Raw genomic sequence first — 140,297 nt, forward strand, 5'->3', positions numbered from 1 at the left:
GAATTTATCTTGACACACAAACAGTGGTTGACATTCATTTAAGCACTATAGCTCCATTTATGTTTCTCTTTTATGCTACTTTATACTTCCACTGCATTGTACTTAACATTCCTCCATGTTTAGATAACATAGTCACTTTACAGATTAAAGGAACAGTTTGAGATTTTGGGAAATACGCAAAGCCTATTCACTTTCTGACAGAGAGAACATTGATACCACTCTCATAAATATATAGGCAAATTAGAGAAGCCCTTTTTCTCCAAACTTTTAACTTGACTATTAATATTGTTAATAATACTTATACGTTTTTTAAAATTTTGAATGCAGGACTTTTACTTGTAATGGAGTATTTTGTATATTGCTGACGTGGTTTACTTTAGTATCTAGAACAGTAGCCTACTGCCTAAGGAACAACTGCACAGACGCACACACACGCCTTCTTCCCTTTTGTCTTTGGTGCGTATTGAGCGTGCGTCAGGATTCAGCGTTTGGTTCCTTCTCGGCCAGTTCATTTTTTGAGTTTCAGCAGCCAAAACATTTCCGGTTTTTGCGCTCACGGGTTTTTAAAAAGTTTTCTCAGACGAAAAGTCTGAAGAATACCCTCTGGAATAATCTGCGTCTAAGTGGTGCGATGATGGATTCGCGGATTTTACCCGCTGCTCTCCTGCTTCTCTTCGGTTTGGCGACAGTTTTCGCTCAGACTTCCGCACCTGGCCAAGGTAGGACTGGGAATCAGTGACTGTGGCGTCAATGGCTGCTAAAAATCACATCCCCATTTTATTTAATTTCTTTACAAATCCACACCTTATTTAGTGAAGCTTTTCTTTGGCCCTGAACTACAATATTCTTTCTCTTTGTGGGACTGTATTGTTTTAGCTCACCTGTCTCACACTTTCTGTTGAATAATAGGAACAAAACAGGACATAAAGCAGCCAAAATGATTTGAGCTGCGTTGGTCCTGAATTAAAAGCCATTGTTTTTATCCTCTGGTTTAAGCGTATTTATGAGAAAATCATTGAGAAAATCTTGGGTAAAGGTTATTTCAGCTACACATGAAGGCAAGATAAACAGTGATGTCCTTGAGCCTTTGTTAGTTTCGTATCTCTGTGTATTGTTCAAACCTCTCAGCAGGAACAACGTCTCTTCTAGGTCACAACCCCCCTCAGGTTTTCTGTTTCACAATAAGAAACCTGCAGCAACAAAAAACACACACTGCATAAGAAAGAGACATTGTTTACACTTTAATTTGCCAGACACAATTAGACAAACCAAGCTGTTGTACTGTGCAGTCTGCTGATAATACCGTGACTGGTCTGAAGCCTGTGTTCACTGCGCTGTGTCTCCATGGTAAATGCCTCAGGAGGATTAGCAGTAGTTACCCCAGTGAGCACAGGCCAGATAGGCCACATTTAATCTGCTTCTCATGGTGTTTTTCAGCTTATATTAGAGACTTTCTCTTGTGAAGCAACATGTTTGGACCTCTGACAGACACCATGTTGACTGAGTTCACTCCCTTATTTACACTTGATGATTTTGGGTGTTAAAACTAAATTGACTTTCCCCCCCTACAGCTTGTGAGTCGAAGAATGGGACAAACTGTGAGGAATGTCTGCGAAATGTGACGGTAAATCCTGGGGGGTTGATTTCCCTTTGTGTGTGTGTATGCATGATGGAAAAAGAAGTGTTCTAGGTGTAGGAACCATAGCCAGTGGCTCCTCCACCTCCCCACCTGTTAGACTGGTTTGAGGAGTAACTGATCTGTCATTCATTCCAACCCTCCTCCTCCATTTTCTACTTTGTGTGTGTGTGTGTGTGTGTATATCCTATAATTGCCTTAAATACCTTACCATAAATTGTTTGTTCAAATAGTATAGAGATGATTATGTGTTTTTGGTATTTTTACAGTGCCTGTGGTGCATCACAGGCAAGTTGTGTGTAACGTATCCAGTTAAGACCATCCTTCCACCCCATGCACTCTGTCCACTGAATGAAGCACGCTGGGGGCTCTGCTGGAGTAAGAGAGTACACACACACACACACACACACACACACACACACACACACACACAGATCCACAAAGAGATTCACATATATATCACAATTTTATCAACATATACAGATATGCATTCATCACAAAATCTTGTGGAAGAGAGGTCGGAAGTTAAAGCTCATACAAAGACCTCTCTTAAAAACTCACGGCAAGAGAAACAGAATTACATCAAATAAATAAAGACATCATTACACAAATAACTAATTCTTTTATAATTAGTTTTGAGGTACCGTTATGATATATTATCTAAATGTTTCCATTTTGTGCATGCGCCAAATATAATCAATTTAAAATGATATAAATATAAATATAAGAGAAAAGCAGCAAATCACATTTGAGAAGCTGTTTATAAATGAATTACATTATTAATCAATTCCAAAACAATAGCTGTTGATTCATTTTCTGTCAATCAATAAACAAATCTTTTCAGATCTTCTAAGAATAACATTACAATCAAACAACATAACAAGTGGTTAAAAGTGCTCCGGTCAATTATAGTCACCTTGTAATGTACATACAAAGATTAGTGTGATTAGAGTGACTATGCCAGGGAGAAAAGCAAAAAAAAAAAAGGGTCAGAAAATAGTTTGTCATTGTGTTTCTCTGTCTCGGTCTGCAGTGAACTTCCAGACGTTGATAATCACCTTGGCAGTAATGGGTGGAATTCTCATCATCGCCTTCCTGGTCTGCCTGTTCTGCTGCTGCAAGTGTGAGAACTTCGGGTAAGTGCTTGCATGAATGCAACTCCATTAATAGAGTACTTCTATGAGGAACATATAAGTACTAGTGTAAGACGTTTGGTAAAGTAAAAAGCTCAGACATTACTTATGTCTTGTTGCTAAAGGACAACTGTAACCTGTCAGAGTGTCTGCAATTGTTCTACTGTCATTAGACACGAGGCATGAATAAAATAATAGTATACACACTTACAATAACAAAAAAAACAACTGTTATTTTTAGTAAAATTAGTTAATGTATTTCAATGAGAATGATTCCGTGAGAAGTAAAAACGTATCTACAGTAAATATTTGAATTATTTAGATGTGTATCAGGTTTTGTGGTTAAACTGCTTCCTGGTTGTTGCATGTTGAACTCTGATCCCATCTCTCTCACTCAAAACCTTTCAATTATGTTTCTATAAATATATCTGTCTAACCTTCTGAGATATGCAGCTCTATCTCACCTAATTACCTTATTAACAAAGGTAGCACACAGCTACTTTAGTCTGTAGAATGGAGAAGATAGTAGATCCACATGTTTGATGATGAGATGGTTTTGTCTGGGGTTTGTCAGTTATCCAATTTATGTTGAAAGTTACAGATAGTTATGTTCAGGAATTATGTATAAGGTTAAAAGTGGTTAACTTTAGGTACACACTTATTGTCCCAGATGGTTTAAGTATGGTTTGCTGTGTTTAAGGCCGGAGTAAGAATTTACTGTCGGATGACTACCTTTGTCACTGTGTCCTGTCGTAATGATATGTGATCATGATCGGTGCGTACTGTATAGAGACATTTCCGTCTAGTCACGTGAAGATAATATGGCCACATACTGTACATTTCTGTCAGCTTTGGTGTAGTTTCCTTAAGGTTTCTGCGTTTGAAACAAAAAAACTGTGCACTTTCTTGTGACCTGTACAACAATAACACTAACTTTGGTCTTGTGGTTGTGTGTCAGATCCAAAAGGTTGGAGGCCAAGATGGAGAAACGGGCCAATAAGACAAGAACCAAGCAGGAGGAAAGGTGAGAAAAATAATGTTTTGTGAACGCAACACAAGTCTCCAGCCTGACCTGGTTTCTTCTTTTGTGAGTGCATCTTTATCAACAATTAGTTCATCTGTGAAGAAAGATGTTCCAAGAGACATCGTCCATCCCCACTTCAGATGCACAAGCTGGACTTAACTTTGCAGTTCAAATTGTTGATAACGATGTGAAACATGAAAGCAATTCAGTCTGATATCAGGCTGCATCTTAACTGAAACTTGCCAGCGGTTCATCGATGCACTATAAATGCAATCCGACCCCTCTCCTCACTGCCACCACCTTTTCTAAGCTCTCCCATCGTGGAAGACTTACAGGTTTATCCCATAGGCTGTATTTAAGAAGGTGTATCCATGACACAGAGCTTGCTCCCTCCCTTGCCCGACTGTTTATTTTCTGATATCAGTTATCAGTTGATGATCAGTTCAGCCAACCTCTATAATTCAGCAGTGATTTATAACATTTGTTTGTACTTGACCTTACAGTATGAATACCCAATATACAGTAGATGTATTCACAAAGAGATGTATACACAAAAGATACTTTAATATAATAGCTGAATAACTACAAGTCCATATTTGGCTTTTCTGGGTCTATGCACATGTTAACATTTCCCCTGTGTTACTGCTCTCAGGTAGTCTCTTAATAGTCTCAATGAGTAGGATAGACTCATGTTATGCAATCTACGGAACACCTGACGCACTAACTGCCCATGTTGCATTGTTTTTCATGATCCCAATCATTTTCCTTCATAGCAAACTACAAAACCACACGTCAAACTGTTACCAGTCAAAACTGGTTTGTGACCACGTGACTTTTAGGAGTGTGATAAATATTATCAGTCACTGTGTTGCTCAGAAAAGAATGCTTTGTTCTTACAGGAGGACAGAAATGAAAGAGAGACATGACGATATCAGGAAGAAATATGGTGAGCGCTCTCTCTTGCTAATGCACTTTTTCATACACATGTGCACATACTAACATAGTGCAGATATATTTTTTCTGTTCCTAAATGCTAAATATGGGCTTCTGGACTTTTGATGGAATAATTCATTAAAAACTGCAAAATGAGATTAATGAGCTATGTCTTTTTGGTTTACACTTGACAGAGGTTATTAAACAAATAGTCAGACGTTTTAGAAAATGCGCTTGTATGATTTCTTACCAAAGCTTAGATGAGAAGAATTACAAGTTTATAGTAAATATGAAGCTACCAGCAGCCAGTAAGCATAGCTTAGCATAGTTTAGGAAACAGCTATCCTGGATCCGTCAAAAAAGTAACAAAGTCCACCTTTAAATATCACATTTTAAGACGTTATATTATGTTTGTTTAATCCTCACAAAAAACAAAGTGTGAAAAAGACATATTGCGGTGAAGTTACTCCCTGGGGTCACACACTTGACGTCACCAACGGTGCCATTAGGCTAGCTGTTTCCCCTTGTTTCCAGTCTTTGTGCTAAGCTAAGCTAACCAGCTTCTGTTGGTAGCGTCACATTAACTGACGGACATGAGAATGGCACACATCCTCTTCTCTAACTCTTAGTAAGAAAACAATATTCCCCATAATCTCAGACTACTTTCTTAAATGAATGTATGACTCCACTGATTGTGTTGTGTTTCTCCAGGTCTAAGTGGGCAAAATCCATACTCCAAATTTGCATGAGAGGATTTACACCACGACCGTTGGGTTTTTCCCTGAACTCTGACCTCTCACGCAACAGACATCAACAACATGTCTTGTAGACATGAGAATTTATTTAAACTATGACTCATACAATTTTAGAAAAGTGACAGTTTTGTATATATATCTATCTAGATATAGATATAGATATAGATATAGATATAGATATATAGACAGGCTCGTCTGGCTTCCTCCAGCCAATGAACAGGAATGTTGTGTGATGACCTAAGAGGCTGTAACCAAAAGCTAGAGTATGGCCGCAGTGTTCTTCAATACTATAATAGTCTATCCTGTGGCTAATACTATTTATTAGGGTTAACTTTTAAGTTTAACTGTACAGAATGGAAAATAATCCACTTTAGTTGTAGGACCAACTTTCTTTTTTTTCTGAAGAAAATCTGTTTCATCTGCAAATCTGTTTTGTTCCGATGAGTTGCTGCTGATTTAGAGATATACTTAGAAAATTATAGCCTATTTTTGTACTTTGTGATTTTTTCTCTTGTTCCAAATTGACTCATCCCTTCTTTTTGTGGTACTGCTGTATGTTTCACTGAAATTAATACATCTTCAACCCTTCTTCCGTAATTTATAAAGTAATCATTCAATTCTTGATTATTGAATGTGCTGATCCTACATTTGGATGAGTTTGCTTGATTCTACATTTGCTGGTGTGTCCTGTAAAGGCACACAAGCCAAATAAAAGACTTTGGAATAATTATTTAATTAGTGCTTGACTTTTATTGCTTGTGTTTTGCCTGTATTGTGCTTTTATTAAAATCACAACTGCTTCCTTAAATTTTGTATTTTTGGTTATTAAAAAGTAAAAGTTCATTGATTAAAACTCCAAGGTTTTTACACCTGCTGTATGAGGTAAAGAACATTTGTATTTTGTCACATTTTATACCAACAGCATTTGGGATATTTTATGTCAAAATGTATCCTGATCTTATCTGATATATAACAAAATAAATCACCAGGCAATAATGGGTTAGTGAATTTCCTCAAAGATTTGACAATGCTGAATTGTATTTTTCTGAAGAAGCAATTTATATTACCAAAGGAAATGAACAAATAACTATCACTGAAGGAAACTGCTGACACATCAGTGATTACAAATTACTATATTGTTTTTTTTTTAATGAAATGCCTTGATCTGATTATAGACATTAGACACTAGTGGGGGTTTATGAGGAGTCAACAAATTTGTTTGATTACAATTTAGCTGTAATGGTTCTTTTAAAATACCATATGGCACAAAAGCTTCAGTGTAATGATCGAGGTATTCAGAATCAGAATCAGCTTTATTGGCCATGTATGCGTACGCACCACACAGTGATAGAGGAGCAGAGAACAGACTGGATGATAGAGGAGTAAAACAGGATCAGCAGCTCCTGAGGCCGGTTATACTTCCTGAGCTGGCTCAGGAAGTACAACCTGCTGGGCCTTTTTTGAGATGGTGTCGATGTTGGGGGCCCACTTCAGGTCCTTGGAGATTGTGGATCCCAGAAACCTGAAGGTCTCCACAGCAGACACAGTGCTGTTGAGTATGGTGAGGGGGGGGGGGGGGGGAGCTTGTTCAGCTCCAGGTTGTTCTGACCACACCAGAGGACCAGCTGTTCAACCTCCTGTCTGTACGCAGACTCATCACCGTCCCTGATGAGGCCGATAACCGTTGTGTCGTCTGCAAACTTCATGAGTCTAACAGTTGGGTCCTCTGAGGTGCAGTGGGGAGAGCACACATCCCACAAGGGCACCAGTGCTGATAGTCCGGGTGCTGGATGTGATTTTTCCCAGCCTCACCTGAGGAAGTTTGTGATCCACTGAAAGGTGGAGGCTGGCACAGTGAGCTGGGAGAGTTTAGGTTCAAGTACCTCCGGGATGATGGTGTTGAACGCTGAGCTAAAGTCCAGAAACAGAACCCTTGCGTATGTCCCTGGGGAATCGAGGTGTTGCAGCATGTAGTGCAGTCCCATGTTGACTGCATCATCCACGGACCTGTTTGCCTGGTAGGCAAACTGCAAGGGGTCCAGCAGGGGCCCTGTGATGTTCTTCAGGTCAACACCAGTCTTTCAAAGGCTTTCATGACCACAGACGTCAGGGCGACGGGCCTGTAGTCATTTAATCCTGTGATGGAGGATTTCTTGGGGACTGGGATGATCGTGAAGCGTTTGAAGCAGGAGAGGACTTCACACAGCTTCAGTGATCGGTTGAAGATCTGCATGAAGATGGGGACCAGCTGGTCAGCACAGACTTTCGGGCAGGAGGGGAACACACCGTCTGGGCCATGGTGCCTTCCTAATCTTCTGTCTGTGAAAGAGCCGACTCACATGCTCTTCACAGATCCTCAGTGCCGGTGGGGGTCGTTTGGGAGAGGTGAGGAGGAGGCAAGGGGTGTAGGTGGTTGTTTGATGTCAGAGCAGTTGGGGGGTATCAAACCTCATGTTTGGATTTTATTTCATGACTTAATTCAACGTTATTTATAAGTGTTTTTAAGTTTTAAGTTTGTAAGTGTTTTACACCTAATTTACCACAAACGCATGCCGAAGTACGAGTGTTCAGAAGTGTTGATACAATACTAACCATCATAGGTTATTCTGTCCGCGTGCTCGAGTATTTTGCATTGGTGCGCGCCCCCGTTTCCGCGCTCCCGCGGTTTGGTCGTCACGTGGTCTCCCCCAGATCCAATCGTGTGTGTGTAACTTCGGTCCAAAGCGCGTACCCGTCAGCGGAGGAAAGGAGAGGACAGAAGGCGGCAGAAAGACAAATACTGCCCAATTAACCGATTATCCTGAAAACACACACACACGAAATACAGCCAAGATGTCAGAGGAAAAGCCAAAGGTAAGATAAAGGTTTAGAGTGCTGTAGATTTGAAGAGATGGCTGAGTCGAGCTCCTGCCAAACCGTTTCTCAGATGTGCAATCTAAAATGGCCTGGTTTGCACGTTTCTCTGAATCGGCGCAGTGTTTGTTTCGCAAATGAATGAGTGTACCCGCACAGCCGTTTACATTTACCTGCCCTCACACAGCACTCTGTTAGATAGCACGAGGAGATTATCTGTCCAACTGACTAGAGTATCGAAGACTGTGAGCATAAATGACAATCACACCATGATTGTCATTTGCGGATTTTTTTTTTTTCTTTGTCAAAACGGCACCACGTTATGTCCGCAACGCTACAAATGCCGCAACTGCAACGGCGACAAAAGAGCGCCAATAGGAGGAGACGAACGCATATAAAACAATCAAAGTAGCCGTGCTTTTGTGGCCGTTTGTAACGTGGCTGCGCTTGTTTTTTTGCCTCCGCACAACAAAACAAAAGCGTTAGCATCGTTAGCCGGCAGCTAAACTCAGCAGTGGTCTTAAAGGGCTGGAGCTAATCATGCTAACGTTAGCATCTGTGACTAAAGCAATGTACCCTGCATGCATTACTCTGTTTAATGAGTTGGTTTTGGTTCAAATATCTACAAACAAGTGCATTCCTTCACCACACTGTCTTTTTAAAGTTACAGGCTTGCAGCCTGAAGTCTGGTAACAGCTAAGTTACTACTTGACTGTCTAATAGTGCTCTTTTTTTAATGTGTTGTATCTGTGACTGTTGTATAAGCTCCTGACTGTTTGTGGTATCATTGTGTTCAACGCGCTTGTCTCTTGCAGGAGGGAGTAAAGACCGAGAACGATCACATCAACCTCAAGGTTGCAGGGCAAGATGGGTCGGTGGTCCAGTTTAAAATCAAAAGACACACACCGCTCAGCAAGCTAATGAAGGCATACTGTGACCGACAGGTGAGCCGAAAAGCCTAAATGACTGCTTTCCTCTCCGACAACATGCAATTATTTTGGATTTGCTGTTGCACCTCAGACAGCGTCACCCTGACTTGCACACTGTACCTTGCGATGACTGTCCTAAAAAAAATCCTTTCATTCACCCCTCGTGTCTGTTGTCGCTTCTGCAGGGCCTCGCAATACGGCAGATCAGGTTCAGGTTTGATGGCCAGCCTATCAATGAGACGGATACACCTGCACAGGTAAGATCGTATTCACCATTATATTCCCTTATATCTAGCCAGAAACACGCTTTCTACGTGACGGTGAAATGTTAAAGGTGCCTATATAGACACTTTCTTTTAACATTCAGCATCATTGTCTTAAATGAGAGCTTTATACTTCCGTCTCTGCATTATTTTACCCGTTCAGTTGTTGTTTACATCCACTAACTGCAATTTCTCTCCCTCTGCTTCTCTCAGCTGGAGATGGAAGATGAAGACACCATAGATGTTTTCCAGCAGCAGACAGGCGGGCACTGCTAAGCCCTCCCCCACCTCATTGACGGCCACCCTCAGACCACGCCCTCAGCCACTTTCACTGTCCCTCCCCATCGCTCCTCTCAGCCTATGATTATTATTATTATTATCATCATTGTAATAATAATAATAATGATTATTTCTTCCGTTTCAAGATGTCTGTCATGGTTTTTCGTCAGGTGTGTGGGGGGAGGGGGCTCCTCAGCTGTTTATGTACTGTCTCAGCCAGGACTGAACTTTTGTGCGTGTCAACAGCCAATCGGGACAACATTTCCTTCTGGCAACGCAGGCTGTGATTGGACCAACAGCACGTCACAGCTGTTCCTGGTTTGTCAGCGCTTCTCATTCGCTCTCCAGTGAAAGCTTAGTATCCAGTAGTTTGTCGAGGTTTTCATCCATCGTGGTCAAATGCGAGGCTCTGCCAGTTTTTTTTTGTCTGGGGGTCACAGTCAGTGGGCGTGAAAATGGTTTGAAGTGGAAGCACTATCTGAACTTAATACATACAGGCCACCTTCCATTTCACTTTGCTCTAATGTGTTTTTTGTCTGACCGGTGGCTCCTGCTCTTCTGTCAAAAAGGTATTTTAATTCTCTCTACATTTTAGGTGCTTTTGCTAAAGAGTTCTGCAAGGCTTTTGTATTTTTTTTGATTTTTCTTTTAACAATTAACAATCAGAGAGCTTGTTGGTTTTTTCATGTACAGAAGTATCAGAGTGAGCGTTAGATAAAAGTTGGGTTGCTTGGACCAATACTCCAAAGACCGAACTTCTGTTTCATATTTGATGTACTTGGATCACTCTAAAAGCAAACTGCAAGGTCAAAACCGTCACATTTTAAAGGAGTTTGTATTCATTGATGTTATTTGCTTCCTTTTTGACTTCTACTAATTGAGAAAGGTTGTGGGTATCCGTGGTACAGACTTGTATTCGCTCATCCAGACTATTCCTATTTCGGGGAGGGGAATTTAATTTATCCGTTGAGATGGTAAGGGTCTGGCTGTGTAAGATAGTCTCTTGATGTACAATACATTTGTTTTCTGATGAAGCGGGCCAGTGGCCAGTCCTGTATGGTATTCTTACAAGTGGCTCTGCTTGTGGGTTTTACATTTTGGGGAGTTAAAGTAGTGGGTGGGCTGTGGGCGGGACTGTTTTTGGGGTCAGTTGTCTCATCTCTGTATTGTCCTTGCGAATGTAAGCTGATGGGACAACTGATCCTACATGTGTTTTGAAGAGAAGCTGATTCCAGTTGAGCTGAGATGTCCAACAAAAGTCCGTATGTTTATGTTGACACGTTTTGAAGACACTTTTCACTGCTACGTCAACTGCCAAGCCGTTTCCTTGTGTGCGCAAGGCAGACGTTTGGGGCCGTTTGTTCAAAAGCCTGACTGCAGTGCTGGTAAACAGGGAGATCCCAAATGGTGACAAGTGTCTTCAATATGTTACAGTTCAGACTAGGATGCATGCAGTTTGTTGCATATCGTGGAGGGCAGGGAGGCCAACCAATGGAGTTGGGAGAATAGTGTCCTGTACCCACAGGGGCCCCGTTCTTTGTACGTAGATAAGACTTGGCTTCATTTGATTGACGGCCAGACATGAGCTTGGATTTTTCACTTCAGTCAGGATGTCCTGCTGCTAAAGTAAGTAGTCCTTGCGCTCAAATCCTGCAACGGTGCAACTTCATTCAGAGTGAGTTGGATCATGACGACTCTTTTTAGTTTATTTTCAGATGAGGCGACATCTTCGGAGACACTGACTGATTAGAAGTGTCATCCCTGAACGAGGTTTGAATGAAGCAGTCTTACATACTTAAGTACAACAAAATACAACCAATGCCATTTTACAGGATACATCAAACTTTTTTTTTTTTTTTTTTGGTGAACTGTGAGCTTTTCCCAAATCAATATTCGACATGAATGTTACAAAAATAATTTACTGTACTCCCACCTGCTGAAATATTCCGCTCTGGCCCCAATAAATATCAAATTACATTTAAGGACTACCCATATCTCATCATTGTCATTAACATCAAGCATGAGACAAAATGGTTTCATAGATGTGCTAAACCTGTGAGTGATCACTCTGAAAGACATTTCTCTGCACAAGCCAGTCACAAGTAACGATCCTGGTTTTAGCTTTCCAGTCTCGCAAAATAAGAGCACAGTTATCAAGACAGCCTTCCACATGCATTTTAACAACAGCTTGACCGAGATCTTTTGAGCTGGCTAACATACGAGCTAAGCCATGTAATGTACGAAGAACGGGGCCCACGTCTTGTCATGTTTGTTTCTCTACTGATTTGTACATTATTTGTGGTCTTTTACTACTGTATACAATAAATATAGTTTGGTACTCAGATTTGCTGTCGCGAGCATCATTGATTTGAATTTGTGTATCTAAAATTTGGTCAAGAATTTAAATGTTTATTATAATGCTTTACAACTATCCGCATTAAAAAAAGGTTAATTGATGGCTCTTAATTGCTCGTGGTTGTCTGTCCCTATGTGTCAGTCCTGCGATGTCCAGGGTGAACCCTGCCTTTGCCCAATGTCAGCTGGGATTGGCTCCATCAAGCTTACAATAACTGCCACTTGATGTGCTTACAGTACATGATTCATTTGTTACTAAGAAGCCTTTGCTCATTTTGTCTTCATCCGAACCTGCCATAACGGGAAATGGCTGTCATTGAATTCTATATAGTTGTTGTGTGATATATAGTTTTATATTTTAAACATGTGCATTTAGGTTTTTGAAGAGGTTGCGTGTTCAAAATGCAATTAAATGCTTATAATGTCCACAATAAGTTAAAAGGCGGAAATGTATTTTGTATGTGGTTGAAGACATGTTGATTCACCGTTCAGAATTTCAATGTTGATTTCTAACTTTTTACAGACTTTGGAAAGCCCCATTTATATAGGTTTTAATTCCCACTGAGGCCCTGTCTGCTAAACATGTACTGTATGCCCAAGTACTGAAGAAAATGGACAGCTAGGTGGTGCCAGTTAACTATGATAGTCTCATGCGTATGTCTGACTTGGGTTATCCTCCACATAACACACTTGTGCACAAATACAAAAGTGATGAAAGAATTCTGCATAGAATTGAAGAATGACACTGGATCAAAACCAAAGTTAGAACTACTTATTTCCAAAGGGGCCCTGAAACGCAAATGTATTTTAGACGTCACCTTGAGAGACAAAGGGTCACTACATTGAAAGAAGCAGGCTTAAAAAAAGATGTTATATTAAGTCTGATAATTATTTAAAATCACTTCCAGGAAATCCTGAATTAGAATCTTAAATCTCATCTGACACGCTGACTGAATGGTTACATTCAGCACAACTGGAACAGTGATAAGACTGATAGCAGCAGTTGGTGAGTCAAACCAGGAATAAGGAAGAACATGTGCACGAGTGGACATCTACATTCACTTTATCTGCATCTCAACAGGTCCTTCTGAAACTCTATGCCTGGAAGGAAGAAAGATTAATGAATGGATAGAGAACGAAGAGTCAGGCCGAGTTTCTATCTTGCCTCCTGATCTGTGTGCAGTCTCTGCTTTTAATGTGGACGAGAGGAAGAGAGAGGCTAAGAGTATTTGCCTTGTAAATGTGCCAGTCGGAGGATCAGAGGATTCGGAGAGATCTGACACCACACAAGATGCCGGCGTCTATCAAAACACAGTCTGATTATTTCACGAGTGCCCGGTAACCAACAAACCAGAGTCACATACTTAGAAGTGGTATTAAATTGTTGGGTGCCCATGGATAACCAAAACTTTGTATTCAAAAGCCATCTCCTGCTATTTAGCCATTCTGCCAAATCGACCCTGTTACTACTTCGCCGTTGCAGTGTTTCCTAATGTCACTGCCCTGGGTCTTCATTACTCTTTCAACTAGTGATATTTGCAGAACATCCTTTTTTGATACTTTAATATCACAGCTGGGTTCATGCACATACCACGGTTTCTCAGGTAATAAACTACGGGATAACAGCTAATATGATAATAGCTCCGCTCATATCCATCTATCCATTAGTGGACCAAAGGTCACATATGTTCTGTTGTTGTTTTTAGGATGGCTTTTAATTACATTTTGTCTGCTAAGGCCTCTCATGTCGTGAATGTCTGGAGGAATCTGTCTATTGAGAGATTTTTTTCCTATATTATTACATTAAAATAGTCCGCTTGTGTGTCACTCAGTCGGTGTGTATGTGAGCACACACACACACGCGCACACACACACCGACTACAAGTGGAGCAGCTTACCCCTCTGGCAGGTCTGTGTCATCAGAGGCGGTTGAGGGAGGATGAGTGACAGGCTGGTTGGTGATTTGCATGGCTCTGGTGTTTAAAAGGAGCTGCAGGTGCAGGATTCTCCACACAGATGAATGGATTCCTCCTCGGAGCATAGAGGAATCACAGCTCTAGGTCTTCTCTTCTTCTGTTTGTGAATCTTAGGTAGCCAGTATAGCCTTTGATAACTTTAAACAGAGTTTGTTGACTGGACATTTTTCTTTGGATCTAAAAAAAAATACTCACTTGGATCAATATGAAGAAAACACGGCTGTCTGGTTTGTATCGTCACTTAAGATAGAGACAAAAGGAGCAAGACACAGAAATATGGAGACATTTGCACCAGCTGGCAACTGAACCAAACAGGCTTTTTGTGATGACATCGCTCATATTCGTGCACCTCCTGCTCCTGGGGTTAAGGGCCATTGACACCACCGCAGACACATGGAGACGCTGCACAGGTATCGTACCCTTTTATTTTATTTTGCCCCTTTCAACCTGAGCGTTCGTCTCTATTGCTTCAGCTCACTTAAACAGATCTGATGTTCAGTTCACAATTATTCAGTGTATGGTTTACGGTTTCATCTAAAAACCTGGGAAACCCCTCCAGCTAAAATTCTTTTGGATAATTCCAACTGTCTGTGTCTGCTTACAGTTCAGTGGGAGTGTTTGTGTGTGCAGTATTGAGTGCAATATTAACTTAAATTGATATCCACAAACAAGTACAGACATTGGATGTGGTTAGGATTCCAGAACACATCAAGAGTATCAGGAGAAACAGGGTGCATGTTGATTAGATGTCTCATCAATTTCAGAGCAATTCTCTTTTGTTATTCCCGCTGTTCAAAGAGCCTCTTTCTTTATACAACCCCTCCTAAAATCGCCTTTAGCCAGCCAGGGTTCTTTCTCACACATCAGGGAGTCCAGCATGCCATGTCATTAATTGATTTATTAGTTTATAGCAGGTATTCTCAAACTTTTTAAGGTGTGTCCCCTTAAAAGCAAAGCTATGACTGCTTTTTGTTTTCAACCTATGAGCAGTAAAAGTACTAATACCACACTGTAACAGTACTGTTACTTTAGTAAAAGTTTCTACACGGCTGCTACTACTAAATGATTATTATGCCACGGTGTCGGCAACAGCCGCAGCCAGGTTGTCCGTTCGTATGTCCGGTCCATTCTCGTGAACGCAATATCTCAGCAACACCTGGAGGGAATTTCTTCAAATTTGGCACAAGCATCTACGTGGAGAATTTAGAGGTCAATGTTTTTGTGACCACACGTACATCCCATTCTTGTGAATGCAATATCTCAGGAATGCCTTGAGGAATTTCTTCAAATTCGGCACAAACGTCCACTTGGCTTCGTGGTTGAACTGATTTGGTGGTCAAAGGTCACTGTGACTTCACAAAACACAGTTTTTGCCAAAACACATATGCTAATTAAGACAATTTCACACAAATGTCTAACAGGATGAAGTAATTAAGTGATAACATTTTGGACAGACATAGATGTCTAAACTGCAACATCACTGGTCGGCAGAGGCATACAACCGCAAAGCAACAAATCTATTTTTTTGTCATGAATTAATCTGCAGATTATTTTCCTTAAATAATTGGTTGTTTGGATTGTAAAAATTCAGTAGATGGTGAGAAATGTTTGTCCAGCAGAGCCCGAAGTGAAACCTTCACAATTATTGTCATTTAAAAGATTTTGCATGGAACAGATTGATGATATATTTCACTGACTAACTATTTCAGCTTTACTTGTATATTCTATTGGCATCATATTATATAATCTTTACGTTCTGTATGCAAACATCTTGATTTGTAAAGTAACTAAGCTATCAAATAAATATAGTTGATAAAAAGTACAATATTTCTCTCTGAAATGTATTAGAGTAAAAGTATGAAGTACAGCATGAAAAGAAAATACTGAAATAAAGAACAAGTACTTTGTACATCAATACAGTACTTGAGTAAATACACAAACATTCCACCAATTCCTATGAGAAAATTTCCCATTAACTTTAAATACTTTTTAGAAACTTCTTTAGAAACTTTTTGCAGAAACATCTGAAAAATTTACATAATTTGGGTAGCAGATAATCTTGGTACTTTTTTGCTATCCCTTTAATCTCAGGGCTCCTTTAGAGAGAAACAACTGGTTAATAGTATAGGATATTCTGCATTTAAAGGCTTAAGCAGTAAAGCAATCTTCCCGACCTCTTTATTTGCTTATTGTCTCCAGATTTGCTCCCTCTGGATCTTCTGTCTTTTGTCCTCGAGAGGGACTCCTCCAAACTCATAGCAGGGGTGCACATGAAGCAGGCTGGAGGGGTGAGGGGTGTGCATTTCTCAAGCCCTCATACCTCGATGAGCTTTCCCTCCTCCCAGCTGCTGGTGGACTGCGACCTGTTCCCCAAAGAATTCTCCATTGTTGTGACACTAAAAGTCACTAGCATTGCCCCCAAGGTGAGCTTCCAAGTTTGTCGGTTAATTCCAGTGGTGGAAGAAGTACTCAGACTCTTTACTGCAGTGAAAGTACCATACCGGAGTGAGAAAATACTTACAAATTAAAGTCCTGCATTCAAAATTGTATTTAAAGGAAAAGTAAAGTAGGCTACGGAAGGAATCTCAACTAAATGTACTTAAAACGTCTATTAAAATTGCTCATTATAGAGCAAAGTATATTTCTGGGATTCTTTTTATTTATTTATTTATTTACTATCTAACAATGCACTTTAGTTTTAAAAATTTGTTGAAAGTTTTTTAAATTCTGAGTAGTAATGTAGAAGCAGTAGCGGTGTAAAAAGTACAAAATCTCCCTCTAAAATGTAGTAGAGGAGTAACATGTTGAAATATGTTGGTAAATTATAAGTAAGAGTTGCCACTAACAATATTGTTTTATTATTGATTAATCTGTGGACTATTTTCTTGATTAATCGATTTATTGTTGCAGCTCTGCAGTACTTGAGTAAATATACTTTGTTACTTTCCACCCCTGCTGAATACAGTGTGTCTGAATGTTTTTTCGCTTTTTACCTTCCAGAGAAATGAATACATCTTTTCCTTGATGGAGCCAAAGCAAGTGGAGAAAAGAGGAGTGGGGGAGGAGGAAGAGGGGAACGATAAAGGGTACATTTTGGAAAAGAATAAAGAGAGGACTGTCGGTGAAGAAGAACGACATGGAGAGAGGGAGAAGAAGAGGCGAGTCGAGAGTAATGAAGAACGTCGACGGGTCATCCTGGGACTGAGGTTCTCCAAAAAACGTCTGCACTTTCTTTTTAGAGGTCACGGAGGAGTCGTAGAGCGCTGGGTGTTTCGAGGCGCCGGACTGGATGACAACCAGTGGCACACTCTGGTTTTAGGTGTTGGTAGTCATCATGTCAGGCTCACAGTGGACTGCAGCACACCCCTGGAAATGTAAGTTCACGTTTTTATTCTTGTTCGTCTCTGTCTTCTGCATGTTCACTGTCTGTCTCCTACCATCCTCTCTTCCTGTGGCCTCTGAATTCCCTTGAGGGATAGTAGATCCTTCACCACAATACAATGGCCCCGTTCCAATCTGCTCACACCCTGCAGCCGTATCACAGTGGCATGACAGTATGTGATGGATGTTTTTTTAGTGGAAACTGCCTCTGGCGCACAGAAGCTGAGACATATCAGCTCCCGTACGGTGCCTATAAAATACGATTCCTGTCTCAGTCCTACAAACAGAAGAATGGAAGAGACTACTTTAATTACAGTGTCTTTAAGTTATATTCAAAGAGGAAAAACAACATACTCCAGCTATTAGAAATAATTATGTCTTTTTATGGCAAACAGTGTTCCCTCCAGGCCTTTCCCCGCAGATCTCAACATTCAAGGGTCGAAATTCCACATTGGCAGTCGGGGTAGATGGAAAGGCTTGTATTCAGTAAGACTTATATTTCTTTCACGATAGACAAGCTGCTAAACCATACGGTTAATATGTTTTCACCTCTTTTGATTCTTATCTGCTGCCCCATGCACAGGGTTTGTTGCGCCAGCTGGTTTTGGTGCCAGGTTCGGATGCCACCCATCAGATTTGCCCCTCTTCGAACCCCCAACTAGCAGTTCTGTCAGTACCACCACTTCTCTTAGACCTGCCTGTCATGGGGAGGGAGGTTCATGACCATGTGACTTCCTATGGTAACTTGCAGACGTATTCTACAATACTTTTCACACTGTACGGTGAAAGCCATGCCATATATGTTTTCCTGCTTCCTTGCAACTGATTGTCTGCTTGTCTTTGTGTTTTGATCATGAACTCACAGAAACAGAGGAGCGAGTGTCAGTGGGGTTGGAGCGGTCATGCTCAGGGCTGGTACAAGGCCAGATGTGGTTCAATCCGCTCAGGAAAGGCCTCTACCTCTGCGACGGTACGGTGTGGATCACCGTGCTGGAGGGTGAGAATCCAACATCCAAACAACTGCTCACGAGCAAGTTTTTATTCAGTTTAAAATTGAAGAAATTCTCATCTCCTTATCGACTCAGATCATAAACGACTTGACTACGTGTTGGAACACCAGGTCCTCACCACCAGCTCAGAGACACATGATGTAGAGGTATCCTTCAGCTTTGTAAAATATGAATATTTACATATACTCACTGTACTTACACGCAAATATTTTTGTCTTTTATATCTATACAAAATTAGGTTTATTTTCGTCATTTTTTCGTCAATCTTTAGGTGTTCCAGGTAGCTGGCATGGGTCTGATGGCTGCAATGGCTCATAGGTCAACCTCTGGCTCAGCTGTGTATCTGTGGAGCCACACAGGTTTCCAGCTCTACCAGAATATCAGCACATATGGAGCTTTGGCTTGGAGACACTTCCGCATGGGCAAGAAGGTATGACAGAAAGGAAGACATGGGTTAACATGGATCAAGCTGATATTCACGGTGTTTTGTTACTTTGATCTAGATATTTCTGGTGGTCTCTAACTCTGGCGGAGGAACAGACAAGCGGAAAGAATCAGAGACTGACATTTCTGTGATTTACAAGTGGAGCGAAAGAAGAAAACAGTTTGTGCGGTTCCAGACTCTGCAGACCCACTGTGCACGGGACTGGGAGGCCTTTAACATCAATCAACAAACATATCTCGCTGTGGCCAACCACAGACAAGGTAAAAACTAAATATCCATGAAATGACTACTTGTTTACTTCCAGAAATCTTGGCATGACACTCACAAAATATCAAACTACCCTGTTTATCCTCTCTCTTTCTTGTTTGTCTTTCAGGGGATAATAATCACACTATAGACAGTGTGATATACAAATGGAACAGGTTGACAAAGTCTTTTGAGGTTCACCAGATGCTGCCGACCTCAGGGGCCTACGACTGGGAGTTCTTTACAGTGGGACCGTACCATTTCCTGGTGGTGGCTAATGCCTTTGATGGAGTGACCACCTCTGTAGACTCAGTCATTTATGTTTGGGTCAGAGGAAGCTTCCAGGTGTTCCAGACAATTAAGGTATGTGGTGAACATAAAACGACAAAAGAAATACAGAATTTGCCTTAAAAATGCCTGAAAAGACCTTAAAAAAACATCAGTTTGGTACCTTACCACAATACAGGGTAAATTCGGAAGCTGTTTGAGTGTGGGGGTAGAGTAGACTTAATAGCACTTTAGTGTAGCATTTTGCTGCATGACTTCCATATACCATTCATCTTCTCCCCAGCTGCGCTTTGATTTTCCTCTGATGAGATCTGTATCTTTGAGATAAGTATGAAAAACCGTCTTGTCTGAACGCACAGAAGGGAAGGGACCACAAACAGGGAGAGATAAAAGGGTAATGAAAGAGAGATGGGGAGCAAAGAACGGGTGTGTCCATGTGGCCACGGGGCCAGAAATAGAGGTGTGCGGTTTGCCATGATTTGCTTGAGCGATAGCAGTGCTTTGGCATGTCGCTGATAGTGAATCATACAGCCACAATTGAGGAGAGAGTGTTGACACATTGATAGTTGCACAAGAAATCATGAGGAGATGATTTAGGGGAACTCCACAGCTGGATATGAGGTACCTTGGGGCAGGTGGAACTTAATCATGTATTAGCAGATATGAGTGAAATTATATCATTTTGGCATTTGTTTTAAATTTATTACTTTCTCAGCTGTTTTTCTTTCAGCTTCTCTGTCTCTATGTTCTAGACGTTCTGCGCCACAGACTGGGAAATGTTTCAAATAGGAAGTAGAGTCTTCTTAGTTGTTGCCAATGGACACAGACTCCATCGCAATGGACCAAGTCAATATGCCATCAACTCCACCATCTACGAGCTGGACATGAATGGGCAGCTGTTTGTCCGCTTCCAGGATATCGTCACCTACAGGTACAGATATGCAAACACTTTGACGTGCCAGGTGTATGTACATACAGACGGATTATGAGAACATTTTCTGTGTAATAACCTGATATTGCTGCCATTTCAACCTCTCGTCATCACCACATACATTCCCATCTCTCCAGTGCAGTGGACTGGGAGTTCTTCAGCCTCGGGGAGGAATATTTTTTGATTGTCGCAAACTCCTTCAACGGAGAATCCTACTCTCTCAACAGCGTTCTTTACAGGTACTCAACTTGTCAGCAACACCCCTACTAGTGTGAAATAATGCATCCATTCTGATTGCCCTCTAATTTAGTGCTGTTGTAGATCTATTTTCCTCCTATGAGCCAGACTATTGAAAGCCTAGCACTTTTGACATGTGACGATGCTCAACGAACAAATTAATTCTGTGTCTAGAGCCTTTGTTAAGCAGATGAAAATACAGCTTTCATCTGATTCCTCTTCTCTGTTTGTTTTTAGGTGGCAGGGATATGAAGGATTTGTTCCGGTTCATTGGCTCCCAACGATTGGGTGCAGTGACTGGGAGTTTTTTAGCTCTAAAGGAGAATCGTATCTGATCTACTCCAGTGCCAAAGAACCTCTCTCCAAAGTGTTTAAGCTGAAAACACACTAGGCAAAAAAAAAAACGAGAGTGTGCATGTAGCTTTGTTCACTCTGTTTATGTCTGTGTCTGTGTGTTCCTGTGTAAGAAAATGTTTGCAATGATATTTAAAAGGTGAGTGTGTTTGTGCCTTCACAATACTGTGCCTGTTCTCAATTTACATACAGCTAGGGCCGTAACCAATAAGGTCACGACTGTGATTCTGAGAAAAAATCTTTAAATATGAATGTTTTAGGCAAGAACTATTAAAATAAATTGGCGTATGTTGAAAGGATTTAGTATTTCTTCACAAGAATTATATCCTAGGTTATCTTAAAGTTTTGAAAGTGTTGAAAGGTGTTTAGGGAGACATGTAGGAAGACAATTAAGACATTACAGAAAACATAATTTAACAGTTAAATGAATTAATAAAATGAGAATGGTGTTATGTAATTAGAAAATTTCAGGAAAAATGTGTTTAATCACCAGCCCTGCATACATTTAGCCCACACTATCAATAGTCAGCACTAGGTTAATAATTGATTTACCTAATGTTTACACAAATATCACGAGTTCAAGACCTTTATGGGAATATATCTTTCTATTTGTGTGCTTTGAGTAAAGTAAATAGAGAGTGAGCTTCTGTTAGATTTCTAATTTTCTGTAAAAACATTTAATATTGATGATTATTACCATTAACTGGAATGTGCGTTCTCAAAAGATTGAGTGATTGTTACTCATTGTATGAATTATATTTAAGATAATTATATTGAAATTACAATAAACCAGATTTAATATGTTTGTATGCAAGACAAGAGTTGTTCAATGGCTGAACTTCAGCTATGTTCATTTGGAGCATTTAGGGTGGCAAACTAGTAAGTCATTTAGTGGTTAATCAAAATCCTGGTGAGGTGTTTGATTGGTATGCATGGCCGCAACTGGCCATTTACAATGGATGCAACTGCCATCCTTTGTAAACACTATCAATCGTAAATATTTATTGTTCCATGGTTTGCTACAGAATACTACAAGCCCCATAACTTCAAGACTTGACTTGTCCGAAATGTAGTTTTTATTGCTATGCAAATGAGATAAAGCTATTACCATACTTTTGTTATGGCTGTTTCATAAAGGGGCAGTACATTACAGGAATTTAAATAAGCATTACTAATGATGTTTATACTCATAGACCAAGTAATGAAACTATCAACCGTTATTATTTTGAGTATACGCGTTACCCAAGTGTGATACTACAAGTACCACAATGCACCGCTCCCTTTTCTGCAGAAAAAAAACCAACATGGCTGCCTACAGTTCACCGACGGTATTTCTATTTACGCCTTGTTTGTTATCTGTTTTAAGACGGACAGAGGAAGGAATAGCCAGTGTCAGAAGTCGTTAGAGTTTTGGTAAGAAGACGCCATTTCTCCGTCGTGGTGACACTGACCGTTAACATTACCGACAGCCTGGGTTTGTGTCATTTTCGGTGTGCCGTCAAGCTGCTCCTCAGGACTGCGATTGATTTGCGATTGTTATTGCGTTAAGCTAGCTAACGTTGAGCTTGCTCGCCGACATAACTGGAAGTCCAACGCATACATGCTACATCCGATAATAGTCGCTATGTTTAGCCCCGTGAAGTCTTCTTATTTCAGAGTCAGCCCGGCCATTGTCAACAGAGAACTCGGCAAGACCAAGATGAGATAGCAAGAGGACAAACCAGAGTGATAACACATGATTTACTACGCGGCATAGCTCGAGCAAAACTCAAGAGAAAACCGAGTAAATCACTCAAACAGCATGTTTGGGAATCTTTTCGAGGAAGAGGAGGAGGAAGGCTTCTCTTCGACTTCCTCCAGGGGGAGAGTTGCGAAGGGGGGAGACGAGCCACCTCCGCCCCGAGGAAGAAGCAATCTGTGCGGCATAAAGAACCAAGGGGGGACCTGCTACCTCAACTCTCTGCTCCAGACGCTGCTGTTCACCCCAGAGTTCAGAGGTGAGGCCAGATCTCTGACACATTTATTTTAGGAGAGCTGGTGCAGTACACAACCAGAGGACAGTTATTGATTGTTTGCTGTGTGTGTCTCTACAGAGGAGCTGTTCAGTTTGGGAGCAGCGGAATTAGGATGTCTGGAAGACAAAGAAGAACCAGGGGCCAAAGTAAGTAGCTTGTAGCTGTAACCAAAGATGTAATGTCTGTGTGTATTTGTGAAGTGTAAACACATGTTTTGCTTTCTTTTCTCCCCAGGTCAGAGTGATCCCGCTGGAGTTACAGAAACTGTTTGCCAGTCTGCTGTTGGTGGACCAGCAGAGCGCCTCCACCGCCAACCTCACCAACAGTTTCGGCTGGAACAGCAGCGAGGTCTGTGTCCGTTATCGTTGACGGTGGAGAGGAGAAGAAGAGGCTCGGGTTACACTTCTTATTTCACTGATTGATTTACCTTCCAGCCTGAAAGGCAGACCCACGATATTTAGCGCATGCACTACAAAACCACCTTTTCCAGGTCAAGACTGTCCACACAGTCATTGATTTAAACGGGATCTGGAGCTGATAGAAGGCTGTAAACAGCTAGAAGAAAGAGGGAACCATTTTACTGCTTCAGTGACGTTTGTTCATCTGTACAAGTCTTGTATATTTCCGTGTTTCTCTTAAACAGTGAAATAGATTGATTTCTTCAATAATAGTACAAAAGCGATCTATCAGGGTTCCCACGCGTCCTGGAAAACCTGGACAATAGACACATTTTCCAACAAGAGAAAGGGTCAAATGTCCTGGAAAATGATTACAACATTCTTGTATTTTTCTGGAAAACGATCTCTAGAAAAACCTGTCATTTTGAAAAGTGCAATATATCATGTACTGTAATAATGTTAGTTCATATAATGTAACTGGGACTTTTGTCCCTAACTTAAACCTTCTTGTGTTTGTTTTTCTCAGGGAACAAATCAGCATGATGTGCAGGAGCTGAACAGGATTCTGTTCAGTGCGTTGGAGCACTCTCTTGTGGGCACCACTGGGAGTACATTTATCCACCAGCTGTATCACGGGACCATTGTCAACAGTATTGTCTGCAAGGAGTGTGGGAACGTCAGCCAGAGACAGGTGTGTCCACATGTACAGGGTTTCTCTGCCTCTTTGACGTGGCTCCATTTAGGAAGACTGATGTTATTGGAGTTGTTTTGGTGGAATATATCTCACGACTAAATGCTAAGACAAAAATAACTTAATTCACCTGTTCTGTTTTTTGGGCCTTCTTTAGGAGGACTTCCTGGACCTGACGGTGTGTGTTTGTGGTGTGTCTAGCCTGGAAGAGGCTTTGTGGAACATGTTTGTGGAGGAAGAGATGTTTGAGGGCAATAACCTGTACCGCTGTGCACAGTGCGACAGGCTGGTCACTGCTGCCAAGGTTAGTGCCAGCTTTCAGACTGTGTCAACACAATAACAATGGTTAAAATACAGCGAACCTGAATAGCTGTTAAACCTGTTCTTTCTATTCTGATTAATCCTTACATCAAACAATTGAGTAGAAAGGATTATTACAACTAAACATGTTAAAAGCTTCTTTGTATTGACATTTTGTTTCCTTGTTCACATAAAAAATATTGCATTTTTGTGCTGTTTCTCACCTTCCTTTGCTTTTATTCAGTCTGCCAAGCTGAAGAAGCTTCCTCCATTCATGACCATGTCCCTGCTGAGATTCAGCTTTGACTTTGCCAAATGTGAGCGATACAAGGAGACGGGACGCTACAGTTTCCCCTTAACCATCAACCTACTGCCATTTTGTGAAGAGGTACCTGACGGAGCTTACTCTCAACATCATCCAGGAAGGTTTTGATACACCAAGTTGTCTTGATAAGTTAACTACTATGTCTTCCTCTCCTGCAGACTGATGCAGAGGACTCTGATTACTGCTACGAGCTGTTCTCTGTGATCATCCATAAGGGAGGCTGCTATGGGGGCCATTACCATGTTTATATCAGGGACATTGACCAGCTTGGCCAATGGGAGCCACCGGTGAGCAAAGGATAAGAAATAAATAAATTAGTCATTAGTTTTACTGCTAATACTCAGAGTGGCAGCTTTTTCAGATGTGCATTACTGTCAGCAACGTTGAAAAGTGATCACAACCTGCAAGCTTTTGAACGTGTGCATTAGGAAAGGCATCATCTCTGTGTTTGCTTGTCAGGAGGAGGAATGCAAACCCAAGACTCAGAAGAAAGTCACGGAGGAAGTGAAGCCAACGTGTGAGCCAAAACTACAAGAAGACGACCCTTTGTCTGTCATCACTGCTATTATTGCCCAGGTGAAGCGACCGCTTCCTTCGTCTGAGTTCTGTGTTGTTCATAGTTTGTTCTTTGTTGCCTCAGTAGGACAGCCAGTTCATTAATTAGGTGCTGTTCATATGTTGTCCACTAGGAGCCATCAAAGAGTGTCCTGGCAGACCAGTTGGGACAGAAACTCATGGATAAGATTGGTTCTTCCTGGAGCAAAAAGTTTAGAAAACACTATGGCCCCATAGGAAAGGTACTTTGTTTTTATGATATTCCTATGTGTTCTTTAACGATTGCTGGTGTTCTTTGGGGCTCATACCAATATTTGTCTTATACCAGAAAATTGTTTGTTTCCAGTGCAATTTCTTGACTTTTGTTTTCCTCGTCTGGTGTAGTTCCTGCAGTCCCACAATGATGCTTTCATGTTGGTGTCTAATGGTACTCGAGTGGCACTGAAGGCGATTGCAAACCCGTCAAGCCCTGTGAACGAGCCCCCCGGCCCAGCAAAGCCGACGACTAACTCTGATCCTTCAACACCGTCAGACCCCAGAGCTGCTGAACAGCAGCCAGAACTAGACCAGCAGTCAGAGCCGGAACAAAAGGTATTAAAGCGAACAGTCACATTTTTCAAGAATTCAAGTTCTAAAATGACATTGTGGAAAAAATACACCAACTTAATTCAGTTTTACATCTCGGTTCCTGGTGGACCCTTCTTGTGATTACTTTGATGAGTGTTTCTCACAGTGTTTCTTCTGTCAGCAGGGCAGCCACTGGTTTGATCTTAACGACTCCACGGTGACTTCCATCAGGGAGTCTGACATAGAGAAGCAGTTCCAGGGCAAAGAGAGCGCATACATGCTGTTCTACAGAAAAACACAGCTGCACAGGCCCACTGAAGGTAATGGACACCATTTCTATTGGAAGATAAGATCAAAGAAAGAGGAGAAAAAGTTGTGATTGTTTTCAATGAAACAACAAATGTGTTCATCTATAATTTAATTAATAGTTTTGACATCAAGTACACAGTATATGAAGTAAGTAGATGACTAATATGTATCAATGTGTTTCTACATCTGCAGCTCTGAACAATCCCCAATATAAGATTCCTCTTAACCTCATCCAGATGGCTCAGGAAGAGAACATCAAAATGCAGAAAATGCGGTACACATATTACACGATTATTACATAGGCAGGTTCTGACGGTTCTTGACTTACGAGTGAGACATTTCAGCGGAAGCTAAAAATACGTAATCTGTGAAGATCAAAACCCAGAAATTGAAGAAGGTTATATTAGAATAGTTTTCTCACGCAAATTATTATTCTCCATTGTTTCTCTTACAGCGAGGAGTTTGAAGCCACGAGTAACACCGTGGTGCTGCGTCTCCATCTGGCACCCTCGTACAGGCTAGAATATGGAGCCCTGCAACCAATCAGCAAAGAGCAGAACGGGAGCACCACTCTGACTTTTGACCGCAGAAAGACTGTGGGAGATCTTCGATTGAATATTTATCAGGTAACTCCATTTCCCAAAAGACTAGCTGTTGCGTTTTTTTAAAACGTCAAAGAATGATTGAATAAGCTCATGTCTTGTGCATCTGTTTATATAGAAGCAGGAACTCTGGGAGGGGGATATGGCTCTGACTGTGGCCAGGAGTCTTCCTGCAGGTCTACACCTCTACAATACTTTAACAGGTGAGACACTGACATGCAAAAAACCTCAAGAAGGTAGAAGAAGTTTCGAACGTTTGTAACAAACATTCCGGGTGTGGTTGTCTTTGCAGACGACAATGTCTCCCTGTATAGTGCAGGCATTTGTACGAACTCTGACCTGTTTGTGTGGAACGGTAGAGAGGTGAGTACAACACATTCTCTGCGATCACAATATGTGTTTAGTAAGCATGCTCACTTGACAAGATCCCGAGTGTCCGACTTGTGCACTGGTTTTTATCCCTTCAGGTGTGTGGTGCGACTGTCCTAACTGGAGCCGAGTGGGAGCCGGTGCTGCTGAATGTAGTCCGTCCCAATTTCGGGGAAGATGAGGATCCGGTGGAGGGGGATGGGTTGGAGTCTGTGGAGGAAAGAGGAGGTTTTGAAAATGGGGGGCCAGGGCTTAAAAGGGAGGCCAGAGGGTTTGCAGGTGCTTCGACTCTCGGGGAGGTGAGGGAGGCACTAGGGGAGCCGGAGGAGAGTCTGCTGTGCCAGGAGCATAAGGGAGGAAAGAGGGAAGAGCAAGGGACAGGAGAGGGAGGAGAGGGAGGAGGGGCAAGTGGATGGAGGGTGTTCCCCCCCGGTGACATGCAACGGACGCTCAAGGAGCTGTCGCTGAAAGACGGAGATGCGCTGTTGGTGCTGGAGCCACAGTCCTTCGACAGCAGGTACAATCCTCTGCCTTGTGTGTGTGTGTGTGTTGTTCTTTCTGTGTGTTTTTACTACCGTCCTCTTAACTTTGCTCAGCATGTTCGCTCTAAACGGAGACGTCGTCACTGTGACCACACCGTCGGACTGCCGCTGGCTCCAGGTGGAGTTTGGACCACATGGAGGGGAAGGAGGAGGAGGAGGAGGAGGAGAGGGGGAGAAAGAAGAGGAGAGGAGGAAGATCAAAGTTCCAGCTACAGGGAATATGGTCATTAAGTTTTTATTTTTATGTTGCCTATCTGGTTAGACTGTTTATCGCTCCATTTAAGCACCACATTGTTCTTTCTTCCAATAATGTCGTAGTCTAATGCATCTCTCTCTTACAGCTGCTGTGTGAGGTGAAACAGAGGGCCATAGAGGAGCTGCAGCTACAGGAGCAACTCACAGGCAAGATGCTCAGTGTTGCATAACTATATATATATGTAGACGCCTACAATCTAACTTAGTATTTGTTTCTATAAAGCAGCAAAACATTTGCATACCTCAAGTACAATTTATTTGAACCAATCTATTTGATGTGCATTAAATATGCTTGACAAGAACAGCTTGCATTAGACGTCCTTTTTTTTTAGAGCTAATTGCATTTTTGGATAAAGAAGTAAACGGGAAATATTATAAATACCCCTTACAACATGTAAATTCACAGGCCGTTAAACTGGAACACTCAAATTTTGATTCATATATGTATCCCCAATACTGAACCAAAGGATTTGGATTTTTACAGGGCTAATATAGATATTGATAAATTATAACTATATAATGTGCTTATTAATGACTGTGAAAAGTTTCTTCAAGTAACATTTTTATCTAAGCTACTGTTCAGGTAATCACCAGATTTGTATTTGAGTTTGGATTCTTACATTTGTATCCAAGTATACATTAATACTTAAATGAGCTGTTGTGTTTTGTCTCACTGACCAGGTGCACAGTACTGTCTGAGGCATGTGGACTGCACAGGGAAACTCCTTCCTCCAGGTACCGTGTCGTTTGTTCCCTGAGGGTAGCAATGATTTTAATGGTGCAGATATCTTAGAGCTGGGAATCCCCCTCATTTTCACAAAATATTAAGACAGGCATTCCTTTACACTGCCCCTCATAAAATGTTTAAAAGGTACTCCCCCTGCTTGTAATTTTTCTTCTCATCATCTGTGTTTGAAGTTTGGAACACATTTACTAAGTGCTCTTGTGTTTGTCTCACCCTGGTCTACCTGACAGTGTGTGAAGAGCTGAGTGTTCGGGATGCAGGGGTGCGACTCATGACCACACTGACTCTCTGTCCGGGAAATGCCCCCAAGGCATCACAGGTGTGTCTTTTTTTTATTTGAAACCTTTAATAAATCCTTTGTAACTGCAGCTGCACAGGTGAATGTTACAGAACCTTTAAATACCAGTAAACCTATCCTCCAGTGTACAGCCAAATGAGACGAAGAGTTACGAGCGTTTCAAAGTGCTTGATTGATGTTTGTAACTTAAGATTTTCTCTTTGCTTTGCAGCTTTTCTTGCACTTCTCTGTGGGCTCAGCGCCCTCTGCTGGCATGGAGATGGACATCATGGTGGAGAAAACATGTACCGTCAAAGAGGTGCGGAAACGTAATGTGTGAAACGTTATGTGCTTACGTTACATGTATGTGTACTTTAAAAAAAACATGATCTTTTGCTATTTGCAGTGTCTAAAGGCAATGCTGGAGGCTGTTGGACTTGATGGTAAAACTACATCAATGCATTCTGTTATTTGTACTGTATGTAGAGTTAGTGTTTGTGAATTGCTCTTCACCAAGATTATCTCTGCCTTTGTAAAACTGTAATCAAACAGACATTTTGCAATTGTACTTTGGAGGACGATCTGGTCGTTGACGTCGTTGAAATGTGTGTTTGCAGGCACCTGTTGGCACTTAAGGAGGCTCGATTGGTGTGAGGAGGTTGGAGAGCCGATTATGGATGAGGTGAGTGGCAGATTGTAGTTTGCACAATGTGTCATCATCAAACGGTGTTTGCTTCTGTTATAGCTATATGTATAGCGTCCCATTTTAAAAACAACCTGTTTTCCTCAGGATGCTTCTCTTTCAGAGCTGAAGATAAACAACGGAGAGACATTAGTCGTCACAGAAGGACAACTTCCTCCGAAGGTACTGAAAATGTTTTCATTGTGTCTGGACATTCATATATTATAACTTCACCTCTCTCTTTAGCCTTTTGTTGTCTGTTTTTTTTTTTTTTTTTTCTGTCAGGGGTTTCTCAAGCTATCTGTGTGGCTGTGTCTGGATCCCAGTAACAACTCGGCAGTTTCCATGGATTTTAATCACACTGACAACGGCCACACTGATGTCGTGGCCGCGGGTGACTCACCTCCTCTGGGTGCCGGCAACACGGCGGAGCTGAGAAGTGCAGGACAGGTGGAGATATCGGACGAGGCTACCCTGGAGGATCTCAAGACGCAGGTAGCGTATGAAGGTTATGTGTTTATTTAAAGCAGGAGGTGAAGGTCGTTTATATTAGTCAGGTATTCCTCAAAGACCCCAAATGGATTCTCTTGGGTTCTAGTGGATTTCAGTCCTCATGGCTTAGGACCCAGAGAGCCGCCCTTTTCCAGTCCTACCGGTTAGTTATGAGGCCAGAAGATGAACACTTTACATTTTGCCAGCTGTGGGGTACTATTTAGTTTTAGCTAAACTAACTAAATGCAAATGACTCACTTTACGTCGTTGTCTGTTTCTTTGTCAGGTGTTGACACTGCCGGCCCTTCAGGACGCGTGTGTGCCAACCACTGCGTTCATGCGTGTGTGGCAGCTTGAGGGCCGGAGGCTGGCACGTATCCTCCGAGGACAGCAGCTCACACTCAAGTAGAGACACTTTCCTGTCACAGCGTGGCCAACAGATTCTCTTAACTATCAACAAATGCAAAGTGTTGAGTCATTGCTTGTTTACACGATCAACATTTTCTGTTTGGTTTCCTCCTGATCAGGAAATTGAAGCTGCCCAGTGGTACAGACCTCTGTGTGCAACAGCTACTAACAGAAGAAGATCTTGGGTAAAGTTTTCTGCTTTCTACACATTGTGATGGAGCGTCCTTTCTTTTCCAATGAGTACATTTCCCTTATTTCAACGTTGGTTAAATTCTTTTATGTTCTGTTCCTAAGTCCTAAAGATGTGATGCTGAGTGTTAGAATGGGAGTCCCAGGGGAGAGGGGTTTCTACCCTCCAGAGGAGCTGGTTTGGGATGCAACCCGTGACTCTTCCCCACGGTCTCTACGCACTTGTCTGGCTGCACACTACGGCCTCTCCCCTGATTCTCTGCTGTTGGCCAAACACCAGCCGGACAAACACGCCTGGGAGGAAATCTCAAACTGGGTGAGAGGAGAAGAGAGTCATTTCTTGAGGAGGAACCTGTTTTTAGGTGTTTGGTGCGATCTGATTGTCAGTGAATAATATGTCTTATGCCTTTTACGTTCAGAGTCAGCAGGTTTCCAAAAAGAAAAAGAAGAGGAAGGCTGAATCACTACTGGGGGCACCATTTCACCTCAAAGATGGCGACACAATCGGCATAAAGGTATTCATAAACCCCTGTTCCTTTTCAACAATGAGTCTGTTGGGTTTGATTTCTTTGAAAAACACTGAATGCATTTTTTTCCTATTTTTCCCCAGAATCTTTTGATTGATAACAACAGGGACTTCCTCACCCTGGAGGATGAGCAGGGCCAGCAGAGGCTCAGGGAGCAGGCAGAGCAACGCAGGAAAGGGTGGGAAGGCTCCCAACAGTTGTGATCATGTCCATGTTATTTCTTGAACTGACTAGAGTGTACAGAAAACAACCTTTTTGTGGCATTTATTATTTGGCAATCATTGTGTAATTTCGCTGTAATACCACAGCACTGTGTCAATAATAATTATGCTTATTGTTGTACAACTTGGTTTATTGTTTTCTACCCTTGCTTCTTTCCAGAGGGCAGGCTGCAGGCTCCGAGGGTGTTGGACCACAGAAGAAGACCGGACCGACCAAATCCAGGAAACCAGAGGTAGCGCTATCGATCAACGTGGGTGTATTCAGATAGCACTCTGCTCCCATGGGTGCATGGATGAATCAAACCTACCTATACAACTACACGCACTTACACACGGATGCAATTGGGACAATCCACTTGACGTCAGTCGTATGCCATTTTCTTTTCTGTATTTCTCCACAAATCTTTCAAGACAGACTAACATCTAATTATTTTATTGACAGGAAGAGAAGGAATTTCATTCTGGCAATTTGATTAGCTGTTTTTTAACAATTGACTGTAATTTGCATTATTTCTATACAATATTACTGGATTTCTTGTAAGACGCCTCTCTCTACAACCACCACTCATGCCCTTTATTAAATGAAATTGCAGTTTTATTATCCGAGAAAGATTTGAAGAGAGTTTGACCATCAGGCCATTTGTGCTGCATGGATCAGTAGCTAAGAGAAGCAGAACAAACTGTTCTACTCTTAAGTGTTTTTGTGCTATTGCAGGCTGGATGTATACTCATGCTTGTGTAAACTGGAGTTTCTTTCTCATTTACAGTTTTGTATAAACTATAGCAATCGGGATGATTGCATCTGTGTTGCCATCTGCTAGCGGCTCAAACATTTACACTTGTTTTAATACATTTTTCAGTACAACAAGCCATTAATAGGACATCAACCTCCATTAGTTGTTGTTGTTGCCCATAGGGTGTTTTAGGTGATGCTCATTTTTATGATGAACCTGTCACTGCGCCGAGAACAAAAGAGCGTTTATCTGCATCATGGGCTTGTTTTTAGGTTGATAAAAGAGAGGAGAGATAGGCCTTACTGTGGAGACGCCTCGGTGCAGCTCTGTCCTCCCTACCTCGCTCTCTGCCTCTCTCATTCTACCTCTGCTGCCCCGTCTGTTTTCACCCCCAGGTTCATGCTGTAATTCATGATGACAATTTTTAACCTAAAGTACCTGCTCTGTTAGTTTACTACGGTTAAAAAAAAAAGAAAGAAAAAAAAAAAAAAGTATTTCAGTAACTCATAGTCTGATCATTTGACTCTTAAAATGTGAGGTGAAACATCAAATGTAGATTGTCTGCTTTTGTTTACTTTGACTCATATTCTATAAATGGTTAAATAACTTAATTGACGTTTATCGGGCACGATCCACCGTCTTTATTGCTGACGATTAAAGCAGACCGTCTTCACTTTCACCTCAATCTGTTCATTTCATGTTAAAAGGAATAACTGTGGAGCCAAACATCATGTAACCATCTGTGATGACAGATACTGTAAAACATTGAAATCATTTCTGCCTCTATTCTCTGTGATGATTTAAAGATCCCAGAGTTTTCATTGTGGAACATTTAATGTTTTATTTGCATGCACTATATGTGAACTTCAGGGAAGTTAAAAAGCATTCTTATAGATCATTAATTTGAAGTGGGATATTTTTTCAGATTTTTTAAACTTATACATCGAGCCTTGACAAGTGCTTTTTTTGACAATATATTCAGCAAGAGTAAGATTGAATTTTGTTCATTTGGTAGTGTTATTCAATACATTTTTGGTGTTAATGATTCTACTGTATTATTACAGGAGACATCTGTTTGTATACTCTATCAACAATAAAGTCCGCTGCTGATGAATCACTGTTTTTATACTGAATTAAGCCGCATCGCTGAATGAATGTCTGTTCGGTACAGACGTTCATGGTTGCTTATCATGAATCCTAATGACTTTGGTGATCCTGATTTTTTTTTTTATTTTTATTTTTTTTTATTCAGCACCACCATGTGGTTGGCGTATGTGCTTTTTGTCGTCCTATTGCTGAAAAAGAAATTCTTATTTAATTTTTAGAAATGTAGAGGAATACTAAATTATCCTTTTGGAAAAGGTGAAACTACTGTATTTTAAAGATATTTTTTTTAATCTAGGGAATCATAACTTTAGTAATCTAACTTTTTCTCTAGCACCATTATCAGGTCTTAATATTATAATTTTTTTTCTAAGTAATGACATTCTTATTAACCTCAGCTTTATGTATTAATTATGTATAATTAATTAAGTTGATTTTACATTTAATCAGCAAATGTTAGCAAGCTAACACTCTGAACTAAGATGAACATGGTAAACATTACACTTGTTATAATGATATTTATTTGAGATATATATATATATATATATATATATATATATATATATATATATATATATATATATATATATATATATATATATATATATATATATATATATATATATATATATATATATATATATATATATATATATATGAGATCTTTAAATTAGATGTATGGGGGGAAAAAACCGCAGACAAGTTGCGTGTCTTTTGTGCGTGTGAACATTTTGCATTGACCAATCACAGTCCACGAAGCGTTTTGGAACATCCAATCAGATTTCCCGCTGCCGCTCGAGTCCCCGCCCTCTGTCCCAGTATTAATTTGGCAGGCGGACGGACACGCTGCAGGATTTACTGCACGGAGAACAGAGACCGTTTGACTGTTTCACACTGAACTGGACCAACAGCACTTGCAAAAATGGTTGATGCTTTCTGCGCAACATGGAAACTGGTCGACAGCCAGAACTTTGATGAATACATGAAGTCACTTGGTAAGATAAATAAAAAGAGCGACCCATGCTGCAAAATACGACTGCTTGAAATTAATAATATGCATTTTAAACAAGTACATTTCGAAAGAAAGATGAAAAATGTCAGTATTGCATTTTCCAGTATATGTGTATATATTCAGGTTCATGGTCCCTCATAGAGCCAAAAAAAAGTGAAGGGGTGATATTTAGCTGATTAGCTGGTTGCCATTTACTGTTGATTATAACATGCATACCAATATGTAACACGTTTCTTTACAAAACAGTGAGATAAGAACAAGGTCAGAGTAACAATCAGAAGGGTCAATACAGTAGCAAGCCACGGACTAATGTTAAGATGCCAGAATGGGATCAGTTTGGCTACAGACAACGGAGACACACAGGCGAATTACAGAATACAGCCTCTTAAAATAAGATGGGGAGATTTAAAGGTAGTTGGAAAGGCTTTCTCAAGGTAAAAAGAGAAAAGAAAAAAAGTTAGATAAATTACTTTTCTGCTTGAAATAAGATAGTTAGTAGGATAGTTGCTTAGTTTTCTCAAATATTTTCCCTGTAAGTACAGAAAATAAGTAAAATAAATAGTTGTGATTGTCTTAATTTGTGTCCACCATAATAATAATAATGCACTTTTTTTTGACAGGTATTGGTTTTGCCACAAGACAAGTGGGCAATGTCACCAAACCCACAGTAGTGATGAGCCAGGATGGGGACAAACTTGTGATTAAAACCCTGAGCACCTTCAAGAACACTGAGATCTCCTCCAAACTTGGAGAGGAGTTTGATGAGACCACGGTTGATGACCGACATGTCAAAGTAAGCTGAGTAAAAAGTCAGGGTGTAATCTGACTACGTATATGGAGACGGTTCAAATTTATACTGTGCTTGTGCTTGCAGTCTATCTTCACCATGGAAGGAGACAAACTTGTGCAAGTGCAGAAGTGGGACGGCAAGGAGACCAAATTTGTCAGAGAAATCAAGGATGGGAAGCTGGTGGCGGTAAGATTAAATAACACACACAACTTAACCCTCCTGTTGTGTCAAATTGACCCGTTTCAAAGTTTGAAAATCTAGAAAAAATATTTGAAAGTACTTTTTTTGTATGAAACTTCTTCTGCTTGCCTTAATTTGTTTAATCAACATGAAACTTAAAAAAAAAAAGTATCATGTATTTGCAACCCCCCGACTGCAGGTTTATATTACAGAGATGATGTTCGGGTCAATTTGACCCGGCAGTGAAAGTGGAGGCTATAAGGGGTCAGAAGGGTCAAGTTTAGACCATTTCTTTCTTTGAAAATGTGAGACAACATATTTCTACCTCCCACCATGTTTCACCCCATTTCTCACACACAACACACACACACACACACACACACACACACACACACACACACACACACACACACACAATATTTCATCCCAATCACACAGTCTCTTTCTCACTACCGCACCTGTGCGAGAAAAACAGATACTGTTTTGGCGGGAACCTGTTATTTTCCCGCCCACACTTAGCAGGGGAGGGGAGAAACATACGAAAGGGTTGCTTGGGAGTCCTACCAACACTCTGCAGATACACACAACACAGCAGCTTACTGTAGGACAGCATACACACACACACACACACACACACACACACACACACACACACACACACACCTCTCGTTCATTGTGTTCATATCTTTTTTTTTTTTTTGTAAATGTCTGTTTCTTAACACTATAAATAAACATAAATAGAGTTTACTTTCAATACAAATCCTAATGACTCATTTGGCTTGATTTTGAGTGAGCGGGTCAATATGACCCTGAACAGCAGAGGTGTCTCATCTCTATTTATCTACATCACCCCATGAAAAAAAGAAAGTTTCAAAATGTAAAAAAAAAATTTGAAAGAAATACATGTTATGGTAGTCTAATGCAATTTATATCTAGGTTTTTCCAATGTACCAAAAAAATAGTTTGAACATGTATTTTTCATGAAAACGAGTTATGCGAATTGAACTATGATCTATAGTGAATAACTCCATTCCAATAAATACTGATTGAATTGTTAGTAATGGTGTTGGTGATGAGGTACAAACTATATTTATTAGGAATTTTTGGTTTCTGACAACTTTTGGATATAGTATGAAATGAACTACAAGTGAGAGGGTACTTTGTACTTGTCATTGTGATTACATTCATCAGTTTATGGAGCCATTCACATTATAGAGTACTTGTGTGAAGCACTTTGACTGGCTTGTTAATGTTGTAATGACCCACATGAACTGCAGAAAACCTGCTTTACCTCCAACAGGAATGACTTTGCATTAAAACCACATCTAAGTATTAACTGGCATCATGTAATACAGGTTGTCTTTTGCTTTGTCTCTTCTCGACCTCCAGACTTTGACTCACGAGGGAGTCCAGGCGGTCCGCACATATGAGAGAGCCTAACTTCCCCATCCACTTCCATGAGCAAATCATTCATGCACTGCAAACGATCAACAAGGTGTTCTCCTGTTTGTTTTACAGTATGCAGTGATTTGCACTTGATTTGCTATTGTAACATGAGATACATATTTTGGGAAATCTTTTTTGTAAGATCTTTTGTAAGAAATTCAGACTGTGAAGGGCCTAAAACTGTTTTGATCAGTGTATGTTAAAAATGGAAAAATAAACTACTTGTCTAAACCTTAATGTCTCAGACTTTCTGAATGGAGTCCTACATTACTTTTCAAATATGTCAACCTAAGTTGTGGGAACAGTGCTTTCCCTGTGATGGGTGAGTTCCAGGTGACAGCTGCAGGGTGACGGTGCAGGCCAGAGCCGGCCGTGCCGCAGCAGCAGGTCACACTGACCATTGAACTCATGGGAATGAATGTCCTCTAGTAACCCCCAGATGGTCAGAGACTAGGAGCTGGAGGGGGTGGGTGTGGTGATGTCACACGCCTCGGGATAATCCGGTTTTAGTTGTGGTGTCATTACGTAGAGGCATCGTTCGATGGGGTGTGGACAGATGACAGCCAACGCTAAGAAAGGACACTGTGCCGGATGTGAACAGTTTGTATCAATCCAATATCCCACAGTTAGTAGTCTAAGATTAGAGTCTGTCAGTAAACCTTTGTGATCTCAATCTTAAAGTTCCACCATCTATCCTCCATCTTTCCCACATTTTAAGAAGCCAAGCTGTCCTGCCCTGTGGGTTGTGTGTCTTGCCTACTGAATGCTGTGACTACAAGTGGCCATTCTTCTTATCTCAATGCACAGGCTGCCAAGCGTTTGGCCACCTCTGAATAGCGCGCGACACAAAGCAACCGTGGTAACTGGAGTGGAACTCATTTGGCCATTGCTCACTGAATTAATTTCAATCAATATACGTCTTTATGCTCCAGTTACACAGTATGCCAAAATAAATGCCTTTATTCCCACAAAAGCAGGCAATATCATTTGCGTAAGTATTTAGGGTGAAAACGGTTACAAGGCAAGTTCAGGCGAGTTTATGTAACAATTTTCACAGCAGCACAATCACACTGAACATGTAGAAAGGGGAGATTATCAGATTCCGTCTTGGAGAAAACCGTGAGAGATAATAGTTTAGTGAAGCTTCTCTTGTTCTCAATACGCTACCCAAGAGAGCACAGGGAGTGTCCTCTTTGTGTGGAATCTGTCAGCGGTGTAAAGTGACCAGTAGTAACCCCTCTCTGGCCTCAATAGGGAAATACAGCATGAGAAACTGACCATCGACTGTTGTCCCCTTCAGTTTGTACGGACTCACTCTTTGTGTTGAAAAGACGAGACTTACAAAAGACACACTTGTATTGCTATGTTTTAATGTCAAATTGCTACGATTCCCAAAGAAGATGTAATTGAGAAATGATACATAATGTGATTTTTAACTGCAGTTAAAGAGCAGTTGCAGTAGTAATGGTTCAGGGGATAAATCTCTCTATGTTACCACTTATTCAACTATTTACAACAGTGTTATTTTAAATATGACTTGATAACTTCTTGTTCTCGCAACATCACTGACAGACATATGTCAGTTATTGTTATCAAATGATTTATAAGTTCAAGTATTTAGTGTTGCCATTCTCAAAGTAGGGGAAAAAATATCACAAAAACATTTGTGAGCATAAAACACACACACACACACATCATCATGCACATTTCATTCATGGACTATTAGATAAACATACAGTGCTCTCATCACTGAGATATTCCCCAAAAAATGTATGTATTGCACATGTTTACAAGTGGGTTTTAGGTACAATTCAGTTAAAACAATTAAAACAAATATTCATCTACTGTCACCATAAATCTAAAAGCCTTCTGTTATTTAGCAACAATATCTTTTTTTTTTAACTAAAATTCATTATCTCAAAATAAATATTCAAAGACAGTCCACTGCCATTTTGGGAACAAAACAAACAGCTACAACAGTGATGAAGGAGCATCACCATTAAACTCAAGCTGTTACAGTCAATTGCAGGAGCCTGAGCTCACTGTGAGCTGCAGAGGGTCTTATGCACCATCTACTGTATGGACTAATTAAGAGTTTGTTTCTATTATAAAAAAGATAAGGGGATTTACTCTTGAGTAGATTTGGGATTAGTGCCATAAACTCTAATAACTGTCTTCGATGCGGCATATGCAGCAAAATATAAAGAGCCGTTAGTAAACAACAGCTGGTGCAAGCCAAGAAATAACGTACCAGTTTACATCTGACGCCATCTGCATTAATTTAGAGTGTAATCCCATAATGGGCAGATATAATCCAATATGTAAATGTTTCATTTCAGTGTTACACTCGATGTCAACATAACAACGTTAACAATAACATTCAGGTTTTCAAACTAACCTGTAAATAGCTGATTCTCGCAGCTCTCGTCATCATCTTTCATACTGTTACTCTTCAGAGATTTCGAACATGTGACTTGGATTTCATTTTTAACCAATACCAGTATTCGAAATCAATCTGAAATCATGTAACCCACACTGTACATCACAGCACAGGATATTCGTAAAATGTAATATGAATCCTGTTACCTTCTGTATATACAGTAAATGGGATGTAATAATATAAGATATGCATTAATATCATATATATGTTAAGAACCTGTTCAAAAGGTTACTACAATATATATCGTGTTTCTACATTTTTGCACACAGTTTTTGGTCTATCAACGAATTGCTGTTAGCCACATCCCTTTTGACTGACAAAAAAAATCCATCACATGTGCCCTGCTGTTGATGTTCCAGCTTGTAAAACATCTTTGATGCAGTGCAAGAAAAGAGTGATACTTGCCCTCTCATTGACTAAAACAAGCTGCATCAAATTCAAAAGCCTTAAGTAGAAGAATTGGAACAGAGTGAGCAGTTGGAAAAAAAAGCTTTTCCAACATGTCGTCATTTATTCATTCTCATAGTACAGGCAATGCAATGCTTGTTTTTAGCGGCAATGTCAAAATGAGGAGCTGCACATGTCGGCAGTTAAATAAGACTTTAAAGGTAGTGTTTCATCTGTACGTTTGGGAGCTCTCATATACAGTGCGTGGTCATTCCTTTTGACACATAACAGACAGTAGACAAAAACAGAAAAACTTTCCTTTCATTAGATAGAGGAATATGTGTGAAAAACAAGGTTTCCTCGAATTTACTGAAATAATATCAATAATTATGGAATAATGCACAAACACTATAAATGTCCAGTTGTAGATTCAAGGGCTTTAAAAGCTGGATAAGTTTTAAGCATTAAAAAATATGGCCATCTACAATGCAATGAAGGAAAACGCTGAAACACATGGTGCATAAGAAATGTATGTACGATTACTGTACAAACCACTTTTCAAGTAAATGTGGGAATTGAACCTCTGTCCGCCTAGAATCCGCATTTGTGGCCGTTTTTGTACCCTGTTTACAGCATTATGTTCCTTCAGAAAAAAAAAATGCACCATCATATTTTTACTTGCATGTGTTGCCGTGAGCATCTACATGAATGATCCACCGAGGTAATATACTATGTTGTTCCATCATTCTCAAGATATCCACCTTTCAAAACAATTAAACACAAAAAAATAAACAACAAATTAGAAAGGAATGACGCCGGCTGCATGTATTTGGTACGAGAGCTCAACCAAATCTGGAAGTAAAAGAAAATCGGACCGTCGCATTAAATCCCCCATCATCGTCTGCTGTCCTGGGTTTTCTCATGAAAACCAGCAGTGAACAGCAGGCTGCGTTTCAGCAGCTCAGGGCGTGACCTGACCTCGTCATTATCAGTAAAATTGACTAAATTGTAAACCTCAGGCTGGATTCAGACTGAAGCTTCAAATCTGCAGCGGTGAGAAGGCGTAGAAAGGGAATTGGGCCTCGTCCTCGTCCACAAAGAAACACTGGAAGTAGGGCTCCTCTGTGGAGGACAGAACAACACAGGGCAGTACAGTTCAGTACACTGTGTTCCTCGCCTCTCTCTGGCATCCTGGAAGTAGGCCGCGCATGCAATTTGCACACTTGTGTGATATTTCGGTTATGAGAGGCGACTTCGTACTTACCTTCCATTTGAAAGCTGTCTGATACAGAAGGCTCAGCTATCAAAATAAGAACTCAATGTTAATTATAAAACAACACAGTGATATGTTACTCTAGAATACTGCTTTCCTATGCAGTAGACCACCTTTTAATTTATCCTCCGTGGCAACCTTCTTCTCAGCAGATATTTCTACAACAAAAAGAGCATTTTGTGGGTTCAAATAAAGTTATAAGATTCAGAATTGAGTTGCTTAACAAACAGTTTTACCTTTCTTTGCTGGATCCTGTATCTCTTTAAGAACTCTGTCCTCTGTAAATGGACAATACACCAGATTAATAACAACAATTAACAATTATTAGTCAAAGATTCAAACCACTTCCCGCAGAATAGACAACAAGTGCTGTACTGTACCTTTAGCTTTCTCTTCTTTGGTTGCCCTCTTCTCAACTGTTTTTTCTAAAATAAATAAATAAAAGTTATTTTTGTCTCCAGTGTACAGTAGGCTAGCAGGTGTACTATAAACGGTCACAAAGGCAGTTTCTTAACAATCAAGATACCTTTTTTTACAGGCTCTGTTTTTTCTTTACGAACTCTGACCTCTGCAATAAATCACAAAGTTTCCATAATTGTCCAGCATATCGTAGATGTATTGAAGTATTCAAACACTACTTAAAGCTGGTCGTATGCTGTACCTTTCTTTGTTGCAGTGGGTTTGACTTTTTCTTTTAGAACCTCATACGCTGTTTCCCAAATATGAAACGAACACGTAGGCAAGAAATGGACAATTACAACGTAGTTTCATTGCCAGGCACAAAAAACGTAATGTTTTGTTTTATTTTACAGCTGCGTGAACGTTAAAGGGGTTTCCTTTCTTGCTTGTGTAAGCCAGGTTAGCATATAGGCATGTTTTTCTAGTTCCAGAATGACATTGGCTGTGGCTCATTTACTTCAAACGTATATGTTGTTATGAAAGGACATGCTTAAGGTTTAATGGCAAAGCAAGCAGTGAAAACATCACCACCAAGAGAGTTCTTAGGATTGTTAAAGCTACCAGCATGCGTGTTCAGTAAGATACTGGATACTATTGCTCAACTATGCACCTGTTGTCTATGAACCTATGATGCATCATGTATGGTTTATAGAAAAACAATCTATGGTAGTATTCTGTAAATTATTGTCTATAAACCTACAGCAAAATACTTTCTTGCTGATTCAAAACGTGTGCAAATCTTAATTTCAGATGTTTTCTATAAAGAACTCTTCGACATTTTCACATTCAGCAGGAAAATATTCTCAGCCTTCAGATTACATGTTGCGATCTGATTACCACGAAGGTAACGTGGTTGCATAAAGAGCTGCCTCTAATGAAGCACCACAAATGTACCTTTCTTCACACGGGCCAGTTTGGCCTTTTCCCTAGAAATGGCTGCATCATAAGGAAGGAAATGCAATGGATTCATCAGCATATACTGTATATAAGAGACTGTTAACGTAGACTCAAATGCATCTCCAATTGACTCCTGGCTTGTTCCATAATACATTGATCTAAATAACTGTGAAATAATATACAATTGTCACTTTAACACTTTACCTTTCTTCACTGCAGCAAGTGTGTCCTTTTCTTTCGGAGTCTCCAGTTCTGCAAAAGGGAAACTAAGGTCAGGCGGGACACAGAACTTGAGAGCGGAAGCCACTATTAGCTCCTTTTCCAACAATGCATATTGCAGCTGGGGCCACAGCATTGCAACAACAAGATGAATGTAATCTCTAAAAGCAGCTTGCAGAGCATGAGCGATCTACAACTAGAAAGCAGTAATTCGTTTTAGAAAGTGCATCTCTGTTGAACAGTTATAAAAGCCTAACAACGTCTGTGTATGCAGTGCTTTGCAGAACTACACTTGTCTGAACAAGCAGAGAGTATTCCTCAGAATCACTGTATGGAAACAGCAGTTTGCCTATTGCGCTCAGGCAGTGAAATCACTTACATAATGTTGATCATTGTTGGATCTCATAGGCAAAATGCTTGTTTCTCTCCTCTGCAATCCAATCAACATTGACCTACAACATTGACCTACACTGTGTGATTAGATCGCTATAATTACAATGTCACATATGGATTACTGCTCCAACTGAAGCACGACTAATGTACCTTTCTTTACATGGACTGGTTTGGCCTTTTTCCTCAGCAATGCTGGGAGAAAAGGTAATTAATGCATGTTTATTTGTGACAATACTCAATGCTAAAAACTAACACAAAGGGATGATATATATATATTTTTTATATTCAGTACATTTGTCACCAAACATGACCGTGGTACCTTTTGGTTTGACTTTCCCCTTTGGCACTGTAGGCTCTGAGTAGATAAGAATGTAAGCATGTGTTGGTACTCGGTAAGCTTTATACATAATTAGTGTCTAATTATTTGATACCAAACACAGATAATCCAGTGCAAGCTACCTTTCTTCTTCAGGAGTGATTTGACCTGTGAAATACTGTGTCTTGTCTATGATTTCTTTGTTGTTGACACTTACCTTTCTTCTGATGAGCTGGCTTAGGCTTCTCCTTTGTTACCTCAGGTGCTGAGTGTAATGAAAATGATTTGTGTTAAGGATCGTTAAGCTTTTTGCCAAATAATGATGGATTGTATCGGCATTACCTTTTTTGGCAAGAACTGTCTTGGTTTTAGGTTCTAAAGAGAAAGAAGAAGAAAACAAGTGACGTGATTGAACTTGCTTTTTTCGACAGATGTTCTTGAACTACATCACGTCTCTTAAAGATTTGATTTAAGATGTCTGCTGTTAACATTTTCTGGAAATCTGGAATTTAGTTTACATACTCTTAATCTGATTGAAAACAAAAGAGAGATAAAGGCATTGTGAAATAAGGAATGGAGAAAAACAAACCTTTCGTGGGAGTCACTGGCTCGGCCTTCTTCTCCTTGAGAACCTCAGCTTCTAAAGCAAATAACAACAAAAATATAAAAGTTGTCATCTTTTAACATTTCATATAAATTAGGTGTAATTTAAATATGGATTATATTTGTTTGATTAAACTAATTTAATCTCTGTCTCTACCTTTTTTGGTTGGTGCTGGTTTGACATTCTCTTTTGGAGTTACAGGCACTATGAAAAATTAAATATTGTGTGAAAAGATACAGTTAAATAAGATGAAAATAGAAAGCACCAGTTTTTTTTTAATTCAAAACTCACAAATGGATGTTGAGCAGTTAGCACTTCAAATAATAAAAGGCAGAGCAGTGAACATATGAAACATATTGGAATTAGTGTGTAAATAAAAAGATATACCTTTCTTTAGTGGCACAACCTTCACTTTCTCCTTTGTTATTGAGACATTTTTGTGCGGTACGTCTGCCGCTGTGAGAAAAAAAAGTGAATGAGTAGGAAAACGAATTGCTTTATTATTTTAAACATGAACATTAATGTTGATTAGTGTCCTCTTACCTTTGACTACTGGGACTGGTTTTGTCTTGAGCGGAGCAGGTTCTGTGTCAGAGGATTTTAGGTTTGTCATTCCAGAAAACAAGATGAAAAATAATAAAACTAAATACAAGTACGCGCCTCACCTCTCTTTGTTAGAACCGGTTGAGGCTTCTGTTTTGAAACGTCAGCTGCTAAAGAAAACATATTTAATGATCAGACCGAACCTTGATGACATACATATTTTGGTGATATATAATGTTTAAAATGTGCCTTACCTGTCTTTGCAGAAACTGCTTTGACTTTCTCTTTGGGCGCCTTGACTTCTGAAAACAAGTAAACAAGTGTAGTCTTAGGCTCATAGACTCAACCCACTAAAACATGGACGAATCTGAATCTGATAAAACATATACTGTACACCAAAAGTAATTTACCTTTTTTCATAGGCACTATTTTGACTCTCTGTTTCACCAGAGAGGCATTTCTGGGAGCGCCCTCTTGTTCTGTCAGCAGCAGAAATGTGAAAATACAACACGCATACGGTATGTTATTGCAGTTCAAGATTTAGTTAGTTTATTATTCTTATGTTATTATAAAATTCACAACTTATACCTGTTTTCATATCAACTGGTTTGACCTTAGGAGCAGCAGCTTCTGTGTGTCAAAAGCACAACCGGGATAGTTTTATATCCATTGTAACAATTAATCGTTTTTGCTTTTTGGTTAATTGAAAACAATATCAAGAACTTCGAATAAACAAATACTGTGGTTCTGTGTCACAAAATAGGATGGAGAGTTAGTGGAGATTTGCCTTTGATGCAGTTTGTGGTGCTGCTGAACTATTGCATTACGCAGAGAGATGTTTTTTTAGCCTATCCTCATTTATATAAATGGGGTATAAAGTTGTTGATGTCAGGATATTTAGTGTTTCAGCTACAATTTCTCAGATTTGTACGTTCCTCTCTGATTAAGACAGTCCCCAAATGGGTTAGAATGCAGCATCCGTGGGTCTTTGCATTACCTGGTTTTACAGCTTTATGTTTGATTTGTTCCTTTGGTTCCTTCTTGGGCTCCTTATGAGCGGCCACTGGTGAATAAGTGGATGAAGATAACTGTTTATAATGTGACACTTTCTTTTGAGATATAATTATTTATCTGTTGTACAATCTGTCAGCACACCAAAGATATGCATAACATGCGAGTATATTTTCATCCTTGAACATCTGATTAAATTATTGGTGAGATATATGGTTACGGACCATCAAAAGAGCTAAAAAAAAACATAAAAGTTAACTTTTACTGATGAATTGACGGTTGACACAACATAATAAAAGCATGTTCTTACCTTTCTTTGCAGGTTCTGGTTTGGCTTTCACCTTAGGACTTTCAGGAACCTCTATTATTGATGAATGTTCAAAGAAATATAATTGATTAGCACAGAAAACTCTAAAATTCATCAAATACTAACCACAAGGATAAAATATCACTTTGACCAGATCTTTTAAATTCTGTATTATCTCACCTGCTTTTGTGACATTGAGATGTTCCTTCTTCAGAACAGATGCAACCTCCTTCTTGACTACTTTAATCCTCCTTGCAGCCTTTTTAGGTCCATCGTCTGAAATACAAAGGCAAAGCTGGTTGAACAGTTTCACATAAAATATACTGAGGAAAGAAATAAAGCCACCTATCAATCTATCTAGCCTTCTTCAGGCTCCAGTCAGGTCTCTATACTATGAATAAGCGCTTCTAAATTACAACTAATGTTTACTAATATTGTATTGTGATGAAAACTTATACAAAATGATTATAATATCTTGAATTCTCTGATTAAAGATTGGTGAGATATTAAATTATGGAGCATTTTTACAGCTAAACATCAGATTCAACTTTTACAAATGAATCGACACAACATAATAAAAGCTTTCTCTTACCTTTCTTTGCAGGTTCTGGTTTGGCTTTCACCTTAGAAACTTCAGGAACCTCTATTAATGGGGAATATTTAAAAATATCATTCATTAGCTCATCTTAGCTTCACATTTAACATGTAATGGTAGCACTTTATGCAGACAGTAATTCTAGTAAACTGTACGAGTCAAGGACAACGCTCTGTTAAAATACGGTTGGATTTGATACTTGATATGTCAGATTGATCATATCAAGTTGTTTTGTTCATGACCTCACAGACACCGTACCTTACAGTTAACATGTGGTTACAGTGACTCTGTTACATACCCGTCTTTGTAACATTCATGTGCTCCTTTTTCAGGACAGGAACTGTCTGCTTTACTGCAGTTGTCAGCACCTTTACTGCCCTCTTGGGTTCATCAGCTGAAATGAACAGCAGGAAATTATGCTACAGTTTCAGGGACTATTTCATTTTTATTTTATTTCACATGGTATTGCAGACGAAGTCTGTCGTATCTTGCAATGTAGCTGAAAACATTTATGAAAATATATTTAACAGATTATGTGATTGTAATGTGATTTTTGTGGAAGACTATTTGAGAAACAAGTGACCAATACTATAGTTTTCGGGTGAGGACAGTCTCTCTTTTCAGTGCATTTAAACTACTGCAAAATTCATCAAATACTAACCACAAGAATAAAAAGTCACTTCTACTAGATCTGTTACATACTGTATTATCTCACCTGCTTTTGTAATGTTAAGATGTTCCTTCTTCAGGACAGAAGCAACCTCCTTCTTGACTACTTTAATCCTCCTTGCAGCCTTTTTGGGTCTAGCATCTGTAAAAAAAAAAAAAAAAAAGGAAGAAAATTGAATTATTTAATTTAAATTATAATAAGGAAAGAAATACAGCCTTCATTGAACAAAAGAAACATATTAATCAATTTATCCTTCTTTAGGCTCCAGTCAAGCCTCTCTTAGGGACTCTATATGAGTAAGTACTTTTAAAGTACACCTAAAGTTTCCAGATATTGTATTGTCATGAAAACTGTTCATGTGTCACAGCAGTATTTTGAGCCATGCTAGCGGTGTGGCTCTATGGATGCTTTGCATTACCTGGTATTACAGGTGTAGGTTTGAGTTTTTCCTTTGGTTCCTTCTTGGGCTCCTTACGAGCTGCCACTGGTGGAATTTATAAAGATCAGTATTTATTATGTGACACTTTCCTTGGATTTGTGACTTGTTATGTGTAAAACACATGAAAAGTCAGTATACCAAAAATATGCATTATATCTGGAATATGTTTACGTTTAACTCTCGTGTTGGTTGGATTCATTATTGAGATATTAGGTTATTGAGCAACTAAACTGAAAACATCAGATTTAAGATACTTTTACAAATGAATTGACAATTGACACAAAAGAATATAAGCCTGTTCTTACCTTTCATTGCAGGTTCTGGTTTGGCTTTCACCTTAGAAACTTCAGGAACCTCTATTAATGGGGAATGTTTAAAAAGATCATTCATTAGCTCATCTTAGCTTCACATTAAACATGTAATGGTTACAGTGACTCTGTTACATACCTGTCTTTGTAACATTCATGTGCTCCTTTTTCAGGACAGGAACTGTCTGCTTTGCTGCAGTTGTCAACACCTTTACTGCCCTCTTGGGTTCATCAGCTGAAATGAACAGCAGGAAATTATGCTACAGTTTCAGGGACTATTTCATTTTTATTTTATTTCACATGGTATTGCAGGTGAAGTCTGTCATATCTTGCAATGTAGCTGAAAACATTGATGAAAATATATTTAACAGATTATGTGATTATAATGTGATTCTTGTGGAAGACAATTTGAGAAACAAGTGACCAATACTATAGTTTTCGGGTGAGGACAGTCTCTCTTTTCAGTGCATTTAAACTACTGTAAAATTCATCAAATACTAACCACAAGAATAAAAAGTCACTTCTACTAGATCTGTTACATACTGTATTATCTCACCTGCTTTTGTAATGTTAAGATGTTCCTTCTTCAGGACAGAAGCAACCTCCTTCTTGACTACTTTAATCCTCCTTGCAGCCTTTTTGGGTCCAGCATCTGTAAAAAAAAAAATAAAAAGGAAGAAAATTGAATTATTTAATTTAAATTATAATAAGGAAAGAAATACAGCCTTCATTGAACAAAAGAAACATATTAATCAATTTATCCTTCTTTAGGCTCCAGTCAAGCCTCTCTTAGGGACTCTATATGAGTAAGTACTTTTAAAGTACACCTAAAGTTTCCAGATATTGTATTGTCATGAAAACTGTTCATGTGTCACAGCAGTATTTTGAGCCATGCTAGCGGTGTGGCTCTATGGATGCTTTGCATTACCTGGTATTACAGGTGTAGGTTTGAGTTTTTCCTTTGGTTCCTTCTTGGGCTCCTTGGGAACATCCACTGGTGGAAAATATGACATCAAAAAGCCTTAAAGATTTAGGTTTTTATAAAGATCAGTATCTATTATATGACACTTTATTGGATTGTATAACCTTTTATGTGTGGAAGACACAAAACGTTTTATGTTTTATGTTAGCAAACATGAAAAGCATAATATTTTAGTGTATTTTCATCCTTGAAAAGTCTGATAAAAATTGGTAAGATATTGGAGCATCTGCACAGCTAAATAACAAATAACAAATAAATTAATAATTGACACAAAAGAATATAAGCATGTTCTTACCTTTTTTTGCAGGTTCTGGTTTGGCTTTCACCTTAGGAGCTTCAGGAACCTCTATTATTGGGGAATGTTCAAAAATATATTTCATAAGCTCATCTTAGCTTCACATTAAACATGTAATGGTAGCACTTTATGCAATACTTCTTCTTAAATAGGGACACCACTGTTAACACATTGTGAAATGTAATCTTTCACTTGATATTTTAAAGTTTGCCTCTTGTTTGCAATACTCACAAAGTCACACTGCAGCTTTAGGTTCACTTATGGTTACACTAAATCTGGAATGTTACTTACCTGTCTTTGTAACATTCATGTGCTCCTTTTTCAGGACAGGAACTGTCTGCTTTACTGCAGCTTTCAGCAGCTTTACTGCCCTCTTGGGTTCATCAGCTGAAATGAACAGCAGAAAGTGACCAACAATGCCATTTTCAGGTGATTTTTTCATTTAATTTCCTTTCATTTAACCAACTGGGTTAATGTGTCACTGAAAAATTCCTCAAATACTAACCATTAATATAAAATATCACTGTGACCAGGTCTTTTACATAGTGTCTCACCTGCTTTTGTGACATTGAGATGTTCCTTCTTCAGAACAGATGCAACCTCCTTCATGACTGCTTTAATCCTCCTTGCAGCCTTTTTAGGTCCATCGTCTGAAATACAAAGGCAAAGCTGATTGAACAGTTTCAAGTAAATTATACAGAGGAAGGGAGTATACCCTTCATTGAACAAAATAAACATCAATCTATTTACACTTCTTTAGGCTCTAGTCAGGCTATCTTTTGACTCTCCACAAATTCCTGTAATGCTAATTCAATTCCCAACAGCCTCATTTGTACTTGGTGTTTAGTTCTACTTAGCAAAAGTTAGCATGTTAACACACTAAACTAAGATGGTGAACATGCCGGTAATCCCTAGGTTCCCAGGGCCCGGTGTTCTTGATATAAACTAACATTGTAAGAGTTGGGCAAAGGCTATCTTTGCCGTTCAAATGGAGATGGACTTTCAAGTGCAATTGAAATGCTACAATCTGAGGGTATATATTTCAAGGAGTACAAGATCAGTAGGCTATTAGCTGTTGGAGGGTGATTTCAACACATTGACCCAGGAAAACACATATTGAACATTTGATCCAGGGGAACAAAACAATGCTGAGAACATAAACCCTTTTGAAAGTCTCCTTAATGTGTCATATAAACATGATATTGAGGTGGGGAACATTGGGCCCTGGGAACATAGATACGATCTTGTGAACATCATACATGCTCAACATCAACATGCAAGCATTGTCAGAGTGAGCATGTTAGCATCATGATGTGAGCATTTCAATCAATTGCACTATCAATTGCACCATTGTGTAGTACAGCCTCACAGAGCTGCTAGCATGACTGTAGATTTTTGCTGTTGTTGTGGATCATATTGTTTAATTGCTAAAAAGCACTGCATTCCTTGCCTATGCCTACCTTTCTTAGTATCTTGAATCTTGACAGGTGCTTTGTCTTTATGAGTCTTTTTGATTTCTTTCTCCTCTTTAGAGTGCTTTGTTTGTTCTATGTTTTCCATAGATATCTTCTTTGGTTCCTTGTCCTCTTTGGGAATCATCTTGACCTCTTCCTTGTCTTTGGAAGGTTTCTTTTGATCTTGTTCGTCAGAGAGATGTTTGGGTTCTTTTTCTTCATTTCTAGAGAGTTTTGTTGATTCTTTTTCATCTTTAGAAGGTTTCTCTTGTTCTTGTTTTCCTCTAGAGAACTTGTTTGGTACTGACCTTTCTTTGGAAGGTTTTGCTTGCTTTTCCTCAGGTTTTTCCTCCACGGAAGGCGTCTTCGGGTCTTTTTCCTTCTTTATAGGCTTAGTAACTTCTTTTTCCTCCACTGAAGGCATTTTCTCTTCTTTACCTTCCTTAGACGGCATCTTGTCTTCCATTCCTTTTTTTGGAGGTTTTACTTCTTTCTTATCTTCACATGGCTTCTTAACCTCTTTTTTCTCTTTTTCTTTTGTAGGTTTCTTGATTTCTTTTTCCTCCTTTGATGACTTCCTCTCTTCCCTCTCCTTCAAAGGTTTCTTCACTTCTTTCTTTTCGTCTTTTACATCCTTCAGTTCTTTTGGCTTCATTGTTTTGTCTACTATCTCTTCTTGAGGTTTTTTCAGTTTTTTCTCTTCCTTAGATGGTTTCATGTCTACCCCTTCTTTGGGTGATTTCTTCTCATCTTTGTAAGACATTATTTCTACTTTGTCTTCTTTGGAAGGTTTTGTCTCTTTCTTTTCATTGAGATGTTTCTTCACTTCTTTCACTTCTTCAGGGTGTTTCTTTTCTTCTTTAGGAGGTTTTACCTCTTCTTTCTGTTCTTTCAGAGGTTTCTTGACCTCTTTCTCTTCTTCAAATGTTTTCTTGACTTCTTTCTCTTCTTTAGATGGTTTCTTGACTTCAGTCTTTTCTCTAGATGGTGTTTTGACTTCTTTCTCTTCTTTCGATGGTTTCTTGACTTCTCTCTCTTCTTTAGGTGGCTTTGTGACTTCTTTCTCTTCTTTAGAAAGTTTCTTAACTTCTTTCTCTTCTTTAGGTGGCTTTGTGACTTCTTTCTCTTCTTTAGATGGTTTCTTAACTTCTTTCTCTTCTTTAGATGGTGTCTTGACTTCTTTCTCTTCTTTAGATGGTTTCTTGACTTCAGTCTTTTCTCTAGATGGTGTTTTGACTTCTTTCTCTTCTTTAGATGGAGTCCTGACTTCTTTCTCTTCTTTAGATGGTGTCTTGATTTCTTTCTCTTCTTTAGATGGTTTCTTGACTTCTTTCTCTTCTTTAGATGGTGTCTTGAATTCTTTCTCTTCTTTAGATGGTTTCTTTACTTCTTTCTCTTCTTTAGATGGTGTCTTGACTTCTTTCTCTTCTTTAGATGGTTTCTTGACTTCAGTCTTTTCTCTAGATGGTGTTTTGACTTCTTTCTCTTCTTTAGATGGTGTCTTGACTTCTTTCTCTTCTTTAGATGGTGTCTTGACTTCTTTCTCTTCTTTAGATGGTTTCTTAACTTCTTTCTCTTCTTTAGATGGTGTCTTGACTTCTGTCTTTTCTCTAGATGGAGTCCTGACTTCTTTCTCTTCTTTAGATGGTGTCTTAATTTCTTTCTCTTCTTTAGATGGTTTCTTGACTTCTTTCTCTTCTTTAGATGGTGTCTTGACTTCTTTCTCTTCTTTAGATGGTTTCTTGACTTCAGTCTTTTCTCTAGATGGTGTTTTGACTTCTTTCTCTTCTTTAGATGGAGTCCTGACTTCTTTCTCTTCTTTAGATGGTGTCTTGATTTCTTTCTCTTCTTTAGATGGTTTCTTGACTTCTTTCTCTTCTTTAGATGGTGTCTTGAATTCTTTCTCTTCTTTAGATGGTTTCTTGACTTCTTTCTCTTCTTTAGATGGTGTCTTAATTTCTTTCTCTTCTTTAGATGGTTTCTTGACTTCTTTCTCTTCTTTAGATGGTGTCTTGACTTCTTTCTCTTCTTTAGATGGTTTCTTGACTTCAGTCTTTTCTCTAGATGGTGTTTTGACTTCTTTCTCTTCTTTAGATGGAGTCCTGACTTCTTTCTCTTCTTTAGATGGTGTCTTGATTTCTTTCTCTTCTTTAGATGGTTTCTTGACTTCTTTCTCTTCTTTAGATGGTGTCTTGAATTCTTTCTCTTCTTTAGATGGTTTCTTTACTTCTTTCTCTTCTTTAGATGGTGTCTTGACTTCTTTCTCTTCTTTAGATGGTTTCTTGACTTCAGTCTTTTCTCTAGATGGTGTTTTGACTTCTTTCTCTTCTTTAGATGGTGTCTTGACTTCTTTCTCTTCTTTAGATGGTGTCTTGACTTCTTTCTCTTCTTTAGATGGTGTCTTGACTTCTTTCTCTTCTTTAGATGGTTTCTTGACTTCAGTCTTTTCTCTAGATGGTGTTTTGACTTCTTTCTCTTCTTTAGATGGAGTCCTGACTTCTTTCTCTTCTTTAGATGGTGTCTTGATTTCTTTCTCTTCTTTAGATGGTTTCTTGACTTCTTTCTCTTCTTTAGATGTTGTCTTGACTTCTTTCTCTTCTTTAGATGGTTTCTTGACTTCTTTCTCTTCTTTAGATGGTGTCTTGACTTCTTTCTCTTCTTTAGATGGTTTCTTGACTTCTTTCTCTTCTTTAGATGGTGTTTTGACTTCTTTCTCTTCTTTAGATGGTTTCTTGACTTCTTTCTCTTCTTTAGATGGTGTCTTGACTTCTTTCTCTTCTTTAGATGGTTTCTTGACTTCTTTCTCTTCTTTAGATGGTGTTTTGACTTCTTTCTCTTCTTTAGATGGTTTCTTGACTTCTTTCTCTTCTTTAGATGGTTTCTTGACTTCAGTCTTTTCTCTAGATGGTGTTTTGACTTCTTTCTCTTCTTTAGATGGTGTCTTGATTTCTTTCTCTTCTTTAGATGGTTTCTTGACTTCTTTCTCTTCTTTAGATGGTTTCTTGACTTCTTTCTCTTCTTTAGATGGTGTCTTGACTTCTTTCTCTTCTTTAGATGGTTTCTTGACTTCTTTCTCTTCTTTAGATGGTGTCTTGACTTCTTTCTCTTCTTTAGATGGTGTCTTGACTTCTTTCTCTTCTTTAGATGGTTTCTTGACTTCTTTTTTTTCTTTAGATGGTGTCTTGATTTCTTTCTCTTCTTTAGATAGTTTCTTGACTTCTTTCTCTTCTTTAGATGGTGTCTTGACTTCTTTCTCTTCTTTAGATGGTTTCTTGACTTCTTTCTCTTCTTTAGATGGTGTCTTGACTTCTTTCTCTTCTTTAGATGGTTTCTTGACTTCTTTCTCTTCTTCAGATGGTTTCTTGGCTTCTTCCTCTTCTTTAGATGGTTTCTTGACTTCTTTCTCTTCTTCAGATGGTTTCTTGACTTCTTTCTCTTCTTCAGATGGTTTCTTGGCCTCTTTCTTTTCTTCAAATAGTTTATCTACTTCTTTTTCTTCTTTATATGGTTTCTTGACTTTTATCTCTTCTTGAGATGGTTTCTTGATTTCTTTCTCTTCTTTAGATGGTGTCTTGACTTCTTTCTCTTCTTTAGATGGTTTATTGGCTTCTTTCTTTTCTACAAATAGTTTATCTACTTCTTTTTCTTCTTTATATGGTTTCTTGAATTTTATCTCTTCTTGAGATGGTTTCTTGATTTCTTTCTCTTCTTTGGATGGTTTCTTGACTTCTTTCTCTTCTTTAGATGGTGTCTTGATTTCTTTCTCTTCCTTGGATGGTTTCTTGACTTCTTTCTCCTCTATCGATGGTTTCTTCACTTCTTCGTCTTTTTTGAGATGTTTCTTGACTTCTTTTTCTTCTTCAGATGGTTTCTTGACTTCTGTGTCATCTTTTAGCAGTTTCTTGACTTCCTTCTCTCCTTTAGATGGTTTCATGACTTCTTTCTCTTCTTTGGATGGTTTCTTGACTTCTTTCTCTTCTTTAGAAGGTTTCTTGACTTCTTTCTGTTCTTTAGATGGTTTCATGACTTCTTTCTCTTCTTCAGATAGTTTCATGACATCTTTCTCTTCTTTAGAAGGTTTCTTGACCTCTTTCTCTTCTTTAGATGGTTTCTTGACTTCTTCCTCTTCCTTAGATGGTTTCCTGTCCCCCTTCTCTTCTTTAGAAGGTTTTTTCACTTCTTTATCTTCTTTTAGTGTTTTTTTGACTTCTTCCTCTTCCTTAGATGGTTTCTTTAATTTGTTGTCTTTAAATGGTTTCTTGACTTCTTTCACCACTCTGGATGGTTTCATGATGTTTTTGTCTTCTTTAGGTGGTTTCTTGACTTCTGTCTTTTCTTTAAGGGGTTTCTTAACTTCTTTCTCCTCTATGTATGGTTTCATGACATATTTTTGTTCTTTAAATTGTTTCTTGACTTCTTTCTCTTTGAGTAGTTTCTCCACTTCTATTTTTACTTTAGTGGGTTCTGTCACTTGTCTCTTCCCTTTAGGTTTTGTTGTTTCTTCCTCTTCCTTAGAAGACTTCTTTACTTCTTTCTCATCTTTGGACGGTTTCTTGGGTTCTTCCTTCTTTTTAGACTCTTCTTCTAAAAGTAACCGTCAAATTGTCAGTTTTTCACGTACTCTACGTATACTCTATAAAAGTTAACAACCTTGTTTTTATTTTTTACACATCTACTTTTGTACACTATTTTTTACTTTCATCAGTAAGTATAATTACCTTTGGGCTTCGGTGGTTTCTTCTCAAGTGATTTAGCCTCTTCCTTTAGGGTTTCTTCTTTTAGTTTTATCTCTAGGATTTCCTTAAGTTTGGCTTCCTCTGTTTTCTCCTGCTTTTCAGATTTTGCGGCTTTGAGGTCTGTAAGCCACAATACATCTTCATTCACGTATCATGTGCTTGTGTGCATAGAGTAAATTCTTGTTTTCACTATACAATAGCTTTTCAAAGCATTTTTCAAAAGTATTACCCTTAATAATGGCATATTTAACTTATTTTATTGCATGTCTTTCCTTTGCCTCTTTGAGAACTAAAGAACATAATGCAAAATATGTACAAATTAACAACACTTCACATTCCAATTCTGACCAGTAATCACACTGCATATTCTTAGCCCAGGCCTAGCCCCAGGCTAACAACAGTGCTGTATAAAAAGCCCAGTCATCATGACAGAAAATCATGCTTGCATAAGCACTAAAAGCACTATAACGCTAAAAGCACTGATCAGAAACACACCACAACTAGATATTATATTATTGAAGCAGTCAGACCTATATTTTAGAGCTAGACTGCAGAGATCTACAGTAAGTCACAATAATTAGTTAATCAGTAATATTTTTTGTTGATACATAATTCACTGTGGAGGGAAGATCATATAGTGCATCAGAATGTTGTTTTGTGTCCTCATCCAGAAACCCATTAATGTTTTTCTCAGCCTGTTAGTTCCATCTAGCCGCCCTCTGTACTATTGGCTCACTGCCTAAGGCAATGAATGTTTGGTCTAAAGCAGGAACACTCAAGTACACCATTAGCCCCTTGGAAAATAGATTTGTCTTTTCCAAGTCATCAAAAACACAAGAGCACAGTTGAAGGAGCTCTGTACTGTATTAGTCCCAAGATCCTCTTTCTCTGCAGCTATTCACACGTTCACAAGTCACAAGTTTCTGATCTAAATACAACTTTAGTTAGATTTGATCTGGTTATATTGGTAAATGTGCTTGTATTTCCTGTAGTCAGATGAGAAGATAGAAGAAGAATATCAAGTACAGTCAGTCCAAGGATATGCGTTGACTTCTCCTCTTGGGCAACACAAATTGAGGTAAAGATGTGTCAGGGCGAGTTTTTAAACTCAACTGTGCGCTAGAACTTGAGCCCCAGTGTTTTTAGCATATAGTTGTTTACAATTTGGCACCATTAAAAGTATGCTGCATTACCTATTAACAGTTCCTGCTTGCAATATACCTGTGGTTATACTGACAACCGCAACTGGATTACTTTGATAGTGAAGAAAACTTAGACTTGATGATTCTTAGACAACTGAAGTGACTCTATACTATGTTGCTAACATTAAGCTAGTTTAGCTATTTATCTTTTTACGTTCTCGGATTCTGGGTAAAACGGCAAACTAGATTATTCTCTAAAATATTGTAATCTCTCAGAACAAACAAACACACAATGTTAACAAAACACACTGATATAAACATATGAAAGATGTTACATTCAGTAAATCAGTCATTGAACAAATATCTGTTTGGCCCTTCTAACTTTAGTCCCGTCACAACCAAGTGATCCTTTGAAAACATGTTAAGAAAATATATATATATATATATATATAAAAAAAGATATAATAAATATCCACACTCACCATTCAGAAACATTTTCATTACCTGGTAATGAAAACAAGGATGAAATAGATGAGATGATCATGGTAAAGAGTGTTGTACCTTTGTCATGTTTGTGAAGGTGTTCTTCTTTGTGGGCAGCTCTGAACCCGACTCTTCTCAGTCTCTCAAAGGGAATATGAACGTTCCTTTTTCGTTTGAGTCCAGTTTTCACACTTTCACTGTTGTTGTTGTTTTCATCAAGTTCATCGATGATGTCGGAGTATTCGTCTTGGTCGTGAACTGTTGTTTCCTCTTCTTCAACATTGTCAGATTCGGGCACGCCACTGGCATTATTGAGTTTTTTAGATAACAGAATTTCAAAATCAAGATGTTGGACAGATGGCTCTTCTTCTTCATCTTCATCATCCACTTCAATCATCTCTACTTTGACCAGTTTTTCGCCTTCCTCCTCCTCTTCTGAATGCTCATCATCGTCCACATCTAAAGTTTGAGCTTCCTGGTCCGTTTTTACAAGCTGATCTTTGACATCAGTGTCAACAGTTTTTTCTTGGTCTCTTCCTTCATCAGCATGAATATCTCCATCTTCAGTCTCCTCCCCATCAACCTCTTCTTCTGTTTTTGTCTCCTCCTCTTCCTCCTCCTCATGTTTTACTCGAACTTCTACAGTTTTTTTCTCCTCCTCTTTCTCCTCCCTAGCTTCCACAGAATATTCTTCAGTTTTGGTCTCCTCCTCCTCTTCCTCCCCATCTTCTATCACAAGTCCTGTTGTTGTCTCCTCCTCATCCTCCTCATCTTCCAGATCTTCTTCTACTGCGTCTTTCATTTTTGTCTCCTCCTCTTCCTCCCCATCTCTTACCAAAACTTCTTCAGTTTTTGTTTCCTCCTCCTCCTCCTCCTCCTCCTCCTCCTCCTCATCTTCTACCAGAAGTCCTGTTTTTGTCTCCTCCTCATCCTCTACTGCATGTTCTTCAGTTTTGGTCTCCTCCACCTCCAATCCCTCATCTTCTACTTCAGTTTTTGTGTTCTCTTCTTCCTCACTATCTTCTACCAAAACTTCTTCAGTTTTAGCCCCCTCCTCCTCTTTCTCCTCATCTTCTACCACACGTTGTGTTTGTGTCTCCTCCTCATCTTCTACTGCATGTTCTTCAAATTTGGTCTCCTCTACCTCCACTTCCTCATCTTCTAGTTCAGTTTTTTTGTCCTCCTCCTTCTCCCTTTTTACCAAAATGTCTTCAGCTTTGGCCTCCTCCTCATCTTCTACCAGAAGTCCTGTTTTTGTCTCCTCCTCATCCTCTACTGCATGTTCTTCAGTTTTGGTCTCCTCCACCTCCAATCCCTCATCTTCTACTTCAGTTTTTGTGTTCTCTTCTTCCTCACTATCTTCTACCAAAACTTCTTCAGTTTTAGCCCCCTCCTCTTTCTCCTCATCTTCTACCACACGTTGTTTTTGTGTCTCCTCCTCATCTTCTACTGCATGTTCTTCAAATTTGGTCTCCTCTACCTCCACTTCCTCATCTTCTAGTTCAGTTTTTTTGTCCTCCTCCTTCTCCCTTTTTACCAAAATGTCTTCAGCTTTGGCCTCCACCTCAGCTTCTACCACCTCTTCTCCAGTGTTCGGTTCCTCTATTTGTTCTTCTTCAATATCTGTTTTATTATCTCCCCCGTCTTCTCCTTCATCATCCTCTGTTTTTAAGTCCTCATCCTGTTGTGTACCAACACCTTCCTCTTCGTCTGTCTCCTCCTCATAGGCTGCATCGTCTTCTGTTTTTATCTCCTCCTTCTTCTCCTCTTCCTCACTGTCAACCTCTTCTCCCTCATCTACAGGTGATGGTTCATGTTCTGTTTCTTCAAAGTCGATATGTTTCACTAGTGATGTGATAGTAACAAATTTAGTGCCTGTTATTGATCTTGTATCTGACTAATGAATGTGAATATTAGAGAAAAATGTATGAATACCATCCTCCTCCTCCTCCTCGTCTGCTTCACTGGCAGCTTCAGTGGGAACTTCAGCCTCCTCTTCCTCCTTAATCTTTGAGTCTGGTGCTTCAGTTAACTCTGCAGCAGCAGCAGCAGCTTCATCCTTGGCAGCTTGCATGATCTCTGTAACTGTACCATCACCCATATGACCTGTCATATCTGACCTTCACATCATTACACGGAAAAGCAGCTCCAAACTTATTTTCAGGCACAGAGTAATTTGATGGGGTGAAATGGGAGCAATGACCATTCATAACATTATATCGTACGCACCATATGCTGCAGTTAATGACTTTCCCCATTTACTTATATAATTTAAATGAGCTAAGATCCTCAGATAAAAGATAATATGAAATATTGCAGACGAAAACACGTCATCCAGTACAAACAATCCAGATACATTTATAGACACATACAGTATATCGCAGATGTTTAAATTATTGAAATACAGGTTACAGTTGGTTAGTAAGTCAGTGGAATGCAACTCCAAAGGACAAATTATAAAGACAAATGTTCATGCGCAATATAACATAGAAATCCTAGTATGGAGCTAAATCCAGGTCAAAAGTTTTATTCATTTGAAAAAAAATTTGAACCTGAAAGTTCAAGTTGTGGTCTTGAACATTGAAAAATACAGCAATGTATTCAAAATAAAAATAAGTGAATGAAAAGTTTTTTTGGGTTGAATATAATTTTGATTCAGTTCTGGAATTTTTTTGAATATATATATATTTTTTCATTTTTCACTTTCATATATATTTTGATATTTGAGTTCTTATATTTTTCAGAGTCAGATTTTATATTTTCAGTTTCATTACTGAACATGACATTAGGCAGACTTGAGACCAGTTCACAGAAAGTATTTAGAAAAACAAAAATCAATGCAAACATGCATGTAAGGCAACTATTTGCTGGCAACACACATTGCACATGTCCAAAACAATGTAATAGTGTATTTCCGTGATATGTGGTGGTATTTTCTTACCTTTTTCAAAAGGTGGCAGAAATTCACCTACATTTCAAAGAAAATATGTTAATTAAAGAAAATTAGCTTAATTTTTAAGAAATTATCTTAGTCATTATTTACCTTTCCTTTGTACCATATGTATACGAGACGGGAGAGCTACAGCTTCATCTAAACAAAGAGAAGAAACAGACATGTTGTGTAAATGGGGTGTAATTTGCAGTCATTTGCTAGTAAGATGCTTTTAGGTGAATTAAAACGGTAATAAAAAGTGAAACCTTTTTCAGTTACTACTTTTACAACAGGTTCGCCTAAAAAAAGAGAAGAAAATATGATAAAGTATGCATCAAGGCGTCAATCACTATATATGGTACAGATATGATACAAGTGTCTTTATATATGTGTAACTTTTTGTTTAGTTTAAGTTATTATATTATTTATTATTATAGTATATAACTAATGCAAACAAGCATACCTTGATCAGCAACAAGCATGCTCGACATGTAAGCCACAAACACATCTTTCTTGTCGGAGAAATCCAACAAGGCATCTTCGACAACCTTCATGGGAGCTTCAGGCATGATCCCTAAAACATTAGCACAGTCAGTTAAACCTGCTGTTTATAATACTAAAAAGATACAGCTTTTGATTGTTTAATATTAATTCCATTACCTTACTCATACATATCTTAATATGAGTAATGACAGTGAATGCAAACACAGTGATATACCAGCAATAGTATTGTAATGTGGCTCATTTGTTATTTACGTCCTCATATGTTGAAAATGTTAAAAGGCCTTGTTCACCAATCAGCGTTGTGGAGACGTAGCTCACGAGCATGTTTATCTGTTCTGTGGTGATTTCTGCTGTTCTCTTCAGAGCCGACATGGGGCTGAATCCCACAGCATGCTGGATATCTGATCAACAGAAAAGTCAATGTAAAAACTGCAGTTAGCAGACTAGAGTAGAGTACATTGTCAAGGTAAACACACATACAGTAGATTTTAAGATCAAAGGTAAAAGGTTAAAATACTCTACCTTTTACTGTGTCCATTATTACATCAAAGATGGCACAGAGCACATCCTGGATGTATCCTGTTATTCCACTCAGAAAGTCGTTTGTAACACTGAAGACATTTCTGCCAACAACCACAGGGTCAAAGAAGCTGATGTCAGTGGTTCCTGAGAAGAAGAAAAAACGCATTCAAGCCAAAGCTCCAGTGAGTAACTTCATTCAACAAATTCAAACACTTTTTGTTATGGAGACATTTGGAAAGACAGTTAAGGGGAAAAGATATTGTCCGCCAGTAATGAACAATTCTTAATATAAAAAACAAAAAGCACTACATACCCACGGCAAACACAAGCTAACAGTTACCGTGTAATAATGTTAATTTAGTAATACAGACATAATGTTTAATGGAATAATGCACCACAAACAATAAGAAGGTTGAAATATAACAGAGGTACCTTTTGTTATGTCCAGTGCACTGTCTATGATGGCACAAAGCACGTCCTGGATGTAGACCACTATTCCCCTCATGGTGTCATTTGTAACACTGAAGACATTTCTGCCAACTACCACAGGGTCCATGAAGCTAATGTCCATGGTTCCTGAGAAAAACAAATAGAAAAGAAATGAGGACAATTATATAAAATCAGTATTGTATGTCATTTTGTCATTTTAATATTCAAGAGGTTACAGGTTAGAGGGATGGTAAATGGGGAGAGTAAATACCTTTTACTACATCCAGAATTGTCTCCAAAATTGCATCTAGCACATCCTGGATGTAGCCCCCCACTCCACACACAAAGTCATTAGTAGCACCGAAGACACCTCTGCCTATGACCACAGGGTCAATGTAGCTAAGGTCAACTTTTCCTGAGAAAAACATTTGAGGGAAAAATGTATTCATTGTTAGTTTATTATCATGTTGTGAATAAAAAAGGGAAGACAGACAAATTCCTTAGTCAGAAGTAAGCATCAAATATGGAATACATACCTTTATTTATATCCAATATAGAATCTAATGCAGTGTCCACAATAGCACACAGGGTGTCCCTGAAGGTGCCCGCAACTCCACCCATAAAATCATTAGTTGAATGGAAAGCTTGTCTACCGATGATGACAGGGTCAACATAGCTGAGGTAGAAGTTCCCTGTGGGTTTAAGGGTAGATTATTAGAGCCATTGTCTCATCACATGTACACTAAAATGATAACTTTTCTTTTGTTCTGGTTGAGTGCGAGTATGTTTTCATACCTTCCTCATCTGAAAAATAGCGAACAAATCCATCTTTTGCTTCCGATATTTCATCAGCTGCGTAGGTGGCAGCGGACATGGGGTCACTTAAATCAGGTGCACATTCTAGGGGCCCAGAGATATAAGAGTCAAACATTACAATAGTTGCTTCAACACTGCTGAAAAGATGTGACATGCATGCGGTCTCTCCTATGTACCTGGAAACTTATTCATTAGACTGGACACTTCATCAACAGCGTCGTTTACAGCTTGCATGGGGTCCGAAACGATTTGCTGAATGTCTGAGATTAATAACAATGTGATATGATGATACGCATGTTTGATGATTGTCATTCTGAAAACATGGATTTTTCAGGTATTCGTGACTTACCAGGGACTGCTTTGTACTCCACAAAGTCAAACATCACCACTCCAACCACCACCCAGGACAGGAGAGCAGCCAGGGCAATCAGCAGCTCCGCGGACATTTTCAGCTTCCCGAGGAGGCTCAGACCTTTGGACTTGAGAGAGCTCGTCTGTGGTGTAGCTGCTCCATTGGACCCACTGGCTGTGGAGGAGGAGGATGCTGCTCCTTTATGTGAAAAAACGCAAAAAGATACTTAAGTCACTCAACGTCTTCAAGACAGTCCTGCTGTAGTACAGCTTTTGCTGCTTGGTTCTCTGCTACACTGGAAAGAGTAGGAACAAGTATACTTTTTTTTGTTTTTTATGTATTTTTACATACTTGATTTGTCCTTTTAGGGTCAGACCCAATCCTCACTGTTATAACAAATAAACAGTGGCATGCAGCTGGTCACAACAATCTCCAGAGAGGCTACATTCAGAAGTGCATTGGGAAAGTGTTGCATGCAGGTATTTGTATTTGCTTTTTTTCAGTGTTCTTTCTACACATTCGTAGCATGGGAGTGTACATTTTTGAAAATAATAGCACCAGACCTAAAAATTCGCAGGGCAAATATATCGACCAAATCGCAAAAATTACAACAGAATCTACAAGTATGATGGCACAGATATGTGTCAGAATTGCATATTTTGTCTGCCAGCGAGCATTGACAAGTTTATTTTTTTTTACTGTAAAGTGTCCCACTCAGGGACATTATGTGTTATTAGATTATTTTAAAACTATTGAAATCAGTATCTTAAAAATCTAAAGTCAAAAAATGATTATTGGTCAGACTCTGTATACGGAAATAAGGATCTGACACTTCTCATTGCACTTCTCTTTTGGATTGATCACATTTGGTTGACCGTACTGGCAACATCAGCAAACAAACCACACAACTGTCATCATTTATTCAAATATTTGAGAACTCTGATTGGTGCGCAGAAATACACGAGTTTACCTTTTCCCAACTGAGCCCAACCCACTTCAGGTGAGCGAGAAAAGCAGGAACAACTATATTAAGATACTGTCTTGTAAGCAACAAACTGAGAATATCTACTAGCTTTACAAATCTACAGTTTGCCTGTTAATTTAATGCTGTAGGAACAATTTATAACTTTGACTTGTTGTGATGATTTGGTGAAATCTCTGACTAGGAAGTTCCTGTGGCATGTTTGGTATAATTATGTCCTTCCATAGCCACCTCTCCAGTCTCATTACCCACAAACTGCAGCTAAACCATGACATGTGAAGGATATGTCCTCTGTGATCAAAGAAACTTTACACGGTGGAGACAGTGTCTGATCTTTGCATTTATCAAATGATTACCCCAGCATGTGCGTTGTAAACAGATGTAAACTAATTTCCTGATGTTGAGGGATTATATGAATTAGATTAAATTCATTGGTAGGCTAACATCTTGTTAGATTGAAGATCATAAAAGACAATAATAATCTGTCATTTTTATTTCATCAGGTCATCCAAACACATGATGCACATAATTCCAACCTGTTTAGCACAGTCAACAATTATTGTGATGCCATTTAATGACATACTCGCCATCATCAACACTGCTGTACTTTCCATCTTGGACATGGTGCCAAGGGGGTTAGAGAGACCTTCTAAATAAAATCTGAGCATGCCCGACATGCCCGATTTACTTCCTCATATGCGGTTATGAAAAAACTAATGACAGTCCCTTCAGAGTTATTCAGGATGGACAGGTGGTGTCAGCATTTCACAATAAATGTACACCGATTCGAAAGGAAAACTGTCTGTTATTGCTCAATTCATTCAAGCCCCAAAACTTCACTAAACAAAACAATTGGTTGGAAAATGCCACTTGTTTGAGGAAGATTACATGAGAAGTATTAGCCTATTTTTTAAATGGCAAAAAGAAAGTTGAAAACCAGAGGTCAGCCCCAGCAGCAGCCATGTCTGTCACAGGAGAGCAACGCTAATACTCTGGCTACATGATATCCTGTATTTATAGCAACCAACTTTCAACACGTTTTCCAAAGAGGACATAACCTATGAAAACACTGCCATTTCTTTATTACATATAGCTTATATCTCTTAGGCGTTCTGTACTATATCAAACTATATCAAAGTGTTGTTAATTTCTGTGCAATAACAGGTGTAACAGTCCTACCTTCTGCCATGGTAATATGGAGACAATTTCAGCTATAATCCTTTAAGTTGAGGGCAAAGCCTCCTCATGCAGAAGTGAATGGAAAATCACAGCTTCAGTCGGCATCCAATCAGCATCCACTGTTTACGTAAAAAATAGACCAAGTCAATTAAGTTATTCCATTTCCACTTTGTGATCACAGGCTTCTTTCCTGACGCATGTTATCCACAGGTTGAACTTCTCCAAGATTTAAAAAAAAAAAGAAGACAATAGAAAATCAAGTGTAAATTGTAAGATTTAAAGGTGTTGCAGAATTTGGAGCTGCCAGTGTGGCAGCATTGCAGAGGGGGGTCTGGGGACGGTGGGGCAAAGGAAAGCAGCGCAGAGGAAGGAAAGAGCCAAGCTAAGCAGAGCGCTGGTGACGGGGAACAGACAGAATACCACCCAGTGTTATTGGTGCCTCACATGGGTATAGGTCAGAGCACAGCACAGGGAGGCTTCAAGGTAACTTTATCCACCAGAAGGTCCGGGTTATTCTTAGCTGGAGCTCTGCACACCAGTTGCTCCGAAAGGCCTTTTTTGGCGGTTGAAGAGGTGTGTGTGTGAGATCAGTTAACTGAATTGGGCACCCCTGTGACGTACTATACTACGACTTTTTGACATTTTAATGACAAACTATACTATGACTTTTATATCAAATGTTTCTGACTAATGTACTATTACTTTCATGACATTTGATGACATACTACGGTAAGACTTTTTTAAGACACTTTATTTTTTTTTACGTCATCTGATACTATGACATGTTTATTACTTTTTATGACATACTATACTATACTATGCTGAGACTATTTGTGGCATGCTATACCATGGCTTTGTTATGACATTTTGTATGACATAGTACAGTTTTTTGTGAGAATATGATTTTACAGGGAAAACATGTCCAGAATAATTAAATGTTCAAACACAGGCGGTATGTGTAAATAATAAAATAATTATACAACTATAGCAATTGTATCTGTTGTATTAATAATGATAGAAAAAAAAAAAATGAATCCACCCAAAAAAAAAAGATTTCAATTTTTATTTATTTTTTGCTGGCGGAAAAAAGGGGGAAAAAAAGAGATTCTTTTAAAAAAAAATTCTGTCAGCAAACCCCCCCCCCCCCCCCCCCCCCCCCCCCCCAAAAAAACCCAGAGGTTTCCAGTTGCTGTTTATTGAAGGTCACCACTCCAGCCACATCGGTTTTATTCTTTCTACTCCAGAGCTGCTTCTTGCTTAAAATTCTATTCAAGGGTGCGTTTGCTCAGTACAATCCATGTGAAACATCAAGCAATTTAAGTATTTCATCTGTTGTAAAGCCACGTTTAAAGTAATCTTCAATGTACTCACAATCCATTCATATGTCAAATGTAGGGTAACCTATGAAGAGCTGCTTCTATGACTGTTGTGTTAAAGTATCTCATAATTTCGACTTTCAGCAACTGGAAACATCTGGTCAGTGGTTACAGATGGATGCACCAAAAGTGTTGGTGCATTTTCTTTTTTGCCAGACACAATCACAGTTTCTTCCTGCAGGCGTTTACTCTGATGAACAGTTAAATCAATCATTCACTGTCAACCCTCTAACAGCAAATTATCCACTGCTGCCATTATAGATTAGAATTTCAGAGTTTGTTTTATGACTTTTTTGACATTTTATTGACATACTATGGTAATTTTATATGATCTTGCTTATTACACAGCTACCTACTAAAGAAATCAATACTTTGACACATAATATTCCATTTTAAATGATTTTATTGATTTAGAATAATTTGATTGATAGAAAAATTGTCTCGCTGTGTACGTGATCAGAACTGCGTCCATAGTCATTCATAGCAGCAGACCGTAGAGTTTTGACCAATCAGAATTTGCTCTATATATTTTAAATGTATTGGTTATTCTTGTTTTGTTACATCTTCCAAATAAATCTAATCCCTTGACGGACATCTATGTCTGGTCAATTTCACATAAAATTCACCCTATAGTTATTTAAAGTTGTGAACATGTTGTGTATAGGTACACAGACAAAAAACATCTTTGTAACATCTAAAAAAAAAAGAGGTGAATTAGATACAACATGAGCTGTTAATCACTTAAAGTGATTTTAAATCGCATCAACACAGTACTGGTGTGTCTTTACAGTGTAGCTGCGGCACTGAGGGCCACAGGCCTGATGATGAGGGTGAGCTCCAGAGGTACAGGAGGAGGAATGTATCTCTCTTCCTTGAGTAGCCGCAGTAACAAATCCTCGGTGTCCTGCGGCCAGCGGTAAACACACGTGTTCTGAAGCCAACATGGGACATGTTTCTGTGAGAAGTACGCATATTATACGTGTTATTTTTTTGTGCAGTAGAGAAAGGTTTCAGGGAGAGAAATGGTGGTAACTGCTTAACTTGAAGTTATTAAACAAAAAACCTTTCTGACCTGGGACGCATTGAGGAAAAGAAGCGGTATGAATCTGAAATTCAAGCTGCCTTGGTGGATGAATTCATTCTGCATCTGGAAAATTTGATTAAGGATTATAGTACCTATAAGCCATTATTCTCAGAATCATGTCTAATTTAAACAAATGTGTTCTCACCATGGAGTGAATATATTTAGTGTGTAGACCATGGCTATCAACTACAGATCCTTCAATGTCCGCCTTGTACTTTGGACTGATGGCAATGATAATCATGGTTGATGGCTGTTAAAAAACAAACACACACACACACACACACACACACACACACACATTTTGGACGGATTCATTGACTGAAAAGACAAATTTAACACAAAATTTAGATTAAAAAACAGTTAAAACAGACACAAAACATTTTGTTAGATCTTGCATTCTAAGTCATTGAATAAGTGGTAATATTGCTTACAAAGATTTTATGTGACAATATAGCAACAGCAATACAAAAATGTATATGAAATCTGTTAAAATCAGGTTTTAACTATGGTTTAACTTACATCTTTCAGGTAACCGTCATTCCACTTGTTGCTATCCATGCGTCTGATGGGGTTGTCAAAAATGTCAATCTGTGAAATTAAATTCAGGGCTTTAAGTGAACTGTGTCGTGTTTAAAAAAATAAATGTATCTGACTTTTGAGGGAAGAGATATTAGCTCACGGCTGGTCGAAAACCTTGGTTTGTGAGGAAGTCTCCAAAGAGGACTATCTCTGAAGAAATGTCCGAAGAATAAGTTATAAAAACGTTTCCTGAGAAGAGAACAACAATTCTAAATAATGAATTTCAGTAAGATAGTATTTTACACAGAATGGTTGAAAAGGGTTTTTTGTTTTTCTGGTTTGTCCATTTAACATATTACACTGATCACAATAACCGTTTAGGAATTACAGCCATTTCTACAGAGTCATCCCCATTTTCAGAGGCAGTTTTAATTATAGAATTATTTATTGAGTACATGTTTGTCATGGGTCCTGATTTAAACTATCACACACTATCAAGGGGGTAGGGGCACTCTGTCAGTCATTTTGAAGGAGACGGACACAGATGCAGCAGATTTCCTGTTTGTTTTTGTTTTACACAAAATGCAAATTTACTGCAACTTTCCTAAAATAATCATAATATTTTCAGATAACATTATCTACATAACTAATAGTAACATTTTGCTATGATGGCAGTTTCTTATAGCTTATTCTCTTTAATCAGTCAGTAGTTATTGTATGTTACATATGTTGGTAGGATGGCGGTTAAATGAGAGACGTACGGCTCTCATCAGGCAGGCTGATGGTTCTTCTTTTCTCATGTGGATGTGAGGCAGACGCCTCTGCTCCTGCTGAGCTCAGGTTCATCACTTTGACCTGTGACACACCTTCCAGGGGGGGGACGGAAAACTGGGGCACGTTAACTGAGACACTTCCCTGAGCCACGCTGTGATTCATAAAGTTACCATGATGCCCGAGCCTGAAGCAGTGTAAAAGAAAGAAACAAAAGGCTCCTTGTTTGAATCTGACATGTGATAGTCTGTGTAATATGCAAAGAAGCTGCAGTTCCTGGTTCACTGCATTTGTCACAAACATTAACAGTGAGCTTGACGGAACTTTGTAGATTCATGGTCTACTGAGTAAGGTTACAAAAGGAATGCACCCATAGCCTGCATTTCAAGTTTAAAGTTGTTGTTTACCAGTTTTGTGTGTCATCCCAGTGTCTTCTGGGCAGGGAGGAAGCAAAGTGGTAACATGGCTGAGGAGGGTACGTGTTGAGTGGACTGAGGTTGTACTGCCCTTCTCCTGCAGAATACCTGACATCCATACTACGATGAAGGTCTGTGGACATAGTTCAGGCACATGCTGAAGGCAGAAAACCGGCTAAAGAAGGTGTTTGCCTGCTCAAATACATGTACAATCAGCTAAATCTAAAAAAGCATACAACTGCTGCTAATGAAAGCAGTCAAAAGTGGCTAAGCAGTCACTCGAGTACTGCACAATTTCAGGTACTTGTACTTTACGTGAGTACTCCCCACACTTTCTGGTACTCTAGTTACACTCTAGTACACTAGTTCAGAGTGAAATATTAAACTTTTTATGTTTATCTGAAAGAAAAGTTACTTTATAGATTCAAAGCAGACTGCATATTTACCACGTTTGCCTCTTTCAATGAAAATGAATTAAATACATTTAATACATTTTTTTCTTACCGTAGTTGATCATGTGGTGGTGAGGAGGTAGAAGGGGTCTGTAGTGTGGCCATTCATCATCAGATCTTAGTGGCAAGGGAGGCTCAAGATCCGCCTCATCACTCTGAAGAGGAGAATTGTGTTCATCCTCAACCCTCAAAATAAAAAAATAGATAAAATATTTAATCCCAAATGAATTCACATTATATTATATTCTTTGACGGATTTCCTAACTCCAACATTTCAGAGTCACCGAGTTGTGTCTCTGTTTGCAGGCTCTGTTGTTCAGCACCGGTCAAGTCGGCAGCTCTCTCCTCTGGTGTCACCCTCCCTGGTCTCTGCAAGACGAGGGCGATGATTGAGATTCATCACGGCAGAAGCAGCTCCTCTGTCTCCTGGCTGTCTGTGCTGCATCAGCTCTACATGCAGTGCATCACGAGTCGGATGACTCCTAAACTCTTCGTTCACCTGCGCGACTCTACATGCTATATTTTGGCAGAAATAATCTGCATTCCTGCAACAGGTCGGTAGGAATCTATCATGATGTGAATTAGCATGAAATATTTGGTTTACTGTGACTTCAGGGCTGAAAAGTTGATTGGAATTTTCCAACATATTTGTGGTGGAAAACACCTTTAGTTTTGGTGCTTTTTCAGATTTCTCCATCTTGAACCAGGTTGCCTCAGCATAGCCTGAAGTCCTGCATGTAACAGACAGAAGCAGAAAAATAGTATTAGTTATCATCATGAGTTAGAAGAAAAAACACAGAATTACAGGTAAATCGGCAGTATGACGAAAAGATAGTTGAACTGGAATATTGAAATATTTCACATGCAGTCAACATATACAGAACATACCACATGGAAACACATTCTTACATTAATTGTCTTTTGTCCGTACCAGGAGTCTGAAAAGAAAAGAGTATAAAAAGGACATACCTGTTCTCTGCTCAGATTCCTTCCACTCCTGCGGCTGCAGAGGCTTGTGTGTGCACAGACTGCTATATGCAAATTCTTCACAGTTCAGCTGCATCCAATCAGAGATAAGAATATAGTGTTTGTTGCTCAGCCAGATTGGCTGGGAAGTATTATCTGGGGATACTATTCAAGTGTCTTATTCCTGGAATTCACTGTTCCAAAAAAGGTTTGCTAAAATGATTAATAAATACTGCTCCGTTATAGGAATAACAAGGAAACAGGAGCTTTGATACATTAAAGCTATACTCTCAAATGACAAAATTCCACAAAGAGTCAAGGTTTCAGTCAGAACTAAGATGAAAAAGATGTACAATGAAAACAAATCAAACCGGTATAAAATGTTGACTGCAGAGTGGACATGATTTGCATATTTCAGTCATGTTGTCTTTGTGACGAGTTTAGTCAGTTTCCTGTTGCTGCATGTTCTCTGAAGAAAGTTAGCAGTGAGCTTAAAAATCACTTACTGACAAGTGTTCAGTGCTAATTGTTTCAAAGCGGTGAGTACACAGGGCGGTGGGGGAAAGATTGTTTATTTAAAAACCAAACCAAGATGTGTACAAGTAACAGACAGAGACAATAAATAATGTAGAGACCAAAAACATGTTTTTTTGCTCACTTTTCCACCAGTGAAAAGCAACTTAAATACGCATAGAAGTGGCGTATTGTCCTGGAATGCACACGGTGAGAAGCTTGACAGTTGAGGATGATAAAAAGATTAAAAACAAAAAAACAGAACAGAATTCTGTAATCTTAACGACACATGCGATTGGCTGAAATGTTTGGCAAAATAATACGCTTGGTCTCGTAAACATGTTATTTCCAGATACACATTATGGAGGGACAAACACAGATCACTTCCTTCATTCCCGTCAAGCGGCAGTTTGTTTGTCGTTTGGCTGCTGAAGCGAAAAGACACAAATTCTTACACAGCCGGCTGCCATACAATAATGCAACATACATTTTAAAATATTGCCAGTACAATAAGCAATCAGCCGAACAATAGTTGAAGAGGAAGTAAGCCTCCCCCTTTCGACTACAAGACGCTGAACTAAAAGTCACTTTAAGCCGATCTAGAACTCATTGGCAGAAGCTGAAATGGGATGAATGCACTTAATATTAGTGCAGATGCCGTACAAGTTTGGGTGGAAGAGTCCATGATGCACTAAGTTAGTGTGTAGAAAGCATGAAGGCATTCCCTTACATTATAAGAATATTAATAAACATTAAAAGGCAAGAACAGGTGTTATAGTACATCTAAGTTCCTTGAGAAGAGGAGAGCAGTATCCTTGTATTCTCCTTGTAAAAAAGGTCAGTGGACTTCCAGAAAAACTTCTGAGATGCTTCGGTTCACGATGTATTTAACTATTACCGTTCCTACAGTTATTATGTCACGACTATTTGTGAGCCTCACGTTTTTCTACTTGTCGTAAATCTGAAATAACTTTGACCTTGGATAAAAAAAAAAAAAAAAAAGAATCCACACATTTCCAAAATATCAAAAGCAATATAAAATGAAACAAAAACAGAGATAAGTAGACAAGCAATTGTATTTACACTACGTACAAGTTACACAACACGACTCATCTCGTTCATCCATGGCAGTCATCTTTAACTCGGCAGCCCCTCCCACCTCCAAAACATCCTTTGATTTGATAGTCAGTATGCTGTCAAAACAGCAGCTGTCCCAGTTTGTAAGCTTGGAAGTCAAGAAGTCAGTGGATGAGCTTTGAATTGTTACAGCCACGGGATGAGAGCGATTAGGTGGAGAGTGGCTCCCTCTGGTGGGAAGCCGGTGAAATGACATGAGATGAGGGCAGCGGCGCTCAGAGATTATCCCCCGGCTGGTACTGAGGCTCAGTGGCAGTGAAGTAGTCCTCCAAAAAGGCCTGCAGGTACTCAAAGGTGGGCCTCTCCTCCGGGTCTTTCTTCCAGCACTGCACCATCAGCTCGTGCAGGGACGAGGGGCAGTCCTGCGGGCACGGCATCCGGTAGCCTCGCTCCACCTGCTCCAGCACCTCGCGGTTGTTCATACCTGGAGAGAGGACAACACGGAGGAATGAAGGCAAATGTTTCTAATAAGAACCTCACATCACTGTCTTACTTTAACTGCCTTCTTTATGAGCTGTTTCATTGCCTTCACAGAAACAATGTCAGGACATTCAACAGTAGAGGGAAGAACTGAATGTCACCAAAACAATTCAAACTGAAATTTAGAATGAAGACTAAAAATACTGCTGAAAGCTCTGAAAGCTAGTAAGTGGACCTTTGAGGTTAGATTATTTTGGAGCCAGGGACAAAAGCATTTCACTACATGTACTGTGTATGATTGTGTCTGTGACCAATAAACATGATTTGATTTTCAGTTTTGTTTCATTTTTTCTGATATTCTGTAACTCATTTAAATGCGTAATATATGATGTCAAAATGTGTATAGCAGAGAAGAACACATTCATTTGACATGTTCACAGTCTTCTGGGAACATTGCTCTGCATAATGCACAATGTAACGTACGTTATGCAACATGCTGCTCTTTTTTTAGCCCACAGAACCATGGCTAGTGTCTCTGCAGAATCACACACTCTCACGCACTCGGCATTAATCAAATATAAGCAATCCCCTGGAGTTGAGAAGTGATTATATAATCCATAGATCCACAGATCTCACCTGGATAGGGCACTCTGCCCTTGGTCACCAGCTCTGTCAGCAGGATGCCAAACGACCACACGTCCGACTTGATGGTGAATTTCCCGTAGAGAGCAGCCTCAGGAGCGGTCCACTTTATCGGAAACTTTGCACCTAAAAGAAATTAAAATTTGTGATTTTTAATTTTCAAATAAAGCTACAGCATTTACCAAAACCGAAGGAGTAGGTAGGTCAGGCTCCTCTGTGTGAATACTTTCCTTCATCTGTGATTTCATTAGTGCGGAGACATGAGGACGCACCGGGGACAAAAACAGAACGATTCCATTATTTCTCTCAGTGTCAGTTTGCACATGACCCAAGATGAACAAGTAAATATTTAAATTGCTAACAAATAACGGAACATGTTGACAGAGTGACTAACGGAATATGGAAGTCATCCTGGTGTAGTTCACGTCTGCCAGAACGATCCGGGGAAAACAGCGTTTGAGTGTTTCAGGGTTGCGCCACTTATTCCTCATCCTTCCAATCAGATACACAGTAACAGATGGATTTTTAGGTACAACATGTGCTCATCGGTCTTAAATCCTGCAGTGCAGCCTTGTATCAGTTTGATACTCTTGTCTTTGTGCCATGTGCTTCTGTTTTCCACTGGTGTCACCAAGACATTCCTGCTCATTTTCTGTGCTTATTCTGAAAAGCAGTGTGCGTGCACAAAATGTAGTGTGTGTGTGTGTGTGTGTGTAAAATGTATCTTGGAGTTAAATGAATGGAATAAGTCGTCTGCCAGGCCGCTAACTCATTCCTCTAACGTTGAGGTTTTCAGAAGGGGACAAAGACAGAACAGATACACAAGTCACAAATGAATCTCTATTCCAGCAAAGTCCATTAAAAAAACAACATACATTTCCAGACTGCGACCAATAGAATAAACTTGTTCTCTTTAAAAGGTTTGTAAGTTCAAAATTAGCCTCCCTACAACACAAGTGCTCGTTAAGTTGAAATTTACACATCACTAATTTTCAACACTAATGTAAAACTACTTAGAGTTTAGTCACTCAATATCAAATGTTACATAAGGTACTAAAATTAACCAACTGGCAAAACTAACGTCAGCTGTACGCTTGCTAATATAAGAGTAATAGAGGTGTTACATAATATGGTCTACAAATTGGATGTGACACTTCATTAGAATTGTGTTTAACAGCAATCGGCATCCAAATAACACTAGTTATGTGTCCTGGCATTAGCCTACATTTGTTCATATTTTGGCAAATTGGCATAATTGAAAGTATCCTGAATTAGCTTTCAGCAGTGCTTGTTCACAATGTACCCACGGATGTTCTGACAACTCTCACTGGCTTACTTTAATACGTACTGTGTTCTGGATTTATGAAAGACGTCTTTTTTTCCAGTCATTTCTAAGCGGATTTATAGAAGTTTATTCACAGTGGAGATAATGATATCCACACTGAATTTAATTGTGTATTATGTCTGTGTTTTCAGATTTGGAGTTATGACTCCTAAAAGAAGTTGCATTTGGATGCAAATTACAGCAATCGGGTGCTGTACCTTAACTGCCAACATGCTAACTGCTAACGTCCTAAGACACAAATTCCTTCATATATGAATTTATAAATAAAACAAAGTCATACCTACATGTACAACAAATTGGCAGTTCACTTTAATAAAATGTTATTTTGGAAGTTATGTTACAGCTTGCTACAGATGCTACATTGACTTTGTATTTACATAGTTAATTGCATTTGATTGGTCCGTGCTACAGATGTTTCCCAGCAACCAATTTAAACATTACATTAGTCTTTACAAGCCCTGTTTAGTAAATCACTACTTTAAAACTGGCAAGTAGTTGCTTTTAGGAAGAACATGGGAAGCATTTTACACAAAAACTAAAGCTGGTGCAACCCAACCAAGTAGTCGTACCTTGTCTTGCTGTGTATTCATTGTCCTCGATGAGCCTGGCCAGACCAAAGTCAGCTATCTTACACACCAGACTTTCTCCGACTAGGATGTTGGCAGAGCGCAGATCTCTGTGGATGTAGTTCATCCTCTCAATGTATGCCATGCCTGCTGCCACCTGGGAAATTGAGTTTTTTGTAGTTCAAACATTGTTGACTGAACAGTGTCAAGGTGAAAAAAATCAGTTCGAAGCAAGATTTGTACGTACATTTACAACCATTTTATGAGCCGTACAAATGGCGCTGCAATAGAGAGGATAATCTCTAAACTGAAACAGATTTGTCATGTCTGCAAAATAAACTCCAGCTTCGAGTACTTTTCAACTCACAGGAAGTGATGAATTACAGCTTCAGAATAAAATAACTGCAGTGATTGAATGCCTCGATGGAAGTTCTAAATCACTGATTCAAGAGTATTTGTCTTCAAATAAATTCATCACAGACCGGCCAAACTGGTGAGTTTAAACTTTTGAAATACTGCCATCTTGGCCTGCTAAAAATGAGAGGCTGCCTGATGAAACGGTAAACCCTTGCAAGATGGAAACAGCTGTAAATGTGCAACACAGAGCTCAAATGAATAAATTGGTAACAGATGGAGATGATTAAAGGGAATAAAGCTGTAAGATCTCTTTCAGAGTGCTCTGGTAACAACTCCCCCGTGTACAGCATCAACATTTTACATACATCTTCAGCAGCGTACCTGAGCTGCCATGTCCACTAGATTTGGCAGTTTGAGGCTTCGTCCTTCTCCATCTTTAAGGAAGTCAAGCAAACTCCCTAAAAAACAGATGAAAACTGAGTTTGGTAATGTGACATAAACTCTGGGATACCTGCCACACATTACACTTGGCTCATACTTTTATTTGTCATTAAATACATGGGAGGATCTCTTTGTTTTTGAACAAAATCACTCCTGTACAACCACAAGTTGTGTTTGTATCACTGGCCATGCTATGAAGTAGGGCACATAACTGTACCGTCATGTTGGATGCATAAATTATGCACATACTGTGTAGGTGTGTGCACAAATGCATGCATGTAATATTCATAGTGTCTTTTTGAAGTGTCAGTTTAAAATAGCATCTACCTTTGCACATGTACTCAGTGACGATGTAGATGGGCTCTTCGGACACGACGGCATAGAGCTGCACCAGCTTATCGTGTCGAAGCTTCTTCATGATCTGAGCCTCCTCCAGGAAAGATTCTGGCGACATGGTGCCGGGCTTCAGAGTCTTAACCGCCACCTTGGTGGTGCCGTTCCACGTGCCTGACAAGAAAAAGAAAAAAGGGTTTTTTCAAAAGTAATTCTCTGTCAGCAGGATTTTATTTTCAACAGGAGATATTCACCATTCGAAAAGAATATGCCACATAGTCTGACAAAGTGAAATGTGAGAGGTCTGGAGGGACATAAATGTACATGAAAGTAATATGTAACTGAAATCTGCTGAAGTTCTAACTATGATCCGAGTTTATCCAATTTATTTGTTTTCCATCTTACTCTAAATTTCACAAACATTCGAAAAAAACATCTATGAGTACTAATAGATACAAATAGATGTACTTCTAACATCGAGTAACATAATGATTGACACGTTTTCTTAAATTTAGCTTTAGTAAAAAAAGACAAAAAAGTTGCTTGCAGTTGAACTCTTTAGTATTTTATAAAGAATCTATTCCAGGATTTTATTTAATACATTTTTGTGGAACCAACATGTTCAGACATGGAGCATTCACAACCCATTATAGGACAAATTAGGTTTTACTGAAGCCATCTGAACTAAAACAGCACGTGTCTGAACTAAGATAAGCTACGTCACTGAAACCTAATTGAACTTAACAAATACCATATACAAGTTTTAACTGGTCTTAAGGTCGTTACAGATCCTGAATCCAAGTTGGAATCATGGGAAGTTCAAAATACTCGTATTCCAGTCCAAATGGAGACTGAGATTCAACAGAGATGAAAATTCCTAAAGCAAACACTCCTCCCTGTCGGTTACATTAACTGGGTGTTAGTTTGAAGCGTTCCAACACACGCAGCATGTTTCGCAACACTGCCCGCCGCTGTCCAAAGCTGTATTTGTGCCAAAAGAGGACGCCAAAAAAGATACGCACCCATCCAGACCTCTCCAAACTGGCCGTTGCCGAGACGTTTGATGAGCTGCAGTGACTCCCGCGGGATCTCCCACACGTCTTTGGTTTTGACGGACAGGTCAGTCAGACGAGGCATGCCTTTGTGACATGGTACGATCAGTCGGCAGCACAGCCCCGCAGCCCTGGCTGGATCAACAGTCGGTTTGAATATTAAATGATGTTAAAGTAGTGATGTGACATTGTCATTTTAAGGGAGGGGAAAGCAGACACAGATCTTTCATGACAGGGTCTTACCAGAGTAGTGCTGCACTAGCTGCTGGAGTGTCTCAAACTGGGCCCTGGTGGTGATGTAGTAGCCTCCACTGTCCAGCTTGCGAATCTTGTAGTGTTTGACGTGGTCTCCCTTGACATCATCCCAGTCCTGGATGGAGAGAGAGTAGGCCCCTGGAACAGAGACAACACAATGATTAGTATTGTGTGCAAAAGATTTAGGGCAATGAAAATGGAGCAATTGCATAGTTAATAACATATTAAACTTTGTCTATAAATAAACTGACCGAGCTGCAGCTAACATGCTGACGAGCAGAGTACCTTTGGTTGTTTCACTCTCACGGATGAGGAAAGTGCCTCTGGCGTTGCCGTTGGAGAGCAGTTGCCTCTCGGCATCCTTTCGGCCTAATTTCCCAAAATACCAGCTGCAGTGGAAAAAAGATGGGAATCAAACTACAGAGTGTAATATTTGGTTTAAACATCTTTTAAATATTCTGTCAGTTATTCTTACTGTACGTGCCTCTATGCCACAGTTAACAAGAAGCATGAGATGACCTCCCAAATATTTATGATACAGTATTTTGCGGATGAAGCTGCCGTGTGAGCTCATATAAAAAATAAAAAAAAAGCTGTACTCACTCCTCAGCTTGGATCGAGTCCACCGGAGCGACATAATTGCTGGGAATGTAACCAGTTCCACCTGTAGTGAGAGAACGAGCCTCCCACCAGTCGCCCTCGCTGAGGAGAGAAGGATATAGAGAGATGGAGGAAGGAGGCAGATTGGAACAAACAGATCAACCTTTTACACATTATGCACACAGGCACACAAAAGCACTCAGTAGTGGATCTGATTTATTGTCTGTCTTGTCTCTGAGAGAGCCGGGTAGAGAGCACATAAAGAACAAACTACAAAACAAGTTGTGTTTCTAGTGCGTGGGCCCCTGAAGCTTCAGTGAATCATCACCAACTGAAATCACATGTACGATAGTCATCCCTTATGATAGTCAATGTATCTTTAGTCGGTTTTTCTTTTTTATTATTATAAAAAAGGAAGAAAAGTGGTATTTGGGGTTTGTGAGGTTAAAAACGGGACATGGTTCAATCCAGATTTATGTAAGGGGAAAAAGACATCAGCATGGAAACAGTCTCAAACACAACATCGGCTCTCAGTCAACCGCTGCCATTAGAAATGACCCCCCCACAGCCTCCACAGCCCTGAAGCTTAGGAGCAGTTCCCACAAATACACCGCAAAACTGTTTTGTTCTCTTGTGAAATATAAACATACACAATAGCTGCAGAATTATTGTAGTTTATATTAACTAACACAGAACATGAGGAGAATTTAAATGTCAGTTTGACTTCTAAATACAAGGATAGGATCAGTACAATTCCTATAAAACATGTAAGATGGGCCTCATAAGCTGGGTCAGGTTCATAACAAAAAGACCTACTTTCCTCTGTCTGTGTTATTTCAGTTCAAATGCAGCACTCAGACATTCTTTGACAGATAGAAACCGCCACCCTTAATGCTGTCATGCAGATGTTTCCACACTTACGTGCTGTTGAGGATCTGGAACCTCTCCCCCTTTCTGAAGCTGAGGTCATCCTCAGTCCTGGCTTCATAGTCGTAAAGAGCCACGAACAGAGTCACCCCTGCAGGGAAACAAAAAGTGACATGTGGTGGTTAGAGATAGTGGAGGTGAATTGTACGGATGAAGTGTTATGTTGGGATTTTCATGATGGTTTTATTGTTGGGTTAGTTCATCTGTCTCACACATGGGCTGCTTGTTATACAACGGCAATAAGAACCACTGCCCTCTTCATTTGTTTCTTGCATCCCATGTGCTTTTGTTTTATCCCCTCTGTGTATTAAATAACATTATTTTAAGTTAAGTTATTTAAATTTTTTATTTTAACATTAATTTTAAAGCTGTACCCTTCAATAATTTTATATCAACAATGCATCAAACTAAATGTAATGTGAAAGGAGATGCACGCAATAACAACAGAGTTATCACCCAACTATAGTTCTCCTCCGCTCTACGAAGCATTTTAGCATCTATAAGCCGACTGTTTTGGTTTTACAGCCTGCCGCTTGTGTTTTGCTTCACTCTCACCACTTCTTTTCAGGCCGCAGCAGGCAGCTGTTGTCAACGGGAGCTCAGATAACCCACTGTACACTACTTGCTCAACACCAAATGGCAAACAGACACAGTTAGTGACAAGCTGGTGAACATACTGGAGCACTTAACAGCTGAAGAGATTAATATTTCCCTAGGGAGTTGAGGGAGATGAAAATATTGAACTTATTGAACAGCATTGAACTTTGACATTTGTCAAATCAATTATTACAGGTTTAACATGCAAATACAGAGAACTCCTTGAAGACAATGGAGTAGAAGCCCTGCTGGGTCTTTGTGGTGATCACAGACAGGTGCTCTTTGGATCCTTCAGGTGCACTGTGCTTATCCAATGTTGTGTTCCGCATTAGTGTAAGACCCATGTCTGTCGCAATGCCTTGTTCATTATAAATACGTATCGTCATGTAAAATAAAAGGCATTTTAAATTTGCACAAACCGCACAGAGTGCCTTGGATTATTTTTGAAGGAAACTTGCAGTTTATATCTTTTTGAGACCAGATTCCACCCGTGCCATGAGCCCGACACAGAACTCCTTGTTTTGCACACAAAAGAAGAAGTCTGACTTTAAGGCTGATCAGACAGAGCATCCTCTAGGGACTGTTTATGCTGCCTATCAGAATGTATCTGATGTGATCTGGAACGACCCTGGAGTCCCTGTATCTTCCCAATAAGCCTGTGACGATAAACTGATTTCATTTTCTGATTTCATCTGAAAGGTTCCTGGGCAGTCAGAGTCACCGTGCCGCAATAAAGTCCAGCTTCCCTGTCAGTGCAGTGACCTCTGAAGCACCTTACGATGACCGAAACGGCTCACTGTCACAGAGGGGGGGGGTCAGATGAGGTTCCTGCTCTACTTTGTCCTAGTTGGCTGTTGTTCGGATGGTGTTTCTTCTCTTTACAGTCTCAGATGTTAATGTTGTTTACTGCTGCCCTCCAGAAGTAATTTCTTATTCATACAAGCTGATAGTGCTGACTCCACACAGATGCAGAGTGTTTATCTGTGCTTGGGAGAAAAAAAAAAAAGCCTAAGTAGTTTACATCAAAGCAAGAGATGCTGTTGATTTATGAATCACACATTATATGTATATCTTTGAGATCTTAAGTGAGAAACTGTAAATGTCCCCATTATTCAGCACAATATCTGATCTTTCTGGTTGAGAGATGTGCTTCACAGAGCCCCGGCGATAATTTAGGTCACTCTGTTTTCGATTAACTTCCAGGCAGTTGACATAAACATCTTCTGCAGAAACATGAATTTATCACAGCACCACACATTCTCTTGAAAAAATCACTTCATTAAAAAAAAAAATAATAATAATAATAATCTTACATCTGAGATTTCAACCTTGATGAAGTTCATTTGAGAGTGAAAACTTGCCACGAGACAAATCCTGTCTGCTGGTCGGTTAACAAAGCAGACATTGGCCTTTTTATTGAATATTGGACGAGGGCCAGTCAGTGAGTGGTCTTCAGAGATGTTTACAGCTTTACAACATGGACTGACATTTTATTTCCCTTTTAATTGCTCCGTTTGAAATTTGACCCACATTGAATGACAGCAACATATTTCAGAATTACAATGTCACCCTGTCTTAAAGGAACAGTTTGACATTTTGGGGGGAAAAAAAGCTTATTTGCTTTCTTTCAGAGAGTTAGAAGAGGAGTTCAATACCACTGTTATATTTGTAAGGTTAATATGAAGCTTAGCTTAGCATAAAGACTAGAAACAAGGGGAAATAGCTGGCTCTTGTCCAAAGTTATTTCACCCAAATAACATTTTTATTATTATAAAGTTAAGAGTTTTAGTGTAACATGGTAGTCTAAACACATTGACAGAGGATTTTCCATTGTTGTAATAATGCTAAATACAGTAGGTATTGCTTGCCATTGAAAAAAGTATCACAAAATGTTTTGTTTTAAAACGGCAACAGCCTTCAAACACTTGGACCTGCCAAAACCCTATTAGTAACATAACAGCTGCCTTGCATTTGAACCATATCATAAAGACATATTTAAAAGAGCGCCTTCAGCCTCACCTGTTCCGCCCCGCGACCGGAGCGTCCCAGACTGCGAGGACGTGTGCACTCCTCCGAACACGGTCACCCCCTGTGTGGCGCCGGTGTGGAAGTTGTTGTAGTTGGGGATGGTGGCGACCCCGAAGCTGGGGTAGTGCTGCGGCGTGGGGTCGGACCCATAGCGGTACCCAGAGTTGTGCGAGACGCTGGTCTCCCGGTCATCAGTAAGTTTTGCTGCTTCTTTTTCCTTACATTGGACACAGCCCATTCTCTACTTTCTGCGGGTGGAGAGAGAAAGAGACAGGGAGCAAATTAGTATGTGGGTGAAATAATAGCTCAAAAGCCGTCTCCAATGGGGAAATTATGATTCAATGTTCCATTATTTCAGAGCTTCCTCTGAGAGTTACAGAGAGCCTTCTTTCAATTAGGCTGAAATTAAACACGATGCTTTAAACTCCATTACAAATCATACTTAGGAACATAATGTGACAGAGCCTCAGAGTGTCACTGTTGTGAATATGTGCACAGATACTTTATGCTGAGAATATCCTGCTTTTAACTTACTCAACACTATAAAAGAGTTTAACAGCACTACTTATCATGGTTTACTTTTCCATCTTATTGCACGACCGCACTCGTGAGAAGAATTTACACCCAGCGATTGCATTTACAAGCTGGCATGCACTTTATTTTTGTTTTTCTTCACAAGGAGCCACACACCCCATCTACAGATTCAGTTAAAATGCATAGGGAGGCCCTTTACAGCAAACCGCTCCCTGGCTCTACACTGACTCTCATGAGGGGGACCGGCCTCACTAAAGTATAGCTAAACCAGTTTCTGTAAGGAGTGAGGCATTAAAAAACAGAGCCTTACCGTCTTTAAAAGACCCAGTTAAACTGAGGCACATTTCGGCCCACCGTGGCCCCCTTTAAGTCCTGCAAGCTCATGAAGCCACGGCTAGGAAGAGACCGCTGACAGCACTGTTGTCTTTCATCAGCACTCGCGGCCAGCTGACTTTGGAGACGGCTAATTGGAAACACACTTGTTTACAGTCTCTGTGGATGGAGAGAGGTGGTGCTAGGGGGCAAACGCCAGTGCGGTAGGAGACGGAGAGGAAACTATCGCATCACTCTCTTAACCTCAGCTAAAACGTTCAGATCCACATTAACGAGTGCAGTCCGTTGGCTCTCGGGTGGTGCCTCTTTTCTGTCAAGAGAGATTTATATACTGTAACAAGAAAAATGACCATATTGTAAAAAAATGTTTTGACAATGATAGAGCTCAATTAATCATTTACTGGTTTCAGCTTCTTAAATGTCCTGGATTTCGTAGTTTTCTAAGGTAGTGAACTCAATATGTTTGTGTTGGTTGGACTACTGGACGTACATTTCAAGATGTCAAATGGGATCTGGTAACTTGTGATGGGCATTTCTTGCTATTTACTGTCATTTTATAGACCAAGAGGTGACAGAATAGCAAACCAAGAAGTCCGAAAATTCGAGAAAATGATCTTTGTTAGGAAACTAGTTTGCAGCCCCACATGAGCTGCTGAAGAGCATCAGAGCTTAATGGTTACAAAGGAAAGCTACAGAGTATATGACCGAATTGCTTCAGGCCTGTTTTACATTTACCGGCCAGAAACCCGAATGCCTACCTCAGAAAAAGTGCAAACAGATGCGTCACTTGCTGCACGCTGCAACAGGGTACAGGTAAAGTAAAGTACAGTATGTAGTTAAAGACCCAAATCTTGCATTGGGATTTCAGTTTTTTCAAAGTACCTAATATTAAAGACAAGTCCAGGATGCTATGTTATCATCAGTGGACGTAATGCTTGTGGCTACAACAATAAGAAGTAACTCCTTTGTGATGCAGACACGTATACAGTACATCTCTACAGTGTTACCTGCAGCCAACGGGTGCCTGGAACACATGCCAGTACAGAATTCACCTCCTGCGCACAGCATTTTCAATTTCTCCAGTCCTATATTTGCTCCACACTGCTTAACTAACAGAAGAACAGAGCCACTGCAGAGAGAAGGAGAATCACTGTGATCCATTACTGCCAATAAAATACCCAGAAGAAGAAACAAGCCCGGCGGTAGCATTACAGTATGAGACCACAGACTGAAATTCGAGGAGGAGGACTGCTGAGTCTCCTAATCCTTAAAATAACAAACCATCTTCATTTATATTTAGAACTCCCATCTTCTGGTATTTACGGCACATGTCACTACAGTATAGCAGGTAAGAAAATACAACCTTAAAACACATGTTAAGCCTACAATTTCCATTTAGGAGGAAAGGCACTGAAAAAGCGTATAGAACTGAGGAAGTGTCAGTCTGTTTACTATCGTAACATTAACACTTTCTGGAGCTAGCAAAGAATTGATCAATTAGTCAAGAAAAAATTGTATCCAGTCCAGAGCAGCCTCTTGCTCGATGAAAACAGGATTAGTAACATATTCAAATCTTTGACAGCTTTGGTGGAGACTCCCACAATATATTAAGTGAACTGACTGGGATGAAACAGGTAAAGTCTGTTTTCTGGTAGATTTTCGCTTTAACTGCAGGGATTGAAATGAGAATAGCTCTTCATCTACTCCTGGAGGGATCAGAGTAAATGAGGGGAGGTCCCACGGCGTCGTGCAGCCAGCGGGGATTATGAAATTCTTCCTGCACTTAAAGTAAAAAGACCACAGCTTGAACATATCTGTAAGCATGCTGCTGCACAGCAACTAGGCCATCTTGTATTGTTTACATACAGATGTTCACTTTGTAGTATTGTTTTACTTTCTTCTTTTTGCACAGTGTTTGCTCAGTAAACATGTGCATATTAATCATATTGGTGTGCAATTTGTGATGTGACTCAAATTTCTGGATGAGTGCTATAAAAATACTTTTAGCAGAACTACCCCCCCCCCCCCTCCCTCTCCCCCTAGAAAATAAAAAATACAGATGATGGCATTGCATCTGCGGGGCTTGCTCCTTGCCTGGGTATCGCATGACCACCTCAGCCTGCGAGAACGCTCGTCACGCTATTTCCGTACCCAAATGAACAGCTTGCCTCCGAGAGGACCAAACTGGAGACAGGATTGTTGCTACGTGGTGTGTTGTAACAGTTAATAGCAAAAAGGCAAAGATGTGGAAGAGTGGGAGGACAGACGAGAGCAATCATATTAAAACTCCTCATCTCGATTGGCTCAAGATGCACTCTGAAATCTGATTTGATGTCTGGCCAAATCTGTTGAAGTATTAGTCAACTAGCCACGCGATTCCTTCACATCAGGAAGTGAAGAATGGAAAGAAATGTAGACGCAATATCGTCTGAACACAAAGTAACAGGAAAGGGTTCGTGCCACTACATCAATCACAGCCGATTGGGCCCAACTGGAAATTAATTTCACGAAACAGCGGCCTTTATTTTGATGCTGCACGGACACAAATGTTGATCATCTACAGGACCATCGAGAGCTGGGAGACATAATGACATATTCTGCCATTTATAGTAAAATCTGCGAGATCAATATAGTAAATTAAAAAGGACAGACATGTCAGGGTCACACAGCGTGACTGATGGATTACACAGGAGTCAGGCCTGAGAAACAGACATATGTTCGGTCTGAAAAAACAATAAGTGTGGACTGCTACAAGAAAGAGTTATTGTGTTAATTCATTATAGAGCTGCAATAGTCTATAATGATACAAAAAAATTTCAAAAAAATGGCCATTATAATTTTCAAGGAAATGCTTTGTTTTATCTGACCATCAGCCCCAAACATCAAATATATAACCAAGAAAAAAAAGCAAATTCTGACATTTAAAAAGCGGGAGCCGAGGAATACTACGTCATTTTTGCTTGGAAAATATCTGAAAAAATACAAAACAACAGGCTGTGGTCTCGGCTTCAATGAGAACGCACTATTTAACCTTTGAAATTTGACTTACAAATTGTGCTCAACGGGTAATCACATCTTAGAATGCCTTCAGTATCTAATAGACTGGCACATCTCAACAGAATACAATCATTTAGCATTTCAACAGAGCCCTTAACAAGACAGCTCTGTGTCATCTGAAGTGTGGGGACCCTTTACACTCAGATCATTGACATGGCACAAAACAAGGACAAACATACCACACCCTGCCTACTGAGGCCGCACTCGCAACGACCGTATTCAACTCTGAAACACAACTTTCTGTTCATTCAGCAAAGAAACGACGTCAGAGAGGATAATTTGCTGTTGTGTGCCATTTGAATGCGTATGAAACTCACCCCTGTGTTTGCTGGATCTGGTACAACTGTGACAATCCCTCCTTATGGCTGCCATTCTCTGAACAGTTACAATATTTGCTTGTGTTGGACAACTGAGTTCATTCAGTCTATCAACAACAAGACAATGGCCACATTTCACTCTGTTACAAGATTATCAGTACAATGAGACGCAGTGTTGAGGCTTTCAAAGCATTCTTCTCGTACTGAATGAACAGAGCTGGTTACAAAACCCACAGCTGACTTTCATACAGTACGTGTGGGTTTAAGCCTCAACTGTGTTTTGGTGTCACAATGCTCACATTTACGTACGTTGAGTCACGTTGTTAAATCACTCATTGTAAATGCTCATTTAGTCGGTGAGATTCGTGCCTAGTAGATGAATATTTTCCAAATGGGAAAAAAGGGGGTTATTGGAAAAACATGAGGTTTTTTTTCTTTCTATTTTTTCCAACAAACAGGAGCAGATTCTTACTGCTGTTTGTTGGAAAGCCAGAAGGTGTGTAGAGTGCTGTATGTAGAGATGCAACAATCCTGGTGTCAGATTCTCCAATGTGAGGATTTGCGGCTCGTCTCTGTTTTATAGCATTATAAACTGAATATATTTGTATTTTGGATTGCTGGTCGCACTAAACAAAACATTTGAAGATGTCAGGTAGGACTCTGGGACACCAGGATGGATATTTTGAACCCAATGATTATTCGATTAATCAACATCAGAAAACAATGAAACATGCCAATCCCAATTTTCAATCATGTTCAGCTTTCAGCTACAATCAAGCTTCAGAAATGATCAAATCAATCAACTAATTGTTGCAGCTCTAAATGAAAAAGCATCATCGGTTGCAGCTCTACTGTGGCTGTGTGCGTGTGAGACGTTTGCTGACCAAACAGTCAAACACATTTAGCTTTAACCTAAGTGATCAATTAACCCTCTCCTGGGCTGCATATTTCACCTGTGTGATGACATCATTTGAACCTATAATCCCAACGTCAGAAGTAGCAGTTTATGTGACAGTGTGTCTCATAAGTAAGCTAAACTGTATGGAGAGAGAGAGAGAGAGAGCCTGAAGGGGAATGTACATGGTCCATGAACCTTAATATGCTCCTTTCATACAACAATTCACACACATCACAGCACGCCAGTTGTGTAGTCATTCGTGGAGCAATGATATGATGAATACTCAGAGCTTCAGGGTGCAAACCAACACACAACTACCGCCTAACTTATTCCACATGGATCAAACCGAGGCTTCAGCTCAGAGCTACACACACACTGCGTGTATCATCCCCGGTGTTTGCCAGCAAGATGGATGGCTGCCCCTCCAGACGCATCAGATAACCCAATTAGGACAGCTTTAATTGGATATTTAACAGCGTGGCAATGCAATTAGCTGAAATCATATGGCAATTATTTTGGGGTGAATGTCCGCAGGCCATTCGTGTGCGTGTGTGTGTGTGTGTGTGTGTGTGTGTGTGTGTGTGTGTGTGTGTGAATGGCCTCAGTGGTCAGCTCTTCTCTGCGGCGCATCCATCCCTGCTTATACTGCTGCAACAAGAGCCCCCTCTCCACAATCACAGCACTGCAAAACATCATCCACAATACTGTGACCACCACCACCACACACTCTCTCTCTCTCTCTCTCTCTCTCTCTCTTTGAGGGCAAAGGTACCGTCAAATACACGCACCCACGTCTGCAGGATGACTGGGTGGGAGACTGGCTTGATTGCAGCGACCAACTCGGTGTTATTTATCTCCTCTGCTCCCTCTTTCCCGAGAGGAATTCATCTCGCAGTCCACAGCGCAAAACAGGGGACGAGGCGGGTGCACCAATTGAAATTCAACACAGGGAAGGGGAAAAAGCGTGCTTACCGCAGAACAAAATCAGATTAATCCATCGGAGTTTCCAGAGGGACTTTCGTGTGGGGATTCTCCGATATTTTTCTGCTCTCTGTGACTGTTTTTTCTTCGCATTAAGAGAGAATAGCGGCGGGATATCCGTCCCTGCCGATTCGGGAGCTGCTGTCGCCGCCGTGCGTACAGATGATGACGACGGCGACCAGAGCCAAGTTCACAACAATAACATATAGCTTTCTGGTTGATCCTGTCAAAATAAAGCGGTTTGTCACGCGTGATTTCCAGGTTAAAACAATGATAGAGAGAATTGTTTTCATCAAACAATCAAAAACAGAAAGCATAATACAGTAATTCCACTCACACTACATTTGTAGGATCATGTTAAGCGCGCTCAGAAGATGATTTCTAAAGGACTAACTTTTATGCTTTTATTTTGACATGAAAATACTGTTTTATTTTCCGGTTTATCTCTTGACGTCATGACGCAGCCGTGACGGCTGCTGAGGATCCACTCGGACCACAAACCTGTGACGGACACCGCTTTCCTCCAATAACAGAGTACGATGCATAGTGTGACACCTAGACTGAAAAACAGAGCATGATTGGCAAATTGTCAGTTTTTGTTCAAGTGATTTCAGCTGTCGTCACACTCCCATTTTAAATAAAAAACCAAGAGTGCATACAGAGAGAAACACATGAATTAGGCTTACAGTTTTGATTAGAGCCGAAAGAAATGTATTCAACCAACCAAAACCAACAGCAGGTGACTTTCCTCTCTGCATGAAGGGCCATCGCCAGCTGAGATGGAATTAAAAGTGCCCCCCCATGAACAGAGTAAAAGTCCCACCCTGACAATCAATCAGGAACAAAATAACTTGGTAGCTCTTCATTATAGGCAATATGCAGGTGATACACTTCGCTCCCTGGAAGCTTCCCCAGCAACTAAGATTGAAACACACAGTGTCTCCTTCTGAATTAATAAACACATCAGCAACAGTCAGCCACTGAGGGATGATTCTGGGTGGAAAATGCAACATATATGGCAACAATTAGGGCAAACAAATCCCCACCCATACAACATGTTACCTTCAGATACTTCACAAGGATTTATCATAATGAATCACAAATTTGACCTCTGACTTCAATTAAGTTAATAGTGTTTCAGTTTTGCAGCAGTTTAAATGCTGGACTTCAACAAACCAAAACCTGGTGACTGAAAATGCATTCAGTGGCTCAACAACACTTTGACATGTGGACAGGAAGAATCAAACCACCAACCCTAACATTACTGCCACAAAAGAAGCTGTAGTTATCAGTCATTTTAATTATTGATTAATCAGTTCATCTTTTTATCTTTTCAATATCAGAAAATAGTAAAAATTGTCCGTCACAGTTTCCCAGAGTACGAGGGGAAACGTTTTGTTTTGTCCGGCCAACAGTCCAAAACCTAAATATATTTCCTTTATAAAACAGGAAAAAGCTAGATTAAATGGACATGTTTACCGTTATATATCAATGAACATCTCAACTGTTTGGTAGAAGCTCATAATTTAAAAAAAACGAGACTGCATTGACAAAAGAATAATTCATTTTTGTTGTCAATACACAACAAAACAAAACAAAAATAATGCAGAAAAATAAAGATGATTTTTAAAGATGGGACCAGTGAAGGGTTAAATTTGACATGATTTACAGTGAGAAGTTTAAACCTTTGGCATGTTTAAGATTTTGTGTTGATTTGTGCCTTTTTATAAGTCAAGTTGCTGACACACACACACACACACACACACACACACACACACACACACACACACACACACACACACACTGCCCCCTCCACATAGGATCCTGCCATGACACAGTATCCTCCTGACAGGTGAAGTCTTTATGTCTGAATGTCTGGGCTGCATGGCGCTTGTTGAGAACACTCCATGCCCTGCTGGCTTTGTCCCCGGGTTTACATATTCATGGCAGCTCACCATAACAATCACAGCTTTGCATGTAATCAGAATATCACAACAATGAGCGTGGCCTAGTTAGCCCGAGGAAGAGAGGGGTGGGTGAAAGAAGTCACCCTAATCCTCAAACATGTTGTCTGCGCTCTTAGGAGCTCACTCTCACCCTACTTCTCCAAAAACCACAAGTCGTGATCGCAAAAGCCCTCGACGTGCAGCCTCTTCCTCGGAGCCATTTTGGACTAGTAACCATGGAGATGTGGGTCATGCAGTGATGGCAGAGCGAGGAGACTTGTGGCTGGTGGTGGAGTCAGAGCACTGCAGGCTGCTGGAGCAGAGGGCCATAAACTCTCATTATATCTGGGTCACTGGGATTCTCCAGCTGCAACAAGCAGACAAGATGCTATTATGCAAGAAGAGGGATGAGGGAAGTTGTGGGCACAGGGGCTTATAGTTCCAGGGGACGCCTGTGTGCTGAGCGAGGCATATGTCAGGAGTGTGTGATGATTCAACACAAGACCAGCTGAGCAGCACTTTCTCAGCTTAGCGGTTGCTGTTGTTTTGGCACTTAAAAGTTGTGGTAAACAAATTCTGAGGCCTTATCTGTTGCAACTCTGTATATTGAGAGATACATTTAACTCTAATCTAGGTAGCTATGTTTTACAATCTACAAACATATGAAATAATGTTCCAGGCTATAATAATCCACATTATGTTGTACATTATACATATAATATTAACCAGGGAGAGAATGAATATCTCTTAATATGAATTGAAGGTCATCTACACGTAAAATTAAATGTTGGCCATTTTTGTAGTTTTTGTAAAACATATTGTTTATTTTAGTGTCCGATTATCAAGTATTTCTGGGATATTCCCTCGTATAAATCAGCATATATCTGTCTGCTAGACACCGCAAATCTCAGTCGCTATTTGAGGGAAATAAAATCAAGTTTCTGCACTCTAAAATGGCCATAAAGACAAGTTGTTGGCCATGTTGTTGTGTCTCTCCTATTGTCCATGGCCCCCCGCTCCATGACCCCCCTCCCCCCCCCCCCACTCGTTGAATTCCGGAGTTGTGATTGGTGGAGACGGGGTGGCTTTGTCGTCATAGCCCCAGTGCCCATTCATCAGTGGACTTGGGCGTTGTACTCCGCATCTCATTTGCGGCGGGGCCAATTTCTCCATTTACAAACTCCGCTCGAGAAAAAAATTCGCGTTTCTTTTGCATCTTTGCCACATTTCTGCAAGTTCCCACACGTCGCTTTGCGGTCATTTCGATTTCGGGCTGATTCATCGGCTTCGGTCGGAGAAGTAGGTGTCGGTGCTTTGACTTGAATTTTTGGGGAGGAAGCTTGCGGTCTTTGTTCATTCATTTGATCGGTTGGGTTTCCTTTGTTGCACCAAAAGCATGGGAGCACAAACCTCCAAAACCGCTGGAAAAGAGGAAGCCGCTGTGGAAAAGCCGGCAGAAGGCGCAGCTGTTGCAGCAAAGACAAACGGACAGGTAACTTACATTTTAATTTAAGTCTTAATTGCTCGAGGGGAATTTTGTCTCGTTTTAGCAATGCGTTGACTCAATGGCGTGCTCCATGTTCCCTGTAGCGCACCCGCACGTTCACCGGCATTCAGGGAAAGTGGCCACATGTAACGTTATCCACAAGAATTTAGTGTTTTAAGTGGCTTATTTTACGTCGCAGCATTGTTTCAAATTAATGCATTTTATTTCAAATGCTGAAAATGAACACCGGCATGGCCTTTGATTTATCTTTTCAATATGAACATTAGGCTACACAACTAATCTCTCGAATGCATAGTTTATCACAGAATTGTTTTTGAAATGGCATTTTTGATTGATTTATAAATATTATTCTGATGCTTGAGCTTCCTAAACATTGCGGCTGATTTATTTATTTTTTAAATTCATTTGGTTGAAATGGGTGTGCTGCTCTCTCTGTGGCATGGCCATTTTAAAAGCCCATACCACGCCTTTGTTGCCAGATTCGAGGAAGGAGCCACGTTGTTGTAACACACAACCCGCACAATACAGAAATTATTCCAAAAATAGCTGAGTAGGATGGAAGAAGTATATAAAAATTAAATGAACATGCATTTATTTACTACACCGGTCATTAAAAGAAGGGAGAAAAAAAATCCCCAAATTCCTATGTTGTAGCCACCGGCTCCACACCGAATGCCACCTGGCGGATCCCGGCGGTACTGCGGTCTAACCGATTAGCCTACTGCTGAGAGCCACAGATCTGTCGTCACTCTCCTAGTAACAGATGTTGCTGCAGTTTCAGGGCTATTTTCCTATTGGTTACTACCAGTCAATGCATTTGATTAAATTCCACAGCACGCCAGAATTGTCAGGGGGTTGTCTTACACACACATGTTCATGTGTTGGCCTCAGATGCATGATTACAGATCAACAGTCTCAACCCTTTTTTTTCTTTTTTTTTTTTACTTGAACAACGCGGTGATATGCATGTTTAGAATTATTTTATTTTTTTATTCTGTTTCCCAGGAGAATGGCCACGCCAAGACCAATGGGGATACCTCTCCAGCTGCAGAGGAGGCCAACAAAGCTGATGTGCAGGCCAACGGCAGCACTCCTACTGAGGAGGCGCCCAAAGAAGAAGGTGAGAAAGTAGAGGTTGCTGAGGCTAACGGCGAGAAGGAGCCTGCCGCTACAAACGGAGAGGCTTCCGCGAAGCCCGAGGAAGGCACTCCATCCACCAGCGACGATGGAAAGCAAAAGAAGAAGCGTTTCTCCTTCAAGAAACCCTCCTTCAAGCTCAGCGGCTTCACATTTAAGAAGACCAAGAAAGAGTCTGAGGATGCTGTCGAGGAAGGAGCAGCAGCAGCAGCAGCAGCAGCCGAACCAGCCGAGGGAGAGAAGGCGGCGGCAGAGGAAGCAGCCGCTGAGGAGGCCAAACCAGCTGAGGCTGCTGAGGAGGGAGCCAAGGAGGCTGAAGCTGAGAAGCCAAAGGCTGAAGAGGAGGAGGTGAAGGCAGAGGAACCACCAGCAGCAGCAGCAGCAGCAGCAGGCGAGGAGAAACCAGCCGAGGCTTCACCTACTGAATCCGAGACGGCAGCCAGTCCAGAGGCCACAGCCACCGCTGAGTAATCCTGCTGAACCAGACACCGGAACGAAGGAGGCGCCCGAAGGAATGCGAGGACTTGTCTAAAACCAGGGATTGTTTTTGTTTATTTTTTTTTGTTGGTGTTTGTTTACTATTCTGCAACCATCTCATCCATAATGACTGCAAGATCCTTGGCAGTGATGGACAGGAGGTGTACTGGAGAGTGTGCTGCTTCCTCACTGCCCATTGGTGCTTGCATGTGTGACATTGGCCGAGTGTGAAGGTGTGAATGCGAGTGTGAATGTTTTTGTTTTTTTTTCTACATGAATCATGACTGTGTTGACATGTTGCTGAATTTGACATATTTTATCAAGGTATTTGGTGCTGGGCATTTGGATGTAGCAGCTAAAGCTGTGTCTGCAAGATTTGGCACATTGTGATATTTAAAGGGAAAGTCCTAAACCAAGTCGTTAATGTTGTCTTTGCAGTGCACAGTTGTTTACAACTCTTAAACTCAATGCTCCTGTGGACTCAACCATTCCTGAATGAAGTAGATATAGTTAACTGTCAAATCAGTAGGTGCTCATCACTTCCCATTAGATTCCACCATTTCAAAACTCTGTAGTAATGCACGTTGTATAGACTTTGATATTACTGGTTTTATGACTGAGATGTACCTAAATGACTGAAGTTTTTAACAGATTACCCATTGTAAATGAAGTTTTTCTTGTTTTTCACCATTTGTAAGATTGAATAAAATTGGGAGATGTTTTAAGCAGACTTTGCATCGTGGTGTGATTTACAAATCTACGTCAGAAAGCACACACATTTGGGGTTTTGGGTGAGATAGTTGAAACATTTTTTTATTTTTTTTTTATTTTTTTTTTTTTGTGTGTGTGAGGATTCATCTTATTCAAAGTAGAATTTCACATTTCCTACAAACTGGTTATAGGTGTTCAGTTTTATTTCCTGTGAGCTCCGCTGAAGAATGAAGTGGAACTCATTTATTCACAATGTTTAGCATTAAATGTCCCTTTTCGGTTAGCTGAATATCTGATGAGCTGGGGCAGTGTGACAGATCAGATACTGGAGGAAAACGTGCTCGCATTGATTCTTTACTTTACAGCACCCTCGTGTGGTGCATTGTAGAAAAAAAATCGGGTTATGTTTCAATCACTATAAAGAAGCATTAAAAAAAAAAATCTATTTAGATTCTCAAAATATAACTGGGGTGTATATTTGCATCAAGACGAAATACTGCACGGTCTCTGTGAAAGAAAAATGCTACGTCTTCACGAGAACACACTGACATAAAAAGAGGACACCCTCCAATCAAATTCAGTGATTGAATTGGAGCAAAAGCAATGACAACAGAGGTGAATTCCACCTTTTATGTCCCAGTAAGCAAATCCTGAAATGTATGTGATCATCTCAAACATCGCTTTCTCTTCACCAGCCTAATTTGGAAATGGGATAAATTGAGACGTGCTCACTGCCCTGCAATATTTTTAGAAAATGACCGACTTACTGAGGGAGCAGCCGCAGCATAATTATGAAATAAGATGCGGGGGAGGTTTGTAGCTGCTCGCTTTGCACCATAAATGTTAGTGTTTGAAACAAACACTAACATGCAGCACATAGCTAACTGATGCTTGCGCTAACCATGGACGTGTTGGGATAACTTTCACCAAACCCCAAACAAACACCAGAATCCTTTTAAGAGGAGAAGACATTGCTTCAATCTTCTCCAGGGTGTTTTTAATCACCCACATCTGCACCCATGCTCATTTCCAAACCCTCTATTTCCTTTGCACCCAGTTGAACCCAGTGTACTGCAGCTCTGGCCACCGCAAGCAGGGTGTGTTTTACACATAATATTTCTATTTCTGCCTCCTGGTCTACACGTCCATCTTGGTCAGGTTGTTGAGGGATTTGCTGCTTATTTTGGCCTCCAGTGTGCCTCACATGCAGTATTTATTTATTTGATTTAATAGGGACCATGTACAGTTTAAAACGTAAATGTCACCATTTGATACACCGTACCAGATTATAGCTTTAAGCTAATTCGCATCTGTAGTCCCTTGGCAGGTCAAAACAAGGAAAGTACAATAAACAGTACAGTATTCAATAATGCCACACACCCGTCTTCATCTTCCAGCTTAAGTGTCTTCAGGTTCTTTCTAGACAAATGGATCCAGTATAGAGATAAATGCATACAAATGCATGCAACCAGGTGTGCCAGCTAAAAAATTTAATATATATCAAAGGGAAAAATATTCCTTTGAGTGCAACAGATAATTTTGGAGTGTGGCTTGTGGAGTCGTCCAGAGGCAGCGCTCCGTCTGTGTTCCTGCCTGTCCCACCTCATGCACCAACCGCAGGCCGTCTCTGAATGGCAGTCCCCAGCGGTTTCCATCACGCAGCTTCCTCTCTCTTTAGTCCCTCGAGGCCCCTCACCTAACCACTGTCTCGCTCTCTCTCCCACGGAAGATTAAACAGCTGCTGCCCTGTCCGAAGACCATCCCTGTCCCTCATTCCACATGTTGACTATTTTCAGCACACCCATATTCAGACTTGCACGGTGGAGTAGTTTTTGTAAACTTTGGCTCCAAAGCAGGCAACCAGTGGCCAATATGTGGGGAGAAATGTATCCTTTACGATCCTCATCTACCTCAGCTTCTATACAGCGACCAGTGGTGTGTCAGTAACTAAGTACATTTACTCAAGTACTGTTCATGAGTCAATATTTCAGTTTTATGTTACATTATACTACACTTTAAATTATAAATATTGCATTATGTTTATTTGACAGAAAAGTAACTGCTTACTCTGGACGGAAAACACAGATCAACATGTAAAATATGAGGCCTTGTTACAGTTTAAATTAAGGGAGTGTTTACCTTGGCATCATGCACCTGGCACTACTGAGCAGTCTGAATTCAAGAGTGCAAACCCTTTTCCATGAGCTTTTCAGTATACATCAGTATTAGTAAGGGGGGATTCTGAATAGGTGTACTTTTACTTTGTATACTCTAGTATAATTTGTTGGGGTATTGCCACTTTTATTTACTTATAAAAAAGAATCATAGTTCTACATCTGACAGGAACTCATTAATAAGAGATGCTTGTATATGTTATATCATACATATATCATATTATATCATACTATGATTAGTCCATGTGGCTATGTGTTGCTTATAGGCTAGCATCCATTATTAACTGTCTTTGACTATCTTATGTAATTTCTTTTATATATTAGCAGTGATGTAATATTTTGCAGAACTTGTAACTAATGAGTTTGGAAACCAGGTAATACCCTAATGTCTCACAGCTGTAAAGAAAGGCTAGTAGAAAGGTTTTAATCTTAGTTTGTATCACGTTGCAAATATAAGTGATTGCCAAGTGGGAAAGTAAACACACAAGCCATACTTATATTAGACTCATTTTGAGGCTCCCCGACTGGAAAGTGTTATTGATCCAGACATTGAATCAGCCCAAATGAGTTGACCTCTGACCTTTACAGAGTATTCATTTTGTGTAATGCTTACATGAAATACAAAGCCAAACTAGTTTAAGAGGACTATTCAGTGTAATTGATTAAGTAAGATCTAAAAGAAACTTTTTGTATTATTTCAATAGGATATTTTGTAAAATGTTCATAACTATTTAGGTTACATTTTAAAAAAGTGATTCTGAGACAAAACATTTTTTAGACATCTTTTATTTTGGTCATTATGCTTTACATGACATAATGCATGTTCAGGGATACATCGTTGTTGCTGGTAGTTTGTGTTTGTATGACAGTATTCTGGTGACTTGTTTCATCATAACGGTCAATTTGACCATTACCATTTCACAATATTCAAGTCACATACAAGGATAACAGTTACAACATGGTGTGCAGAAAGTATTTGTGTACTTTTGATAAGATTATTGGTCACCCAAACAGAAACAAGCAGGCACAACAAAACGAAAACAAAACAAAACAGACAAACATTGAATTAAGAATCACCAGTTGAAGTCAATATTAAAGGAACAGAGTGGAGAAAAGGAAAAGTCAGGACACAACACCGTTATAACATCTCAATTTCACATGCTGTCTCTGTTAAAAAAGCTCACTGGTAACATTGTGGATTGCTTCCCCCATCCCTGATCACTTGTTTTCATAAATTAGTTTTCCTTCTTCTAAGCACCTATTTCTTGTAGTTTTCAAGTCGAGATGCTACTATTCCTCAAAGAAGGGTGAACTGCCTGTAAAAATGAACAGGGAGTTTACTTTAGTTTGAGAAATAGGTTGCAAATTTAGTTGGTTGGCTTTTGGGAACTACTGTATCAACGCATCACGTTGAAGCAATGAGGAACCCAGAGAAAGAGCAGTGGACGTTCTCAGCTGCAAAGACACCATTGGCCTCTTCGTCAGGGATCTGGACATAGACTGTGTCCTGCTCATCCAGCAAGAGGACAGCACTACCGGACATCTGGTCCAGGAAGCCCTTGCTGTACTCATCATAAGTGAACATAATGGGCTGGCCATTCTTGTACAAAGCCACCAGGGCATTAGCTCCATTAACATGGATGCTGTAGGAGAAATAGTAAACTCCAGGAATTTGGCAAGTGAAGATGCCAGTCTCAGAGTCATAGTGATTCTCAGCATTGTACACAATCTGGTCAAACTTAATGGGGGTGCCATCAGCAGGGTAGGGGGTGGTCAGAGATGCAGTGAAAGCAGACATGGGGGACTTGACCATAATCTCACCCATTCCCATGCCTTTCTCAAACACAACCTCACCAGGAGGACCAGGGACACCAGGAGGGCCAGCTGGGCCACTGGCTCCATCAACACCATTATCACCGGACTGACCAGGGGGACCCTGAGGTCCGGGGAGACCCTTAGCAGTCAAACCAGCAGGGCCAGAGGGACCAGGGAGACCTGGGTGTCCTTTAATGCCGGGAGTACCAGAAGAACCTTGAGGCCCAGAAGGTCCTCTGGAACCTGGAGCACCATCAGAACCAGAGGCACCTGGCTCACCTGCACGGCCGGTATGACCTTTGGGTCCAGCAGGGCCTGGAATACCTGGGGAACCTGGGGTACCAGGGGCACCACCATTACCTTTGTCACCTGTGGTTCCAGTAGCACCTCTGGATCCAGGAGGACCAGCTGCGCCTGGATAACCCTGCTTGCCTGCGAAACCCTGTGCTCCCTGATCTCCCTTGTTTCCCTTAGCTCCCTGAGATCCAGTTGACCCTGTGTCACCTTTAGAGCCAGCAGCACCGGCTTCACCTGGGAAACCTAATGGCCCCTGAGGTCCAGCAGGACCAGTGGGGCCACTTGAACCAGTAGCACCAGTATATCCTGTTGGACCTTGCTCACCCTTTGCACCTGTGCCACCTGTGGCACCTGTAGATCCCCTCTCTCCCTTATCCCCATTTGAACCTGGCTTTCCATAACCTGGGACTCCAGGGGCACCAGTGCCTCCAGTAGGTCCCTGGTGGCCTTTAGGGCCAGCTGCGCCAGGCAGACCTGGGGCACCATTCTCTCCTGATTTACCTGACATACCTACACCTGGGGCACCTGTGTGTCCCTTAGGTCCCTGTGGTCCCATGGGACCTGAAGCACCATCCCTACCTGTGGTTCCTGACTTTCCTGGCTCGCCTGGCATACCTGATTTGCCTGGCTTTCCAACTCCAGACTCACCTGGTTGTCCAGGTGCGCCCAAGGATCCTTCAGGCCCTGTCTCACCCTGAGGTCCTTGAATTCCCACCCCTCTATCACCCTTAGCACCTGGCAGGCCAGGTACACCTGGATGTCCTTTCAGACCAGACTCTCCTCTAGATCCCATTGGTCCAGGAAGACCTGAAGATCCAGGCTTGCCAGTAGCAGAGAGGCCAGAGGGTCCAGGGCTTCCAGCAGATCCAGGGGCTCCCCTTGGTCCCTGAAAGCCAGAGGCTCCGGTGTCTCCCTTCTCACCAGGTGCTCCATGGCTGCCAGGTTTGCCAGATCCACCTGGGGAACCAGGTTTGCCAGCCATGGAGCGTCCAGGAGCTCCGGGAGATCCAGCAGGTCCTTGGGGTCCAGTCAGACCTTCAGCACTCTCACCTGGGGGGCCAGGAGGGCCAGCAGGCCCCTCGGGGCCAGGCTCACCTGGAGCACCAGGCTCACCTGCCACTGACACCACTGAGAAGAGTGAAACAGAATCCATTAGTATCACCGAACACAAGAACCAAAAAGTGCTCAAATTAAAATAACTAGTAGTTCGTTTTATGAAATTATAAATTATAAATATATAGGCCTACTTATAGTCTGTGCATCATATTCCCATTATTAACCCATTCAAGTGACAAAAAGTGACAAAAAGTACAAGAGCATGGATGCAAGCTCTCAGGTCTGAGTGTATGTGAGTTGAATGATCTTTCGTAGTATCTTGTTGACTAGCAACATGGATGTTCAACAATCATATGTGGGATGAAAAACACAAATGCTCCAATGAATGCCGCTCTCATTCATTGCTCTTCTGTATTTCATAATAAAGTAAAAACAATTATGGGGATTATTATTATAAAATAATTCTCAAAATTCAATGATATTTGATTCCTGGAGGCAGGGCAAGTTGTAATCTCAGGAACCAATCTTGCAGTCCTGAGGGTTTGAGTAATGAGTCACTGGCTCAGTTTTATAAAATCCTTCTTCAAATCTTAAACTTGCAAATCCTTCAAAATAAATGTAGTTTGTTTTAAATAATATCTTTGATCTATTTTCATACTGTGCAGGTCAAAGAGCTTCAAGAGGCAGTTTGTGACTTGTTTGTCAAACAGTTGGTCTAAATTAGAAGGAGTATTTTCTTTATTTATTTGCTGCCTTAATGTGGTCACATGTGTTTAAGGCTCACTCCTGAGCCGAGTTTGGATAAAGCCAAACAGATGTTTCTACTTCTGTGTGAAGTAGGCACACCCAAACAAACCACACTGCTGGGTGACTGAACTGTAATTGACAGTGTCAAACTAAAAATAATTCACTAACAGCTACTTTCTCAAATAAGAATAGTATGCTGATTCACACAAAAGCAACATTTCATATTTTATATAGCATTTTAACCAACACTCTAGAAATCTAGATCTTTTTCTCGTTTTGCATGGGGAATCTTTGCAAAAAGCAAAGTGAACTTGTGTTTGAAATGAACTGAAATGTGCGTTGAGGAGTACAAGTGTCTAAAAGCAAAAGAACAGGCCACATTTACAGCTAAAATGACTAAAATGAGAAACACGTATGTCAAATCTAACACACTACATGTATTGAAAACAACAGTCGTTTTCTCCAGAATACATGAGTGGTTCCTCCGAATTGAAGATCATGCAATGCACATTTTGAAGCAGATAGTCGACAAAGGCAGTCTCAAAAAAGTATTTAAATCGAGTTAACAATCTTGATCACAAAATGAAAAAGTCCTAAAATCATTTAATTTAGAAAATGTTGCTAATGTGATTGCCTTTGTTGAATAAAATAACAAATAAAGTAAACTACAAACAAATTGTGAAAAAAGCCCCCACTTCTAGGTGCATGTATGACTTCTAGAAAAAGAAAACTGCAAAGCTCTGCACTCAGTAAATAAGCCTTGTTATTCAAATCATACATCTAAATGAACTTTGTGATTGGAGAAGCATGCACACTGTTGCAGCCAATCAGAGCACAAGGCAGTTCCAGCACAAGGTTCAGATTTCAAAGTAAAGTGCAGCTGGCTGTGGCCGGCATCTGTCTGGCTGCTTGTGCTGCTCATGTTTGCTACAACAAAGATGCTTCAAAGGTAAGGCAAGACTGTCATGAAATGTTGCTCAATATTGTCTTCAGAGAAGAAAACCTGACTTTAGAGGCAAATTGTGTGAGGAAAAACTAGACACAAACAGGGGAAATGCTAGCATGTTCCCATACCCATAGAGAGCAGGAGGCTGTGTTTTCTTACCGTGGCTCTTCACAGAGTAGGGCTGGTACTGAGGGGCAGCCTTCACCAGCTTCTTCACCACATACCGGTCTCCATGGGCGGCTGTAAAGGCCACCAAAATGACGAAGATGCTTGCTACTCGTACGTCCATTTTGCACAGTCAAATCTTCAAAAGAAGAAAGAAGACAGTCAGCACAACAATTTTTGAGATACAAAGAGTCAGCAAGCGATTGTCTCTAGTTTGCAGTTATTATACAGAGCTTAAAAACTTTCTCAGCTAAGTGTACAGGCTGGGCACCTTTACAGAAACGTAATGGACAACTAATAAGATAGGATAAGGTACAGTGATAGGGTGTACATTTAATTTTTTTCTTTCAGCCTGAGCATTCTTCTGGACTCTTTAAATATCAGCCAGGATGCTCCAAGCCAGCCAAAATCCCTTCCCTAGCCTGCCATAGAAACAGACTCAAGGCCTAGACAAAGCCTGGAGAGAGCCTAGACTGAAATCCTCTAGAGATAGAGTTGTTTAGAGAGGAAGAGAAAACACACATACCAGTATCCAAAGAGGGTAAAAACAATCTCCTCAGCACCAGAGAGCTACTGGTACTGCTGTATATCCTGAGGGTAGGAGCACAACTGAGGATATGCTGCCTTCCAGTACAATGATGCTGGTATTTATACTATATCTACCCTTTGCATCATTAAAAAAAAAAAAAAAAAAAGCCCCCACCATGCAAGTACCTCCCTCCTCAGAGCTAGGCTGTAATTAGCAAACAGATCTGCCCAAGGCGGGCATGTCACATCAGGGTGCCTCCATGTCTTGAATATCCAGACACATGATTATCACTTATTTCGGTCTTCTTCTGAACTAGAAAATAATCCTGTACAAAGCAAAAATAATCAAATACATAAAGAAAGAACACAAACAAGTTATGAAAGAGGAATAAACTTAATCTAATAATCTGTATACACTTCACCGTTTTTAAACAACATTTTACTTTTCGTATGCTCAGGACATGTTTATATTATGGAATGCTTATGAGACCCTGTGTTTGAACACGTCTTTGATAAACAACACCAGACTTGCAGTGGCACCTGTGCTGCTTCACAAAGCATTGCATTGAGGATGTACAGTAGCAGCCACATTTGTAAATATACATCTTGTCCAGCCGGCTGGCAGAAACTCGCCTCTACCTTTCCTGACTGTCTGGGTACCTCCACGCCTGCCATGATAAGGTAAACAAGGGAGATGGTGGGGAAAGGTTGTCCAGAGTGCCATGAAAGGTACTGGAGATTTTAGTCAGCCTTAGATTTAAAGCAAATTATTATGTCTATTCCTGATGTATCATTGAAGGTATTCACATATTTAGTTTTTCATAAATTTAGTTTTGTACATTTCCTGGGTATTATTTGGTCAGCTTGTCATTGTGGCTTGGCTTATAGAGGACAAAGAGGCCTTGATTTCAGTCTCTATTTCAGGATGAACACTTTTTCTTAAGTTGTGTATTTTTGCAAGTGTGTCCCACTCAAAACAGCTAATAAAAGTATATAAGGAGCCACTGGAAAAGACATTCGGGCTTGTTTCTGTGCAGTCTTGTGAATGCTACCCAGTGTGCGACAGCCCTCATATGCAGTACAGATGTTTGGACACCAGAGGGCAGATTTTTACTGTTGTACAGCACCTCTCCATGGTGTAAGGTGCTGCTGCTGCTGCAGGGAAGTGGCCATGCCCCTGTGGTCTCTTGTTATTTTTGGTCCCCTCAGTGCAAATACATCATCAGAGGTTTCAGGCCTATTCCTACAATTACATCTACTTTCTGTCATGATGTTGTATTTCCTCAATCAGCGCCATCCTCCAGTTATTATCCTCCCCCACCCTCCACCTTGCCTTGCTTACTTTGAGATCCTCCAACTGTAATTTCTCAATTTAAGCCTGGCCACATAGGAAATGCATACACCCAAATAATCACATGTTCTCAAACACACAAGTAGCCGATGTGTAGGGTACTCTATCCCATCTCAGAAGCTCCCTGCACATAGGCCCATTTATGCTCTTCCTGTGTTCTTATAATGTATACACGTACATATTGCTGATGTGTATGTTGACAGAATGATGATGCCTGATTGAGGCCTTCACCATATTCACCATGTTTCTATTTGAGGCGCCTATACAACACGTGACAGTGACAGGCATATTTCAACAGGGGTATAATTAAATATTCTAACACATGGAGCTTGTTTGAACCCTCCTCCCCCCCCCACCTGTAAATTAGACCAAATTATCTGCAATTTTCCAAAATGCTACCTTTGCTGGCTTATAGCACTTAATCACGTCTGGCAAGTATTGTTTAAGTTTGCTCTTCCTGTCACATAAAACATAATTGAATTTGTGATCTTCATTTCCAAATGTTTGAAATTCTGTTCATAACTGAGACAAGAGCGACTGCTCACAGCAAAGGTGCAGACTGACTACCTGAGGCTGTGTGATGATAGAGAAATGTCACATTGCATGCGCACGTATCATATTTTCATCTTGATTGCACATGCTTTGTCTTGCTTTACCAGCCGAGCAAAATCATGTTTATCCATTTGATATCTTTCAGTTATAAAATATTATTTAAAAATCTCTTCATGCTTGTGTCCAGCTACGCCAGCTGTAGAACGATTTAGATGAAAGGACAGAACAAGAGAGGGTGGAGTTAGGAATTTATGTGTTTATAGGCTCAGACAAGTCCAGTTTATTCATGTTTTTCAAACATAGCTAAACCACTGCAGAAGAGTTCTCTGTTTTTAGTCTTTCGAGAGGACAATGATTCATCTCTTTATGCATAAAAATGAAAAAATAGACAAAAAAACAACAACATGCATCCTCATGTCAACCTACGAAGAGGCAGAAACATTCATGCTGAGCTTTGGAACCAGAGTAGACTTTGGCTGGAGGAAGACTTGAATTAACAGTGTAATTTGGATGTTGTTTATATGCTTACAGTCTCTTTTCATTTTCTAAACACTCCACTGCATTAATTTGAGAAGGACTCTGTGTCCTTGTGCTTATAGTGGTGAAATTGAAGGCTGTGAAAGTGCACAGTAGAGCCCTCTCTCTGCTCATCTCATTACAGTACCGCAGCAGCTTGATGTGGTCGGCAGGCTTCATTGTAATAACCATTAGGAATTAGGTTAACAGCCTTCAAGCTGAAGGCGGTGACGTCGCTTTGCTCTTATATTGTGGAGAGACCCTCACTGTAAAATACGCTTTCAGTTTCATGTCACTTCATACACTTGATATATGACATAAAACGCCTTTACTGCACTTGGAAGAATATGAAAATGGCTAATTATGAACATGACACACCCAAAGTCACTGAGAGCACATGACAGCTGCACAGTCTCTTGTTTTAGGATCACATTGATTTGAGATTTTGTTTTACAGGTTTTTTTGTGGTGGTGGAAAGTAACATTTACTCAAGTTCTGTAAGTACAATTTTGAGGTACTTTCATTCAGTGTTTCTGTTTTATGCCACTTTATACTTCTACTCTATATTCAGAGGCAAATATTGTACTTTTTACCCCACTACATTTATCTGACAGCTGTAGTTACTAGTTCATTTGCTGATTTAAATTGTAACATGTAAAATATAATCAACTGACAAATTATAACTGTTATTATAGATGAAGCTATACCTAGCAGTATATAAAGTCCTAAAACTTGCACCACCTTTACCAGCTGCATTGATGCTTACACACTGATGCATCATAATTAGCAGGGCTGTCCACGGCCAAAGAAACTCTCAGTCTACTTACACAATTTTGTCGACTAATCGATTAGTGGATTTAATCAACAGATCTGAGTTTCTCCACAAAGAATCACCCAAAGGCACAACTTTGTGTTGTGCTTTTGTCTACGTACTACTTCAACCTCTGATACCTGTTGAGATAATGCAAATTATTATCAACCTCTACAGAAATACATTGAAAGATAAAAACAAGCATCGGAAGTGGTGACAGAGCAACATTTCTTTGTCTGATACTTCAGAGAACATAATCTGGCATTCTGAGGTCCTGCTTGTTGTCCAGGCCTTTGTTCACGTCTTAAAATTAACCCTGTAGATTTTACTTAATTCCCCGGAGAGTACTGGTGGACAGTGTTACTGGCAATGCTAGTGACGTTTGTGCTCGTACCCTACAATGATAACAGTCTTTGAAAGAAAGGTTTTCGTATTTAGTCTTTTTTTGTTCGCTCCGCTGCCCAGGAGTTGACGTTTCTGGTTTCTTCGCCATGCTGACCGAGGCTCAACCCACACCCAAGAGGAGAACATAATTGGCGGTTAATGTAAGGGGACCCGGCCGAACACGTGAGTCAAGCAAGGCTAAAGATACACCATCACGGCTGGGATACAAATTTAATGTTTCAATAAACTCCACGGACCACTAAGAGCTAGTTTAAACTTTATGAATGGCAGACTTGCCGGGGGCCCTTGTGAGTGATTGGTGGAGAAATTACAGGGTCGTGAAAAAAAACATGGACCCAAAAAGAGCCGGAAGTGTAAAAGTAACTGAAAAATGGCGATGGTGGTAACCTTAGAGATGAGTGCTTATGTCTGGGAGGTCACCAGTTTGAAACCCCTGAATGCCAGGAAAATGGGGGGATGGATGAGAAAGAAATGGTTAGATGTCCTTCAACAACTCCGAAGGTGTGAATGCATGTAGCTGCACGAATGTGAAGCAGTGTGTTGCCATGCCACGCTTTCCTGAGGTTCAACAAACCACTTGAATGTTAAAAACCGTACTTCAGAGTGTTTCATTGTCTAAACACTTGAAATTTACCATGTAATTGAGTTGGAAATATTTGTCACACTCACTTCAGAAAGCGAGAAAACTTATTGCCAGTCAACCAAGTCAAGTGCTGCTTTTTCTTGCCTGTGAGATTTGATTGTTTCTGTTTCCATAGTTCATTTGCCGTAAGTCTATTTTCTGTAAAGGCCTGACTCAGCTGCTGGTTGGAAGCAATGTTCTTAATCTTTCTTTGGTCGAAGAAACCAGAGTTTCGGCGTTGCAGCAGCCAAAAAATTAACTCAGCCAGACAGTTCATGAGGCGCTGCAAAACAGCTGTTGTACACAATGTACTACAAAAGGTAAACTGTGGCGACTGTGGCTAAGTGGATAGCAGGGCCGTTTTTCAGAGGGTCAGCGGTCGGCGGTTCAATCCCCGGCTCCGGCTCTGCTAGTAGCATGTCAATGTGTCCTTGAGCAAGACACTTAACCCCAAAATTGCTCCCGTAGTTGTACCTACAGTGTAGAAATGTGATAGACTCTGAATTGTAAGTCGCTTTGGATAAAAGCGTCTGCTAAATGACTGTAATGTAATGTAAAAAGGTCAGAACAACATATATAGATATTCTTTTCATTTTTGTTTTCTAGCAAGGAAACAATCTTTGCTTGTTAATTTAATTAAATTTTTTTAATTTATTATACTATATTGATCCCTTTAAGGGGGAAATTTGTCTCTGCATTTGACCCATCCCTGTATATAGGGAGCAGTGGGCTGCCAATGACAGGTGCCCGGGGAGCCTGGGGTTCAGTGTATTGCTCAGGTACACTTTGACACGTGACACGTCCCAGTCGAGGATCGAACCGTTGACCTTCCGGTTGCCAGACAACCCTCTTAACCCATTATAACTTGACCCTTTTCTCTGGATCATCTTGCCTGGTTTCAAATCCCTTCAAAGTAAAAAAAAAACAACCATCCCAGTCAAACAGATGACACACTGCTAGAAGTATCTGCTTATTGTGGGATCATTTAAAGATATCAAAGTTAAACAAAACCACCTTAATGGATTTTCGGGTCTTAAGTGTAGGTGGTGGAGTCCTGTATTTAAGGATAATGACTAATCCGCTACATCGAGCCTGCGAGAATTTCAGGTTTCACTGTCTGTATCAAGCAGTGTCAGCAATTTCACAACAAATGCCAAATAAAACCCAAAACAACTTTCAGTGTGTGTGAAGAAGTCTTTGTGAAAGACGTGGGGATGAAAACGCCCAGCTCTCTTAAAGCAGAGTAAACTGCATTAGAGCAGAGGCAGATTTATACATGACTTCAGTTCATAATTACATTGACTTAAGCACATACTGCAATGAGAATGCGTGGGGTGAATGTCCCTGAAATGCAGAGTGATAACCAAGAAACAATGTTTATACACAATGTCACCTCACCTCAGCAGATAGTTAGCACTGCACCATAATGACTTGTGGAAAGAGAAGACAAGTGTTGCTTCTGTACACTATATTTGGTTCAAGCCATGTCTGTCTCTAAATAGGTGTTGGAGCTAAACTGTTAGTTTGTGCCCACAGAATTCACATATCTCAGCTCATAATGTTTGTATATAAAGACATGACCAGAGGAAGTTAGCTGGAGTTTAACGTACAATACGTCCATAACAATGCCGGGGTCGAGTCTCGCTGCCTTGTGGTTCGGAGGTTTGTTTTGCTGGCTGATGGATAACGTGTGGGCTTATACTCTGGCCGGAGTCGGAAACAGTGGCCATTACTGAGTCTAAATGGGAAACATTCCACATTATATAATATACACAAACAATATCATCCTGTCTACCCTCTATTAAAACATCCATTCATTAGCTGGACTCGCTTTTTTTGAGGGTTGCGGGAGGCTGGAGCCGAGCGCAGCTGACAGTGAACGTAATAATGCATAAAGAGTTCTTTTTTTTTGATGCTTTTTTAAAGTTTGAAATTGACTGTGGGTCGTTCAGCGGTTTCTTTCTCCAGCGAAAGACAAATCAGTGGCTTGTCAGCTCATTGTTTTACTGTCTGGTGCACAAACCTAACTGTTTTGGTTTAATCTTACCGCTCCTAATAGTGTCATTTTCAGTTGCAGCATACATCTTTTTTTCAGCAATAAAGCTCCATGTTCTCCCGATCAAACTAAATGGTGATGATATGTCAATGTTGTATTCACAGTTTGTTTCTGCTGCCCCCAAATTCTTTAAAGTTTGAAACCTGTATTGTTTACATCCCCGTTTCGTTGCTAGTAGTCCTAGCATTATAAGTGGTCATAAACTTGCGAGGGCACCTTTAATTTATGCATTGCTTACTTTCCCCTTTTTAGGTTTTATGTCTGTCGCAGTTAACTGCACCTCAACTAGAAGACCCCTTGTGAAAAGACAAACACTTATCAAAACCACCCGTTAAACACATGCACTAATGTCTTCAAATTTAAAGTATATGGCGAAAGCATATTTTATGCTGTTGGTTTTTTAATTGAATTCAGATGTGAATTAATGAGAATGTAACAAAGTCTGCATGTGTTTTGCCAAATATCTACAAAGTATTCTATCTGTAACTATTAAAAAAATAAATCACGACAATCATTCAGAAAAGTGGCTCGCTGCAAATATTTTGGAGTTTGTTGTTGGTAATCCACAGACACAAAAGATCCCAGAATAAATTGTTGCGTTTGTTTAAGGGGTTTTAGGGGACCATACTATTTACATGGTATGCAAATACCAGGTCCACAATCCAGGTGATTGTGGACCTGGAGAGCTGTCTGACACAACGTGTGTCCCGGGTATTTCTTGTCTTCAGTGTATCTTTTGAACACCCACCATAAGGGAAACCGAGCATTAAACATGTCTAACCATAGGTCACCTGAGACTGTCCCTGACATTTAGACAAAACAAATCTGAAGTTAAGTGTAAAAAAGTGGCCATGGGCTAAATTTGGCTGTGTCGTGTTTAGTGGACATTTACTCAGGAATGTAACAGAATCACAGTGAATGAACGTTTGTGTTGGCAGTTCTGCAGGACGCGGTGAAATTACAACACATTTAAACCTTTTTCATGATTGAGCACATCTTCAAAGGACCTATTGGACCTGCGTTTATATGAAATGAGCTGTTAAACCTCCTCTTATTTTAGCAGCTAACTCCAGTATTCAGGATAATGTACGGGAAATGTTTGTAACATTTGTATTCCCCTAGCTTCTAACATGCACGCGTTAATAAGGGCTGAGGCATCTAATGGGCTGAATCCTGGCTGGGTTTTGTTAACTGCATGACATAGATGAAACAATGGAAATATAATTCTTGGGGGGGGTCTGAATGAATAATGTTTGTTCAAACAACTTCATAAATATGTCAGCGTGCCCTGTTTCTTCCTGTGTGTAAAGTTCACGGGTCACATTCTTCTTAGACTTGATCAACATTAAATGACAAAAAAAAGAAATGCTTCCAGGTGGTCTGCAGGGCCATTGTTGCAAAGCAGAACAAAGGGTTTGTTATTTTGATGAGCCAACAGTTTCTCTGCAGAGGGCCTGTTTTACCAACCTGTCCCGAGCAGAGCCCAGTGGTCTGAAACAGAGAAAGAGTGAGAGTCATTGTGCACACTGCAGCTGTCTTAAGTGACTTTTAACCAGTATGCTCCAAATGTAAAACCATGCCTTCCTTTTAACATAATAACTATAATGTCACTTCCCAGAGCTCTCTCCCTAAATTGCAGCATGTATAGGTTTAACTGCAATGACAGCTTGCTGGAAGATCTTTCTAGGACGGGCCTGATGACTATTTTGGGTCTCTGACCTTCTTTCCCGACAAAGAGCTTCTGTTAATCTCTTCTATAATTCCTGTACAGAATCCCTTCTTTTCCTGGATAATGCAGCTACTGTAAATAACATTTTCCAAGGGTACAGAATTTGCTTTTGAGGCACATCTGAAAACCTGTAAGTATATGTCTCTCTCTCTCTCTCTCTCTCTCTCTCTCTCTCTCTCTCTCTCTCTCTGCTGACAGAGTTGGAGGTGGACAGTCGTGTCTGGATGGCACAAGGTGAACTGCTCTGTCCAATGGTACATATAAGACTTTGAAGAGTTTCCAATTGGTGTTTTTTCTCAGCTATTTACAGTTCTGTATTTCAAACAAACTCTCCAAATGTGGAAGTTTGAGGTCCTGCGGTAGAAGACGAGAGCATTGCAGTCCTAATACTGGTGGACTTTTTCTGCTGCTGTGTTTACGTTGGTCTAGTCACATTCTGGTCAGATTGCAACAGCTCTCGGTTGAATAAAACTGTGGTGGTAGCCGCTGCTTGAATCCCATCTTATGCCAGACAGACAGGTGGACTCAGACTGTGTCTGGAAACTGTAGAAGCATTTAAATGGTCGCAGCTTTCTTAAGTGGTGACTACTGAAGGGACACAAAATTTGATCAAACATATTTCCCAAGATGGAAACAGGCCTCACTCACAGACTGTGCTGCTGTGTGCATCTCATTTGGTCAGCCAAACCAGCCATTTCCAGGAGGCTGTTTCCACTTTGGTTGCCGGAGTGAATTTTCTTTTCTTTTATCCAAAGCCATCTGTTTCTATTTAGACTAATGATTTGTTTTATAATACAGAGATGCACCCGTTCCTTTTTCTTCTTAAAGCCAATATGTGGAGGTTCTACTGTATGACATCTTTGCTTTTAATAAAATGGGCTAAAATTGGCTACATGATGCTTTAAGCTCATTCATCGAAAAATGGGGGTAGGAGGGTAGCAGTGTGCATTGCTTCAAGATGCTAAAGTTTTTTAAAACTGTATGCTAGTGGCTTTAAATCTGTATTAATTGCCCCCATTTTTGGCACTTTGGGAATGTGCAAAAAGCTGAAAAAACACCTATAATTGATACTATATATGTCTTAGCAAATATCTTAGAAGTTGCCTTTTTACACACCCACCAGATATACTGATCTTGTGACATTAACATTGGTGTATAGAGTTGAGTCCCCTGATGTTGACGAATGTAATAGTCACTCTCCATTTTGCTCCACCAACTCCTGAGTGCTCCACTATGTTCACAAGCCAGTGGCTAACTTTGTCTGTCTGTGGGTTTATCAGAGCTGCCATCTGCAACAATGCTAATGAGAGCTGTGAGAGTGAACCATAACAATAAAAATGGTTCTTCGAGCAAAAAAATTTGCTCGAAGAAGGTAAAATGCAACGTAGAGCTGAGTGAAGCTGCAGAGCGAGGTGAGCCAGGAGGTTGTTGTGACACGAAGAAACCACAGAGAATAAAACCCACTTTCACATGACCCCAAAACTCACTGAACTAGCAGCTAGTTCAAACAGACCAATGGGTAATGGTTTTCTTTGAATGGGAACATGTGTAGAGGTCTGATTGATTGACAAAAAAAAAAAGCCAATAACTATTTAGACTGATATGTTTAATGAGTTTTATAGTTACCAAAGAAAATTCGAAATGCCACAGATGGTACCCAAATGACAAATTTGAAGATTCCACCTTAACCAGCCTCTACTAAATCTTTTATTGGAGATTTTAACTTTTGAGTTACAACAGATATCGCTAAGACTGGCAGTGCCTCCCAGTGAATGTCACACAATCATTTTTGGTTTCAATAAAGGCCGAAGGTCACATAGCAAGTATTCCTAACAGGGTGAGGAATCTTCCTAAGACAATACACATGAGGGGGGTTTTCTTTCAACTCATGCTGATTTAATCAAAAACATGTTGAACAAAAGCGGAGCAAGACATTTTTGTTGACCCAAACTTTGAGGTCATGGTTATTGAGGGATTTCACTCATGCAAAATGTTTTTCCTCAGGTATTATGTTGCACTTCTAATGACAGGGCGTTCTCCTCCTCTGTTGCTTTGTCAGTGTAAATTGCATACCTTTACCAACAGATGCAAAATCAGAGATTTCAAACATAAATGAGTTTCATGTTTGCACTCTTCTTTCAAAGCTCGTCACTTTCACTTTATACACAGTGTGGAGCCCCTCCGTTGATTGCAGAGTTTGACCCAATCTATACGGCACAGACAAAGTGGTTAGCTTCATCGAAATTAAGCTAATTATACTCCACGCCTGTACACAGTAAGCTATACTTTCACCCGCTATTATCTCTCTAAAGTTTTGTGACTGTGAAACACCCTCTCCAAATTAAAGGTCGGAAATGTGCCAAAACCTGACATTATAAGTTGGGGAGCTGTTATTGTGAGTAACAAGCCCAGTCCTAAAACCCACTCTCTCCAGTCTTTCCAGTTTGACATCAACTGAGAGCTTATAAACTCCAGCATGTGGAAATCAGACTTCTTCTCCAGTCTGTACAGAGCCAGAGAGCTTTTTTTAGAATTTAAGCGTTCTGCTCTGTGATGAAATGCAATAAACTGTTAATGTCAGTAATCACCTGAGGATAAGAAGAAGAAAAAAACATTACAGTTTGTGCACAGACACACCTTGTCTAACACGTTTCCAAAACAGACAGCTGGAAGGTATTTTCAGCCTTTTCAAAACACAGTGTTTCTTTTTTTATTCATGACTTTAATGAAATAAATTAATTTGTATTTTTCTTTATAAACAGGCTGTAACTATATGTGCAAGTGCCCAGTATATAATATCCATGCACACACTTGAAGTTAGGTGATTTACAGTGCATTCAGACGGTATTGAAACGTATTGATGTGCTTTTTTGGGAGGCACCTGAGTCACATTTTAAGTGTCACAGCAAAGGATCTAAATACTTAAATTTTTAATACATTTGTAAAAATCTGGTTTTCGCTTAGTCATTGTGGGGTAGAGTGCAGAGTCATGACGGAAAATTTACCAAAACGACTTTGGCATAAGGCTGCAGCATAACAAAATGTGAAATAAACCTTTGTGAATAGATTCTGAATGTACTGAATAACGTCTTCTACCCATGCAACAAAAATAATAAAGATACAGTTATCCTGCTGTAAATGTAATGGGAATATAGACAGATTAAGATATTTATACCTGTTCAATAATGTATTTGGTACTTTAGCGATAATTAAAGTGTATATGCATAAAGAGAGAGATTTAAAATAATGTTTAAAGTACTTTTTCTACCTCAGGATTTGAGCGCAGTGTGCTTTCCCAAGTTTTTATAGGTTTAACAAACATGCTTATTCTGGTTGACTCATACATAATAGTGGCTGTTGCCATGGTTTTGTTGCTTCATTAAGCAACATGTTAAGCATACAAAATGTTATGTTATGGAGCTTAGAGTTGGTTTGGTGTTTAGACAATGGAAAGCTAGAGAGCTTTATTTAGGACGCTGTGATTCACGGTGCTGTCACCACAATGACTGCTCTTTGATTTACTGCTGTATCTGGACCCACAGGGTTTGAACATATGCTGGAAGCTGACTAAACACATCATTCAGCAAACATCATGGATGGAGCTGGTGCTTCAGTGGCAGGCAGCACCAAACAACGTAAAAATGGTAAAAATACCAGTACAACATTGGAAAAAGTATTATTTGCAAAATACTTAATATGAAAAGTAAAAGTACTTGCTCTGCAGAAAAATATAACATGACTGATATATTGTTGTATATGACTGATGATTAATTAATGATTGAATTTATGATGAATATTGATGCATCAATGTGTAAGTGGCATTCTACTGTTTATTAACTGGTTGAGGTGGAGCTTATACTTTATGTACAGTGAGGTAGTTTAGTCAATTGGTTCTCATTGCTGAACTCCCGTTGGACAGGATCCAAATCAACGCAGCAGAACCAGACATATCAGCATTGATTCCTTACATGCCTTCTCCTTAACAAAACCTGTCCCCTACATTACCCACAATGCAACTCAACTGCAGCGAGTTTGCATAACACACCTGAATTCAGAGATTCAGGTGTGTCATGCTAGTAGCAGTTCATTCAAGCGATTATCTCAAGCAGAGATGATGAAAGGTCCACAGAGGTCTGGTCACCATGTATTTCCTACTTGAGGAAATTTATCAAACTATGCACAACTCACTCTTGAGCCATAAAAGGCTTTATACAACTTTTGTCACATATGCAGTAATGCTTCCCTGAAAACATCCACAACTGGTACCAAGTTAACAGCTAAAATAAAAATGAAGGAAAATGTGACCATTTCATTTAAGAATAAATATTTGGTTTTCGTGAGTACTTCTTGGTCAGAGAACATCTTGCACTCTTTTGGAATTGTTTTTATAGATGCAAAGTGATGCTCGGTAACTCTTGAAATACCCTCAAGTATGGGTATAGTGTTGGTGTATGAAACCACAAAATGCAGAGATGTCGTGCAGCTTCACGTCAGCCGAGATTCATTCCATTCTTCTGCCCTCTGTGGTAGTTTGGGTTCATGAAAGTCTTAATGAAAGCCTTGAAATAGCCTTCGTTCGATGCTTCCAGAGAGATTGGATCTGTACAAATAGAATTGTAATTCTATGCTAAAACACGACATACCTCTAATTTGCCTGAGCTCTGATTGGAGCTTTGGTTGCTATATATATACGTATATATAGCTCATGGGATTTGTTCTGCTCTAAAATACAGATTACTTGAGATTCCTGCTGCAGTAGCTTTGGTTCAAAGATTGAATGAGGCCTTTTTTGCAGCCTTTCGAGGTTAGTTGGGTTAGTGGATTTCATTCCTTTATTGTGTAGGTTACAGTAAGTTCAGTCCTAGATAGCAGAGGGAGGGCGTTTTTGACTCCTGCGGCTGACATCAAGGGGTGCTGGGACATTTTCAACTCCCTGGCCTATCTGTTGTGGTCAAGGGTGTGTTCATCTGTGGTGAACATTGGCGCTAAATGCCTAATTATGCGTCGTCCCATGTTCTCAACTTTCCCAGGGTAGAGTAACAGTGACGTAATGTGGTATAATATGCTCTGTAATCAGTGATGTCAAACATCACATGAGGCACAGTCTCCCAGAAGAAGCTCAGGAACTATTGAGGACCTTGTAAAGAACTCACGGGGCGTCCTGTTGTCAGAGCTTTACTTATGTTTGTTTTACACGGGACAGATAATGAAGCCATTTTTGTGCTGCTATAATGATCACCTGCAGATTGCTTAATAGCTCTCTTTAAATATAAGCAACAGGATGCTTAAAATGAAGATGTACAAGAGCAGAAATCTAAATTAGGCTCGTTTGTTAGTAGGATTCATTGACTTATGCGTTTTCACTGAGTGGTATGAAATTACTTCTTAATGAAAGTTGATATGGTCTTTTTTTGTTTTATGTCATGTTGTGCAACTAAACTGTACATCATATGGATAATGGGGTTTATTTGTATGAATGGGTGTGGAACAACGAAGCAAAACACTGTCAGGTTGCCGTTTCCTCCCCAATGTCCAAATTGTCCAGAGATGAAAGGTGCTAGACCTGGAAATGAGACACAAGCTTCCAGATTAAAGAAAACCCAGGTGGACAACCACAACTACACCCCTTGGGCCGAGCATTTACTCTCCACCTGAAATTCACTCATTAGAAAAGAGCAGCGTCAACACATAGGGCTGCCAAAAAAGCCTCAAACTTTCCAAAAATGAACTCTCATTCTTCATCCAAAATTGAGTCATTAAGTAGCTCGCAGTACAGATGATTAAGCTAATGCTACTAAAGTTGTTTGAGAATATATCTATTTATGGTTGACTTCAGGCTGGAGAAAGAAGTGTTTCCACATGTGTGTACACGCGATATTTATGTGAGATTTCTGGCAAGTTACTTGCAAAAATAGAAGCTTTTGGAATCAGCAAACGGACCTAAGAATATCGCATCGCGAGTAAAGGCATCAACCAATCACGTTGTGTGGAACGGGCTGAGTTGCGCCTGTATGTATGAAACAACATAGCGGAGGCTTGGTAGTCCAAACCAAGACGGCCATCTTTAATACTCCTTTCAACCTTGACAAAGGAAGAGCATACCAGATCCACTCCTGCCGTTCTTACCTTTCACAATAAAAGCCCTAGGCATAAAATAATGGCAGGCGAGTATTTAGCATTTCCGTGATGTTTTTTTTGTCACGCCCCGAGGTGATTAAGGCTGTGTTAAAAATATAAATACTTTTCTGACCACCCCTTTCCCCTGACAATTTTGGTCCCTAATCACTTTAACCATATTTGTAATAATATAATTTACCTTTTAGGGAAACTAATTATCTGGAAATTATATTTTTGGCAGTTAGGATAATTATTCTAAAAGTGGCAGTGATTTACAAATACAAATATATCATATCTTCCTCAAAAAGCTCAGTCAAGAGAGCAGTTTTGAGCACTGAAGGAGACAGTGAACAATATCAGCCCTGCAGACATGGTGACATGTCTCTCTATACCATATGATGTATATAATCCAGGCCTCCGTGCAGCAGGGCAGAGTGGGTGTCTCTGTGGTTACCGTCTCTGCCATCTGTGTCTCCAGTGGGCCACTTCTCCCAGTGGCATTCTGCCAAACCCCAAGGTAGCAAGCCATGAAAATGAGAGCGTTGCCTTAGGAGTTAAAAAAAGATATGTTTTGATCATCCTCTTCAGCTATTTATTCCCATACTTCTGCTATCTATAGAATTAGTCTTGTGGGGGAAAGTTGAAATTAAAGTTCAATCATTTAGGTTTTCTGCTACCTTACCATTATTGCTACCAAAAGGGTTGCACATTAAGATTCTCCTTGTGTCTCTGCAACCACTAAGAGACTGAAAAATGCGTCATAAGGGACATGATACCGTAATTTGTGGCTTTGACCATAAATGTGAACACAGAGTAGCATTGTGTATTCTTTTTTCCCATAGGCTTTATTTAGTTCGATATCTGATGCAATTTCCATAATCCTGAGACAGTATTTGCTTCATCGTCTTTTTTAGACTTGGTGCCAACATGTGGAATATATATCTTCATGTATTTTTATGATGTTAAACAAATAATGAACTTAAAGGTATTGAATATCAAACCAGCACGTTTTAACCGTTGTATGTTGTTGACATTCCCTTTTAGGGTCCCACAGACCTGTCTTCTATTGCAAAATCAAACATTGGTTCTTTTGAATATCTTTTACTTTTTTCTTATCTTATTAAAACCTAATGCGTAGAAAACTATAGAAGTAAGACTTTCCCCGCTTTGGCACAAACTCATCCCGCACATTTGATGAAGGTGATAGAATACGCAAATATAAAACACAATTATTACACCAAATATGGAAATATATATTCTTTTATATGTAATGTGGGATTAGATGCACAAATATTTATGATTTTTGTTCGCCAAAGAGAAGTTTATTGACAAATAAATGTACAGTGTGTCATTCTTCACAGTGATGTAATTTAAGGACAATAAGACCCTAAAGAGTTCTAAGTCCCATTTAGGCCTCAAACTATTAAACTATTCAAACAAATTCCAATATAGAAGTCAAAGTGGACTTATTTGGGATTTAGGAGGCTAAAGTTGCATTAAAAATACTGTCAGCACCATGCAGTCGCAGATATAGAGATACGTATTTAACAAAGTTGTACAGCTGGAACAGAAGTAATGCATCAGTTAAAAATCATGTTCATAAGCAATTTTCATAAAATTAGGAATAGCCATGAACTACAAAACCAATAAATCAATGTTAAATATGATTTTCTTTCAAGTTTTTGGGGTCTCCAGGACCCCACACAGAGCATAAGGATGAACCGTGTTCTACAGGCAAAAAGGTCCTATGCATCTCACCATTACTTTCCTAGTCCATATAAAACAAAACTATGTTAGCATGTAAACAATTATATCCTACAGTCCAGACAGTCGACATTTTGTCTTAAATTTAGAAAAGCACAAGAAGGAAATGTTCTTGTTTTCCCTCTGTGGCGGCATGGATATTTATAATAGGAGACCAATGTCTGGATAACCCACCATACCTTCTTTCATAACTGTTCTTTAGTGCATCCAATCCACTTTCTCTCATGTGTAAAAACATGTCCCTCTAGCCGGAACCCCAGAGCAACCTGCAGTGACCTAGAGCACCCTGCAAAGACCCAGAGCACCCTGCAGTGACCTAGAGCACCCTGCAGGGACCCAGAGCCCCCACCTATTCATGTACTGAACTCCAGATTGCAAGAGTTTTACATTCACATGAACATGAGCTACAGATATGAACTTCTTATATGAGAGAGGGATCTAAGTGCATCAAGTAAGAAAAGTAAATATTACACATCATTTAAATGCACCAAATTGGTTTCTTGATTTAGGTAGAAGAAGGTGTGTTTGTACTTATGTCTGTATATTTTTACCTTTTGGTTGCTTATGGTTGTTGGTCAACATCAAAGATGAGAAAAACATGTTTGAGGCACAGCATAACCGCAAATGTACCAAACAACATTAATGCTCCCTGAGGATGTCCGTGAGAGGGAGGAAGAGGACATAATCCTGGCCTCGGGTCCACCCAGTGGTCACTGGTCATCAGGCACGGCCCAAAGATCAGCCAATCACAGAGCAGCAGCCCTTATAGTCAGTCCATATAAACCGTGAGGCTCCTTCACATCTCAAAGTCACAAAGAAGTTGATGCTTTGCGTTTTTACATTGCAGCCGTTTGCTTACAATGATTTAACCCTAGATCAACATTAAATGCATAGATTATCAAAATTACAAGGAGAAGATATGGAAGAGTGGACGTGGCAATTTTTCATTCAACCACATAAAAGAGAAAGGCTAGGTATGTGGTTTTCTTTGGTTTTCTGGGATATGAGTCCGTTTATTTATATGAGTCAGAGGTTAAATATATACACTCCAAATGAAAAATCCTAGTTACACTCACAAAGGGCTGCATGCGGTAACACCCACCCTATGAAAGATTAAATGTGCACAACTCTCAGTGGGAACAATGAAAAAGTCCCAGAAAAACTTCATACGAATAAAAAAACGGAAGAAATCTTAGCAAGGACATCACAAAGAGATAATCTCCTCCAACATGCTCATAATTCACTATTTAGCAGTCCAGTGAAATGCACAACTGTTGCTGTTCCAGCTCCTCAAGGCGTCTCCCTAACCTTTGTTCCAACATGCAGGATCAGGATAAAAAAATACTCTGTTATAGCCTTAATGACAATTACAACAAAAATAGACAAATACATCTTTAATGTCATCTGAGCTATGTTCACCCCTGTGGTGTCGTTACAAAAGGACACGGTGGAAGAAGATGGTCAATATGCATGCGATACTGTTTTAAAAACATGGGTTCTTCAACTTTCAGAATCCATAAATCAACTGTGTATTTTACGTCTGATTACTAAGTATTTTAATATCAAGTTGCACGAAACTAGAAATCCCACGCTTTCTAAAGCACATAAACACACAACTTGAAACACACAGGGTCCACATCACATTTTACAGTCACATTGACATACACCGATGTTCTTGGCAAAATATGTCACAGATTTTTCACCAAAACCGGCAGATTTGAGTAACTTACAGATCTACAGTAAAGCTTGGTCTGACTGGAAGTCACAGTGAACCTCAGGGAGCAGTCTGTCAGCAGCCATCTTAGTCAAGTTGGACTGACTTTTACAGGTGGGAAGTCTGGCTTTATATAAGTCTATTCAACTTGCTTAGACATATCTGTGGATATCTCATAGAGCATCGTAGCCCCTGCCTTTATCGATTTGTCTACTGTATATCGTGGAACTCTTCAGTTGTATATAAATACTGATCATCATTCATTGTGTTTATTATTATTCCAATGTTTTTGTGAGATTTTTTTTAAAACAGAGCCAAAACGTGGAGACCATGCTGTATTTTAGTGTATTTTCATTAAATGTTCAGTCCTGGTTGTAGTAACAAATAAGATGAAGTACATAAAATAGCATCATTACCCCCGGGATCTTGGCTATAATGGTGATATTGTCTTAAAATCAAGATTAAATATAGGCGAGGACAAAAATCTTATTTCTTTCCTTTATTGCATCTCCATTTATTCTGGAGTGGTAATATAAACAGGTTGACTTACAATGGATTCATATTAATTATCATCTTACCTTTTTAAAGGAGACCATAAATGTGCATATGGGTTTGATTCATTTTTGGTTGTTATTTTAGGTGTTTTTTAAGGGAAAGGGCGTAGGAGGTTAATGATATAGTATTTTCATACTGTACATGTGGACATACTGGAGTTTGTGTGTTATTATTTGGAGTAGCCTACATGTCTGTTACGTTGCCTAAATGATATAGGGCTGACGTTGCTAAAAATGTATTCTGATTTCATGTTCCATACACTGCAAAGACAACCTGTTTGCTTTTCATTTTTAAACCTGTAATTGTGTTTTTTGGGGGGGTCATAAATGTATATTAATGTGCAAGCTGAATAAAAAAAGTCTCTCACGTGTAACCTCTCAGTTGTTGACTTTCTATTTACAGCTTTACGCAGGCAAATACACACAGTCAGTGGAAACCATGAACCATATATACAACCATGCAAGATGGGGAAATTCCTTTTGGTCATCAGATTGACCACAGATGGTTTCCATGTTAAACACCACTGTCTGATCAGTGAATATATGCCCCTGAGTGTCCTCCACTTTATAGCTATTGCTGTCTACAATGTCTCTAGGAAATAGCTCAGACATGCCGCCCTGAAAAAGTGCACTGCTTGCTCTTTTGCATTTTGAAACCAGTTATTTACACAGAGTATTAAGTCTTAGGCCCATGAATTGCATCCTTGTACAGTTTGTCTATAGATGAAACGGTGTAAAGTAGAAAAATTATCGGGTAGGATGCAGATACTTATCTGGCTATTAATTCATGTGATCCTTAAGAGTGCAGAGATGCACATATTTGCATGAACATACAGTAATTTGCTTTATCGGTTGGTGTCTTTATGGTGAGGAAAAAACAGGACAGCTTGTGTGCATCAGCTCACCAGTGAGGTTACAGGCAAACTGTGGCTCTGCAAGCTCTCTCTGACAAACCTTACACTTCTGCCCCTTATCCAGTCTGAACTTTGTTTTTGAGGCCTGCATCTGCAGAGGAGAGAGGGCAAAAACAGCGAGGTGAAGAATACGAAGGAAACAAGAACACACACAATGTTCATGGAATGAAAAAACAAATGACATATGTCATTAAACTCACCCAAATGACCTTGTGCCGCGTGAGCTCTGCCTGTAACAGAGCCTTTTGCAGCTGCGCCATCCGCCTCTGGTGGAATGTTTCTCTAAGGGATCCAACTAAGAACTGGGAGACCAGTTGAACAGACCAGGAATCAGGCAGGAGCTGGATGACCTTCTCTGCTGCAAGGACCCGAGGGTTGTTGTTGAGCAGATCCACGGCAGCGCTGCTGTGATCCTCGGAGCTCAGGTAGATTTGGAGCAGGGTGAGCAGCAGCGTCTGCCTGAACTGTGTGTCCCGGCCCTGGGCAGCCCTGCCGCAGTAGGCCTCTGCAGCTTGGAGGTTTCCCTCCTGGTGAACAAGCACCTGCAGTGCCTCAAAGTGTCCACCGGTCCTACCGAGGAGAATGGCTTTCTCTATGTTCAGGGTTGCTGACTCGACTCTCTCTGCAATGAGAATAATGCAATACGATTTAGTCACAATACAGTAATGATTTTTTTAATCAAAGTGCACCCACACACCATATACAGTGGAGACGTCATAAAATCTGGATTCCCATAGCAGCTGCTGCAACTTCCCTCTGGTCTTCCTCAAATCTGATTCCTCTTCCTCTCGCAGCGACTGAGTAACATATGCCAGGGCCAGACGGTTGTGATGTTTCTCCTCCTGGGGTCAGATTACACCAATCATATCTCAGTGCATTCAATAAAGGAGTCGGGGATATTAGATTAGGTAGCTGCTGCTGTGCCTACCTCACTGTTCAAGTCATGGATTAAGAACTCAAGATACAAAAGCAACGCCAGTGGGTACTTCTCCACGAGAGCAAGGACATCTTGTGTCTCAAACCGATCATCTGGTTGACGCTTGTTGAAAATCTGCACCCCTATCTTTTTTAAATAAAGAAAAACTGTTACTGGACATTTCATTACCAATCATTTTCTTATAAGCAAAGCAATGTAGGTGTCGTTTTGCTGCGTGTTTATATCCACAACACATAGTTTGATTGCTCAACTCTTCCCTCTGCAGTTGAGAGCATGAAGAAGGGAAAAAGGCACCTCATGGTTTCTTTGAAGAGTCCAGTCTGCAAATTTCCACACGGCATCTCTGTCTTGCAGTTGACTGAGGGTCCACACTATATGTCCATATACATCTGAGCAAGACGGGTCTTTGTGGAGGCCGTCTGCAATTCTCACCCAAGTCTGGAATAATATAAAAGGCTAAAAATGACATTTTTATACATCACGTTTCTATATAAATATGTTGAGTTTGTTGGGAATTGATACCTTAATTGCATCAATGTGATTTCCATGGCTTTGATAGAGGGAACCTAATGCAAAATATCTGTAGATAAAGAGAGATCACAAAGGAAATGGTCCATCAGAAATTGAGCAAATTAGACAAAATATCTCAGATATTGAATTGGTGCCTTTCCTTTTAAGAATAATTTGGCATTTAAAGAAACCACATTTGTGACTACACATCACCTACTTAACAAATAATCATTTGTTTAAACCTGCTGTGTTGCTCCAAAACAGGAACACAGTGGTCCAGCCTGCACACATTGGGAAATGCCACAAGCTGCTGCAGATTTTCAGTGTCTCCCAGTTCTACATACAGCCTCAGGAGGGCGCAGTCCACCTCCTTACTGCACTTCAAGCCTTGCTCCGTCCCCCTGACTGCTCTGAGGAAATCTCCCAGGAAGGCCAGGTAATGATGAAATGTCTTCCTGTCATCTTGGCAAAGCACCTGGAGATCCCTGCCCTTGTTCAGTTGATCAAGCTGGGATTGAAATTCGTTGCTGAGGCACGACTGGAAGTCAGGGTAGAGGCGGATGATTTCTCTGGGGTCCAGCTCACCTGCACTGTTTAAGTGGGTAATGAGCATTGATTTGTGTTAGAATTAAGTGTAGAATTCAGCAGAAAATACCCACTATTCACAAAATTCCCCTATTAGTGTACAGCGTGCTGCGATTTAGCCTTGAATTTAGGGCGTCGTGAAAGGGGTTTTACTCTCACATGAATAGATCCCTGGCCTCAGAAAAGCCCTCCTGGTAAAAATGAACAAATCCAGCGAGGCAAGTGATGGCCTTCTGCAGCTCCTGCCAGTAAAGAAAACAGATCTTAAAACCAGGCACGCAATGGGTAAACATATTCAAAGCACCATTATGCGAGCCTAATTCAGTGAGGCAGAAGACTGTGTGACTATCCTTAAATCTCAAGGGCAACATGTTACATTAAGATGCTAAAAATACACAAAACCAGACAAATTTTAAGGAGTGACTCATCTGCGTGTAAGTTCTAACACTATCACCTCTAACCTGTAACATGAGATGTGGCACAGATTACACTAAATCTCAGACACCATCTGTTGTCCTCAGTTGCATTCATCCAACTGGAATACACCTACAAGCTTGCAACAATGTAGTCCATCTACGCCTCGACAGCCTGCTTCAATCTGTTCTACAGTGATGAAATATTAAATTTAAACACTCTGATGCAATGCCAGATGGGGTTGTACTGCATGCATATTATCTACACATATGAATCTATAAAATGGTTAAATTATTGCAGCACTGAAGGTTGTCTTATGAAGGCAGACAATACAGGAAAAGGGAAGTTGAGAAAAAGGGTTTTAAGTTTAAGGTAAAGGAGAAATGCTGTACATTATTCCGTGTCATTCATCTATCCTCGGGAATTGTTTTGTAACCCTTGAGAAGAAGAATGTTAGAAACCTAGATTTCAAAGCAGGGATGTGTATGCGTCGACAAATTGAATTTCACCTTGTATGAGTCAAGTGGACGATGGCCTTGAACTCCATCCAGCAGCAATAAGGCCTCCTCAAACCTCTCATGCCTTACAAGTGCCTCGATCTGCTCTTTGAGTGGCACCAGACGCAGGCTGAAAATGTCTCTCTCTGTGAACACTAACACACCATCTGAGGGGAGATTTGTTTTGGGTTTTCAGAAACACCGTTTCAGCGAGTAGGAACAGTAGGTGTAAGAATGATTGACTGAATCGGTGCAAACTGAGACAGACACAGCGACATTTTTAAAAACAAAACCACAATTTGACAGCCGTTCGGTCTGAAATCTGGCAGGATTAGGTGACGAATTGATGTTGACTGGTTTACCTGATGTGGAGAGCAGACCCTTCGCTCCGCTGAGACTCACAGTCTGTTTGCACTGCTGATCTATCATGCTGTAGACAGACAGCACTTGGGGCTGCAGGGTTAGGATGTAAGGGAAACATACTCCGGCTGCCAGCACCTCCTGAGGCCACTGCAGGGGAGGGCGCTGGCATATCCCTGTCTTCATCACAAACATGCCTGAGGGATGAGGATGGAGTAATGATATCTTGGCAAAACAAATATCCTCTGGCAACATGGGTATATGGGGGAGTGGTATGAGATGATTAACTGTATAGCTGCTTTTGAAAGGAAGCATATACAGTAATGTAACAGGAGGATGTCTGTGCTTGACAGTCTGTAAAACAACTTTTACCATTTAGGCAGCTCTTACCCAAAGATTCAGGCCCGTTCAGGAGAAATTCCCCTCGTCCCATTGAGGTTACAATGACACGCTGTTTGCTGTGATTGTGAGGAAAAAGCTCATCGCTGCTCCCAGTCCGAATATCACAGAGGAGATACCTGTTGCTGGTACCTATACACACACAGGCACCATCCACTGCCAAGGCCACAGGGTCCTGGAGCAGAGGGATTTCTCTTACAACGTCCCACCTGTCCACTCCCACCACGTGGATCCGGATCACCTTCCTGCGGCTGGAGGAAGTCACCATCTCCACACTTTCTGCCTGGGCTGCGAGCAATGAGTCGCACACCTCGAACAAATACACATGCTGGATCTTCTTGAGGGCGGGAACAGGCTCTAAGGAGAACATGTTGAGGGCAGTAACGCTCCGGTCCCACAGGACCAGCAGATGGTTGAAAAGTGGGACTACCCTCAGTTGGGCAACTTGGTTGCTTGAGCCTAGTTTTCTCACCCTACACTCTCTAATTTTGCTCTGGCCTGGAATCGGGTCTCTATCTGTGCCACTGGGAAGGATGAGATGCAGGACTGTTGCCTCTTTGGTCCCTATATAGACATTTCGGTCATAGCACTCAATGCACTGGATGCTGGATTTGTCCTTTTCTTTTGAGGCTGATTGCTTTTCATAGACGTGTGTGTGTGTAAATGCTCTAAAAGCCATTGCAGATATTTAAGGATGTTGGATTTTTGTAAGGTAAAAATACAAAATGTATCTGCTTAAATTAAAGCTACAGATCTTCTGTGAAATATGACAAATGAGACGTCCCTACCTCTCTGCAGTTCTACTTTCCTCTCCGATCCCTTTGTCTGTGAAGTAGTTTCACCTCCCCATGTGACTATATCCTGTCAGGAAATCTGTGTCAGCATTTTTGCACCACTCATCGTAGCATGTGAGGACACTTACACAACTCATCCAGTGGCCTCACCAGGAAAACCAACTTTTACAAGTATCAAAAGTACGGTAAGAAGGACAGATGTTTTTGAGATGCCCACAATTTACAGTCGCTTGTATTCTACTTTGGTTAGATAATGGACAAGTAGAAGAGCAAGTTATCTGCTGATCAAGGCATATATGGTCACGCTCAGTTTGTTTACAACATGAGCGAGTTGGGCGTGATGAGGTCAAGAGGCAACAGAGGTTAGTTTTACAGCAATGATTGTCTAAATGGTGATGGTCATAAAAAGATGTGGATTTCAAACCTACCATCACAGCTATATTTGTTACGCTAAAGTTTGCAGACGACTCACTTCTTGGAGCAGAATAAGACATTATGATGAGCAACAGCTAGCCTAGAATGATTTCCATTTCAGCACGATATAGAAAGGTCTTTATTGGAACAACCTTCAAGTATTTCATATGAGAGAAGCATAACTCATGCATGCATTAACAATTATTATTGTTATATTGACTAATCCAGTCATCATTTTGTCCATAATGTCAGAAAACAGTGAAAAATAAGTTCTTCAAAATGTTTTTTTTGTTATCTGTCTAACAGTCAAGAATCCAAAAATATTCAGTTTACTGTCATATAAGAGAAAAGACAGTATCAAATCCTAACTCAGACGTTAATCCATTAGTTGATAATATTACAGTAATAAAATAAAAATATTAATAATAGCAATAATAATAAATTGTAGCATAATTTTATCCTTCTCAAAAATTAAAGTTTGTTAAGAACAAAGGCATCCTAACTTTAAAGATTCATGCTTATCTTTATGGAAACATCACAGTTTCTTGTGTTTGGGCATTGTGAAAGAGCTATTTGCCATTTACAACAACAAAATAAACATTTGACATTCAGAGTTTGTCTATGTGCCAGCCATGCAAAGTAGAACTGTTCATTGATACACAACATCTGTATCAGAACAGGATAAACCTTTGACTCCTTCATGGAAAGGTCACTTCTCTCTGCCGCAGTCGGTGCACATGACGTTGTCGCGCTGGGTGAGGAAGCCGCGTCCAACCAGCGACACGGAGCACTGAATGCAGGTGAAACACTCGCTGTGCCACTGGCGTTCCTCAAAGGAGATGTACTTGGCCCCTGCCAGACCTGCACACAGCAACATAATGTGCAGGTTAATGCAAAATCTTCCCCTTGTTAATCTGACAGGTCCAACACAAATGCCAATAAAGACCTTAAATAAAAGGAGAACTGCATGTCACAGAGTAAATGAAAACATGAGCACAGCCAGGGACTCACTGGTGATGGGCTTAGTGCAGCCAACACACTTCTTTGCATACAGGCTGCTGAAGCATTCGAGGCAGTAGGGGTAGTTTTCCTTTGAGGTGAAGCGCTGACCCGAAAGCTGCTTTCTGCAGCTGATGCATAGGAAGCACTCACGGTGCCAGGGCTTGTCTTGGTAGGTCACTCCACCTGTTGTGATGGCCTCGAGGTAACACAAATCCAGTGAAGGTAAGAGTGAAAGAAAGAGAAACACTCCTCTTACTATGCATCCCTTTATTACGCGCCCACCGTGTGAGTAATATTAAAAGACCTGAGTCAGGGGGATTTGCTGCAAATAAAACACTCAGCTGTAACCTTACCTTCTTACAAGCACAGCAATGGTAGGCAAACTGCTTCTCGAAGCAGGGCACACAGAAGTAGCCGTTGTCTTTTGGGATGAAGGACTTGGTTCCTATTGGCTGCTGGCAGCGGTGGCACAGGAAGCAGGTCTCATGCCAGCTGTTCCCCTTGTATTCCATTTTGCGGGATCCTGGCACAGGAGACGAGAGCAGCTTAGTCAGCATATGGTACCTCTATGATAGAAACACACTGCGGCCTAAAATAGTCCTGCTTTATATGTAGGGCGGAGACAAGGAAGAAATTGCGCCGCTGTAGTGTTTTAAATGTTTATGTGTATTTTCCTCACTTTTGCATTTTCACGCAACCCTTTAAGCCAACATGGATGAAAAATTCCTTAAAATGCCCAGAACATTTTAGATTTCAACATCTACAACTCTATGACAGCTGGGCAAACTCCATCTACTAAGGATCGAAGATCATGTGATATGATCGAAAGCTCGAGAAGAGCTACTAAATGCACTTTGCGATGAGATTGTTTTGTCAACTGTTTCAAAGTTCAAGAATAGATTTTCATTCTCAACTTTTGGAATTGTTTTCTTTTTTGTAAAACTTACTACTGTTATCATCACCGTTGCATGACAAAAAGATGAATTAATTTGATTACTGATATGGATCATTTACCAACCCAAATCCACTTAAATTACATCTCAAATTTAAATAAATTTCCCAATTTTCATAAATAATTCGAGAATAGCAACAATAATCAATTATGTCTGATCAGAGGTTTAACCAACCAATCAGCTCACAGTCTAGTCCAAAAGTCCTCAATCATTAATAGTCCTACTATAATTAAAGAAATAGTTTGCTATTTTTGGAAATATGAAAATTAATTAGGGTGCTTTAGAGGTGCTGGTAAGCGGATTTTGTTACCATTGAACAGAGCCAAGCTAGCTGTTTCCCCTTGTTTCCAGTCTTTGTGCTAAGCTAAGCTAACTGCTGCTGACTGTTGCTTCATCTTTACCGTACAAATATAAGAGTTTTACTTATTTAATTAGGACAAACGGTAATAAGAAAATGAAGTTCAGGGACTTCTGGTGGAAGTCAAGAACAGCAACTAAGGAGTTACCTTGCACAGCAGCTGGATTCTTGCGATAACATGAGATCACAAAATCACAAAATCACAAGATCATAAGATCATACAAGCTTCCAGCTAAATGCAATCTTGTCAAGCTTCAATTAATGTCCGGCCATCCAATGACCGGACCAATAAGCATCCCCTGAGGAGCTACTGGTGGCTACAGGCGTAGCTTATGTGTGTGTTACGCGACGGCACGGAGAGGCGGTGATGGCAGCTCCGACAATTTAGCGTAGCTGCAAAAGCATCAGTTAGATCAGAACTGGAGAGTATTTCTTCAATGCAGAAGGAAAGCGGAACAGCACTAAACGCTTTTCTTGATGGAAAGGATGTTTTTGCAAGTTTCATTGACAGATGGCTCATCCAATCACCTGCCATGTATTTTTGAAAGTACCCGACCTTTTCCAAATCATTTTCAATGACGGCCTCTCAGATGGTTCTGCGTAAACAAACCATCCGGCGCGTCAGGACAAAATTGACCTTGTGAAAAAAAGTCTATTTTTTCTCTCTTTATGTGATTATTACATTTAATGTGTGTAATAATGTAAATGTGGCAATGTATCGCGAAATAGATTTAAGGTGATGACGATTCATCGCCATCATCATCCCAACGCATCATACCTGGCATGACGGTTTTCTTGCAGGTGGTGCACTTGGAGGAATAACCGTGGGCATGGCATTCAGTGCAAAGTAACAAATCATCCTTGGCGGCAAAGGCCTTTTCCACCAAAGAGCGGCTGCACTTTGCACACTGGAAACACTCCTCGTGCCAGTGGCGATCCTTGTAAGACATGTCCTGTGGATATTTAACACAACATTTATTGGACGTGTGAATTTTCAGTAAAATATGACATCTAGGGGTTTTTAAAAGGTCAAAAAGGGAACAAAATACATTAAAATGTTTCTTATTTTTAGATCATGAAATAAATACACATAACTCGCCTTCTGTTTTTAAAGGTTCTTGACATAAAAGCAATTACTTTCAGGGTAACATTGGTGCTTCCTTACCTTGCAGTTGCAGCCAATTGCTAAAGAGCAGCCCTCACAGCTGTTAGCGAACAGGTTCTCATAGCACTTAGTGCAGTACTGCTTGTCCTCTTTCATTATGTACTTCTTCCCTAGCAGGGAGTCTTTGCAGTAATGGCAGTCGAATCGCTCGCTGGTGAACATTGTTGTTTGGTTTTCTTAACTGAAGGTCAAAGAGAGCAGGAGGAGGAAAATTGGACCATAAAGAAGAATAGAAAAGAGGAAAAGAGCCCTGTAATAGTCCAAGCAATTTCTTCCCCCTCTCGTCAAGCAAATTGTCAATTAAAGAGGCCAAGCAATCTTTCCACCTTTTTTACAAAAGAATCTGAAAAAAGCAGTGTTGTATTAAGGAAGTCTCTACCTCAGTTGATATGGAGCGAGGGTGAGGCTGGAGCTGGGGTCTGCAGAAAGCGAGCGGTCCAGGCACAGGGATGAAAAGGGGTGAGGCAGGATTAGAGGTATATCCACTGGGGGGGATCTTCTATAAATACTGGCCCTCTTATTAGCAGTAATCTCTGGGGAGAATGGACATGCTCCACTGCATCGCTCTGCACCTTTTAAGGGTTCACAGATCGCTGAGCTTTTGAACTGATATTATCGTTGTTGCTTTATTCCAGGAATGTGTAAAAGCAATGAGCAATTTTAGGACCAGAAGATAGATTATTGTTGGGAAACATGACAACCTACAATGGAACTAATGTCAGTGCCCAAATGTTTGTTTCACTTAAAATACACAAAATATTTTTCTTATCGGCACACTAATATTAGTTTGGATATTGGTGCCACGGAAGAGAGAGCTGGCCATTTGTATTCTGACATGTGTCTGGACACACTTCATCAGTGCCTGCCACACACACAAGCAGTTGCGGATGGCTCTTGAGAGGTACACGCCGGGAGCTGTGTGGTTGCCAGGTACTGCACTTTATATTGCCAGGACCTCTCAGAAGCTATTGAGAGAGCCTTGGCAGCACTTCAAGGGGGAAGCTGAGGGCCTGTGGATGTCCAGTCCATCCACAGCAAACTAAAGGAGGAGCAGCAGAAATTACAGTTTGATGGTGACCATCTTGCTGATAACAATACTCTTGTCACTTCATTAAAAACACATATATTGCTTTGGAACAAGAGATAATACAAACAATAAAAAAATAACTGGCCTATAGATTGGGTCATTATAGCATAAAGGGTCATATATAGTTTTAAGTGTCAAAAATGATGCCTGAAACATTACAAATCTTCCTTTTCCACCTTAAAAAGCATCCCAGTTCTTCAGCATCTTCGACTGACAGTCGACTAATTACAAGTGAATCTTGGAACATGTGCTCATATCAGTTTTCCAAAAGGATCAGGGGGCGGACATCTTCATAAAAATAGCCCGAGGATACCACCACAGGCCTAATCCCTCGTATACACACACAGGAAGGTCAGTGACAGGGATGAGGCTGAGAGGAATGCAACTCTGTCTAGATGAACTCAAGTAATTCACCTCTTGTGAATATATAAAATGTAATCCATTTTTAGATCAGTAGATGACGTTATAACAGAGGCCTGCGTTGTATGTAGGTGGTATCTACAAACCTCTGAGGAATAATGTAAGACTGTGTTATTTTTTTTACCTACAAGCTGCTTGTTATGAAAGGCTTTCAGCACAAAATAACTGTATCATGTCAGGAATTCAGGTGCTGGAAATATTTCCGATTTGTAAGTCATTCCATCCTTCAGGTTTTACTTGTATGATCCGCCGGATTACAGAGTCATCTGCTGCTTTGGATTGAATTACCACTCTACCCTTGCTCGCTGCTGGTGTCCAGATCAGCGGCTGCAAATCTCGAAGCCATGCAGACCTTAAATAAACCCAGAACCAACTGTTGGGTAAATATAGTCATTGCCTCTCAAAAAGCTTCTAATCTTTGTTGCATTGGTGGCTGATGCATCTGTCATCGTGTTACACCAAACCAGGGGCGGATGTGACCTATATTCACCAGCAAGCAAAAGCTATCATCTCTTCGAGTATATCTATACAATACGAAAGAAAGTCATGAAAAATAAATTACATGTCAAGAGAGGGCATTATTCACTGGATATTAAAAAAAGAGATTATTGTACATTGTCTTTGTCAGTGTTAATATGTATTTGTGCATGCATGTTTGGAATGTTATTATAACTGCACGGATTTGCATGTGATAGATAACAGGTGCTGGTCTTTGTCTCCCTCGGATTATTAACTTCCACACCACTCAGTGCCAACTCTGTGGAGCAAAAAGCTTGCTGATCTAGCATATTCCTTTTTGCCTGCTTAATCCTCTGAAGTCAACTAGTGAGCAGCTGCCAACAGATTTCGTATGGGGCCTGTCGAGCCCCAATAAATAGGCCTTTATTTGACCTGGACTCCGGTGTCCTCCGGTGTCCTCCGGTGTCCTCCTATCTTAACGTATTCAGTCTTTACAATAAGGTGCCAGTGGCTGTTTTTTCCCCCTCTTAATCAAATGATCTCAGAGAAGAAGAGAAGCATTTCACTTTGGTGGCTCCTTTGAGGTGGTGACTTGTTGTAGACTGAGGCAGATCAACACGACACAGTTGCATCTCTCTGAAGCACAAAAGCCTCGCCGCACCAGAGTTGACAGCTGGTTGGCATGGTGATGACAGCATAAGTGGGATCCATTAGGTTGAGATGAGGGGCGGCTCTTGTAGTTAATGAGAGGACTCACACAAACCTGGCCTTTTGAGCGGGCCTCTGCACTCTACTGCGACGTGGAGAGCTCGCTTTCAACGCAGCTTTTTCATCGGAACAGGATAGCCACGTAGGGGGTTGCCAGGGGGCGAGGACATACAATCTACTAAGGCTACAATCTCACAAAACCTTATACCCCTTTAGGGAGGCCCTGTGAGCCTCCACCGACTCCTGCCCCCCACCCCTCCCCGGTTCTCACCAAAATGAGTCATGGTATGAGTGGGTGACAAGACTTGTCACATACCCAGACATATGATCTCCGCTGCTAAAAAGGAAGAAAAAGTTGTCTACTCCTAGGAATGCACAACCCATTAAAATGCTCTCCAGTTCGATCCATCGCCTCCTCCCAGCCCACGGATTTTGTGGTATTTGGATTAGCTGTGTGTAGACGAAGCTGCTGATTACCTTTGGGCACCAGCAGCACAAAATCAGAGCACAAAAGATACCTAACAAGTCACCTATATAAGAAATTCATACCTAGAATGTTGATTACTTTTTCACAGCCTGCAAAACAGAGATAGCAGAAATCTAAAAACTAACATATCTGCTACAAGACAAATCTAAATCTTCAGAGACCAAAAATACTTCCTTTATTCTATACCTTTCAAGGACACTTTCCCAGAAATAACATAATCCTCAGTGCCTAAAACTGAAACACTTCAATAGTGCAGCATAAATAAACAAGTTCACTGTAAATGTTCCTGATTCTTAGATAGATCCAAAATGCCCAGCAGTCATTGGCATGGAAGTAATATAACCTGGGCCTCATTTACTGCTTCAATTCAAAACATTTAAATGACAAAGAAAATGGTTAATTTGTTCTGGCATTATTACAGCACTGATGTGACTTTTTTGGGAGGGAGAATATGCTGTGTCTGAAAGCTGCAATAGCTGACATGTTGGTCACTTGGGTGCAGCACAAATTGTGAACACAGCACTGACACACACTATTTTCATCTTTTAAGCTGATGGCGAATACGTTAGCAAACATTTGCCTGTTTACACACCCAGTAGACGTGGAGCAACATTTGCATTCATAGAGTGCTGCAGGGATGAAGTATTTTTCGCACGCCAACCCTGGAAGGTCGCATTACACTGGTTCCATCGACTAAAATCGAATACGATTCTTAAGCTTGTGTTAACCACAGACCTTCGAAACCCATTGACTTCAAGAAGTGGGAATCGGAAGTGAAAAAACTCTTGCTCATTTCCGGCTTTTAGGACTCCTGCAGCAATCTATTTGGAGTCATGTTTTTGACCACCTGATGAATGTTATTTCCAATATTCATTCTCTCTTAGCTCTGTTTTGGTCTCCACACACTCCTGAGGGCAATATCTGGCTCCTTAGCCGTTTCAGCTAGTTGCTAACTTTGTCTGTCTAAAGTTTGGTTTTGGTGTTTTTGGTTCCCTCATTTTCTCCCTAAGGCCTCGCCACATGACAACGAAACAGGGGAAGCACACAGGTTAAATACACAAGGGGAGCAGGGTGATTAAACACAGGTGGAACAAATCAGGGTAGGGTAGACAATCGCAAAGGCAAATAAACAAAGTCCGGAAGTGAAATCAGACGTGAAACATAAGGTGTGTGTATCGAAATAAAACAGAAAACATTAAATGAAAGAATAAAACACGGAACATGACAGAAAACCCAAAACCTAGGAAAGAAAATCCTCCAGACAAATAAAAACTGATACAGGTCACTAAAAAGGAATTGCAAGATAGCCTTTGAGGTTTAACAAAAAGTCTGAGGACCTCTGGGCACAGAGCCAAACCATGACAACCTGATTGGCAGTCAGAATCGATTTTTCCAACAGCGGAACTCAAGTTCTACAGAATTCCGACAGAATCACAACCATTTCAGACCAAGGTGTTTCAGTTCAACGGGTTTCTGTGTTAACTGGTGACTTTCAGTCGATTGCGTCTGTGGTTGCTAGTTAATTGGCACAGATGGGTATGTATTTAAAATTGATTGAAGGCTTCTATGAGGACACCCACATATTCTGTTGTTTTCAAAAGTTAAACCAAAACACCAATGCCTGCAAGCTGTTGACGTGTTGACTACTACTGGACTGATCAAAAATGCTTCTGTTTGTAGTGCCTAATTTAAAACTCGATGCACTCAAAACTCTGAGCCTATGTCATGGTATTGTACATTCTGTACACAATCAGGCAACGTAGTTGTACCCTAAGCATCTAGTGACTTGTATACTCGTCATTTCTCGCATGGTATAACGTTACATGTTAGGTTTTTTAACCAAATATATATGACCACTAAATAACAAGACACTTGCTATAGTATTCTACCCACTCACTAACAGCACACAGATCTGGAGGTCTGTCAACATTTGTCAAAGTCAGTACAGGTTGCGTTGGCAATCTTTGGTGATTAATGCCCCTGCATAGCTTGACAAGCTATCTATAGCCTTGTTGAGCTAAGGGGAGCTGCAGTGTCTGTTTATTATTTTCTGTGGGTTTGTCCCTACAAGACACCCCTTTGACATTACAAGTTCCGAAAACATGGATGTACAATATGTACAATGCCACTTGAACTTTCACATTAATTCCAAACTGACATCGATGGATTATTTGCGCCACTGATCCCGCCAACAGACACATTTGTCACACCCGTTGACCCGCAGCATTGAGCAGAGGCAGTTAACAAAGATGCGTCATCTTCGTGCGGTGGAGGAGACGACTGCAAATACCAGAGTGCTAGTGAGGATATGGGGTAACTAACAACAACCAGAGGATTGAGGCGTAACCAACACAACACACTCTCCTCTCTCTCATAAATCACTTATCAAGGCTTTTGGATAGCTATTTATACCTCTGCCTGCATTACATGGCACTGGAGAACGGTGTGGGCAACATCTGTGGAAATGATATTTGATATAGATGCAAGAATACTATATTAGGTTAGATGGCATCATATCAAATGTTTAAGAGCAACTCACTTAGTGTAACCGCAAGAACTCAAACCTTCATATATCGATGTAAAAAGATGGAAGTACTCATTCGTTTTGAATTTGATGAGAAGCTACCATTGTCAAACAAACTTGATGAGAGTGGTGTCAAGCTTCTCATCTAACTCTTGACTAGAAGGCAAATGTATTTCCCAAAATGTCAGACTATTCCTTTAAGGGTAGCAAGCAACAACTGATTCCGTTGTTGATAAAATGGTTTCAGTGTAAGATTTCAAAGGTTTACCATCATTTCTTCATCAGCTGTCTGTTGACAAAAAATAATCTGTATGCCCCACTCATCTTTGCTCATTTGTCCATATCTTTATTTTCTTTGACACTATCAGACATCTACAGTTAAAACACAACATTTGGCAAAACACAACGATTTGGCAAAAGACTTGTACTGATTGATTCACTGGTTAGTTCAATGAACTGGCAGAAAATGAGCATTTCTGTAGAACTCGTCATGTTCAACCACACAAAGATTTCATCCCACTGGGTATACAGTGTTTTCAAGGACTCCGGCAAAATCAGTGCCAGGCCGGACAGTATCCAGAGACATCCTGATTCATGGTGCTGTGACACACTAACAGACTCAGACGGGACAGAGAAGCCACAGCTCCTCGTGTTTGTTTTTGTGCAAAAAAGAGAGAAAGGGAGAGAGGAGGAAAGAGACAGACAACACAAGAAAACAAAATAAACTTTTGTTAATTTAAGTCACCAACCACATTGGACAAGAAACCTTTGTTTTCATACATGAGATTGGACTGTACAATATGAAACCATAATTCGCAGTTTCATTGTTAATCTGTGAGACAGCCAAGGTCGTAGATGACAGTTTCTGAACTCACAACAGCTCCATCTAAAGACAGCCACCAGCACAGTGAGTCACACAACTCCACATGAATAAAAGTGCTGTATCTCTGCTGCGTTTTCACTTTTTTTCAATTAGGTCATGCCAAGAGGAGTACTGCCTAATCACAAGAAGAAAAAAAAAGATGGTGTAAAATTGCCTCCCTTGATGAAAATGTCCACTTTAACACGGAAACCATTGGCTCTGACACTGGTAATCCTGTTCAACTCTCCTTTCACCTTGATTCACAGCCTTTCGAAGCACCAAAATGTCCTACAAAGGTGCAGCACAATCACATTCACTGCCTGATAACACTTGCATCTTATAAAGAGATCTTTATAACATTGAAAATATGTACAACACGTTGTTTCTTTTCCCCATATATGCAAAAAAAAAAGTTTGAGCTCCCTCAGTCCTTTGCACATACAGGGATGATCTGTGCCAGTGGGCTGGTTTGATCCAGATGATGATTCAGTTCACGACAAGGTTTATATACAGGTTTTACTACGGCGTTTCGGAACCATATCCCATAAGAAAAATAATTAAATTCATCCTAATTTACATCAATGGTCCCTTTGACAGTGAAGAAATATCAAAATGATATATGATGAGTACTTTGACCAAAAAGACGCTGGCTTATCTTGCATAAAATGTTGACTTGGCTTTGCACAATTCTTTCTGTAAAAACAAAACCATGACGTCAAATAGCTGCTGAGTGCTGTTGAGATGCATTTTTCAGTGGATTAGATGTTCTGACAACATTTAAATGTGATGCGGTATCTACAGATGTTGATGCATTTTGTAGTGTGAGCTTGAGTGGTGTAGGTTGGCTGGCAAGCCACACAACTGTAAACAGGAGTGTAAACAACAACAAAAGAAATCCAGAAAAAGAAATATCTTTCACATGCAACCTCTAACTGCCCACACACCGCAACACTGCGCTGTGATGATTCAAAGATAGTAATATGGATAATCTGGCAGTAATCTTGACCATTTCACATCTTTCACTTTTTTCTTAGCGGGTACCAAAAATGTGGGCAGAGCTCACCTGATCATATTTCATCCTGATTCACACCCACTTCACACATATGGTAACATCTGCTTGAAATAGTTGAAAAGATCGGTGTACATATTTAATGTCAAGTTGTAGGATGGCAGTACAGTATGCACAGCAAAATAGCTTCAGTAATATGTTATTTTGTGCTCTTTCCCTTCACTGTATTCAATAAAACATTTCAGATCAAATCAGAATCCAACATAATGAGGTGTCTGTGAGCTTCACACTGCAGTACAGTGGCTCTGTACTGTACTATTATCACCCATGCGGAATCCAACTGCACTTTGACACATCACATGTGACAATGAACAATTCACAACATGATTAAAATAGTAACCTCCCTCTCACCGAGCAGACACGTCTGCTGTCGGAGACTAGCGGGGTAATGATCACCATTATGCCATCTACAACCACGTAACACAATGTCCGTCTGCCTCACTGTACATATGTTAAGATAGGTAGCAGTTGGATTTGCAGTGCAAATGCAAACTCACAAAAATATGGAGAAAAAAAATGACAGCTACATACTTCCAAAAATACACAATATGTACATGACACAATTAACTACTTTCACATTTGAGTTCAGTAAACACTGCATAGTTGACTGCATCACTAGCACAGATGAGATTGTTTTTTTTTATCATATAATGCCTTACTTGAATAAATATTACATAAATATTTGCACTTTTTTTATGTCAATCTCCGTCTGCAGCCAACACTATTCTAACGTCTGCTTCATGAAAAGGGGGTATTTCAAGAAGAAAAAAAAAAAATAACCTTGCATCATGAATGTTATCTGTTATACAGGAACATCCATACAATCAAGCATTCATACTAAAAATAGAACAAAAAATAGCAGCAAAAAAATAGCAGCAAATGTTGTCATGTTAAGCAAAACATGGATTGAAATAACAATAACAAATGTAGTGCATTTTCAATTTATTAAAATTATTAATAAATGATTAACACAAAAGGCAAAGTAAGGCTTGGCAAAATTGACTTGCAAATAATAAAAATAATTAAATAAACAAGATGGATGTCTCACTGGGCCACTGAATCAACAAAAAAACATAATTCGGGAGCTCTGGACACACAATAATGAACCTTCATGTTAACCGAAGAACTAAAATGACTTAAAGCACAGCCACAAGAAAACAAGCACTGCATAGCCCTTCAAAGTACTATCCGCCCCAGTACCACTTGTCAAGGTTATTGAATGCCTTGTACTCCTTGTGCCTACGCAGGTAATCACAAGCCAGGCATGTGTGCTCTGCCCAGAAATAAGCCTTCTTTACTTTAAAGTGCCGCCTCCACTCAAAGTACCTGAGGTACATCTCCTCGTTCTTGTCCAAGAGCAGCAGGTAATCGGCCAGCTCCTTGGGCGAGGTGAAGTCGTCCACGTGGATGAAGGCGTCTCCCTGGATAAAGTTCTCGTAGTTCTCCCTGGGCGGGCCAAGAACCACTGGCACTGACCCCACAGACAGCGGGTTGTACAGTTTTTCAGTGATGTAGTCCTTGTGGATGGAGTTCTCAAAAGCCAGGTAGAACTTGCAGCTGGCGATGGTGGGGAAGTAGTCTTGGTCAGCGATGTACTCCCCGAAGGCTTGTCCGTACGCATGAACCTCAATGTATTTGTACAACTCATTGTAGTATTTCACCCGCACGTGGTCCTGGTTCCAGTTGCTCACAATCCAGCAGATCAGCTTGTTTTTGCTGGGTGGGACAAAGTCCTCGTCGCCCTCCGCCGCTACAATGGACCCATAAGGCACTTCAATGTCAGCATCCTGGCGGTAATTGAGAGTCAGATTGAACAGATTCTCGATCCCAGGCAGCTGGGAGGAGTGCGACGGCGACTCCAAGTTCATCCATATCCACTTCTGGAAGGATGGTCGCTGGACCGGTGGCAGGTTGGACAGGTCGGTGCAGATGTCTCGGTGATGGATGACGACCCCATCCGACTTGTTGTAGAGGTTCCTGTCCGCTGTGAGAAAGCAGCCTTCGATGTTGAAGAGAGAGCTGCACACGGCCAGGTCGTAGGTTTGTCCGAAGGGCCAGAGCCAGATCAGCAGGGTGGTCACGTTTTTATCGCTCTTGTTGGAGAAGAGGTTCTTGACCCGATCTGTGGATACCGTGGACTCTACAGGACCTGATAACCAGCTGGTGGATGGTTTAAAATACATCAAAAACAGAGTCACAAAGCATCCCAGTATGAAAGTGCCGAGCAGAAGGGGTCGTAGGATTCTGTGAAAAGGTGCAGATGGCATACTCTGTCCTGGAACCAAAGAAGAAAAAGCTAGATTAAAGTCTTGATCAACAGGATTCAACATCCAGACTAATCACCTGATCATGCACAGGTACAGCATATACCACCATGGGTTGATGATATCTATTAAAGTGAATCAGTAACTCTAAACATTGTTTGTGCCTCGATGAAATACAGTTTGCTTGTGAGCATCTACATGTGAACAAAGTGTTTCTATTCTTGCGAAAAACTTTGAGCATGCACCCTGCGGTGCGTTAGGCACACACTGCTTTGGATCAATATTCATAAAGAAGAATGTGTCGCCTCCTCAGGCTCATTATAATACAAACCTGGTGGATTTGACTGAATGCTGAAATCCAAGCAAGAGTAGAGGTTGTGGGAATCTTAGGGAGCAGTTCCTACATTGGGTCGACGGTGGGATCAATCTTCTTTGTGATTCAGTGCACATAGACCAAAAAAAAAAAAGGTCACAGCTAAGAGATGCCCCTTTGCTCTTACGCAGATTAACAATGATCCTTAATGATCTAATGAGGTGCGTTTGATCTTGAATGCACAGGTCTTCTTAATGACGCCTCCTTTACGTGAGCAGAGAGAGAGAATCAGAGAGAAAAAATTAGGGCTAGAGAGACTGAACCATCACCACAGAAAAATCACTTATGTGAGGTCATACGCAATCAACATGCAGAGAAGAGCTTCATCTCCACAAACAAATCTCTTGGATTAGCTGGAAAATAAAATGAAAACACCAAAGTTATTGCAAAATTACCCGTGAAATCATGGATGTTATTTCAAATTTGTTAGTTAAGCATGGATGTAAGCTTCCAGCTGGTATTAGTTTTTTTTTAGCATATTCTATGTATGGTAAGAGAATGCTGCCATCTTAAGGCTGAGGAGAGTAGAAAGGCCCCCCCGACTCTCCAGCTCTCTGGGGCTCAACACACCTGCACGTTGGCAGGCAGAAATAGACCTTGTTCCACCCATCACTGAAGCATATTGAAATCAATAAAACTTGCTCCAACACTAATGTTCCTCACATCATTCGTCCAATATGACATATGGGGAATGAGATTGCCTCTATGTATGACAGCCCCCCCTTCATCTCTCCCATCTGTGACTTAGATACACAGATCTGCCCCCAAAGGCCACATGAACCAGAGCCAGATGAGTGTATTCCTTTTAAAGGCTTGCGGTATCAATACTTTTGTCATGTAGGCAAATCCTCTTACACAGCTAGTAACATGCTTTCTGTGAGCAGCAGTGATAAGCTCTTTGCTTTACAGAGGATGCAGCCCATGCATACCTTCATGCAGTGTGTGGTGCTGTCAAATATATTAAGCGCAGTACGGCTTCGGAAAAGGCTGAAGTGTACAGTAGTACAAAGATCAAAATCAGGCCTGTCAAATATGCAGTGTGTGGTAAAGTTATAGTGTATCCATGGTGTTGGATGGTGCTGAGGTCATAGTATATGAGAGGGTAACATGGCTCACACAGTCGTTATGTTCCTCTCTTCTTTCCATCTCTGCACCAACAACTGAGTCCTGAGTGAGACGTGTGCAGCTTCAAGCATCCATTCAGACTTTAAATAACATAACTGGGGTTTTGTCAAATGCATTGTGATGTATTTGGGACAGAGCGCCGCATGGGTGAGTAGTCTGTAGCGAGGCTACGTTAGAATGACTGGAGAGAGGCAGGAAAAAACACACAGCCACAGATTTAGCATCGTCAGTCACAGAGATGCATCAAATCCCTGGTGTGGGTTTTAATAACAGGTAGGGTAACGGGCAAAGGGGGAGCACTCATGTCCTGCAAAATTGCATCTCCCCCGGTATTTTCCACTTTGATTTATGTGTATTCTGTCATGAAAGCCAAAACATTGATTATAAAAGGACACTCCATCCCAGGTGAGAATTAATTTCCAGCCACCGAGCACTGAAGGTCATTTTAAAACGTGATGCTATAGTCGAGCCGCTGTTTAAAATGGTTGTCTTTAGGCTTGACTCGATCTGCATCGATGCTGTTGAGAATATTGAGAGATTCACTAGAATATTTCATGTGTTGCCTAACACG

General features: G+C 40.2%; 13 protein-coding genes and 2 long non-coding RNA genes across 17 annotated transcripts; 6 read left to right on the forward strand and 9 right to left on the reverse strand.

The window, feature by feature from the left end:
• Window positions 1-631: 631 nt before the first annotated feature.
• pttg1ipa (PTTG1 interacting protein a) lies at window positions 632-5,475 on the forward strand. Its single transcript, XM_076107598.1, has 7 exons — window positions 632-719; window positions 1,572-1,624; window positions 1,906-2,014; window positions 2,670-2,772; window positions 3,728-3,793; window positions 4,693-4,739; window positions 5,438-5,475. The coding sequence occupies exons 1-7, from the start codon at window positions 632-634 to the stop codon at window positions 5,473-5,475; spliced, it is 504 nt and encodes a 167-aa protein (XP_075963713.1).
• A 2,723-nt stretch (window positions 5,476-8,198) lies between these two features.
• sumo3a (small ubiquitin like modifier 3a) lies at window positions 8,199-12,149 on the forward strand. The gene is made up of 4 exons (XM_076108189.1): window positions 8,199-8,334; window positions 9,150-9,278; window positions 9,449-9,520; window positions 9,740-12,149. The coding sequence occupies exons 1-4, from the start codon at window positions 8,314-8,316 to the stop codon at window positions 9,800-9,802; spliced, it is 285 nt and encodes a 94-aa protein (XP_075964304.1). The 5' UTR covers window positions 8,199-8,313; the 3' UTR covers window positions 9,803-12,149.
• A 4,296-nt stretch (window positions 12,150-16,445) lies between these two features.
• On the forward strand, window positions 16,446-21,065 carry LOC142968600 (thrombospondin-type laminin G domain and EAR repeat-containing protein-like). Its single transcript, XM_076108550.1, has 12 exons — window positions 16,446-16,559; window positions 17,137-17,510; window positions 17,913-18,003; window positions 18,101-18,257; window positions 18,383-18,514; window positions 18,603-18,673; window positions 18,799-18,957; window positions 19,031-19,232; window positions 19,349-19,581; window positions 20,259-20,437; window positions 20,575-20,676; window positions 20,912-21,065. Exons 1-12 carry the CDS (start codon window positions 16,461-16,463, stop codon window positions 21,063-21,065), a joined length of 1,953 nt encoding a protein of 650 aa, XP_075964665.1. The 5' UTR covers window positions 16,446-16,460.
• Window positions 21,066-22,334: 1,269 nt separating this feature from the next.
• usp40 (ubiquitin specific peptidase 40) lies at window positions 22,335-33,345 on the forward strand. 2 transcript variants are annotated; one of them, XM_076107997.1, is made up of 31 exons: window positions 22,335-23,025; window positions 23,122-23,189; window positions 23,278-23,391; window positions 23,968-24,132; window positions 24,290-24,436; window positions 24,677-24,820; window positions 24,916-25,044; window positions 25,217-25,333; window positions 25,447-25,554; window positions 25,697-25,903; window positions 26,061-26,199; window positions 26,381-26,462; window positions 26,643-26,814; window positions 26,909-26,993; window positions 27,083-27,153; window positions 27,258-27,676; window positions 27,756-27,924; window positions 28,043-28,103; window positions 28,638-28,691; window positions 28,932-29,020; window positions 29,211-29,297; window positions 29,385-29,421; window positions 29,596-29,660; window positions 29,769-29,843; window positions 29,946-30,155; window positions 30,439-30,557; window positions 30,680-30,745; window positions 30,855-31,065; window positions 31,169-31,264; window positions 31,360-31,454; window positions 31,658-33,345. In XM_076107997.1, exons 1-31 carry the CDS (start codon window positions 22,830-22,832, stop codon window positions 31,764-31,766), a joined length of 3,906 nt encoding a protein of 1,301 aa, XP_075964112.1. In that variant the 5' UTR covers window positions 22,335-22,829; the 3' UTR covers window positions 31,767-33,345. The 2 variants fall into 2 exon arrangements, with proteins under 2 accessions (XP_075964112.1, XP_075964113.1); XM_076107998.1 differs by having other exon boundaries at window positions 26,064-26,199.
• A 759-nt stretch (window positions 33,346-34,104) lies between these two features.
• On the forward strand, window positions 34,105-36,901 carry fabp7a (fatty acid binding protein 7, brain, a). Its single transcript, XM_076107999.1, has 4 exons — window positions 34,105-34,330; window positions 34,968-35,140; window positions 35,222-35,323; window positions 36,707-36,901. Exons 1-4 carry the CDS (start codon window positions 34,258-34,260, stop codon window positions 36,755-36,757), a joined length of 399 nt encoding a protein of 132 aa, XP_075964114.1. The 5' UTR covers window positions 34,105-34,257; the 3' UTR covers window positions 36,758-36,901.
• Window positions 36,902-40,988: 4,087 nt separating this feature from the next.
• On the reverse strand, window positions 40,989-41,534 carry LOC142968126 (uncharacterized). The gene is made up of 4 exons (XR_012959026.1): window positions 41,390-41,534; window positions 41,244-41,288; window positions 41,100-41,141; window positions 40,989-41,021 (listed from the first exon to the last, which is right to left on the reverse strand). It is a non-coding gene; the product is annotated as an uncharacterized LOC142968126 (long non-coding RNA).
• A 3,769-nt stretch (window positions 41,535-45,303) lies between these two features.
• LOC142968127 (uncharacterized) lies at window positions 45,304-45,857 on the reverse strand. The gene is made up of 3 exons (XR_012959027.1): window positions 45,793-45,857; window positions 45,616-45,666; window positions 45,304-45,357 (listed from the first exon to the last, which is right to left on the reverse strand). It is a non-coding gene; the product is annotated as an uncharacterized LOC142968127 (long non-coding RNA).
• A 248-nt stretch (window positions 45,858-46,105) lies between these two features.
• Window positions 46,106-62,153, reverse strand: LOC142968256 (uncharacterized). Its single transcript, XM_076108061.1, has 20 exons — window positions 62,096-62,153; window positions 61,899-62,003; window positions 61,640-61,795; window positions 61,375-61,518; window positions 61,107-61,250; window positions 60,675-60,818; window positions 60,443-60,553; window positions 60,112-60,222; window positions 58,652-58,801; window positions 57,957-58,561; window positions 57,618-57,902; window positions 56,795-57,530; window positions 55,074-55,211; window positions 50,362-54,939; window positions 49,456-49,551; window positions 49,193-49,288; window positions 48,902-48,952; window positions 48,553-48,618; window positions 48,181-48,276; window positions 46,106-47,859 (listed from the first exon to the last, which is right to left on the reverse strand). Exons 1-20 carry the CDS (start codon window positions 62,151-62,153, stop codon window positions 47,756-47,758), a joined length of 7,974 nt encoding a protein of 2,657 aa, XP_075964176.1. The 3' UTR covers window positions 46,106-47,755.
• A 4,040-nt stretch (window positions 62,154-66,193) lies between these two features.
• Window positions 66,194-70,083, reverse strand: LOC142968125 (E3 ubiquitin ligase TRAF3IP2-like). Its single transcript, XM_076107887.1, has 10 exons — window positions 70,020-70,083; window positions 69,335-69,781; window positions 69,103-69,236; window positions 68,590-68,731; window positions 68,173-68,369; window positions 67,572-67,660; window positions 67,412-67,480; window positions 67,038-67,142; window positions 66,881-66,955; window positions 66,194-66,763 (listed from the first exon to the last, which is right to left on the reverse strand). The coding sequence occupies exons 3-10, from the start codon at window positions 69,113-69,115 to the stop codon at window positions 66,593-66,595; spliced, it is 861 nt and encodes a 286-aa protein (XP_075964002.1). The 5' UTR covers window positions 69,116-69,236; window positions 69,335-69,781; window positions 70,020-70,083; the 3' UTR covers window positions 66,194-66,592.
• A 188-nt stretch (window positions 70,084-70,271) lies between these two features.
• fyna (FYN proto-oncogene, Src family tyrosine kinase a) lies at window positions 70,272-81,467 on the reverse strand. Of its 2 annotated transcripts, XM_076108423.1 has the most exons (11): window positions 81,221-81,467; window positions 78,599-78,695; window positions 77,681-77,779; window positions 77,363-77,466; window positions 77,066-77,215; window positions 76,793-76,957; window positions 75,765-75,944; window positions 75,378-75,454; window positions 74,643-74,796; window positions 72,723-72,854; window positions 70,272-72,090 (listed from the first exon to the last, which is right to left on the reverse strand). In XM_076108423.1, the coding sequence occupies exons 1-11, from the start codon at window positions 81,465-81,467 to the stop codon at window positions 71,882-71,884; spliced, it is 1,614 nt and encodes a 537-aa protein (XP_075964538.1). In that variant the 3' UTR covers window positions 70,272-71,881. The 2 variants fall into 2 exon arrangements, with proteins under 2 accessions (XP_075964538.1, XP_075964539.1); XM_076108424.1 differs by lacking the exon at window positions 76,793-76,957.
• A 9,127-nt stretch (window positions 81,468-90,594) lies between these two features.
• marcksb (myristoylated alanine-rich protein kinase C substrate b) lies at window positions 90,595-93,734 on the forward strand. Its single transcript, XM_076108236.1, has 2 exons — window positions 90,595-90,787; window positions 91,808-93,734. The coding sequence occupies exons 1-2, from the start codon at window positions 90,692-90,694 to the stop codon at window positions 92,408-92,410; spliced, it is 699 nt and encodes a 232-aa protein (XP_075964351.1). The 5' UTR covers window positions 90,595-90,691; the 3' UTR covers window positions 92,411-93,734.
• A 2,972-nt stretch (window positions 93,735-96,706) lies between these two features.
• On the reverse strand, window positions 96,707-101,387 carry col10a1a (collagen, type X, alpha 1a). The gene is made up of 2 exons (XM_076108235.1): window positions 100,322-101,387; window positions 96,707-98,541 (listed from the first exon to the last, which is right to left on the reverse strand). The coding sequence occupies exons 1-2, from the start codon at window positions 100,449-100,451 to the stop codon at window positions 96,707-96,709; spliced, it is 1,965 nt and encodes a 654-aa protein (XP_075964350.1). The 5' UTR covers window positions 100,452-101,387.
• A 16,373-nt stretch (window positions 101,388-117,760) lies between these two features.
• On the reverse strand, window positions 117,761-124,436 carry LOC142968170 (transforming growth factor-beta receptor-associated protein 1). Its single transcript, XM_076107953.1, has 11 exons — window positions 123,654-124,436; window positions 123,266-123,460; window positions 122,916-123,070; window positions 122,152-122,234; window positions 121,650-121,997; window positions 121,420-121,477; window positions 121,192-121,335; window positions 120,889-121,023; window positions 120,658-120,802; window positions 120,161-120,582; window positions 117,761-120,051 (listed from the first exon to the last, which is right to left on the reverse strand). The coding sequence occupies exons 1-11, from the start codon at window positions 124,339-124,341 to the stop codon at window positions 119,908-119,910; spliced, it is 2,517 nt and encodes an 838-aa protein (XP_075964068.1). The 5' UTR covers window positions 124,342-124,436; the 3' UTR covers window positions 117,761-119,907.
• Window positions 124,437-125,579: 1,143 nt separating this feature from the next.
• Window positions 125,580-128,510, reverse strand: fhl5 (four and a half LIM domains 5). Its single transcript, XM_076108038.1, has 5 exons — window positions 128,349-128,510; window positions 127,962-128,136; window positions 126,226-126,395; window positions 125,882-126,068; window positions 125,580-125,731 (listed from the first exon to the last, which is right to left on the reverse strand). Exons 1-5 carry the CDS (start codon window positions 128,508-128,510, stop codon window positions 125,580-125,582), a joined length of 846 nt encoding a protein of 281 aa, XP_075964153.1.
• A 7,108-nt stretch (window positions 128,511-135,618) lies between these two features.
• On the reverse strand, window positions 135,619-138,231 carry fut9a (fucosyltransferase 9a). The gene has a single exon (XM_076108187.1). It carries the CDS (start codon window positions 138,229-138,231, stop codon window positions 137,149-137,151), a length of 1,083 nt encoding a protein of 360 aa, XP_075964302.1. The 3' UTR covers window positions 135,619-137,148.
• Window positions 138,232-140,297: the final 2,066 nt, after the last annotated feature.

Source organism: Anarhichas minor, unplaced genomic scaffold, assembly GCF_050575085.1.
Source record: "Anarhichas minor isolate MPS153535 unplaced genomic scaffold, ASM5057508v1 ptg000040l, whole genome shotgun sequence".
Classification (NCBI taxonomy): Eukaryota; Metazoa; Chordata; class Actinopteri; order Perciformes; family Anarhichadidae; genus Anarhichas; species Anarhichas minor.

Excerpts from the sequence above, each read along its gene's own strand:
- LOC142968600 (XM_076108550.1), top strand. The coding sequence starts at position 16,461 with ATGAGCTTTCCCTCCTCCCAGCTGCTGGTGGACTGCGACCTGTTCCCC. Across the intron at positions 18,258-18,382 it reads TGACCATGTGACTTCCTATG|AAACAGAGGAGCGAGTGTCA; the intron begins GTAACTTGCAGA and ends ATGAACTCACAG. Across the intron at positions 20,438-20,574 it reads CAGGATATCGTCACCTACAG|TGCAGTGGACTGGGAGTTCT; the intron begins GTACAGATATGC and ends CCATCTCTCCAG.
- LOC142968256 (XM_076108061.1), bottom strand. The coding sequence starts at position 62,153 with ATGCAAGCTGTAAACGACGCTGTTGATGAAGTGTCCAGTCTAATGAAT. Across the intron at positions 60,223-60,442 it reads CGTCTCCACAACGCTGATTG|GGATCATGCCTGAAGCTCCC; the intron begins GTGAACAAGGCC and ends CTAATGTTTTAG. Across the intron at positions 48,277-48,552 it reads ACCTACACCTGTAATACCAG|ATGCTGGACCCAAAAAGGCT; the intron begins GTAATGCAAAGC and ends TTTTTTTTACAG.
- LOC142968125 (XM_076107887.1), bottom strand. Across the intron at positions 67,143-67,411 it reads ATGACGGTTACCTGAAAGAT|CCATCAACCATGATTATCAT; the intron begins GTAAGTTAAACC and ends GTTTTTTAACAG. Across the intron at positions 66,764-66,880 it reads TTTTCCTCAATGCGTCCCAG|AAACATGTCCCATGTTGGCT; the intron begins GTCAGAAAGGTT and ends TACTTCTCACAG.
- col10a1a (XM_076108235.1), bottom strand. The coding sequence starts at position 100,451 with ATGGACGTACGAGTAGCAAGCATCTTCGTCATTTTGGTGGCCTTTACA. Across the intron at positions 98,542-100,321 it reads CTACTCTGTGAAGAGCCACG|TGGTGTCAGTGGCAGGTGAG; the intron begins GTAAGAAAACAC and ends CACTCTTCTCAG.
- fabp7a (XM_076107999.1), top strand. The coding sequence starts at position 34,258 with ATGGTTGATGCTTTCTGCGCAACATGGAAACTGGTCGACAGCCAGAAC. Across the intron at positions 35,141-35,221 it reads TTGATGACCGACATGTCAAA|TCTATCTTCACCATGGAAGG; the intron begins GTAAGCTGAGTA and ends TTGTGCTTGCAG. Across the intron at positions 35,324-36,706 it reads AGGATGGGAAGCTGGTGGCG|ACTTTGACTCACGAGGGAGT; the intron begins GTAAGATTAAAT and ends CTCGACCTCCAG.
- fyna (XM_076108423.1), bottom strand. The coding sequence starts at position 81,467 with ATGGGCTGTGTCCAATGTAAGGAAAAAGAAGCAGCAAAACTTACTGAT. Across the intron at positions 77,780-78,598 it reads TTCCAGATCCTCAACAGCAC|CGAGGGCGACTGGTGGGAGG; the intron begins GTAAGTGTGGAA and ends TTCTCTCCTCAG. Across the intron at positions 72,091-72,722 it reads GGGCAGAGTGCCCTATCCAG|GTATGAACAACCGCGAGGTG; the intron begins GTGAGATCTGTG and ends TCCTCTCTCCAG.
- usp40 (XM_076107997.1), top strand. The coding sequence starts at position 22,830 with ATGTTTGGGAATCTTTTCGAGGAAGAGGAGGAGGAAGGCTTCTCTTCG. Across the intron at positions 25,045-25,216 it reads TTGGCCAATGGGAGCCACCG|GAGGAGGAATGCAAACCCAA; the intron begins GTGAGCAAAGGA and ends TTTGCTTGTCAG. Across the intron at positions 27,925-28,042 it reads TTCCAGCTACAGGGAATATG|CTGCTGTGTGAGGTGAAACA; the intron begins GTCATTAAGTTT and ends TCTCTCTTACAG.
- LOC142968170 (XM_076107953.1), bottom strand. The coding sequence starts at position 124,341 with ATGGCTTTTAGAGCATTTACACACACACACGTCTATGAAAAGCAATCA. Across the intron at positions 123,071-123,265 it reads GGGTCTGCTCTCCACATCAG|ATGGTGTGTTAGTGTTCACA; the intron begins GTAAACCAGTCA and ends ATCTCCCCTCAG. Across the intron at positions 121,998-122,151 it reads GAGGCCAGGGATCTATTCAT|TGCAGGTGAGCTGGACCCCA; the intron begins GTGAGAGTAAAA and ends CCACTTAAACAG.
- sumo3a (XM_076108189.1), top strand. The coding sequence starts at position 8,314 with ATGTCAGAGGAAAAGCCAAAG. Across the intron at positions 8,335-9,149 it reads TGTCAGAGGAAAAGCCAAAG|GAGGGAGTAAAGACCGAGAA; the intron begins GTAAGATAAAGG and ends TGTCTCTTGCAG. Across the intron at positions 9,521-9,739 it reads AGACGGATACACCTGCACAG|CTGGAGATGGAAGATGAAGA; the intron begins GTAAGATCGTAT and ends TGCTTCTCTCAG.
- fut9a (XM_076108187.1), bottom strand. The coding sequence starts at position 138,231 with ATGCCATCTGCACCTTTTCACAGAATCCTACGACCCCTTCTGCTCGGC.
- marcksb (XM_076108236.1), top strand. The coding sequence starts at position 90,692 with ATGGGAGCACAAACCTCCAAAACCGCTGGAAAAGAGGAAGCCGCTGTG. Across the intron at positions 90,788-91,807 it reads CAGCAAAGACAAACGGACAG|GAGAATGGCCACGCCAAGAC; the intron begins GTAACTTACATT and ends TCTGTTTCCCAG.
- fhl5 (XM_076108038.1), bottom strand. The coding sequence starts at position 128,510 with ATGTTCACCAGCGAGCGATTCGACTGCCATTACTGCAAAGACTCCCTG. Across the intron at positions 126,396-127,961 it reads CAAGAAAACCGTCATGCCAG|GATCCCGCAAAATGGAATAC; the intron begins GTATGATGCGTT and ends CTCCTGTGCCAG. Across the intron at positions 125,732-125,881 it reads CTGCACTAAGCCCATCACCA|GTCTGGCAGGGGCCAAGTAC; the intron begins GTGAGTCCCTGG and ends TGCTGTGTGCAG.
- pttg1ipa (XM_076107598.1), top strand. The coding sequence starts at position 632 with ATGATGGATTCGCGGATTTTACCCGCTGCTCTCCTGCTTCTCTTCGGT. Across the intron at positions 720-1,571 it reads GACTTCCGCACCTGGCCAAG|CTTGTGAGTCGAAGAATGGG; the intron begins GTAGGACTGGGA and ends CCCCCCCTACAG. Across the intron at positions 4,740-5,437 it reads CGATATCAGGAAGAAATATG|GTCTAAGTGGGCAAAATCCA; the intron begins GTGAGCGCTCTC and ends GTGTTTCTCCAG.